The sequence below is a fragment of the Gobio gobio genome, assembly GCF_949357685.1.
Source record: "Gobio gobio genome assembly, chromosome: 25".
In the NCBI taxonomy this organism is placed as follows: Eukaryota; Metazoa; Chordata; class Actinopteri; order Cypriniformes; family Gobionidae; genus Gobio; species Gobio gobio.
Genome location: NC_137121.1, coordinates 13,073,376 through 13,217,554, shown reverse-complemented (window position 1 = coordinate 13,217,554; position 144,179 = coordinate 13,073,376). Strand labels below are relative to the sequence as shown.

The 144,179-nt window shown below is 36.9% G+C and overlaps 8 protein-coding genes across 29 annotated transcripts in view; 4 read left to right on the top strand and 4 right to left on the bottom strand.

Moving 5' to 3' along the window:
* The window catches only part of ppp6r3 (protein phosphatase 6, regulatory subunit 3), a 20,676-nt gene extending 5,439 nt beyond the window's left edge, over nucleotides 1–15,237 (top strand). For 4 of the 19 annotated variants that reach the window (XM_079808888.1, XM_079808890.1, XM_079808887.1 and 1 more), the window contains exons 7-25: nucleotides 185–297; nucleotides 433–546; nucleotides 634–763; nucleotides 1,111–1,263; nucleotides 1,776–1,934; nucleotides 2,034–2,098; nucleotides 2,221–2,336; nucleotides 2,413–2,498; nucleotides 2,603–2,689; nucleotides 2,981–3,027; nucleotides 3,387–3,441; nucleotides 3,549–3,679; nucleotides 3,782–3,903; nucleotides 4,002–4,176; nucleotides 5,316–5,413; nucleotides 5,492–5,675; nucleotides 6,827–6,937; nucleotides 13,684–13,770; nucleotides 13,857–15,230. In XM_079808888.1, the coding sequence (XP_079665014.1) occupies nucleotides 185–297; nucleotides 433–546; nucleotides 634–763; nucleotides 1,111–1,263; nucleotides 1,776–1,934; nucleotides 2,034–2,098; nucleotides 2,221–2,336; nucleotides 2,413–2,498; nucleotides 2,603–2,689; nucleotides 2,981–3,027; nucleotides 3,387–3,441; nucleotides 3,549–3,679; nucleotides 3,782–3,903; nucleotides 4,002–4,176; nucleotides 5,316–5,413; nucleotides 5,492–5,675; nucleotides 6,827–6,937; nucleotides 13,684–13,770; nucleotides 13,857–13,908 (2,085 nt within the window). In that variant the 3' untranslated portion in view covers nucleotides 13,909–15,230. Of the gene's footprint in view, nucleotides 1–184; nucleotides 298–432; nucleotides 547–633; nucleotides 764–1,110; nucleotides 1,264–1,775; nucleotides 1,935–2,033; nucleotides 2,099–2,220; nucleotides 2,337–2,412; nucleotides 2,499–2,602; nucleotides 2,690–2,929; nucleotides 3,028–3,386; nucleotides 3,442–3,548; nucleotides 3,680–3,781; nucleotides 3,904–4,001; nucleotides 4,177–5,315; nucleotides 5,414–5,491; nucleotides 5,689–5,997; nucleotides 6,016–6,826; nucleotides 6,938–13,683; nucleotides 13,771–13,856 lie in introns of all 19 variants that reach the window. The other 15 variants (XM_079808892.1, XM_079808884.1, XR_013815942.1 and 12 more) reach the window with 11 other exon arrangements.
* Nucleotides 15,238–40,709: 25,472 nt separating this feature from the next.
* gal (galanin/GMAP prepropeptide) lies at nucleotides 40,710–46,444 on the top strand (the record flags this gene model as incomplete). Its single annotated transcript, XM_079809005.1, has 6 exons — nucleotides 40,710–40,790; nucleotides 41,435–41,489; nucleotides 41,834–41,905; nucleotides 44,937–45,023; nucleotides 45,265–45,336; nucleotides 46,383–46,444. The coding sequence occupies 6 exons, from the start codon at nucleotides 40,710–40,712 to the stop codon at nucleotides 46,442–46,444; spliced, it is 429 nt and encodes a 142-aa protein (XP_079665131.1).
* Nucleotides 46,445–46,635: 191 nt separating this feature from the next.
* LOC307121415 (C-signal) lies at nucleotides 46,636–51,285 on the bottom strand. The gene is made up of 6 exons (XM_079809004.1): nucleotides 51,047–51,285; nucleotides 50,910–50,961; nucleotides 48,437–48,624; nucleotides 48,139–48,294; nucleotides 47,920–48,030; nucleotides 46,636–47,046 (listed from the first exon to the last, which is right to left on the bottom strand). The coding sequence occupies exons 1-6, from the start codon at nucleotides 51,188–51,190 to the stop codon at nucleotides 46,933–46,935; spliced, it is 765 nt and encodes a 254-aa protein (XP_079665130.1). The 5' UTR covers nucleotides 51,191–51,285; the 3' UTR covers nucleotides 46,636–46,932.
* Nucleotides 51,286–52,295: 1,010 nt separating this feature from the next.
* Nucleotides 52,296–60,703, top strand: tesmin (testis expressed metallothionein like protein; the record flags this gene model as incomplete). The annotated part of the gene is made up of 11 exons (XM_079809578.1): nucleotides 52,296–52,547; nucleotides 52,804–52,939; nucleotides 53,050–53,097; nucleotides 53,872–54,135; nucleotides 54,626–54,735; nucleotides 55,644–55,714; nucleotides 55,826–55,885; nucleotides 56,100–56,202; nucleotides 56,310–56,447; nucleotides 56,537–56,655; nucleotides 60,508–60,703. 11 exons carry the CDS (start codon nucleotides 52,296–52,298, stop codon nucleotides 60,701–60,703), a joined length of 1,497 nt encoding a protein of 498 aa, XP_079665704.1.
* Nucleotides 60,704–67,612: 6,909 nt separating this feature from the next.
* cox8b (cytochrome c oxidase subunit 8B) lies at nucleotides 67,613–68,957 on the top strand. The gene is made up of 2 exons (XM_079809200.1): nucleotides 67,613–67,838; nucleotides 68,718–68,957. Exons 1-2 carry the CDS (start codon nucleotides 67,728–67,730, stop codon nucleotides 68,823–68,825), a joined length of 219 nt encoding a protein of 72 aa, XP_079665326.1. The 5' UTR covers nucleotides 67,613–67,727; the 3' UTR covers nucleotides 68,826–68,957.
* A 1,332-nt stretch (nucleotides 68,958–70,289) lies between these two features.
* psmd13 (proteasome 26S subunit, non-ATPase 13) lies at nucleotides 70,290–79,384 on the bottom strand. Its single transcript, XM_079809091.1, has 13 exons — nucleotides 79,162–79,384; nucleotides 78,352–78,430; nucleotides 78,232–78,266; nucleotides 77,509–77,564; nucleotides 77,359–77,402; nucleotides 77,189–77,275; nucleotides 74,270–74,441; nucleotides 73,981–74,060; nucleotides 72,546–72,671; nucleotides 72,348–72,410; nucleotides 72,091–72,171; nucleotides 71,637–71,753; nucleotides 70,290–70,512 (listed from the first exon to the last, which is right to left on the bottom strand). Exons 1-13 carry the CDS (start codon nucleotides 79,260–79,262, stop codon nucleotides 70,417–70,419), a joined length of 1,137 nt encoding a protein of 378 aa, XP_079665217.1. The 5' UTR covers nucleotides 79,263–79,384; the 3' UTR covers nucleotides 70,290–70,416.
* A 2,710-nt stretch (nucleotides 79,385–82,094) lies between these two features.
* Nucleotides 82,095–106,286, bottom strand: ric8a (RIC8 guanine nucleotide exchange factor A). Of its 2 annotated transcripts, XM_079809032.1 has the most exons (11): nucleotides 106,067–106,286; nucleotides 99,050–99,097; nucleotides 98,781–98,798; nucleotides 93,610–94,236; nucleotides 90,757–90,851; nucleotides 90,125–90,275; nucleotides 86,183–86,278; nucleotides 85,516–85,660; nucleotides 83,266–83,410; nucleotides 83,057–83,176; nucleotides 82,095–82,976 (listed from the first exon to the last, which is right to left on the bottom strand). In XM_079809032.1, exons 1-11 carry the CDS (start codon nucleotides 106,154–106,156, stop codon nucleotides 82,844–82,846), a joined length of 1,668 nt encoding a protein of 555 aa, XP_079665158.1. In that variant the 5' UTR covers nucleotides 106,157–106,286; the 3' UTR covers nucleotides 82,095–82,843. The 2 variants fall into 2 exon arrangements, with proteins under 2 accessions (XP_079665158.1, XP_079665159.1); XM_079809033.1 differs by lacking the exon at nucleotides 98,781–98,798 and having other exon boundaries at nucleotides 82,099–82,976.
* A 14,439-nt stretch (nucleotides 106,287–120,725) lies between these two features.
* Nucleotides 120,726–135,046, bottom strand: ehf (ets homologous factor). Of its 3 annotated transcripts, XM_079809196.1 has the most exons (10): nucleotides 134,768–135,046; nucleotides 131,769–131,852; nucleotides 125,946–126,054; nucleotides 124,771–125,028; nucleotides 123,717–123,773; nucleotides 123,473–123,532; nucleotides 123,269–123,337; nucleotides 121,915–121,944; nucleotides 121,507–121,702; nucleotides 120,726–121,407 (listed from the first exon to the last, which is right to left on the bottom strand). In XM_079809196.1, exons 3-10 carry the CDS (start codon nucleotides 126,043–126,045, stop codon nucleotides 121,308–121,310), a joined length of 870 nt encoding a protein of 289 aa, XP_079665322.1. In that variant the 5' UTR covers nucleotides 126,046–126,054; nucleotides 131,769–131,852; nucleotides 134,768–135,046; the 3' UTR covers nucleotides 120,726–121,307. The 3 variants fall into 3 exon arrangements, with proteins under 3 accessions (XP_079665322.1, XP_079665321.1, XP_079665323.1); XM_079809195.1 differs by lacking the exon at nucleotides 134,768–135,046 and having other exon boundaries at nucleotides 131,769–131,960; XM_079809197.1 differs by lacking the exon at nucleotides 134,768–135,046 and having other exon boundaries at nucleotides 123,473–123,529; nucleotides 131,769–131,960.
* Nucleotides 135,047–144,179: the final 9,133 nt, after the last annotated feature.

The following is a 144,179-nucleotide window of genomic DNA, read 5'->3' as shown; positions in this document are numbered from 1 at the left end:
GTGACGTCCAGTAAAGCAATTGACAGGACAAAGTTTTCAATTAATAATTATTTTTAAAAAATTGGTGAAGCCAGTGGAAATGTTAAGTTGAAATGTGTGTCTGTCAGTCTCTAATTATTCATTCCTGATGACCCATCCCTACTTGCTAGCTACATAACAGTAATGGTTTGTTCCCTTCACATAGAGACACTCAAACGCGTCCCAGTCACTCTGTGAGATCATTCGGCTGAGCAGAGATCAAATGTTCCAAGTCCAGGGCTGCTCGGAGCCTGACCCCCTGCTGGCCACACTGGAGAAGTGAGTTTGTCAATGTCAATACATTTCTTTCTACTGACTTCATAAAGTGGCATTTTTGGAGGGATTAAGGTTGAGCTCTAGTTTCAGGCATGCTAATACTGTAGTACTGAATTGATCGTTTGTCTTCCTATTCAGACAAGAGACAGTAGAGCAGTTGCTGTCAAACATCTTCGACAAAGAGAAGAATGAGTCTGCCATAGTCAGTGTAATTCAGATTCTCCTAACTCTCTTTGAGACACGGAGACCAGCGTAAGTGCATTGTAGCACACGTGCATTTTTCAGTTTTCTGTGGTTTTTGTTCACGTCTGAAAATCATTCTTGGTTTTCTCTTTTCAGGTTTGAAGGCCATCTGGAGATTTGCCCCCCTGGAATGAACCACCCGTCATTCTCTGTCAATCAGAGTATTCTAGATGCCGTCAGACCTAGACTGAAAGATTTCCACCAGCTTTTGCTCGAGCCTCCAAAGGTGAGTGTGAAAACACTGCGAATGTGTGTTGCAACTTTAGCACATTATATCAGCTGACCTCACTTAGGCCGTAATCTCCAAATACCTAATTACATTAAGCTTTAGACAACAAGACTTTGTTCCTGTACAAATATAACCTGGCAGAATCTTACCCTTTCAAAGAATAGCTTGTCTTGCATACATAGCCCAGCCATATATGTTGGATTAATATGCCACATGGGTATCAAATTCAATTAAACAGTTTATCCTCATCTTTCAGTAAATGTCTGAAATTATAATTTTTTTTAAAATTAGTACTTCATTTAGGTCATTCAGACTTATCTTTGCTATTTTTTCTTGCATATTAGAAAACTGTTTTGAACACCACATGGGGAGTATTGGATCCACCGGTGGGAAATACTCGTCTTAATGTGGTGCGACTAGTGACCAGCCTTCTACAGACCAACACGCATATCATCAACCAGGAGCTCATTGCCCTCAACACTTTGGGAATCATACTAGTGAGTGTTTGAGACGCAGCAAAAAGATGTCACAGAACTCTTAACTATGAGAGAAGCTAGTTGCTTGCCATGTTCTAAAACTTGCACTACTTTTTGGGTCAGTAATATATTTTATTATGTTTTCAAAAGACGTCTTTTATGCTCACCAAGGCTGCATTTATTAGATAAAAATTACAGAGCATTTATTATCAATGTTAAAAACATTTGTGCCAATTATTTTTGTGGAAACATGATACATTTTCTCAGGATTCTATGGTGAATAGAAAGTTCAGAAGAACAGCATTTAAAAAAAAAAAAATTTGGTAAATGTCTTTTATTGTAATTTATCAAATGAACGCATCTTTGCTGAATAAAATCTTACTGTCCTACATTTTAAATGGTAGTGTAGTCTGCTATCTTGCTTTATACTTGCTACATATGCAGTTTTATATTTAGATATAAGTCAGAAAGGATGGCTATTATATAAAGTTCTAAAATTAATAATTTGTCTTTTCCCCTCTTCTTTTCTATAGGACATGTACTTCAAATACTTATGGAATAATTTCCTACACACACAAGTAGAAATCTGTACGGCGATGATCTTAGCGATGCCTTCAACCCAAAGTGAATCTCCTGAAATTAACAGAGAAAATGACCAAGAGCCCATAAGAGAAAACATCCTTATTAAACATGTGGGTTTTTCATTCCTTCCACTCGCTCACAATTTGAAACACATGCTGTTTGCTTTACACATCAAAGTTTAATGTGCTCTTCTCCATTCTGACCCACAGCTCTTTCAGAAGTGCCAGTTAATACAAAGAATTCTTGATGCCTGGGGATCAAATGAGAAGGAGCAGTAAGTAACTTCTAAATCAGATTGGTTACATGTGAAGAAGAGGAACTATCTTATTTACACATCTATGACTGTGATTATGTCTGGAGAGGCCTTTACTGAATCCTCCTCCTCTTTTTCTTCAGGGCTGAGGGTGGGCGGCGGAGAGGTTACATGGGTCACCTGACCAGAATAGCAAACTCTATAGTCCACAACAGTGACAAGGGCCCCAATGGGGCACAAATTCAGCAGCTCATCTCAGGTTCGTTTGACAACATTAACATATTTTTATGCAGTTACTTTCAAAGCCATTTCCACTTACATTTGCTCACTTGCAGAGCTTTCAGAGGAGGACAGGGAACGATGGGAAGCCTTTACTTCAGGACAGCTAGCAGATACAAACAAGAAAAACACTGTAGACTTAGTAAGTGTGCTCAGTTTTAATCACCGTTGCTTTTGTTTTATAATGCTTTGATAGCATAATTGGCATCTAAACTAAATTGTCCCGTTGCTTTCCTCCATTCTCAGGTTAACACACACCACATACACTCATCCAGCGATGATGAGGTAGATTTCAAAGACAGCGGATTTCATCAGGACTCCTCCCTACAGCAAGTAAGTCTGTGCCTGGATGAGCTCATAAAAGCTGCTATCTATATGATAATATTTATAGTACTGTATAAATAAATATACAGGATATATTTAAAACAAATTCCTTCTTTTGCATTTTTAAATTATTTTAGTCCTTTTAATGCTTTTTTGATGCAAGATGTTTAACTGCTATCAGCTGTTTTAAAATGAAGCTTCTTTGTAGTGTCAAGACTATATCATTATCATTGGTCCTGGGTTTGCCAGGCCTTTTCTGATTATCAGATGCAACAAATGACGTCCAATTTTATTGAGCAGTTTGGCTTCAATGACGAAGAGTTTGCCGATCAGGATGATGTCGGGGAGTAAGTACCCATCGTGCATGATTCTTTTCAAATTTACCGCCATTTCTGCTGGTAACAAATCAATTGGGGAGGGTTAAGCCTTATTAGTGGGGCTTTGGTTGATTTTAGGTTGTTCAGGGATCTTATGTTGCTTTTCAATGAACTCACGAAGCCTGTTTTGGGGGTTTAAATCATGGATCATACATTGTAGATTTGATCTGATCACTTAAATGTCTCCGTTCTGATTGGTGTGGTGGCCTTGGTGACCGTAACACGCTTGATTGGGTTCTTCTTTTGTGTTAGTCATGCTGTGGGTGACTGGGTGCTGCTCTGTTTGAAGGACTTTACCAAACTAAAACCTTTTCTTTTTAACCTTGCAGTATTCCCTTTGATAGAATATCAGACATCAATTTTTCCTTGAATACAAATGAAAGTGTAAGTATGTGATCTATTTAATCAAATTCTTTTTTTTATTATTATTAGCTGAATTTATTGAATGGCTCATGATGTGTTTTCATAGTTTGTTCATGCTGTGCTCATAGGCAAACATGGCTCTCTTTGAGGCCTGCTGTAAGGAGAAGATCCAGCAGTTCGAAGATGCCGGATCAGACGAGGAAGATATCTGGGATGAGAAGGATGTCACTTTTGCTCCTGAAGCTCAGAGACGTCCCAGGTATTGTAAGCACTGGAACATGCTTTTGAAGTGCTTTTCCTTATGCTGTTATGTATGTTTTTTTTATTTTTTTTTATTCTCCACATCTTTCTTCCTACACAGAAGCTCAGGAAGTACAGACAGTGAAGAGAGTACAGACTCTGAGGAGGAGGATGGGAAGCGAGACCAGTTCGAGTCCACCAATGCCAACTCTGACGACAGAATGGAAGTGGACTCGGGGGATGGTGAGTAGAGTTTCTCAGCTGCCGGATCTGCCACTGTTGAACTTTTAGCTGAAGTTCAAAGATCTCACATCCTTGTTCTGTGTCTTGCTTCGGATCAGGGCCGGTATGGACGGCAAATTTTGATGACGTACCCATGGAGACTGGCAGCTCCACGACTCAGAGCGCACCTGTGCCAACCTCACCGGCTACAGCACCTGAACCTTCAGGCTGGAGCTCTCCGAACGCCGATACAGAGACAGGTTGGGCCGACTTCTCCAGCTTCACACCCGTCAGGTACATTCACATGCTGTGTGAATGCATGTTTAAATGAATTTGCACTGGTTGTACTTAGTCATGTAAACAGTCACACATTGACTTTTTGTGGTCTATGCAGACTTTTATTTTTTGTATGTTTTGATTGTAAAAGTCTCCCTTTTCTCCTTTTTAATATTTATATTAAATATGTCTGTATGTGTTTAGGCCTGTCACGATAATTTTGTTGGACGATAAATTGGCCAAGAAATTATTGCGATAAACAATAATATTGTCGTTCTGAGACCATTTTCATCTAAAATAATTATAATGGCATAATAATGCAGGTACACCTTTTCAAAGATCAATAAACTTTTATTTCTAAAGACTATTTAACACTGAAAAGGGAAAGCATTTTAAATATCCACAATAAATGAACAAAACAACCAAAACAAAAAAGCAATGGACTCTGTCTGTTAACAAAAAAATGCACTTGAATAAACAACTGGGAAAACTGCAACGGATGATTGTGTTTTAGGTAGTGCTGGGAATCAATAAAAAAAAATTAACTAATTAATCACTTTTTTTTTCTATAATTAATCACAATTAATACGTGATTTGATATTGTAATTTCAGTTCCTCTACAAATTAATGTAGAAACAATTTATTGACAGCATATTTTAAGTGTGTTGTATTGTCATGTTTTTATGAATGAAGGCCAGTATCACTGATGTCTCTATGAAACATTAATGACGTTAAATTACAGTATAACTGAAAGCTCCCAATTTCAACATTTATTATGCTTAAAAAAAAACTACTCATTCGCATTCTCGTCTTGTCGCGCTTAGAAGAATTTACATGTATAAGAGCGTGATCATATAATGTAATGCTCTGTGAAAATGTAGATAAAAACGGACGCTGGAAATTATCGCGGCCGGAAAAATTATCAAGCTCTTTTGTTTTTTTATTTTATCGTGCGATTTATTGACTATCGTGACAGGCCTATGTGTTAACATTTATTGCGATAAAGTCTGTATTTAAATATATTTATTATATAATATAATACATTTAATAAAAATGCATTAATATATTGTAGAAATGTATTAGAGCTGCATTGTGTGGGTCTAAGCAAGTAAATCTGGAAAATTAATTAGATGTTCATTTTTTTCCGTTTTATTTAGCCCCAAGGATCCTTTGAGGAGCAATTCCCCTGTAGCCATGGAGACCAGCATAGAAGCGGTGGACCCTCTGGGAGTCAATGCGCCCATGCAACAAGAAAGTAAGAATAGACCCTGTAACCATTCCTCCTGTCTGTCAACACACGCAGTGGTAAGAATAAAACAATCTTGTTGTTTAGACACAGATCAGTGGCTTTCCAATGAGACCACCCCGACTTCCCCTAGAGGGAAAGTAGGGGACGGCTCGGACCCCGAGGAAGAGCCTGTCAGTGACCGCATCACAGAAACCGTTACCAATGGCTCTATGAAGGAGACGGTCAGCCTCACTGTAGACGCCAAAACTGAAACTGCTGTTTTCAAAAGGTGAGTCCTGCAGGTTTCACACGTAGTGCCTCGCATCACCTTCCTCTTCTCCCCTTTTGAGACACTGGCTTCACTTCACTCTGCATGCAGACCTGATTTTTCCTTGTCACGTATCCTCCTCCTCCTCCTCCTGTACCTAGAGCCAGCCAGGCCTTGGACCGCCCACTGACTCTTTTTAACGGGGGCTGTTAAGATGCAGAGCTTTGTAACATCTGTTTTGTCTGTTTGAGAATGCAAAAAAAAAAGAACAATCTGTCCTTCTTGAACTGCAACTCTTACAACATGAGCTTCCTCTCTCTCTTTGGCGTGCGTGTGGCTTCAGAGTGTTGAAATCGTATCGGTATGTACAGCCAATCAGGGGGCGTGTCTTGTTTTGTTTGGTTTTTCCTATGTCAGCCACTGCGTTTTGGTTTGTAACCATGTTTTGTTTGTTTGTTTGTTCGTTCGTATGTTTGTTTTCTTTTAAACCGTAATGTATCCATCACCATTTGCATGTTAATATCAGATGTACAGGTTGTTAACGGCATGAAAGGCCCCATACATCCATAGGTGTAACTCATTCTGAATCCAAAAGATTAAAGCCCATGTTTCCCAGTCTTTCCAAAACCGCAGGTGGTGATTTATGGATTCCTTCCTCATCCTCTGCTGAGGTTCGGTCCCATGGCTCTTTCACAGGGCTAAATTGAGTATGAGCCGGCCCTTTAAAATCCGGGCTCTGCGTGAACTTTAATTTGTGTAAATCCATCTTGATAAAGGAGGATGCTTCTCTGTAGACCTTCTCTAGACCAGAAATAAGTCTTTAGAGGAGGATATAGTCATACACCTTTGTACTTATGCCACCCTAAAGGTAAAGATGGCTGGCATGCGATCACGTTGCAAAAATTGCTAGCTTTTTTTACACCATTTCACCCCCACATACTAAACAAGCCCATCGTCTAAACCAGTTGTTGTGTGGTTCATAGTTCAAGTCTTCACATCTCATTTGTCCACCAAATCCCATTTCAGAACATTTTTCATTTTGCCCCGTTGCTTTGAATGTGGTCCGTTACATTCTGCATGTTTGTCCAGGGATTTAAAATGGGGGTTTTATTATTTAAAAGAGCGGCATTGAAAACTCCCTAAAATGCTCTCTTCTCTGATTTGTCCTGTAGCGAGGAAGAGAAACGATCTACCTCTGAAGACGCATCTGCAAAGTCGTTTGTTGCAGATAGTGGGGAACCTGAGAAAAGCAATTGTCCTCCTAGCAACTGTCAGAAACCAGGGTAAGAGTCTTTATTGTATTTATTTATGAAGTCAATTAGAGTATTAAACAATTCATTTTCTTTTAGTAGTGTCTAGGGATTTGGCCCATGTGGGGCTTTGTGGTGATTAGGGGTGCACCGATCCGACTTTTTCAGTCCCGATACCGATACCGATGCCTGGGCTTTGTGTATCTGTCGATACCCGATACCGATCCGATATATTGTTGAATTAATAATAAACTGTATATCTTCCACCTTATACCTTCCTTGAAGAGACTAAAGGCACCAGACTTTACTAACTAAACATAACTAAGACAAAATAACAGATGTATGTAAGGTGTTGAATTCTTATTTATTTAAAAAACAATTGTGCATTCAAATCTAAAATAGAATGTAATCTAACTTCTTTAAATAAATAAAATGTAGCAGTGGAAACAAAAAACAGTGTATTGGTCAAACATACAATAGTAATCTGACAGTTACCAAACATTTTTTACACTACAGATAATTGTTTTGGTATATAATCATATCAATATTAAAAAGTAGCATTACAAATTAACAAATAGTCTAATTTTCTACCATATGCAATTTAATAAAAATGTTCAGCTAGCTAATAACAACTTTGTTCTGGTTTCACCTCACTCCAGATTAAATGATTGTAGGCTAGGCCTATTTATTTTACTACACATTGTCAACAGAAATAAGATGAAATACTGTTGATAATTAAAAATAATTCTTACTACCCACTCTTGCTAAAATGGGTAAGCACACTTGTGTTCTCATTTCAGTTGCGTTCTGAGTAAATTAATAAACTGAGTTCATGAGTTCAGTGTTGGACAGATCAGTTGTTCTGGCCAGTCGTTAAAATTATTCGGTTCAAAGGAGTCATTAGGTCACGAATCGGACATTAGCAGACGCGTTGTGTGCGAATCCCGTTTGTTAGAACATCGCGAAAGATGTCAACACACAGAAAACACTTCATAACTGGATATAACTTGTCTCCCGCTTATTGAAAGTATGCTTTATGTCAGCTGGTCAGAGAAGAGTCAATGTTTTTTGAGCGCAATTCACACCCAGTGATAATTCAAGGACAAAATTGTCAGAATGTGTCACGTGCAACATGGTTTCGGTCTTCCGAGCTTTTGATTTGGATTAATATGTGAAATATGAGAGCGAACACTGATTATTTTGAAGACCCAGAGAGCGCGCGCGGGGGAGGAGCTCTCAGATCGGTCTCTCTGTCACTCAGTCACAAGCGCAGCATCTGTTCTACATCACTCGTAAATCACAATAACTCATCAAATTAGGCTTTGGCCGTCAAAAAAATGTCAATGCAGGAAAGACCCTGACTTTGCAGTAATACCCTCGAAACAGCGACGAACTAGTTGGCGTGGCAAGCGTGAAATATCTCCTCCACACAGCCGACTCTCTGGCTCGCTCCCTTCTAGCATGCGACACACGTGAAGCTGACGAATGACGTAGGTTCTGCTGCGACGGAAAAAAACACCTGGATCGGCTTGTGGATCTGTTAATTTTTCCGATCCCCGATCCAGCTATTTTGTCAGTATCGCGGCCGATATCCGATCCTAATATCGGATCGGTGCACCCCTAGTGGTGATGTTACTGTAATACCAACATGCATGCAATATAATTTGCATACGAGATGCTTATTTACAATATTTGCTTTTTATTGGCCAAAAGTGTCTTAATCAGCTGATGCTGATCATATTCATAATGGACAAATATCTGCATGGCTTATCACTACTATGGTTATTTATTATAATATATTAACCTTAAATAGGGTTTGTACAAGGTTAGGGCTGAAACGATTAGTCGCCATTGTCGACAAATATCTTTGGTGTCTAGTAGTCGTTTGATCTAATGTGACCTAATGTAAGGACGCTGTAGCGCTAGAGTGTAATGCAGCCCCTACAAATGTTGCGGTAGAAGAATACAGCGCGAATGACGGAGTGCAAACAAATCCCAACTAGCAAGATGTGGGAAAGTTTCACAAAACTTCAAACTAATTCTGAAAATGAATCATTTACTCACCCTCAAGTTGTTCCAAACCTGTATGAGTTTCTTTGTTCTGCTGAACACAAAGGAAGCTATTTTGAAAAATGTTTGTAACAAAGCAGATAGAGCAACCATTGACTACCATAGTATATTTCCCCTACTATGGTAATCTGCTTGGTTACAAACATTCTTCAAAATATCTTCCTTTGTGTTCAGCAGAACACATACAGGTTTGGAACAACTTGAGGGCGAGTAAATTATTCATTTTCAGAATTTTCATTTTTGGGTGAACTATGCCTTTAATACTGCTGCCAAGAGATGTCTACATTCAAAAAGATATATATTTTTTGTCTGTAATGCAGCTAATTTTTGTTTATTATTATTTTTTCAATTGAAAGAGAACAGAATATTTAAACAATGTTTAGAGAGCATTTGTGTGTGATTTTGAGTTCTGAGAACTTGGCTCAAAGTTCATGAAAACATCCATTTCAAAAGTTGAAGTGATTTTCTTTTTTATATATTATAGTTAGAATATGTATAACTTAATGTTTTAACTAATTGGGAAAGCTGAATAATCGTCCAAAATGCACTGATTAGTAGCCGATGACAATAACAATAATCGATGATCAATCGATTATCAAAATAATTGTTTGTTGCAGCCCTATACAAGGTGCTTAAAATCATTAGTTTGAAGTACTTAAATTTGACTTTTTGAAATTTTTAGAAAGTCCTGGAAAACAGCCATATTTATGAAGAGGTACTTAAAGTGCTTATTATTGAAAGCCAATATATATGAAACAGTGTTGAATTTTTTTTTTAGCTGAAACAATATTTTCATGCAAAATTAACGCTACATCGATATAAAGACATTTTGCATGACTATGAGCGTGATATTGCTCATAAATATCCTAGTATATGATACAGCTTTTATTCTTTAGGTCCATCATTGGCTGCGTTTACACTTGGCATTAATATGCGATCACCGTGATCCGATCATCAGGCAATCAGGACATGGCGCGTTTACTTTTGTTCCCATTAAGAGGCCTCTGTATCTGGATGACTGTTTGAATTTCTGTTTCCTGCACAATATTTAAATTGTCTGTGGTGCGTTTGAAAGGCATTTATATTGTATATGTAATATGTAGAAAACAGCAGAATGTAAACTCCTTTTGTATTAAAGAAATAAAAGCTCACACATCGCATTAAGTAAGGCTGATTTATACTTCTGCGTCGGACCTACGCCGTATCCTCTACGCCGCTAGTTACACGTTGGTTTTCATTTATACTTCTGCGTTGATGTCCGCGTCAATGTGCAATTACACATGCAGACGCTAGTAGGCAGTTTCCTCGGGCATGATGGTGTAATCAAGACAACAGCCGAAGAAGAAGAAGCAGCTTGTTGTGTAGAATGTATACATTCATTGTCAGAGTATCAGCAGTGAGATAGCGGCTTTTCTTGCAGCTTGAGTTGTTGTATCTAATACAAATTAAGCATCTCTAGTTGATTAGCCGAGTTAAATAAGAGGCGATCTGGCGCTTTGTGAAATCATGCAGAGCTCGTGGCGCTGTTTTCAGTAACAGTGGCTCGAGCAATCGATTACTGTTGCGGAGACTTCATACACGAAATGTACCCTAATATGTCCCTGTTCTTGATATGCAATCACTGATTAACATCTTTGGTTTTAATGAGAAAATAAATAATCTATACTCAGCGGATCTATGTATTTATATACTAACATAAAGAATCTCTGGACTACAAAATATTGTTATAGCAGATGTAGCCTAAGGAAGAAACTATCATCCCATTTCTGTACACACGCGCACACTCCTATCGCAGATTTATTTATTGACCTGAGGCAGGAGAGGTTCTGGCAGACCAATCACGCCGTTTGCGGTCCGCGTAGAATTGACGCGTTGTTACATTTTTGGAGAGGTGCGCGTCAGGGTACGGCGTAGGGTATGCGCACATCACACAGCCTACGGCGTACACTCGACGCAGAAGTATAAATTGGACTTTAGACAGTCCCTCCAGTTTTTCGCGATTGCCGAATACAACGCAAAATCAACAAAATGTTGCATTTTTTTGCAATCCTGCATAATTCGTAATTTCACCGTAAAAAAATATTTGTATGACAAATATAAATTATATATTATCTAATTGACCTCTCTCTAATTTATTTAAAGCTGTAATGCATTGTTTTCATGAGCTTACAGACGTTGCTTGCACAGTATGGTCTGTGTGAAAGCGAAAGCGAGTCTTTCTCACCTGCCGTCTCACATAAGTGCCAAGGACCGAGCAAAGTGATTACTTAGGCCGTTTTCACACCTGAAAGTCCGCACCAAGGTCCGAACCGAAGTTCATGTTTTGATAATTTTTATATATTCGGTTAGTTTTGGTTTGGTTTCACATTGCAGCGGACTAAAGAACTTTACATGACACACTTGCGTCCACTCGTCATCTATGTGGGCGGCATCTGGACATTGATTGGTTTGTTAACGGACGTGCGTCTGACATCAGCGTCTTTGACAAGTTGAATGAACAGACGCATATCGTGGTTGCCATGACTATTTTTTTATTCGTTACGTTTAAAAGTGGACATTTCAAGCTTTATATACACATATTTCTCATGTTTGAGGCAAGTAGCCTGCTGAGTTTTGGTTTATTTGAGACCCGCTCCAGTTCATGTGTAAAGCATGTGATCGCTCCCGTGATTATTGTCTGCTATAGACTATTTGCTTCTTATTTATTAAATCCAGGCAATTATCTGATTAAACGTTGATTAAAATTGAGATACAATTTATACAAAACGAAATTCCCATTAAAGAAATGCTTTCTAAGCAAAATCATACAAAATTTCGTTCAAAATTATTTCTGACTTTCTGTCTACTGACATATTGCGCATATTTTCACTTTTCATAATCAATGTAGCCTAGATTGAATGTAAAAATAACATTATAATATTTAAATATAAACAGGAACTTCCTGTAAATGGTCTGAAAGTCCGAACCATACAGAAAATGCTTTCACACTAGAAACGAACCGAACCTTTGTTCAGTTTGATCCGGACCGAGGCTACCTCTTTTCGGCGGACCAAATTTCGTCTGTTTGGTCCGGACCGTGGTACGGGGGAGGTTTCACACCTGCAATTTTGATTCGGACCAAACTGAAAAGTCCAAAAATCCAGACCAAACAAGGTAGGTGTGAAAACGCCCTTAAAATGGCTGAATGACCAAACAAAAGTATATATGCTGGATAGCACTAAAAAAAAAGTTAATAAAAGCGCTATAAACCACAAACTCTTATGGCGCTTTTCCATTACCAGTACCAGCTCGATTCGGCGCGCTTTTCGCTCCGTTTTCCATTGCAGATAGTACCTCCACAATAGTATCTGATCGTCATAGCGACGCCGCAGGAAACCTTTTTCGTTCCTCGTTGCCCCATCAAGCTCTCGCTGGATCCTCTCTTCGGCTACCAAACAAAGGAAAACCACCTCGTTTGACCATGGCGTATTCTTCCGAGTTGCCATAATAGTAATGGGTATATCATGCAATCTCTGGCCAAACTATTTAAAAATGGCAGGGTTATTCCATAGATTTTTGATCGCAGAAATCACAAAAAAATATTGCAAAATCCTGGAAGGACTGATTAGAACTGAACAAGGGTGGCCTATAAATATCTCCAGTCTTAGATAAAATGAAGTTGTTTAAATGAAGAAATGCTTCCAGAGTTGATCATACAAAAATAACGGGTTGGTCATGTTAAACAAGTCGCATAATCCGGTTTTCACGGTTATAGTGTGCAATGACTTTGACAGATATGGGAGATTTAAAATATTACAAAATACAAAGCTGTGTATTCCGATTATTCCTCAAGCAGCGTGCAGCTCTTCATTAGGATCTCATGACTGTGATTTGTACAGGCGATCGCCTCAATTAAAATGAAATGCGTCATGTATGTCTAAATAAAGAGTTTTAAAAAGCTCAAAGAAGTTTAATTTCTTGTCAAAACTGCATCCGTCCATTATTTTCTGACAGCCACGTGGAGAGACTGGGGCGTAGATTTATATGGCGTGGCCCTCTGAATGTAGATACGATGGCTGGACCCCATTTACATTACACTGAGAGCTGGTCACAATGTTTTGATAAGTGAGATCTCTGATTGTAGTCCTTGAAAACCAAAAAAAGTCCTTAAATCCTGGAATTTCATTTTACAGTATCTGTACGAACCCTGTTGAACACTTATATATTGGATATTATAAAATGAATTTTTTTTTTTTTTAACTGAATATACAGAGTAGTTTTATTTTGCAAAAATGTGCACTTCTTCTTAAATTACATATTATATAATTACACAAGTGTTCGACTCATCTCAGCAGATGTTTGGTATTTTAGGTTGTCAGATCACCAGAAGTACTGGCTCCCCCTTGTGTAATTTCCTGAATCTACTGACAATCTGGTTGATGAATATAACCGAATGTATTTAATATTTCAGTTGACATATAACTATATGCATCATTTGACATATTTATAACATTATACCCATTTTATATGTAAAAGATAGTTATCTGTCTATTCATTTCAGATATGCTCTAGATACTGAAGTTCATCACCGATATGTTTTGGGACAATTTCAGTTACACTTAGGTGTTGTTGTTATAGTGTAATTACACAAGTACTGAGTAATATTAATTGACTAGTTTTATTTTTTCCCCCTTCCCTCTACATATCTAATTTTTCTTTTTCTCCTTCAGTCTAAAGCACTTAGAAGAGAAAGCAAAAGCCACTTGCGAAGCTCTAAATGGTCCTCTTGAGGATGCGGCCGCTATGGATGAAGCCAAGTAAGTTCTGTACCCTCCACCTTTTTCTAGTTTTCTGTTGCTTCAACCAATCACATCAAGCCTCTCCCCCCCCTTTCCCCAACCAGATCAGAGCAGCGCACGGCCAACCCCGAGGCAGCAGTGAATGGTCCAGCATGAGGAGAGTAGCGCTGTCAGTCCGCTCCTGCCACCGCACACCCCTCCTCCAGGACCACCCGGAGAGGCCAGTGCCAGACTGGAGCCCCCAAGAACCACCACCGCCACCACCACCACCGCCGCTGCTGCTGTCTCTTACTCCAGCACTGCACTGACGCCACCAGATCAGGACCAGCAATATTCATATTAGACAGTTGTACAGAAAATTTGAACTGTTATGAAGAGAAACATACTCTAATGATTTTTTCCAGTCGTTTATATACTATTGTTCTTATTAGGTGATCTGTCTGACATCTTGCCATTTAAGTGAATAGTAATGTTGCTAGTTAAAAATGATTGTATGAATAAAAAAAAAAATATTTTATAAAAGACAAATGTATACAGAAACAGAGGATTGTTAAAAACCGAACTTTACTGATTGGATCGTTAAAGTGTGACCAAAACATAAGCTGTCTTTTTTGATAGGATTTTCCTCTTGCACAAAAATCTGCTATTTAATTTCCAAGTAAAAGCAACAGCTACCACCGAAATCTTAAATTGGCAACCTATGTCGGTCTGTTTTCTTCTTAAACTTAATGTTCGGGGAAATATTCAGAAATTGTTTTATTTTGCCACAGGTGTTAATTGTTGTATCCTTTCAACACGAGCAAGATTTGGACATAAGAAACACGTTTTGGTATAGTTTTTAACTTAATTTATTCTTAAAGAGATGATGTTACATACATGCCCCTCATCCCGTGATGAAATTTGAATCTGGAGTGAATGAACAGATGGGTCTCCATGTGCATGTAGCTAGTAAGAATGATTCTTACCTACGGGCCTGCATTAAATACAGCCCAACTTTTATAACTGTTATCCCCTCCAAACAAGTCAACCTTTCTACCTGAAGAGTGATGGGAATGCTACAATGATCATGCATCAACTTTTTTTTTTCTTTTTGTAATAAAACGCTATCTGTGCCAGCAAGAAGGATAAGGTTCTGTCTGTGAATCAAACGTATGTTTCTGAATGAGAGTTGATTGTGCCGGAGATGGAATCCAGGTATGTTGACTGCTATCATCCTGATCAATACGGTGGAATTGTATTGGTCTACTACCAGTTCTTCAACTGGGCCACTGTTTCCATTTAGGACTGAATCTTGCTAGGTCATTAAACCGTGCACTTTTGCTCTGTAGCCAATAGATGGCAGCAAAATGGCATGGAAATAGGCACCGTCACATGGGAAAAAAAAGGCTTACAACTTAATTTCTCTTTAGTTGTAAATGTATAGGTTGTGTACATTTTAATGAGTAGTGTACATACTTATTTAAAATATCAGTGGTTTTAAAATCGTGTTGTTCCAAACGTGTACTTTTTTTCGGATGAACTGTCCCTTTGAGAGTCCGCTACAAAAGAGTAACAAACTGCCAATAGCTACTGACCAAAGTTTTAGTTTGTGAATGATACATCAGCATATGGAATAACAACAATTTAATTCTGTCATTACGATCCAATTGAGTGCAGTGTTGATTATAATTACATCTTAAATCAGTGGTTAACCTGATTGATTATTCTGAGAATTTGACATTAGTTTTTCTCTTCAGCCGATCATCCCATTACTAGCGACTCCATGACCTGAACCGAGTGTTTCTGATTACCGAGACACCTGTGCAGATCTGAGGGGCCGAGGAGCAGTGGTTTTCACACCTGTCCTGCAACCCACTGTTATAGAAAAAGAAACTAGATTACTACTGTTGATAATTAGACACTTTCCAGAACGCAGTGGGGGAAAACATTATATAAAATGTCCATGGTTGCAGTCATACACGCTGTATCGTTAAACTTTTGTTGTAGCCTATATTACAGGGTTGCCAACTCTCACGCATTTGGCGTGACTCTCACGCTTTCAGGCTCACTCACGCTGCCCAACTTAATCTGACGCCAAATTGCCAAACCTGCTTTTGATATTAAACAATGTCTAAGCTTTTACATTTTTTTAAGTTTTAATGCGAAATTCAAACAATAAATAGCGTTTTGACATAACAGTTAAAGCCAGAGTGTTGAAAAACCATACGGAGTTGCGACATGCTCTCTCATCTCCCGGTTGCGCGCGCGGTCGTGCCTCACGGAGCTCTAATACTTCTAGCGCTGTGTCAATTCATGAATGAAATACATTGAATGGCTTGATACACAACAGCTCCACTTTACAGGTGTTTGCAGCAAGTTTTGGTAAACAGTACAGCATAGTGTGCATTGATTATTACATCAACCATACAGGATCGTTTTATAATGGAGAGTAATGGAGATGCAACAATGTTAACATTAATGTTAATGTTTTTTATTGTATTTAGCCCTCAGGTATTCCATACTAATTGGTCACACTCATACTCATTGATGGTCAAATGTGACCATACACCTTAACTATTTTTCAATTAAATAAATGTTCTATATTTTAGTTCAATAATATTTATTGAATATTTTGAGGAGATCTTTTGGTACTAAATACTATTTGTGCATACTAATTATTGTCAATGAATGACCACTTAAAATATTTTTCTTTGTATTTATTTATATTACAATTAGTATAGTAATAAGGTTAAATTAGAGAATTATTATTCAAAGAGGCAAATTAGAGTCATTTTGTGGCTCGAAAAATAATAATTTCCATTTGTAATGCCATTACCCACTGGTGCCTTTATGGCTCTTTAATCAATATACATGTATCTAATCTAGTTGCTCAAAAAAGTATTGCAGTTTTGCATTTTAATAAATATTTAGATATGATCAAACACTAGATTTCTTTAAATGTGAAATTTTAAAATGTTAACAATGTACATATCCTTATTTCCTTATATGTACAGTAGGCTATGAATTGATACTGAAATCAATCTACCGTAGTATACCGTCATTCAATGATATACCGAATGATTTAGCGATCCAATCAATTCATGATTAACATTATCAAGTCCCGCCCTCAAGTCGTTTTCTTGTTCGAGAAGCGTTTCACTCAGATTTACTTCACAACCCGCCTTATTTTTCAACACGGACGCAAGGTGTTTTCTGTGAATGTGCGATTTTATCTGAAGAAACAATGCATAAAATATCGTTCAAAGAAATTTCAGAAGACAAAAAAAAAAAAACTCCAGACAACATGAGCTGTGGAAAATATGTGATCTAGGATGCCACTGAAAACACGGTAACTCTATCCCTCTCCCTCATACCTGTCATGGCGCTGCTCTAAATAAGGTCTATAGGGAGGAAAAGATTTTTGCAACTTCCGTTTCATACCAACTTCCATCCCTGTACTGAGGCTATGCACGTGGCGTCACCGTCGGCCGGACTCACCGCGGTTACGCCCACTGAATGGCAAAAAGACTAGGCGGCAGCATTGGGTTTCAGCGAGAATGCCAAGGAAAACACACAAAACGCATTTAACACAGAAAAGAGCTTTGAGATTGACTGTACAAATACATTTGACATGAAATCTGAGGTATATTTATATAGACCGCCGAACGCTACAGAAAAAAAACGCAAATGGGTCGCTGCAATTCACAGAAACGTGGATTTGCAGTTAATGTTTTGTGTCAATATGTTGAATTTTAGGGTAAAATCATACCCTATATATTGTATTGACAACTTGCCAATTAAATATTTACCATCTTATATTCTGCATAATTGGATGTTTTTAAATAAACACTGATGGAAACTATACAAGTGTTAGGGCTGGACGTTATGACAATATGCAGTGCATCCAGAAAGTATAGCGCTTCACTTTTTCCATGTTTTGTTATATTACAGCCCTATTCCAAAATGGATTAAAATCATAATTTTCCTCACATTTCTACAAACAATACCCCATAATGACAACGTGAAAGAAGTTTGAAATCTTTGCAAATTGATAAAAAAGAAAAAATATCATAAATATGTCAGGAAACACGATTCCTGGCTGCATGTCAATATCCATGGATCACTGGATCTTTGGTAAGTTGTAAGGAACACTTATATATTCAGTCTAACCTTTAGTTTAAACTGATAATTGTTTGTTTTACTCGCGTTTGGTTTCCCCTATAAAATCCAGTCATGCAGCAGCTCTTCTGCCACCCAGTCCGACTGAGGGGCGTGTTTTGGTGGGAAAGTGACGTCAATGCATACCCTCTACAGTTTGCATCGCTTCATCTTTCAAGTTTTTTTTTTGGTTGCTAATTTTATACAGCCTTGTTGATATTCTCTTCTTGTTGAGGATTTGCTCTAAACATGGTACCTCCTAAAGTTGTTTTTAAAAGATTGGAAGGGATATTATCAAATGTCAAAACAATGGACTGCATTGACACCAAGCATTATCCAAACACTACTAAAAATAAGATGATCACAGGATTGGTTTTTACGAGGCTTACTGAATCATACAATTTAACACCCCTTTCAAAAATGTTGACATTTGCTTTCCTGTCAAAGAGACTTATTATACAGAAATATGTCTGACTTTTCGTCGTCAGCTCATTGAAGTGCAACTGATGTACAGCAACAAGCATCAAACACCATCAGAAAAAATATTTGATAGATATACAGACTTTCCTGCTCATGTAGAGCACAAATACTTTGAAAGGAAAGGGTTCACACACAGAACAGACGTGTGTTATGCAGTGAGACGCAGTGGCAGTGCTGATATCATTATTAAAGACATTTGTTTCCTTTCAGCAGTGAGTCTGTCTGTCATCAGAAGGAGGGAGACACTGCAGCTCTTTGATGTGTGTGTGAGGAGAGAGAAGTCAAAACACGCCTCACACACACTGGCACATTCTTGAATTACACTATAATGTGTAATCTGAGGACATCAGCTCATATAATGTGGTGGGTAAAACTAAAAGTTTGATTCACAATGGCGTCAGTTCACAACTTTTGGGGATGATGTACGAAGATAGATCCATCCATCCATCAATCTTCATTTAGGATATTTATTTTGTTATTTGGCTGTCTTATTATATTATCATTTATATTGGCAAATATCCACCCATATTTCTGCATTTCTATCTATCTATCTTATCTGCATTCTATCTATCTGCATTCTATCCACCCATATTTCTGCATATCTATCTATCTATCTTTCTGCATTCTATCTATCTATCTATCAATCCATCCGTCCACCCATCTATCTATCTGCATTCTATCTATCTATCTATCTATCTATCTATCTATCTATCTATCTATCTATCTATCTATCTATCTATCTATCTATCTATCTATCTATCTATCTATCTATCTATCTATCTATCTATCTATCTATCTATCTGCATTCTATCTATCTATCAATCCATCCGTCCGTCCATCTATCTATCTATCTGCATTCTATCGATCTATCCATCTATCCGATCTGCATTCTATCTATCTATCTATCTATCTATCTATCTATCTATCTATCTATCTATCTATCTATCTATCTATCTATCTATCTATCTATCTATCTATCTATCTATCTATCTATCTATCTATCTATCTATCTATCTATCTATCTATCTATCCACCCATATTTCTGCATATCTATCTATCTGCATTCTATCCACTCATATTTCTATCTATCTATCTATCTATCTATCTATCTATCTATCTATCTATCTATCTATCTATCTATCTATCTATCTATCTATCTATCTATCTATCTATCTATCTATCTATCTATCCGCCCATCCGTCTTTCTATCTATCTATCCGTCCATCCGTCTTTCTATCTATCTATCTATCTTATCTGCATTCTATCTATCCATCCATCTATCTATCTATCCATCCGTCCGTCCATCCATCCATCCATCCATCCATCCATCCATCCATCCGTCCGTCCGTCCATCTTCATTTAGGATATTTATTGTTTGTTATATTGTTATATGGCTGTCTCGTAAACTTTTTATTATATCATTATCATCATCATCATCATCATCATCATCATCATCATCATCATCATCATCATCATTTATATTGTCCAATTTACTTCAGTGTACTTTATTGCTTATGTATTAAAAAAATGAAAAACTGTAATTAAAATACTAATCATTAAATGAACAAAGCAATGTTGGAGTTAAAATATTAACAATAGCTTATGCTTATTTCATTTTTATGATTCATTATTTAGATACACTTATAAAACTATGATTCCCATTCAGTCGGTCACTCCCGATGCCACGTCGATGACCGACGAATAGGAATCTCGCTGGCGAGAGCCAATCTACTTCAAGTGTAACTAAACGAGCCAATGGACATTGGCATGAAATGATTGCACCAGCTGCTCATGCCACGCAGCGCGGGTATAAATGAGACACAGGTGCTTGCATCAAATCAGCTTTTCGCTTCGGAGCCAAGTGGGGGATGGTTCGTCCTGAAATCATCTCTACAAAGCAGTGGAACTGACTGAGCCAGCCTTTTGGAAGTGGATCTCTTCAGTCGGTGTAGGTGTAACGGCAGAGCAGCGGGTCATCCTGTATTTCTACTATCTCTCTTTTGTTTGTAAGAGCGAACACAAAGGCTGTTCTCACAGCTGGTTCGGTGCGATAGGTGGAGAGCGCTAAAAAGCCGTTCTTACGGCTGGCCTTCGTGAGAGAGAGCGTGCACATCAGGCCGCACTACTTCCCTGTCTGTGACGCCACGACCCTTCCCCCTGCGTGCTTCAGCCCCAAGGGGAGTGTCCTTCTAAAAGAGCTAGGGGCAGGGGCCTCCTTCGGGAGTGTCGGCTGTGCCTTTCCCGGGCCGCCGAGAGAGTCAGGCTCGTGTAGGCTCGTGTGGAACCCTCCACCGTGTCCCAAACCCTCGAGGCTGGAACCCGTGCTGGTTCTCAATGCCCCACTCCAGTTCCTTTCTTTCCGGAGGTGCACGAAGAACTTACTAGGTCGTGGACGGCACCTTTTACTGCCAGGAACCGACCTAGTGGCTCCTCCACCCTCACCACCCTCGATTGCGGAGCTGCAAAGGGTTACACGCAGGTTCCTCCCGTGGAATGGGCCGTTGCTAAGCAACTGTGCCCTAACTCCACCTCTAAGTGGAACCGGTGTCTCGCCTCCCGGACCTGTAGGTACTCGTCCGATCTGATCAGAAAGGCCTACAAGACGGCTTACACGCTATGGCGTTGTTGCAGGTTCATCAGGCCCAGGCACTGAAGAGCTTGCACAAGGGTGGTCACGATCCTGCAGTTCGTGCGACGAATGGTCGGTTGGTCGTGTGATGTCCACTATGGTGGTCCAGGAACGGCATCTCTGGCTGTGTCAAACATGAGGAAACCGACAAAGTCAGGTTTCTTAATTCCCCCGTGTCCCAGACCGGCCTCAGGGGGCCGGGTGGAGAAACTTTTGTTTCCGTTTTGTTGGTGTTCCGCCTCTGGGCTCAGTCACACAGTCAGGGCCGGATTAACCATTAGGGCAACTGGTCACTTGCCCAGGGGCACAGGACATCTAAGGGGCCCTGGGCACCGTCAAATATTATGTTAGATTGCAGTCCTCACTTTCCTAATTATATGCAGATTTTAGCAAACCGTTCGATCAAAATATGTTAAATCACGTCAAAAACAGTGTCTGTAGCCTCTTGCGCTACTGCGCAGCGAGCGAGGACGAGCTGTCATGTCGAATCACGTGACTTGACGCTCAGTGTTGCCAGATTGGGCGGTTTTGAATTTGATTGTGCCGTTAAAAACGAGTTTGGGCTGGTTTGCCGATTTTCAAACATTGAATTGGTTAAAAACAAACTCAAGTGTGCATGTACTCCATAAAATCAGTCATCATGACACACACTTGCCCAGCGTAGAGTTAGTGCCGTTGGTGTTGACGTCGCCGACGAGCACGCACTTTCAGCCAATCAGCGATCAGCAGGGAGTTGCGCTCATTCATGACAGGTTTTCAGCGCGAAAATTGTAGCTGGATATCAAATGATCGCTATGCCAAAGTGGCATAAATATACAGAAAGTTATCTACAGTAATGAGTGGGAGAGTGAACCAACTCTCAAAATGTGGATTACACCTGTGACTCAAAGATTCTTTACATATAACTAACTCTAAGAGTACAGTTGAATGACTTGAATTGAAATCGAAAATATGACTCCTCTCCATCATCGCGAGCACACTGGTCAGGACATCTGCACCTTTTAAACCGTCCAGACTGCGCTCTACTCGTCCCAACAGCTGCTGAAAGAGGTTTGAATCAACGATTAATCCATTTTGACTGTGTTAAGTTCTGCGTTATGTTCTACAAACATGTACTTCACAAAAGACATAACGTTACTGTAGTTCTGTCTGAAGTTAAAGCACAACACAAAGTTAAAAACACATTCTTGTTATTTTTTTGTTGTAGGACTATCATACACTATCAGTGAATGACACATTTTGGCTGTGGTGTGTCATCAGTTAATTTTGTGATTTTGACAGTTTCCACTTGGACATTTTTGTCATGCATGCATGTTTTGGGAAATGTATTTATTTTTATTTTATTTTGAAATCATTATTTTGTTAAAATAAAATGATAAAATGGTGCTAACCAACCTCGATTGACATCATGGCAATAAAATTATATCACATTATTTTGGCAGTTCAAATTTTGGGCGTTTTTTTCTTGGATTGGGCGGGTTTTAGTGAGCTTTTGGGCAAATTTAAGCAGGAGCGCTAAAAGAAAATTAAAAAGAGAAAAGGAATTGAAATTAGTTGACATTTTGAAACATATTCCAAAAATAGAAATAATTATAGAAATATATAGGTTTTGGGTTAAGGCTTCCCTAGCTTATTTCAATGTTGCAGTCAAAAGATTGATTGGCTGTATTGAAACATTTAATAATTACTCTGTCCACACCAAGTTCTGTGAAAGATTCATTGTAAAAAGTTATGTTAAACATTTGTGCATCTGTTCTGTCTCTTGAATGCACTTGATGCTGAGGCTATTACATACATCTCCACTGAGCATTGCAGAAGCCTGACTTGTTAGTATAGAAGTATAGGCTATATGCTCTTGGTGACAGCGCCTTTGCGATTGTTGCTTTGGGGCAGGGGGGGCCCTTGAGTCTTGTTGCCCAGGGCACAGTAAATTGTAAATCCGGCCCTGCACACAGCGGTACTCAAATTCTCAATAAAAGAGCAGTTTCCTTTATTTTCGGGTCTTCAGGGGGCTTTGAGAGCTGTGGCCGGTCAAACGCCGGACCACATTCATCCTCCCCTTTTGTCAGCGGGCAGCAATGGACGGCTTGAGGGCGCGGCCAGGCCTCCTCACGTACCCTCTGCCCACTTGTGAAATCAGGTAAGTGTGGCACAGCACACTCCCACCCCGTTGCGGGCCGCTCCACGAGACAGCCGCCCCAGCCCAGTACCTGTATTCCACCTCGCTCTCCCACGGTGGGCACGCCGGTGGTCCCTTTGGTCCCGCTTGTTCGGTTGAATGTCTCTGCGAGCCTGGCTAGAGCTCCCCATGTGCCATTATAAAGCTTGGAAGAGCCAGGACATTTGTAATATAACTGCGATTTTTATTTTATTCGTCTGAAAGAAGAATGTCATATCCACCTAGGATGACTTGAGGGTGAGTAAATCATGGGCTAATTTTTATTTTTGGGTGAACTATCCCTTTAAGTGTCATTTCTACCAGAGAATAAATAGTCAATATAAATTGCAATATCTATCTATCTATTGCAATAGCAATTATAATTTTTTGGTTTACAACAAAAATGACTTTTGCATTTATGCACTCTTAAAAATAAAGGTTCTTTATTGGTTCCATGAAGAACCTTTAACATCTATGGAACTTTCCCATTCCACAAAAGGTTCATTATAGTGGAAAAATGTTCTTTACAGTAGGAACTTAGTCTTGGTCTTTGGAGAAAACTGTTCTTCAAATGCATCACTGCGATCCTTTTGGAACCTTATTTTTTGTTTGAGTGTTAAATATTGTCAGCAGAAAAACGAAAAAAACTAGCAAGAGTGTGAAGAGTGTGTTTAATTTAGGGTAGGCCTAATCTCTTTCATTTAAGTTTGAGTCCACAGAGGCAAAAGAAACAGCCACTTACTGTCTATGAAAGGAAAAAACATGATTTTTATCAGTGAGTGACATTAAAAAACAAAGCTGTAAAATAAATGGGACATCTTGAAAGCATCGTAGGAACAATGTTATGACATAAATCGCCATGGCATTGCTGCCACGCAGAAGTGTATGAGGTCGTGCAACATTTTCCCAGCGTATGTTGAACTAGCGCATCACAGTAAGATAAACGCGTTCGCAGAGTGTGTGAGCTATTATGCCCTATCTTTCCAAATAACCCATAATTGCAGTGTGACACTATAATGTTTTGAAATGGCTAATGCTATGCTCTATTATTACTAAGGTAGTAAAGAACTGATGAATTGAGTGTAATTTGAGCATTTCAATGGTTTTTGCTAATATACTTCATGCCTTCTATCAGGGTTCTTTGGAAAAAGAGTTCTTTGGACAAAATTAGGTACACTCATTATTTTGTAAGAAGAAGGCAGAGTAGAGTGTCTTAAGGTAGTTTCATAAGATTATATATACACTATATATATATATATATATATACACACACACACATATTTTAACAAATGTATATATAAATCAGAGGTTGAAGAGAAAAAAGTAGTTTTTTAGCATTTATATTTTTTATATGTCCATTTCTGTGACTCACTGAGTTATGTGGCTCATTTTTGTCCATTAGAACGGAAACTTTGACCTTTAACTCAATTTAAAACAGCACAGAATTTTAAACTATATTCGTAAAGACTGTTATGTCGATACTGACAGGAGGCAGACATACTATGTGTATTCGCTCAGAATTACTGTCTTGACACAACACAATAAAGCTTTCATTAAAGTCCAGAACAAGAGGTTTAGGACACAAGCCATGTGTCATGAAGTACATTGTCCTGATTCGATGACAAGGTTTGAATGTTCATAAGCTACTTCCCTAGGCCATATGGTTTATTTCTGACTGATAGCCTATGGCCAATTTGAGGCCTGTTCACATAAAAAACAATAACTATAAAGATAACTATAATGTTACCTATATTAGTGTCCACACAGCGAACAATATCGTTCTGTTTATTCTAAGCGAGAGCTGCAGTTTTTTCGTCTAAGCTTTTTAAAGCAGGATGGATTCTGATTGGTAGTTAATGTTTTTATCGTTCATCAGCTGGAAAAGCTGTTTTGAAAGTGATTCCAATGATATTGTTCCTTTCTGCCGTTATTGTTATGGTGTGGAGTCTTATTAGACATTTGTTCATCTTCAGAAAACAAATGAAGATCTTTTTGATAAAACCTGAGCTTTCTGTCCCTCCACTGACAGCTATGCAAATACCACTTTGGCACTTCAAAATTTCAAAGAAATCGTAAAACTAATCCATATGAATCGAGTGGTTACTTGAGAGCTTAATATTAAAAACAAATTTAGGCTTTTATTCACATATATGTAAACATTGATAAGCGAACATAAAGAAGCCGAACCTGCTTGACGCGTAACAACAGACCTCATTGGTTCTTGCAGAAGCTCAAACGTGCTGCATAACATGAGAATGAACCTCATTGGTTCTTGCTGAAGCTCAAACGTGCTGCATAACTTGAGAATGAACCTCATTGGTTCTTGCTGAAGCTCAAACGTGCTGCATAACTTGAGAATGAACCTCATTGGTTCCTGCTGAATCTCAAACGTGCTGCATAACATGAGAATGAACCTCATTGGTTCTTGTAGAAGCTCAAATGTGCTGCATAACTAGAGAATGAACCTCATTGGTTCTTGTAGAAGCTCAAATGTGCTGCATAACTTGAGAATGAACCTCACTGGTTCTTGTAGAAGCTCAAATGTGCTGCATAACTAGAGAATGAACCTCATTGGTTCTTGCTGAAGCTCAAATGTGCTGCATAACTTGAGAATGAACCTCATTGGTTCCTGCTGAATCTCAAACGTGCTGCATAACATGAGAATGAACCTCATTGGTTCTTGTAGAAGCTCAAACGTGCTGCATAACATGAGAATGAACCTCATTGGTTCTTGTAGAAGCTCAAACGTGCTGCATAACTTGGGAATGAACCTCATTGGTTCCTGCTGAAGCTCAAACGTGCTGCGTAACATGAGAATGAACCTCATTGGTTCTTGTAGAATCTCAAACATGCTGCATAACTTGGGAATGAACCTCATTGGTTCCTGCTGAAGCTCAAACGTGCTGCATAACATGAGAATTAACCTCATTGGTTCTTGTAGAAGCTCAAACGTGCTGCATAACTTGAGAATGAACCTCATTGGTTCTTGCTGAAGCTCAAATGTGCTGCATAACATGAGAATGAACCTCATTGGTTCTTGCTGAAGCTCAAATGTGCTGCATAACACACAAGAATGAACCTCATTGGTTCTTGCTGAAGCTCAAACGTGCTGCATAACACACAAGAATGAACCTCATTGGTTCTTGCTGAAGCTCAAACGTGCTGCATAACTTGAGAATGAACCTCATTGGTTCCTGCTGAAGCTCAAACGTGCTGCATAACATGAGAATGAACCTCATTGGTTCTTGCTGAAGCTCAAATGTGCTGCATAACATGAGAATGAACCTCATTGGTTCTTGCTGAAGCTCAAATGTGCTGCATAACATGAGAATGAACCTCATTGGTTCTTGCTGAAGCTCAAACGTGCTGCATAACACACAAGAATGAACCTCATTGGTTCTTGCTGAAGCTCAAATGTGCTGCATAACATGAGAATGAACCTCATTGGTTCCTGCTGAATCTCAAACGTGCTGCATAACATGAGAATGAACCTCATTGGTTCCTGCTGAATCTCAAACGTGCTGCATAACATGAGAATGAACCTCATTGGTTCTTGTAGAAGCTCAAACGTGCTGCATAACACACAAGAATGAACCTCATTTACCACAACTAATGTGTGAGTTGATGAATATTTATATGTGAATAAAAGCTTAAATTCAATCTGTTCATCATCATATAAAGCGATCGTGTCTCTGCAGAAATTTTGGACTAAATTCATATGGATTAGTTTTACGATCATGAACCTTTTGAAGCGTCAAAGTGGTAGTTGTATAGATGTCAGTGGAGGGTCAGAAAGCTCTCAGATTTCATCAAAAAGATCTTCATTTGTGTTCTGAAGATGAACGAAAGTCTTACGGGTTTGGAACGACATGAGGGTAATGAGTAATGACAGATTTTTTAAATTTGTGGGTGAACGGTCCCTTTAAGTTACTGTACAAAAAGTCATCTTGATATGATTCAACTATCATTTATTTTACAGTAGTATTGTAAACTGTTAAATCGCATGATAAGCATCAAGCTTGTTTCCACGCACTGTTGCATTCTGAAATGTGTCAGTCCAGGTCATTACCGATGTAGTGACGCACAGTCACAGTGAAAACATACGTTTAGTACTACAAAAAGTAACATTTGACAGGTAAAGACCACAAAGATCAATTTTCATTTTGCCATGCAAAACTTCAACACATGGACTGTCTTTCTATGACTGTCTTTCTGTCGTCTCTTTGCTTATTCTGAGGAAATCTTGTAATGAAATATTTAGCATGGAGTTCTCTTCAGGTATCCTTATCCACACTGACGCGACTCTCATTCATCACACCAGAAATCATGACCATCCACTGAGGTGAAAACCAGTTTTTAATACATAACTTACATACACCCTAATCCCACTCCACTATTTAAATAGCTTCCACACAAGCACTGTCACCAATCTACCATTGAAATGCTAATACAGTGTTTTGTAGCTATCGGAGGGATGCACACTTCTGGGAAGCAGAGTGAAATGGAGCTTGGAGTTAATGTCTCCCACTGTGTTCTTCGAGACGTTGTCCCTGTGCTGTTTTTCTCCTCTGACAATGGGTTGGTACATTCACCCAGCCCTCCTGATCTTAAGCCTCATCCTGCCTTATAACAGACCTAATCATTTATACTTTGTGATGTGTCCCATTTCCTTTGATGGTAGCATCAGAGGAGATTGCTCTAAAAGCACTAAAAGTCAGCAGGCTTTAGCTTGTTATTGCAGGAGTGTGTGAGAGGATATCTGACACTGTGTGCTAGTGTGACCTGACATGGTGGAGATTTTCTGCTCGCTCGTCATGATGTATCCTAAGAACAGGAGAAATGTACGCCCATGTATGTACGAAAAATGTCCCTTATTAAAGCTACTCTGTGTAACTTTTTTAGTTTATTCTTAGCTAAAAAAAATTAGTTCTTTCAAAAATATATGCGCTCATTTATGTATATATACTTCTTTCAAGTAATAAAGTATTCTCGTAAGTTTATAATATGCCATTGAAAATACATACGGGTGAGGGTTTCGAATGCGGGTCGCCATGTTGCCCCTCCATCTTGCAGGTACATTAACCAAAGAGGGACATACCAGTAAATTCAAGCTTCGCCTTTCGCGTTTTAACACTCGATGGCACTGTGTCGAACGTGGACGAGGTCAAACTGGAAGCCATGTTAATCTTCGTCTAAATCGGCCACCGTAGGAGTTAAAACTAAATCGGAATTGAGAGGAACAGAAACTAAAATTCTCTGGATGGTCATATACCTTTTCACAACTAGATGGGGGAAAATATCACACAGTGTAGCTCTAATGTCATCATCAATAATGCGATTACAAATAACAGAAGTTACATTTGATGACTGAACAATCAACTGAATAAATGTTAAACACGTTAAATATAAATGTTAAATGTAAATATCGCCTGGTAACGTTCCGAGATTTTTTTTAAAGGGTTGGGGGACGTTATTTGGCGGGCCTTCAGGGAACATTCGGGACGTATAGGGGACCATTACTGTAGGACATTCCCTCTAGGTCTTTAAAATACATTCCCATAACGTCCCATAGCGCTTAAACAATTGTTGTGATATCAATTTCAAATATGGAACAAATTTGGTTCCTCATATGGCTTTGATTTTATAGTAATTTTAGAGTAAAAATTATTTTGTAAAATACACTTTTTTTAAAAACGTTTTTTTATACTTTTGACCTTTTTAAGACCATTATGAATTAAATTTAAGACCTATATAACGCAATAAAAAAAACATATATATATATTTTTAATAGATCAAAATGACTGATTTTGTGGTGGTAAATTTTCCCGCTTAGAGTGGGAAATATGATCAAAGTCTTTACTGTGCGTTCACACCAGACGCGACTTGCGCGTAGTTGGATGCTTGAACATTTTGAGTTTACTCGCTTTATTCGCACGTGAAATTCACTACACAACAGACATGAATTTGCGTCATGGGAGGGGCTTCAGCCAGCTGGCTCATCTTGTTGCGAAATGGCTGATATGGATTGTTTTAAAATACGGTGAAAAAGCTCAATTTGTATTCTCAAAAGGGTGAATTCAGGGTGATTAGGACACTTTTTACAAGTCATCTCAATGGCAAAAGGTGTCCCAATCACCCTATGTATAGCTCAAATTGAGTAAACAGCATTTTACAACTTATCTATTCGCGTCTTTGCATTGACTTAACATGTGAATCACTCGCACAAAATGCTTCATTTGCGTCTGGTGTGAACACACCATGACAAGTAAACCACAAAAATTAATTTATTAATTATTTAATATAAGTTTTCTAGTAATTAAGTATGGATGACATCAAGGTTAAAATTGTGTAGCACAAAAGATGCATTTTAGACTATCGCAATCTACTTCGTTTAATAAGATAGAAGCCTATAACATAAATAGTCTAGTCAGCTCTACCATGAATAGGCTACCAAACTGCTCCATAAAAAAAAGCAATTGTAAATCATCCAAAATAAATGCCATGGTCACTATATTTTATACAGGTGTCACTATAATGATTTTGTAAATGGCAATCAGCAACCAAATATTGATAATGTGGAAGTTACTGCCATTTGCCATGGTGTGACATTTTGCAGACAATACAAAGGCAGAGTACAGTAACTTCAAAATTGAACTCGTGAAACGCGTGAAACATGCAAAACGTGAACTCACGAAGCACCATGACGCATGCGCGAGAATATGACATCGAGCACAGTTCGGGCATCCAAGAAATGCACACTTTAGCACCATTTTGAGCACTACGCCAAGACCTAAAGCACAATCAATGTAGAATTCAACAGCTTAGATATGGCGCGTCTTCCTCTGCTTGTAAACAAAGCTCCTCACTTCCGAGTCATGTGTCAGAACGCAGGCTCTACCCTCGCGCATGCGTCATGGTGCTTCATGAGTTCACCTCTGGGGCCCAGAATAAAGTTGAATAAAGTCGCTATTTAGTTTTTTTGTTTGCGCACAAAAACTATTCTCGTCGCTTCATAAAATGATTGTAGAACAACTGTAGTGAGATGGACTTTGTAACGTCGTCTTTAGTACCTTTTATGGGTCTTGTGAGTGCAAAATACATTGCTGCCAATGGAGGCCTTTCTGAACCATCGATCGGATTTCAACAAAAATATCTTAATTTGTGTTCCAACGACATGAGGGTAAGTAATTAAATGACAGGATTTTCATTTTTGGGTGAACTAACCCTTTAACTCCAAGTCTTCCAGAGTCGCGGCCAAAATTCTATTCGAAAGGCCGCTGTCCGCCAGCTTCTTTGTTTACAAGTAGCATGCGGAACCGCGTCAACTCTGCAGTCATTATGTTAAGCCCGCCAACCGACTCTATACACGATGTGATTGGCCTGACCAGAGTTTGGTTTTTCCAGCTCGCAAGCCAACGGAGAGTTGCTAGACTACCCTGGCTGCAAATTAAGTTTTGCTGCCGCTAGGGTGCGTCTAGATTTCTAGGCTATGACAGCACATCAACGGCTTCTGATTCAGACAATTTTATTTCATCAAAGCTTCCCACATGGTGCACGCTGCAAATGACCATTAAGTTACACGCACCAAATATACACATGGATTTGTAAGCTCACTGTTACACAAATACATATATATCCTGTGACAGCTATAATTCAATGGACAATCAAATGCACAGCCATTCGCAATTTGTTCTCTGCATCGAAAATATTTATGAACACGCTGTTGCATACCTTTGATAACTTTTGAGGCTTATTTTGTGGAGTTTTTATAAGCCGTTTGGTCGGTTAAATGGCCGTAAAGAGCAGTTAGACTCACAGTGCGGATGAATCGTGTTTGTGTGAAGACTCAGGATCTATTGAAGAGAATGTAGGCAACGCAGAAACTCATACAAAGCGGAAAAAACACTCGTTTTTGATTCATTAATGCATCTCTCACTTACTGTGTGCGATCTCACTGTTTGAAGCGCCAGTCAGAGGAAAATGCCTATCAACGCGTGCTGTCATGAATAATTAAGCATGTGCTGTCATGAACCGGTGAGCCATCGCCATACTATAGTACGAGAAAACGTCAAAACCTATGACGTTGACATTTTAAACCAGGAAGTTGAAAATAGAGCAAAAAGTTTAAAATTAACTAGTTTTCTCCCACATTCGAAACTAACAGAAGATGGTAACACTGTCTTCCATGATGTTCAGCACACATACTACTTCTGTTAAAATCTCAGAAAATTTGATTTAGGGTTTCATCACCTACAGTAATGAGTAGATTCAACACTGACACATGTCTCCCAATCTTGTTCACTCAAGACATAACCATCAATATGGACATAGGCATAATTATGTGTGTATTTGATCGTTCAAGGGCAATAAGCCTAAATAGAACACATTCAGTATCTGACATCAGTCCGTGTGTCAGTACCGAATTGAGTTTGTGTGGTTTACATCGCTTTATTAACTCTTTTTTTTAGTGCTATCATACTTTCTATTTGGTCATTCATCCACCGTGCGTCATCGCTTTGCCCGGTCCTTGACGCTTATGCGAGACGGCAAGTGAAAAATGTAATGATTCGCCTTCGCTTCCACAATCACGGAACTGGAAGAACTGGAGAACTATTAGCTGAAGAATAAAATCAGTTTTATGTGTCTGTGGTAGGCTACAATTAGAAAGAGATTAGCTGTAATATACGATGCATACTAGTCTCATTTGTAGTTGTAAATACAGCAAATAATATTTGGACTAGCGAAAGAAAGAACTACAACACCCCGGAATAAAAAACAAACACGCACACGCATTCTGATTCCACACACATTCACATTCAAAAATGTTTGGCCTAAAAAACACCTGTGGTATTCAGGTACACTTTACTCTTCTGAAACGGTGTATATGGCTTGTTATTTATCCCACGTTGCATAAATGCGAGTCTTCCTGGTGCAATTCTTCTAAGAAAACCTGAACATATCCCGTCTCAAAAAAAATATGGAGTGACTATCAGAGATCCTTTACTTAAACTGCCATATCTCACTACTAACCATATTATACAGTTGATTATGTTACATTTCATACAAGAGTCTTTTCTTGACCCTGTTTACAGTATAACCTAATCACACCAACCTAATCAAATTGGAGTCAGACTAGTTTGGTACAAATTAACGTTTAAATTATTTGTCTGTATGCCAAAGGCCAAGAGCACCATAATAACCATCTAAAAGTGCAATTTTTTCCAAACAAAAGTTATTGTTAATGCAGTTAATTGCAGTTTTCCATTTAAAAGACTGCTGTGAAAGGCTGGACGTGGCCACGCTTTCTATAGTACAGCTGGAGTACTAAACAAAAACAAACAAAATATTTCACATATGGTCACTTTATGATATGAACATGCAAGTTACATATTTCCAGGGCTGCATATGATATGGCAGTGAAGAGAACACTGAGAAACACCGTGTATGTGACAGATAAACTGAGCGCTAACTTTAATGTTCAGCCATATTGCACCTCATTTGATGCATTAACTATAACACTTTCAAAAATAAAAGTTCTTTATTGGCATATGGCTCCATAAAGAACCTACAACTTCCAAGGAACTTTTCCATTGCACAAATAGTGGGGAAAAATTGTTTTTTAAATATTATTCAGACAAAGAAAAAGTGATTCTTTTAAGACTGTTCTTTGGGGAACCAAAAATGGTCCAAAACTCCCTTTTGGAGTGAATAAAAAGCCTGAATTCTCCACATTTTGACAAAAAGACTCTATTTCATCCAGTCCCTATATCCAAGCAGAGCGTATCTTCGGTTCTATCGGAAACACAGCAAGTGTTTATGCTCAGTAGAGGTGAGAAACTGACAGCTGTGTGGAACCACAATAATATCCATCAAGTGACAATAATGTTAAATGGCGCAAAAGGAGGAAATGCCCTGCCAGTTAACAGACTCTAAAATAAACTTATTTTACTAAAATAAAAAGGTTTATGGTACCTGCCAGGTTGGTTTCCATAGAGACACATCTGAACACATTAAAAGAACAATGTGTGGCAAGATTAGCGAATTGGTTTGTTTTTTGCACTTTTTTATTTTTTGCTTTTTGCTACCAACCATGACTAAAAGACTAATGCTGAAACGATTTGAAAAGATCTGAAAATATTTTGGATGTGAATCACTAAACAGGGATTCTTCTTCCCTTCAGATAAGAAAAGAAAGTCCACCACAAATCGGATAAGAGTAATAAGTATGAGTCAGTTGTGGTCATCAGGACTGCGTCATAATGAGTCAAAGCTTGTTTTTTTTTATTATCTCATAATAGACCTGAGGGACAAAGAGACTATAATTAATGGCTGTGAACTGCTAATTTAGGACACAAAAAGTCAACATTCAGTTCTTGTCGAATAAACTGAAAAAATTGGTCTGAAATTGATATGCTGCAGTGCTCACACTATGAGAGGCTAATAATCACTAATCTGAGCAGCTCGGGGTACTTCATTTAAAATAGATGCTTTGGAGGCCTACTTTAAAAAGTGAGTCTAGGAGTGAATAAAAATGTATGGCATCTAAAAGCTAATTACAAATCTTTGTAAATAAATAGGCCTAAATACATAAATAAAGAAATGTTGATTTTAGTTTATTTTAATTAGCTTATTGTAGGAAAAGGCTTATGGTGCATTCCAGACGAGGTTGGACCTTGGACGTGGGAATATCCCAAATTAAATGTCCCACTTCAGACCTCAGTGTGTTCCAGTCAATCACAACGTTCATGTTGACGATGTGATGTCGCCATGACACAAGGAGGCGTATCGTATTTTGTGGTCTTTTGTGGCATAAACATAATCGCTTTGAAAATAGCTGAAGAAAAGCAAAAACGAAGGTATCGTTAAATTAAAGGGTTAGTTCACCCAAAAATGAAAATTCTGTCATTAATTACTTACCCTCATGTCGTTCGACACCCGTCAGACCTTTCGTCTTCGGAACACAAATGAAGATATTTTAGTTGAAATCTGATGGCTCTGAAAGGCCTCCATTGGCACAATGCACTTTACACTCTATACTTCTACCTGAGTAATGAATGCGAATACTTTTGACACCTCTGGTTTTCGAAGAATAGAGAAAGTCTTTGGAACGTATTTCCTAACTATATTTTTAATACTCTTGGAGGCATAGACTTTTTGTTGACAAAATTCCTGTATAATTGGCAAGTTTTCAGAGACAAGCCCTGCTAGCATGGAAATTGGTATATAATCATAATTTTTCACTGCACGATTATTCATATGGAATAACAAATACATGCTATTTAAAACAAATCACTATTCTATCATCCTTGGTTCAATGAAGGGATTACATTAGTAAGACAATTGGTTAATTGCAATGGATATTTGTTATCATACGCTGAACTTCTACAAAAATGTCAATTACCAGTTAAACCAAGAGAGTTTGCTATTGTTCTTGACGTGATTCCAAAGAGTGTGATGTTGCTTAAAGAATGTGTTTTTTGTTAAATGGCTGAAATAAGGTCTGTGGTGAAAACAAGCTCAAAACACTTTCACGTTTTCTTCTACGACATAAAATAGATCCGTATTACCCCACTCGTGATTTTTTTAAAAGCTGTTAGTGTTGGCGGTTGCTAACAAGTGGGACTACAGAGGCAGTCGGGGAGATTAACTTACACGTCGAACAGATAAACTCCGCTTTTACAGCCTCGTGCGTATAATTGTGCTCTTATAAACTAGTCAAACTCAAACTTTCCGGGGAAATGGTTTAGATAAAAACTAAGAGTTGTCGGACGCTTAGAGGTGGTAACGTTGAATCAGTGGGATCGTGGTGTAAAGTTCGTTTACAGCCTAACTTACCGTTAGCTTTTTACTTCAGGTCACTGCATTTACTAGGCTTCAAAATTCAAGTTGTGTTCAACTGTGATAATTATCTTGATGGACAAAACGTCAACGTTAAGTATCAAAAAACATTTGTTGATCACAGAGCTTCTTTTTTTTTTTTTTTACAATAAATTATGGAAGAAAAAAAAAAATTGTCGAGGAAACCAGTGTTATGCTAACTGCAGATTGGACTACTACGTGTACGTGAACACTCTATTGACCAATCAGAAACCAGTATTCCAGAGAGCCTTGTAAAAAAAACCAAAAAAACATTATAATTAAAATAGATGTCTTTTAGGAAGGAGTTCCTGGCAAGGAAAAGTGCTATCAAACGTTTCCCAAAAGATGGATTCAATTTTTTTCAGTTGACGCTGGCGTGAGTACGTCGCGTTCACCTGTGGTGGTAACCATGGCAACAGCAGCCCGATGATTTTAAATTATGTTCTTGGATCATTTGTCAAAATGAGTGATTTGTGTCTTGGTCCTTTAGCAGAAACACGAAAAACAGAAATGCAACGAAAGGTGGACTTGGAAGAGCAAGAGGCTAGTAGTTACTGCGTTTTATTCATTCTCAACACATAATCTTTTTCTAAGTAACTTATAGGCTATATGTTCAGCAACGTTTAAAAGTTTCAGTAAAGACAGAAGATCGATTAATCGTGTCATGTACTGTAATTATGCACCAATCTCTTATATTTACGTATCTCAAATATAACCAAATGTTTTAAACCTTCTTTTTTTTTTTATCTATTGACGTTGTACGTTAGCTGCGTCAGTTGATCCAAACCTCCACAGAGGCGCCTTCGTTCAAAATAATCGTCGAAACACCTGAAAGTCCTTTTATAATTCACACAATAGCTGAAACTCTATATGGCTAGTTGACGAATAAGTTTTCTTTTGTAAAACACCAATTTAAAGAAAAAATGTATAGTGTGAAGTCTGATGTTTGAGAAAATATAAGGGGTCACTAACTTTGTCAATGCTTTCTCTGTTTTTTGAACATTTTTGCTGAAATGTGTCCTATGGTGTGATATTTAAATAATTAAGAATATAATGGTGTCGTGCCAAAGGACAACAGATCTTAAAACTTTTATAGTGGTTCCAAAAATATAAACAATTCTGAGACAAAATCTTACCATGTGCACATGTCATGGGATTCACAGTAACATGACCTTGAATGAGTCCTTCAACTAATTAAACTTGTCAGTGGAATTGGCCGATTTAAAATCAGGATATGGTGTCACACCGGAGGACGATGAAATGTATCAATTTCCTACGCTTTTATAAATATATGGATGAAAAAAATGATTGTCATTTACTAAAATAGACACCTGTAAAATTATGGCTGAGGTATTTATTAACAGCTTTTCTTTTGATTTGATATAAGCTGTAATTTATTGAACAATGCTTAAGACAGTCACACCATAGGACAATTTTGAGATTTGGCTCAAAAATGTACAAAATCTAAAGACAAAGCAGTTTTTATATCAAAAGGTCCATAAGACAAAGAAGTGTTTAACCATTTACTGCATTTTAAATGATGACAATACTAATTATATAAATTTTTCTATCTTGTGTGACAGCAACCCATTTACTGAATGACAACGGATATTAAAATGTCTGTCTCATAGGTCATTGATGCATCTTCTTCAGCCATAAGCAAAGACAAGTCCTGCTGTCAGTGCCGTTCTCGAGGGGTTTTCAGAGTACATATTAGTTTGCAAGGAAGGACAAACCCAAATTTAAACCAGGAACAGCTTGCAAGGTACTCCCCCCCCCCCCCTTGTTTATATGAATAACGTATTGATGCACTTCAGAATATGTATTAGGCCTATGCAATAACAGGCCTATTTTAATGGAATCTTATGATTATATTCCTTTTGTCTTCATCTAAAATGTCTGCAATTCATTCAAGTGTTTTTTTTCTGAATTACAATAAGAAAACATAGGCCTACACAGTTGCATTAACTGATTTCTTTAGAAGAAAGCAGATGAATTGTGTGCACTCTGTTCCATTTCATCAAGGATGTCATCACCAACAGCTTCCTCCGTCGTCCATCCAATCGGTCAGGAACGTCATCAGAAGAAATGTGATGGAGACACTCAAGAACGTGGCTCTCGAGAAACCGAGAAGCAGATGGATGAGACCGCCATACAGACTCAAACCAAACACATGGAAATAGGCAATAAGGAGTCTGAGAGTCCTTTCCATCAGAAGGAACACAGCCTTTTGAGAAGAGCTATCAGAATTCTCTTCATCTTATTCATTATTTTGGGAGTAATTGCTATTTTCATGATTGCCAGCCAGTATGTTTACTTGGAAGCGGGACATCTCTCAAGGTCATGCATGAATGGCTTTGTAAAACTGCGCTTTGTTGGAATGTACAATCCACCCGTATGAACAAATGAACCCATTTGACTTTAACACTCAATAAAGCGTTTCAAAATGGCCTCTTGTGGTTTGAATAGTGGACATGGAGAGTGACTTGAGCAGATGTGAAGACCCTTACACATTGACCTGCACCTCTATGGGGTAAAATTACTGAAAACATTTTTTTCTGAAAAGGTGTGATTCATGTTACATGAGTAATCTGTGACTCAAAAATGTATATTTGTATATATAATAAGTATTCGGGGTAACTTATTTCAAGTCATTTGAGTTACGCAATCAGATTACTTTTTCCATGTAGGCCTAACTAGTAAAGTAACACATTACTTTAAAATTTTTCAACAAACAATCATTCTTAGTTACTTTTTCAAATAAGTAACGCAAGTTAGTTTGTTTTTCCATTTATTGACTCCTGTCCTCATGTTGAGAGAAATCAGGAGTAAGGCGTTGTGTGTGAACATGATGGTTATTGTAGTTTTAAAATAAATGTGAGCATTTACTCATCACACTTGAAAAAAACCTCATTAATAAAAAAACAGTGAAATGCAATCTCAGAATATTATGCAAACCTGCAATAATTAAATATGTTAAATTAGACAAATATACTTTATGTATTTAATCTCACTTTATTAACCAATGCCTTTGCTGCTGACCTTCAATGATCCAATTCAACCATACTAACAATCAAAAATTACTTTAGTAGTAAGCTTGTTGAACTTTCTTCTCCCGCATCCTATTCTTCTTCGATCCAGAATGGCAGAACAGCTAAGGTTTTTTTAAAACAGCGCTCTCTACTTTACAGGTGTGAATTTGCATATTTTCAGCCTGAGGCTTATTAATTTCACTTTTAGGGCCCTATCATACACCCGGCGAGTGTGGGAGAATGTGGTGGCAAGCGTGACGCAAGGTTTTTACTAGTTTCAGCCCAACGCAGTTATCATTTTCATGTCCAGCGCCACGTTGTTTAAATAGCAAATGCACTTGTGAGCACCTGTTCGCCCATGGGCGTGCTGGTCTGAAAACGAGGTGTGTTTGTTCATTGTTGGCGAGTTGATATTTTGAGGCAACTGAAAACGACTGTGCCATTGACCAACAAAAACCTGGTGTAAAGTCAAGTGGATAGTATTTTTTGTGTAAAGGGCGCGTTAGTAATATGGGCGCGTTAGTAATATGCGCCTATAGGCGGGTGCACAATGCGTGTACACTCTGTTTATTACACACACAGGGACGTGCAGCAGCACACAAACATGTTCAAATATTAACAATAAAAGGAATCCTCTCTAGAGAAGCGTTCAGTCTTTCCGTTCGCAAATTCCGCCATGTAAATAGCGAATCCGCCATCGTGCAAGTGCAGCTGGCTTTTAAAGGGAATGGGAAATGAGACTCTGGCTGCGTTCACACTGCAGGGCTTAATGCTCAATTCCGATTTTTTGAAAAAATTCGATTTTTTTGCAAGGCCGTTCACATTTCCAATTAAATGCGACCTTTTGTGATCTCCTGTGTGAACGTGAAATGACCCAGAAGTGACCCGCATGCGCAGAAGAGTACTCAACGACGTCACTTGTTGTTTACGGAAGTAGCCAAATATGGGTGTCAGCATTGGAGTTCGTTTAGCTTTATTAAAGTTATTTTCGCAACGGAGCCAGCACCATTACAACCTCCTCATGTTAAGAAGAAAATTAAAAAAGAGGAGGAGAGCAAGGTTTTTGGCCATGGCGTTTTGTGGAGCAGTGGTAGCAACGTCGGTACAGAGAAACGTGTGGGTGCGGAGTCGCAGCCAGGAGTGGTGGGATACTGATGTGAGTGGCTTTACTGATACCGAATTCGTCAGTAACTTCAGAATGACCAGATCCACCTTCAATTATGTTTGTGAGCGCCTTCAACTAACTTTGTCACGGGAAGAGACACGTCTGCGGCAGCCCATAACAGTGCAGAAACGCGTTGGAGTTGGAGTGTATTGGCTAGCAACAGGTGCGTACTTCTTCTTTTATTGGCGGTTAGCAACTATTTCTTGTGCATTACCGCCACCACTGGACTGGAGTAAGGAACGGGAGTTACTGACTATTCTGTACTATTTTAAACAAACAAAACTAACAAATAAAACAAAAAATAAAAACAAATAAAGTAGAGTTTTTATCTTCTCATTCCCGCCTACTTCAACGTACAATGATGACGTTTGTCGCGTATCAACGACGTGCGGGTCGGATACATGTGACCTGGCAGTTCAGACTGAAGACGCATTTCAAAAGATCGGATATGTATCGGATTTGAACCACATACCCAAGTGGCCTGGGTCGCATTTGAAAAGATCGGATCTGTGTCGTTCAGACTGTCATGAAAAGATCAGATACAGGTCGCATAAGGGCAAAAAAATCGGAATTGGGTCGTTTCAGCCTGCAGTGTGAACGCAGCCTCTGATTGCACGTTACACCCAAAACACACCCATGACTCAGGATGAAGAGACCAGGTACAACCCTTTTTGGACCATGCGCCTGCATTTTTTTGTTATTAAAAAACAACCAAGCAAGCCCATCCCAGGTAGCCTAACGCAAATGTTTCCAAAAGTAACTAAGTAACGCAAATTAGTTTCTTTTTTTAGTGAGTAACGCAATATCGTAATGCATTTCTTTTAAAAGCAACTTTCCCCAACACTGGGGGCGGAAAATGAAATAATTTTAAGCCTTGAATTGTATGTCAAATGTATGTCTTATTTTATGCCTTGAATTTTTTAATAATGATAAAGTTGTATAAAGTGCTGTGTTTCTTTAAAAATAACAAATGCATGAAAACAAAGGCTGCCTTCTAAAACCTTAACTTAAGATTCTCCATTTTATCATCATTATTTGTCATTGACCCATTTATAAAATGTACTTATTTATTGGTCAACAAAAACATTATCTGTGAAGCAAAATTATATTTCTGTTATTATAAAATGTGTGAATAGCTTACGCTGACTTGTCAAAAGGTCAAACTGGATAAATGTAGGCTAAAATACATAATATAAATTCCGTACGGATCTGACAAGTTGTCGTTGAGTTATTCATGATTATACTATAATCAATAAGACGTTAAATTAGATCATGTATAGACATGGACTTTTGACGTAAATACGTCAGAGGTGAGACGTTCCCTTTCAATAAAAGCCGCCCGAGTCCAGGAGGATCAGAGGACCACGGGGAAAGGAAGAAGCAGGAGTTTTACTAGTGTTTTACCAAACACCCAACTGATACTCAGGGTAAGTTTTCAATCTCCGTCTCTCTGTTTTCTTTTGGCATGTTTTATAATGCTTCAATAATGCTGTTTCAGATGAACAGGTCTGTCGCTGGAGTTTGTGCGTCTCTTATAGTATGTGCTTTTCTTACGGAAACACTCGGAATGGTGATTGCGGTAAGAGATACTTTGATTCAAAATTATGCATTTCATTATTTAATATTGTTTGTTTTAATGCAAGTTAAATTTGCGGAAGAGTTGAAAACAGTGATTGAAAAGATCTTACTGTTAGAAAGCAGACCGGGGCAAGTTGTCACATTTTCTTTTAGCCTACTCGAGTGAACTATTCTCAGAGTGGCTTTAAAAAGAAATTGAAGTCAGTTCTGTTTAAACACATGCCTTAAAGTTTTCACTATAAAAAATGAACAGTTCCACTTTTGTTGCGTGAGAAAAAAGGAGTGCACGTTTACCATTGTGACAACATGCCCCAATACATGGATAAGTTGTAATAACGGGACATGGCATAATAAATAGACTATTAAACTGTAAAATGTAACGTCAAATAGCAAACAATCCTTTTGGACAACTATTTTAACAGTTAAAAATCAGCTTTCAGTAAAAAAATCTACATCTAAAATATGATATTTCAATGATTTTAGTTTGGATGGCAAAAAATAGTTTGGAATTTTTTTTTTTTTTAGATTATTAAGGACTTTTTGAACCTAAAAAATATTTCTAAACAATTATTTGTGTAATTGCAGTTTTATATTTAAATGTATTCTATTTATATAAAAAACATATTTATATATTCTATAAAACAGGCAAAAGAGAAGAGAGGATGGACCCTCAACAGCGCTGGGTATCTCCTCGGTCCTCGTGAGTTCTCCAATACATATTTTTGTATCTGTCTTCTCTCTTTATCTTTCCCCAGCTGTTTATGAAATACAGTTGCGTATGATTTATGTGCTCATCGTGATTTTGCCAAGTAAGACATGTTCTCAACATATTTTGTCCCTAAAAATCCTGTTTTTGATGTATACATTTGTTTCCTTATTTGCTTTTCTTTTGCTTTGAGTGTGCAGGTCTACTTTTTAAACCTTGAAAACAATACCTGTTTAGTTTCTCAATGTTCGCTCTCTCTGATGAAATGTTTTGGGGTGCACTGATGTTGAGCTTATTACCCCTGTGTAGGTCAGTTACAGACGCTCCCTGTGTTTCAGGTCGTATTGATCATCTTATACAGATTAAGGATTCTCCCAGTACAAGGGGGAGAGAAGATCTGCTTGGTCAATGTAAGATGGCCCCTGCAGGTTATTGAAGTCAGATGAGGAATTGCTCTGTGATGTTTTGCTCTTTGTGCTATCTGCTGTTTTGCATGGCTGGCAATGGTTCCATTCATGAATCAAACAAAGATCTTTTCACCTGAACTGGAAAGATGGATTTATTATGCTTTGAAATGATTGCTTTGATGCGGTTTGATTTTGTGCAAATGCATGAACTATTCTTCTTCATGAACTTTCTAAATACTGTCCCATTTAGCAGCAGGTTGCTTTTTGAATAAGCAATATTCTGCTCCATTTTTCTTGCATTATGGTGAGATTTAGACGATTAAGGGAGATCTCACTCTTTTTACATCCACTATCTTTTGCTTTACCATCTGCCTCTGCTTTTGCTGTCATTTTTGCAATCTAAGTGCTCTTTTTGCATTTACTGGTATTGTGAAAAAGAAGTACACTTGAGCATACTTTTATTATGGAAATAATATACTTGAAAATAATATACTTAAGTGCGAACTTAATGTTTTAATTGATTTTATTTTCAATTAAAATTAAATGTATGATGGATTAAATGTATATTAAATTAAAATTATGTCATTATATTTACTCACCATCAAGTATGAACATAAAATAAGATATTTTAAAGAATGTTGGAAACCAAAAGATTTTCTGCTCCCCATTGACTTCCACAGCAGAAAAAAAAGGTACAAAAGCTGTCACTGGGGCGGTACTTTTTCAAAAGGTACACTTTTGTACCTAAATGGTACATATTAGTACCTAAAAGGAACAAAAGTGTACCACCCCAGTGACAGCTTTTGTAACTTTTTTTTTTTCAGAGTGTGTTGAAAAAAAACCCCCGAATGGGGTCCAGAAACTGTTTGGTTACCAACATTCTCCAAAATATCTTCTTGTATGTTCATACTTGAGGGTGAGTAAATAATAAAAATTTCATTTTTGGATCAAATAACTATCCCTGTTAGATTGTTTTTAGAACTTTACATTAATATATTCAAGTATTTTATATATATATATATATATATATTAGGGGTGTAACGATTCATCTACTACATCGATGTATCGATTTATTTTCCTACGATCTAACTACATCGATCTGTGCTCGGCAAGTTGGCCTTCCGGACGACATATATCGATCTAACATCGTTTTAAAAGGTAATCAATCGATTGTATCGATCATAGGAAATAACGCATTGGATTTAAGCACGTCAGACTTTAAATGGATGTTTTTTCTTAGCACTTTTAATGATAAAGGCGTTAAACGTTACTCGATTCAGTCTGCCTATCTGTGACATCATCGCAACGCACGCACCAGCAGCAGCGCTAAGAAAACAAAACATAGCATGGCGTATGGCAGAGGAGAAGCCAACCAGCGAGAAATTATCAAGCCACCAGGAGAAAGAGCTAAGTTAGTAACGTGTTACCTGTACTTTCAACCCTTGCTAAATGTTACCTGTGCATTCCTGGGACCAGTGTGCCAGCAGAGCGAGTTTTTAGCACTGCTGGCAACATAGTGAACGCACAGAGAAGTGTTCTGCGGTCAGATCATGTTGATATTTTTGAAAAAGAAATATGTAGAGTCATTGAAGAGTAGTTGGTTACATTTTATCTTTTGTTAAATATTGTTTGTTTATTAAACTGAGAGTAGTAGCAGGTTCAGCCAGTTTATTCAAACTGAAGAAATGTTGGTTGCACTTTATTTTTGATATTAATATTGTATTTGTATTATTTTAATGTTGAAAAACAACAGCAAAAGTAACAGGTACACCTACTATTAATTAAACCTGAAGAGAAGTTAGTTGCACTTTATTTTTGATATTAATATTGTAATATTATTATGTTGGATAACAAAAGCAGAAGTAGCGGGTTAACCTACTGTTGAAATGTTGGTTGCACTTACTGTGCTTTTATTGAAAATGTATTGAATATTGATAATGAGAGCAGAAAAGGTTAACTTCCTGTTAATTCAACCTAAACTGTTGGTTGCACTTTATTCAAATAAAATTTGAATGCATTTGCCATTAATTGTTGTTTACTTGTTTGTTTATATCCATAATTAATTGATACCTGATTCCCTTACAAGAAACAACAGGAATCTAGGAAACTTCACCTGCACTGACCAGTATCCAGATATTTATTTCAGTCACACAATTTTTGGCTAAAAAGTTACTGAATCGATTTCAGGTCACTGAATCGTTTCGGATCGTATCGTTCTAAATGAACCAAAATCGTCCTTGAATCGTATCGACAACCTCAAATCGTGATACGAATCGAATCGTTGTTAAAACGAATCGTTACACCCCTAATATATATATATATATATATATATATATAAATAAAAATACTTGAATATATTAAAAATGTACTGACAAGTATTTATGGTAAACTAAAATATACCTTAATGAAATGTCTATTTAAACTTGCTTGTTATGCATTTAAATATATTAGTAATTTCTTTTAAAATGTATTAACTTTAAATGTAATATTGAATAACACTACAGATAAAATTATAATCAAGTACTTCTAAATAAGTGTACTTTAAAGCAAAACTAAAATTATTGAAATATATTATGCTTTTAAATGTACAACTTAAATTATGAACTTAAATTTGACATTACAAATTGCACTTTTTAAAAGTGTACTTAAACAGTGGACTCTATTTAAGTGGCCTTTTATTGAGGTATTATTATATTACATGCAAGTACAGTAAAAGTAGACTTCCAAGATTTGAAGTACACTACAAGTATATATTCAATACAATCAAGGGCACTTCTTTTTCACAAGGGTGTGAGTGTGTGCTTTGCACTGCAACAAAAAGCAATTCCATGACTCAAGTCCTGCAGGTTGCTCCAATCTGTCCCAAAACAACAAAAAAACAAAACAAAAAAGATATTCCTCGGATAATGACTTGTCGCATTAGTAACATATGTGTGCCACAGGCAGGTCTATGAATATCAGCCCGGGCGTCAGGGTTCTCAGCGGGATGTTCAAATGATCAATGTGATTATGTGTGGTTGTGCTTTGTGATCAGATGCCATAGACAGCCACAGGACTCTTAGTGACAAGCACGGGCTGGCAGGGAAGAGAGAAATGCCCATAGAAGAAGATTTCAAGACAGGTAAGAAACATGCACCGCCAGCAGGGACTCATCAGTGTGAAAGCACAAAAGTGTTAATTAAGATCGGTTTCTGTGGTTTATTAGACTCTCTAAAGGCTGGCAAGTGGATTCAACGATCCATTTAGATGTCCATTAACTTTTAATAATGTTCTTTCACAGATGCTGTAGCAAAGCATTGTAATTAAAATAATAAATGATAATGACTGTATAAAATCTTGTAATGACGGTTTCTGGTCTTTAGGAGCTATGAGGATATCAGATGAGGATGTTGTCCATACCATCATAGACTTCCTTTCTTATCTCAGATTAAAAGGTAAGTGCAATTGTTATTTTTGAAAGATTTTGCTAGATTTATATTTTATGTGGTGACTTTGGGGGAAATGGTTTCGCGTGGTAAACCGGATAGATAGTATAGATCACTTATTAACTAGAACTGGCAAAGATGCATAATTATATTTTGGGAAATTTAAATTGTGGATAGTTTTAAATCTTAAAACTACCATTCAAAAGTTTGGGGTAAGTACAATTTTTATTAAATAAATAAATTTTTGTTCAGCAAGGATGCATTAAATTCATCAATGGTGTCAGTAAAGATATTTGTAATATTATGAAAGATTCTCTTTTAAATAAATGCTGTTCTTTTGAATTTCAAAGAATCCTAAAAATATGAAAATATTTTTCAACCATCAATAATTGAGCACAAATAACAATAATTACTAAGCAGCAAATATTGTGTACCATATACATAATAGAAGTAACGCAGCACCTGAACACAGAGACCTCAATACTTGGAACACAATGATGGTAACATTCGATAGATCGTTTTTGAGTATGAATGTGCTATTTTGAGCAAAAAATGTACTCCAAATGTCACGTTACTTAACCTAGCAACAAAAGCAATGATAAAAGAGCTTGGAATATAGCGAAACATTTACCTTATTAATTATTCAAGCCCCAGTGCATGATGAGAACACCAGTATCAGAAAAGAGTACTTTTACTTAATTGTATAACATTGATATTTACACTTAAATTTATACAAGCTTGAATTGAGTACTGATATAGAATTTACTTTTGATGAACTAACTTTTTCCTGTAGAAATGACATTCGTTTTTTCTGTAGTATTTACTAATCATTTTTAACAGTGTAGCTTATAGCATCAAATTAGCCACACTATTAATAAACAGACACACAAAGGACATGAAATGTGTGTACCGTTCAACTAAAGTGGAAATCTGTGCAGTTCTGAATAACAGTAGGTTTAGGCAAATATGAGCAATATATGCACCTAAAATATCTTGACTGCAAGGAAGTGAATTGTTCTAATTTTCCCATTTTTTTTCCTTACTACTTCCTGCAGAAATTGGGGCTCTCGACAGTCTGCCGTCCTCTCTCACATCAGAGGAGATGAGCCAACCCTAATTTTGACCGAATTCAGCATTTACACACCCTGACCTCCACCGCATCGACTGAAGTCTCTCTCAGAGGCTGTATTAATGTTCGACGTCTTCTCCACAGCACTGTTATCGACACCAATATGTAAATTTCACCACGTAACTTTAATCTGTCAGAATCACTGATGTGGAGATGGATTCAAAAAATAAAACTCATAAATGGCATTCGACAACTTCTTGTCGGTCTTATATTTTATTGTTATATTCATAGAAAAGACAATAACCATGGCCGACTATTTCTGACAGGTAGCAAAAACCCTTTTTTTATTTTGAAAGTATAAAAACAAAACCCTCTAACCTTTTATAACAATTCAGTTCTCCTAAGACCTAAGGTTTTTTTGCTTCTTGGTTGGGACACACAGGTGGAAGCATGAATAATTAATCCTGCAGCTCTTAGCCCCTCTGTGGTCATCTGGCACTCGGACAACGTGCCACACAGTTAACACAATATGGAGATCACCAGGGTACGTTTTCTCCAGTGTAGTCCACAAATCCACCGTGATGTTTCTCCGTTAGTCCAGAAATGACAGACAACACGGATGATATGCTTTCCTCTGGACTCAAAGGTGCCTGTAAATGGCAAGTAAATGGAAAGATGGGTTCAAATTAATAGTCCTTGGGATTGACACAAACTTCACGATTTAATGACTTTGGTTCACAAGCTTGCGATTTGATTCGATTCCGATTCACAAACTCGCGGTTCCAATTCGATTCCAATTCACAAGCTCACGATTTGATTCGATTTCCGATTCACAAGCTCACGATTTGATTCGATTCCGATTCACAAGCTCGCGATTTGATTCCGATTCACAAGCTCGAGATTTGATTAGATTCCGATTCACAAGCTAGCGATTTGATTCCGATTCACAAGCTCGAGATTTGATTCAATTCCGATTCACAAGCTTGCGATTTGATTCGATTCTGATTCACAAGCTCGCGATTTGATTCGATTCCGATTCACAAGCTCGAGATTTGATTCGATTCCGATTCACAACATTGTTATTCCGATTTATATTACATTTGATTGGCTATATATCAGGTACAGTATTAATTGATTTGTATAGAAACATTTAAATATCATAGTGCATACATTTAGCAAAATGCTCCTCTCTAGTGGTCATTTTTCTTTTAACTACTGAGCTTTGGTCATTGAATGGCTTTTCTGAGGTAAATGTAATGTTAAAATGTGCGTTTTTGATATGAGTGTTTAAATTATGGTATAGAATAAAATGTATACTATTATAAAAATCCATAGGAAAATCTCAAGGGAACCAGTGGCAAATTAGTCTTCCAGGTTTTGACATCATCCCTGCATGAGAGGTGTGCTACAAATAATGTTTATTGAAGTTTTGTTCACGCAAGTGAAAACAAAGGCAAAAAGGTTGATTATTGGGATTTAAGATTCATTCATTTTATCAACTGAAAAACATATTCACCACTCACCATTGGTCCGCCCATATCAGTGCGCACCCAACCAGGGTGAAGGGCGACGCACAAGATCCCCTCAGCTTCCAGATCAGTAGCCAAACACCTTGTAACCATATTCAAGGCACTCTATATTTAAAAAAATACATTTAAAAAAATTAAAAGTTAAGTATGCCAGTTCATAATATGACTGCAACTGAATAATTTCCCCCACAAAGCAAATAACGGGTGTTTTACCTTAGATGCCCTGTAAGCATAACTCTTGAAGCTTGCTCCTTCGCCCCAGTTGAGCTGCACAGAGCCCAGGAGAGACGACACATTGATCACTGCGGCTCGGTGGATTCCCATGTTACTGCCTTCAGCCGCCGCCCTTCTCAACAACGGCAGGAAAGCCTGAAAAAGACCATAGGGAAAAGAGGAACAGGAAGTTTCTACGAAAATAATTACAATTATAAAAACTAAAATACAGTTATGAAATGTATTAGATTGAAGTTGCCAGTGTATGGTTGGTACTCCATTGGTCCAGCTATATTACCTTGGTCACAAAAAGAGGAGCAACTGTGTTACTCTCATACGTTTTCATCATGTCATCTCGAGTGACTGCGTTCAGTTCAGAGGGAACGTTAATCGCCGCATTATTAATTAAGCAGCTCAAGCCATCAGCACCCACAATGGATTCCACTGCCTGTGCTGCCGCACCCACACTGGTGTCACTGGTGACATCTGAAAGAAAAAAAACAGACCTGTCTGTGAACCGGTTTGATCCAATTCATTAAAAAAAACGGATCACACAAAAGAAATATAGCAGATGAAGTTGTTCACAGAAGTGGGACTTTTTATTGTTATTTACAACCAGTGTTGTTATTGTTAACTAAACCTAAAAATATAAAAAATTGCTTTCAGTAACTGAAATAAAGATGAAAATATTAGACGAAAAACTTAAGTGAAAATTTAATATTCTGCCTTGGCAACAAGCTGAAATAAATTCATGTTAAAGAACTAAAATGACTAAAGCCAAAACAGAAATAAAGTTACTAACAAAAACTATAACAAAAGACAAATTTTAAATATTAATAAATAATATCATAGTATATCAATAACACAAAAAAGACGAAGCTGAATCCAGCTACTTATTCGTTTATTACTTAGTAATATCCTTTTAAAACCCTGATATTCCATGATTTCCAGAACTGTTTGAATCCTGTAGATAACAACAGAGGCGGATAGTAACAAAGTACATTTACTTGAGGACACTTTTTGAGTATCTGTGCTTGAGTAGCATTTTTTTCTGGAAACTACTTCACTACATTTGAAAGACAAATATACTTTTTAGTCCACTACATTTCTGTCAAGGTCCTCGAAGTAGAAAGTAATTTCTATGTAGCCGCTTTTGAAAGTCAGTAGATGATTTTTTTTCTTCTTTAAAACTTGATTGGGGTTTGTTTGCAGACAGGCCATCAGTAATCAATCTTGTAGGGTCACAAAAATCTATTGACATTTTCGCCCACGAATAAATATGAGACAAATGTAAGAGAGGGATGATTTGGGAAGAGATCCAGTCAGAAATGCTGTCCTGTGTAATAGAGGAGCACATTTGAATTGCTCAAAAATGTCAATGTCTGGGAGAAAGAGAAGAGCAGACATGTGGATCAGTCTGAAAAAGGCGACGACATGAAAGAGCTCGATTCATAATCAATAATTTGCATAATCCTGTCAAAAAACACAATGAAGAAACCTTTCTTTTCTAGTATGATTTCGACTTAGATAAGAGCTTTGTAACTTTTAAACAAGTATTTAAATGAGTTCAAAGTAGTCGTATGTTAGCATGTCAGATGGAGCATGACTGGCTTAAACACCACCATGATGGCACAGTGTGCAGTCATACAACAATGTCACAATAATAAAATAATGCGTTTACGTTTACTTAAGTACTTTTAAAAGCAAGTACTTCTGTACTTTTACTTGAGTAAAAATCTATCTGTACAACTTTCACTGGAGTAATATTTGACCAGTAGTACTTTTACTCAAGTAATGGAGTTGTGTACTTTGTCCACCTCTGGATAACAATTACATGAATTAATTAAATAAATATAATTTGTACTTTATGTATAGTTTAACAGGGAATTTATAGAGTTTAGTGGAGAAATTAAATTATACATTATATTTGTCAATGTCAATAAGAATCTAATTTCCTTGTAACTGGTCTCCACCTACAGGACATATGTGACATGTGTCATACGTCGCATGGGTATATTTGTGGCAACAGCAAACTTTCAATAAAAATTATCGAAGATATTTTGTAAGTTACCTACTGTAAATATATATACACAAAGTTATTATTAGTAATAATATGCATGGCTAAGGACTTCATTTGGACAAGTTTAAAGGTGCTTTTCTCAATATTTAGATTTTTTGGCACCCTCAGATTTCAGATTTTCAAACAGTTGTATCTGGGCCAAATATTGTCCTATCCTAACAAACCATACATCAATAGCTTATTTATTCAGCTTTCATATGATGTATACATCTCAATTAAAAAAAAAAAGATTGACCAATATGACTGGTTTTGTGGTCCAGCGTCACATATATAAGAATTGCACTCCACTAGTAATATTTTACTATAATTTGTGCTATAGATATACTGTAACAGTGAATATACAGAGTTTAGTGGAGAAATTAAATTATACAATATATTTGTCAATGTCAATAAGAATCACATTTCCTTGTCATTGGTCTCCACCTACAGGACATATGTAAGAATTGCACCCCACCAGTGATATTTTGGGCGAATTCCAATTGGAAGTGAGCATCCCTACTTTTATAATGAAGTTATAAAATATGATTTTTGTGTGTGTGTGTGTGTGTGTGTGTTCCCTCTCTGCTTAACTCGCCGACTCTTCTTCTTACACTGCAGGCAGTCGCATTTACCAAACGTATCTACAACATAATTTATTGCTTATGAAACATATGATAACATATATCACATTCTATGTGACAGAGTAACTCACCTAGAGGCACAATATGAACGCCTGGATTAGACTTGGCAAGTTCTTGCAGTTCCTGGCAATGACAGCAAAGCATAATCGCTCGTTAAGCAACTTCTCCACACATTGTTATTGTGCTGTCGTGCACTGTGATGGCCTACCTTTGCAGCAGCTGGATTCCGGGCGGTTGCAATGATCTTTTGGGGTCTTTCCGGGGTAGCGAGCAGCTGTCTGACCATTTGCAGTCCGAGCCCTCTGCTAGCCCCCGTGATCAGCATCGAGCGGCACTTTGTGAAATTAATCATTTTCAAAACGTCGCGAGCACTCCAGGCGCACTGTCTTTTTAAAGGGTTTCACTTCACTTGTCGAGCTGGAGGCGGGGTTAGTTTCATAAGCGTCCAACCTGCAAACATTTCACCAGATATGAATAAGACACTAGAAATGACAGCAGGGACAAATGAGTGACGTTAATTCACTCGCTTTAGTTACGCGCTTCACTATGCTTACATCATGATTAATTTACTAATTTACTTAAAAGTTTAAAATAATACAAATATCATTAAATCACATAAATGTATTGTTTATCAAGTCGATTTACAAAATAAAAAGGATAATTATGTGAAATATTGATGTACGCGACCTCTCGCGGTTTTTACGGTTAAGCGCGTGAGCTCAAATCCTAAAGGCGAGCGTATCACCCTCCAGCAAGTTTAAAGTCTGCAACGTCGAAATATATAACATATCCAAAACTCATATAGTCTTATATAAGTCAAATTTGTTATTTTAAACGGTCAAAAATCCATTACGTGCTTATTTATCGGGTAAGTGTCTCATAATGGTTGTAAATGTACTTTATAAATTTCGTGAGGTAAATTTAATGATTAGCTAAATCGCTAGCTTAACAAGTTTACAATCAAAGTAAGTTACAAAAACTAATCTAACAAACATCTAATTAACAAAAATTGTATGTATATTTTATATATGAGCCGCACTTTTTATGCCTTGTTTTACTCACAAATGAAATGTTGCCAATGAAACAGTTTACAGAAGAGTATAACTAGAAAAAAATGATTTTTTCTTCCCATTCAGGACCTTTTTTGCGGTTGTTAACTAAAACTAAATCGTTAACAGTATAGAAACAAAAAAAAAATATTAGATTGAAAACTTAAACTTTACAACTTTATTAAAAAAGAAAAATATGTTTTTGTTGAAGTAATACATTTACTAAAACTGAAATCAAAAACAAACTAATGTTGTGACAAAAGCACATGACACAATTACAAAAATTGAAAAGAAGACGAAAACTGTTTTATAACATTTCATAACAAAATCTGTAGATTAATATTTTTTTCCTTTTTTTTGTCCATGTGACTCCAGCGCCATCTACATTAGCATTATCATTTCGGGAGAATGAATGAGTTGGAGGGGCAAGAGAACAGCTACAGGGACTTATCCGAAGGTCTGGTTCCCTTAGACCACACCCATGAAAGTCCTAGAATGGCAAATCTCTTCAGTCATGGGATGCATTCAGGACCAGGATACCCCAGGATGGAAGATTCCCTGCGGGAGGATGACTACACCACTTACAGGATTCTTCATCCGCTAACATGTGATCCTTTGCCTCCAGTAGCCCACTTTAGTTCTGCGTCGTATTCTGAATACGTACTGGCTCCGTCAAGCCATTATCAGCACACACTAGGCCAACCATACAGCTCCATTAGAAGCCCATGGCCATCCCAAGAGGCTTTTCATTATGGCATGTCATCAGTGAGTGTGCACAAATTGAAGTATTTAATTTATGTGAAATGTGAAATCTCATTTAATGGTCAGAACCGAATGCCTTAAGCATTCCCAGTGCGAAGGTTACATATCTCATTGAATAAGCAAAACTTGGCTCGTTTCTTTGTTTATCTCACAGGGAGATATCTGTCGAGCTGTCAGCACTATCAGCTCTGATGGTGCTGGAGGGTATTCTGATGGTGGTATGGAGGGTTATTCTACACACCAAGGATTCAGACATGTTAATGTAATGTGCAGTCTGAAGATGTTTGTGGGTATGTGTATGTGAAGCATATGCTCGCTTTAAATGGACTTAATGGATTCTTCATATATACTTTTTCAGAGAAATCAGCCACATACTCTTCTTGTGTCACCTCATGACCAGCACCAGTTGGGGGAGATGCTTCCAGCTCAGACGTCCAATATTTGTCAGGTATCATCTCTCTCAAATATACTGTTAGTAATTGCTGAAATTGTTAGGTTTTAGGGGCTTATGAATATGAAGTGTGTATTACAAAAAAAAAAAAAACATATAATTTCCCAAATCCCAGTTAGCCATTTGTAAGTCGACTTTCTGAAGAGAAAGTCACAAGGTTCTCAACCTCAACATCATTCATTCAAAGCATATTAGAATGACAGGAATAAATTATATTTTAAAATAGAAAATATTAGGGTTTATATATATATATATATATATATATAATTTTAAAGCATAATTTTTAGAGACACACAAGCCCAGCCCTGCGTGTTTTAATGCAGGGGTGCCCAAATAATTTATTATTCATTATTCTTGTTACAAACATTATAAAAATATACTAATTATTATTATAGTAGCATTATATAATAATATAATAAACACACACACACACATATATACATATATATATATATATATATATATATATAATGAATTCAAAAAAATATTATATAATGTGTTTAAACACTATTGTTATTCTCAAAAAAATCAGTCACTGCTCATACATCTAATGTACAATAATAAAATATTTGCCATTTATATGTGTTTTTTTTTATACATAGCTGCATTTAAATTATTCTAGTAATGACAAAGTTACTGGACAAAAATTACTCCAGACAAAGATCCTTGAATCCTTGGTTTATCCAAAAAATTTTAGCTGAAAAAGTGTTTTAGAAACCTGTTTGGAAATCATTATTTCTGCTGTTTAAATTGGTCGTTTTGAATGTTAAGGGCTGATTATGCCAATAAACTGGAGGTCTTTGATAAATAAAAATGAAGCCATTTCAAAAGTAATGAAACAGGCAATCTTCTCTGAGATGTTACAGCCCATGCAGGTTGTGTGTGACGTGAGCGGTGGAAGGCAGGTTGTCGTGTTGAACCATTGCAGTGCTGATCAGATTCCTCACTCTATGATGATGGATCTCAACACAGAGTCTTTGCCTAAGCTGTCAGTCCAGAGCTGCTCTACTGACGACCAATTACATCATGGAAAAGGTGAACTTCAAACTTGAATGATTATAAAATGTAGATATTTTAATTGATTTAAAGGGGTCATATCATGCATTTTTTATCATTTATTTTTCCCCTTGAGGTCTCTGTATAATGCTCATTAAGGTATTTTTGTGCCAAAGCTATAAAAAACTACAAATCCATAATTTTATTTCATGTTCATTTTCCACTCTCCATGCTCTTTGGAGTCAAACAGGCCTTTTTTTGTTACTGTGCCTTTCAGTCTTTTATTTAAATGATAATTTTGCATGTAAAATTAATAACAGCATTTTACTGTTGTTAAAAATAAACGTCAGCTGTTCTACTGCTGACATTCTTCCACGTCAAGAATTGTTATATTTCTTATGATCTGACCCCTTTCAGATGTTTATGGGATTCAGAGTAATTGACACAATTGCTTGGAATTTTTATTTTAAACTGAACTACAAGTTTAGTAGTTGTATGTATGATTGAAGTATTTGAATGTCCTGTCCAGCGTCAGATGCCGGACATTCAGAGGAGACTGTGTTCACTGGGTTGCCTCAGACCCACAAGACATCTGCAGGTGTGACGTTCAACCTCACGCCAGGGCCTTATGCTTCACAGGTAGTGTTGAAAGAAAACATAATTTTCAGCCAGTGTCATTTGAACCCTGGAGTAAATGTGTCATATAACACATACACCAATCAGGGCATAACATTATGACCAGGTGAAGTGAATAACACTGATCATCTCTTCATCACGGCACCTGTTGGTGGGTGGGATATAATAGGCAGCAAGTGAACATTTTGTCCTCAAAGTTGATGTGTTAAAAGCAGGAAAAAAGGGTGGGAAGAAGGCAATCTCGTGGAGGCAGTGTGATGCTTTGGACAATGTTCTGCTGGGAAACCTTGGGTTGTGCCATCCATATGGATGTTTCTTTGACACGTACCACCTACCTAAGCATTGTTGCAGACCATGTACACCCTTTCATGGAAACGGTGTTCCCTGATGGCTGTGGCTTCTTTCAGCAGGATAATGTGCCCTGCCACAAAGCAAAAATGGTTCAGGAATGGTTTGAGGAGCACGACAACAAGTTTGAGGTGTTGATTTGGCCTCAAAATTTCCCAGATCCTAAATCCAATCGAGCATCTGTGGGATGTGCTGAACAAACAAGTCCGATCCATGGAGGCCCCACCTCGCAACTTTCAGGACGTAAAGGATCTGCTGCTAACATCTTGGTGCCAGATACCACAGCACACCTTCAGGGGTCTAGTGGAGTCCATGCTTCGACGGGTCAGGGCTGTTTTGGCAGCAAAAGGGGGACCGACACAATATTAGGTCATAATGTTATGCCTGATCGGTGTACAAATATATATATATATATATATATATATATATATATATATATATATATATATATATATATATATATATATATATATATACATACTGGATGTGTTTGCAACAGAATATATTTAGTTAACATTTTAAATTAATTTAATAAATATATATATTTTTTACATTTTATTTAGCTGCATCAGACGCTTTGCCCTACTCTGACTGTAGAAAAAAAAGAGGAGGGTCAGACTAAAGGACGTGGACGGTACAAGTTTTATTACTGTAAAACCTCACATCTCATGTTTATTCCTGGCAACTGCCCTATCATTTTTATTAAACAGTTTAAACTATGGCATAACTGTTCTTTGTTTATTAGCATGAAGTATGAAAACGCAAAGCGGCCCTGCAACTGCACAAAATCTCAGTGTCTGAAACTGTAAGTATTGTCATGTTTTTTTAGTTTTTTTTTTTAGCTTTTTATTTGGTCAAATGTGGCCTAAACTGATTCCTGGTTGTATTACCCAACGGCATCTTTATTTAACACAATGATCTGTTTTGTTCTTGCTTTGGTCATGATGACAAATGCTTCTGTACAGAAATAGCCTACCATGTAAAATCAGCTCTAAATGACCAAATAATTTCTCTGACAGTTATTGTGAATGTTTTGCGAACGGAGAGGTCTGCATCAACTGCAAATGCGTAAACTGCTACAATAATACTGAGCATGACTTGGAGAGATCCCAGGCTATAAAGGTGAACCATGTAACAATAACCTCTTAAAACACACTAACTCAAATGTTTCTCTTAGACTAGATGCCACTGATAACCTAATAATAGTTTGCATTTTTATTGCTCCTAAGGTCTGTCTGGAGAGGAATCCAGGGGCTTTCCGGCCTAAGATTGGCAGTAGGAAACAGGGGAATGTGAAGGGACGTCACACAAAAGGCTGCAACTGCAAGCGTTCAGGCTGCCTTAAGAACTACTGCGAGTGTTATGAGGTAAGCTGGGATATTTTGGCTGACCTTATGTAGTATATATTCAGTAGTGTGATTCTTTTGGAGCCACTCTACACTACAATTCCACGCAGGCCAAAATCATGTGCACATCCACCTGTAAGTGTGTGGGCTGCCGAAACTATGAGGAAAGCCCTTCGAAGAAGAGATCAGAGTGGGACAGGCCTGACTCCAGCATCTACTACCAGACCAGGTACATATGAGACCATTATAATACTGAACAGTAAAAAAGGGCAACCTCTAGTAAACTGCAACCTCTTTAAGTTATTTTTGACTGTGCTGATGAACACCGCATCGTGTGAAAGAAATTTGTCTTGCTCGCTTTGACTAAAAACACATGACGAGAAAAACCATGAGACAGGAGAGACTCTTGGACATTGCAGTTAGCTACTGAACATTGAACGGGCCATTCATGTGGATTTGGATAAAACAGTTAATCGTTTTGATGTCGTGCCTGTGGATGCTGTTTAGCCCTTCACAGTGGAGTAACAGACGGGCACGCAAGGCATATTAAATTATTATTATGATTAGGCTACTTTTATTATTAAATTAATATTACAATTAATTTGCCCCAAAATAATTCCACAGCGCATCCCTGCATAACCAATGCGCTGCGAGGAAAGCTTCCTCCTCATTAGTCCCCAAAAACAACCTGTTAAACACAAAAATCTTCTCGATTCACGAAAAAAAATGTTTTTTAACAATGGGCCACAAATTAAATAGTAAGAAAATAAATTAGATTAATCTTTCATAGTGCTGGGTGGTATGACCAAAAATCTATATCATAGTATTTTTCTAAATTATATTGGTTTTGCGGTATATGACGGTATTTTTTTCCCCTATACATGACTACTAATTGAGAGAGGAAATACTGCAGGAGATTGACTAGAATGCCCTATTTTACTGTCATGATGAGAGAATATTGTAGAAAAATTCCACACTAGAGTTAATACACACTCATTACAGACACCTGAATATTAAAATATGACCACGGAGAGAAAAAAACAGAGCATTTAAAAAATCTAACCCTATATAACAACAAACGACGGAGAAACACAGAAGAACATTTAAAAAGTCTAAGGATCTTTTCAATACATTTAAGAGCACTGCAGTCTGAACAAATTACACACATCAGTTTAACACAGAAAGAAAAAAACTAACTTTTTTGTCCATTCTTCTTAGAACTGTCAGTCTATTTATTAACGTACATCATTGTCTTCTGTGTAGCAGAATAATACATTGTGTCATTGCGGTCGGGATCAGACGTACAGTTGTATCTGTCCTTTGCACTACTTCACTACTTTAGGGGCGATTTCAGATTCAGCCATAGGCTGTAATGCAATCTCAGCTGTGCTCTCACTACAGTGCAACAGTGAAACGGGATCCCTCTCAAACAATGACGCGCTGCGCCGCGTTCCGAACGTTGTTTAAGTGACATATACCGGTATTGCGGTATCATCAAAATTCATATCATAACAAAAATAAATACCGGTATATCGCCCTGCACTAATCTCTCATCGTCTCTAATGGTGTGTGCACACCAAATGTGAATTTAATTATTTGCACGAGTAGATTGCATACAGTCACTGCAAAGATGCGAATTGACATGAATTCGCACTGGGCAACACAAAGTGGGCGACCTCGACATGTATGACACGAAGTGATATTCGCCTCAATCGCGGCTTCCGTGCAAGTTGAAAAATTTCAGCTTGAGCAGAAAATTTGCATGACACATTATTGCATAACATTACAGCTTATTGATGCGTCCGGTTTAACAGGTTATCAAACTGGGCACCCAGTATAGAATATGCGCTGTTAATGCAGCGCCAAATGCTAAAAGCTCGGTTAGTTTTTACTTTCAGTTTCTTTAGTGAATAATTGACTGCCGTTTGAGACTTCTTTTTAATTTTTTTTTATTAACTTTCGTGCAAGGTTTGCATATTGCGATATGATATCCACTGGCTCGCCTTTATGGTTTAAGATGCAAATACTTTCACTATTGTGATGTAGAATTTTTCTTTATCACCAACATTTATTTATCGCAAAATGATGGACAAACAATGATTCACATTTTGAGTGCGTAATTTTCTGTGATAACAAAATTAAGTAAATTATTAAATTGGCTAAATGAGTTGCCTAAAGGTAAATAAACAAGTAACATGCAAACTTAAACTAGTTTGCTTAGCAAAAAATATTTTAAGCAAACACCACCTCGCGAGTCAAATGTCACCCATGTATATACGGTACATCAAAACGGCAACCTGCTTTTTGGAAGCCAACATCGAAGTGACTTAAACTGCAATTCATCAACTGGCCACTAGAGACAGGCTCCAAAAGGGAGTCAAATCTGTATCTCCCCCATGTTAAAACGCCCCACTTTACAGCAGAAAAAATATGTTTACAGCCTTGTACAAAAAGTGGTTTTGGTCTATACGGCTAATTTTGCCCTTTATGACAACTGTGAGGGGGGTGAATATTTTTATAACTCATCTGTTTAAATTATATTATGCCTTACTGTGCGTTTACACCGCCACCGGCGAGAGCGTCAAAGTGGCCGGAAGTCATTAATTTTCAATGGGAGCCGGCGGCGAGCGCCGGCAAGAGAGAGTTAAAATCAGCTCAACTTTATGAGCTATGACGCGGTTCGGCGGCAACCAGGCGCCAACCAATCGGAATATAAAAGTGCTCCGCTTGAGATGTTTCCAGAGAATGCAGTCCTGTAAACTTTGGTTCCGACCACATTAGTTCCCAAGCAAAATGGAGGAGAGGTTGATCATTGCTGTGGTGGGTTTGATAAGAAGGTGCACAACATTATTTATAGGCAACATTTTCGCTCTACAACGCTTGTTTTTCAGCAGGAATGTAATTAATTTGCTCAAAACAACACCAATTCGACCAATTGCATTAAGGCTGCACTTCACTCAGGGCAGTTATTGTAATGTAGGCTGCACACAAATGAATGTTAATGTTAATTAAAGACCATGGCTAGCAAACATCTCCTATAAACTGCATGTTGAAATTAGACTAGCACTTAACCATGAACACGAACGCCACACCACACAAATGGCTTTTAAATGGTTTATTTCGTTAGCAAACATGTAACTATAATTGTTAAGTTTTCCATCGATCAGTTTTTCTTTTTACTTTCACATTTAAATGATTTCATGAGGTTAACTTATATGGTAATACCCTACCTGTGGTCAGTCTGCACAGATGCAGAACAACATGATTGTTTGCTTTGCAGCCCCTTTAAAAAAAGACCAAGCATTCGATCAACGTCAGAGCATCAGCGCGTCCACGAATCTTTCTACAGCGTCGCTGGCAGGGCGGCCAGAGCGAAGGTTGGCACTCTCGCTGGCGGCGGTGTGAACGCACAGTTAAAGTTCTGCATAATTAAGGGCGTGGCAACTTCAGCAACCAGGCACCTCATCTCCACCCATGTCCCGTCTCTTTGCCCATTGTCAATTATCCGGTGACGCGCTGCCAAGATGGCAACGGCCGGCTTTTAGGCTTCAAAAATGCTCTTCGTAAACCTACGGGTGACGTCACGGACACTACGTCCATATTTTTTACTGTCTATGATATACATATATACACCTAACTTCCTTTATATTGTCCTCTATGTCGTCTTTTAGCAGGTGTTTCTCTCCCACCTCCACTCCCGCTGCATTGGGCATGACACCGCAAACACATGTGCAATTAGAGTCAGTCACAGCAATAAGTGGACCCATCAGCAATGTGACAACTAATGTCATACCCATTATATTTTAAGCATAAAAAAATAAATGCTCAAGTCTTTTGAGATGGTTGCTGAGTAGATTGTGTGAATCAAAAGGCCTTCAATGTCACTTTCAAGAATGATTGGACATGGATTTCTATGAACTGTAAGCCTACATTTATGGCATCACTGTAAACCAGTCCAACGAGATTGAGGTTAAAGGCTGCTGCTTCTGTCGTGCTTTGTTGGTTGTTTTTCAAAATGTAGTAAATGAGAGCAGTAGGGTTTTGTTATTCCTTTGGTCACTGAGGGTGTCTCTGTTGATAGGTGTCCTCTGGCGTGCATCACGCCCGATGTAGTGGAAGCCACATGCGGCTGTCTCCTCGCCCAGGCTGAAGAGGCAGAGAAGGAAAGGTACATTTCAGCTCAAGCTGAGAGAATGATTTTGGAGGAGTTCGGCCAGTGCCTGACGCAGATCGTCCGATCGATATTCAAATCCACCGACGTGCAATTCAATGTGTAGCTCAGGAACAAATGCTCATTGATCCAGATGTGATTTCGAATGGTTACCAACAAGTGTTTCTGTTTTTGTTTTCTTTAAATGTTAAGAGATACTTTAAAAGTGACTTTAATTGTACATTTTATTTATTTATTTAAATATAAATGCTATGTTATTTAAATATTTAATAAATGCAAATTTTTTTTATATATATTTTTATTTATTTATTTATTTCCATTCATTCCCACCATGTCACATCTGCATGATTTTAATTTAACATTTATATTTATATAATATACATGTTATTTAAATATATATATATTTTTTACTATTATTTATAATTATTATAATTGTAAATTCTTGTGATTTTAATTGATCATATTTATTATTTACATTTTATTTAAAAATGTGTAAATTATTCGTATTTATTTATTTCCATTTATTCTCACCATTTTGTTTTTTAACTTGTAGATTTTTGAGAATATCTTATATCATCTAAAGTCAAAAGACAAATTCGCTTTTAAACCATTTAACCAAAAGCTATGTTACTTGTTGCTTGTTCTGGAATGTTTTTTGCTGTTCTGAAATGGTATCTGGGTTCTCATGTCAGGGAACTTCTGTTGCGTTACAAATCTAATGTTGCATTTTCATTTTGTCATTTGCAGTTGTGTTTATGTAATGGAGCTGTCGCAGCGTTTATGCATCAGTGACTTTTTTCTGTCCATTATAAAAATTGATTGTCATCCTGATCTTTTTTTAAAATCTTGCTTATTTTCTCATGTTTAATCTTAACACCTACACAAATCTCCCAGGCTTATACTCACTTTGATGAATAAAAAAGGTACATTTTACGTCACCTTTCATGCAAGAAGAAACTCATTCGAGCCATTTCGGATTCAAGGTTAAGAAAAACATGAGTGTTTTTCTCGTGTGCAGAATTTTAGAGACACAGCTGTACGGAAAACCTCACTCTATTGATTTTCATTATAGCAGACGCTCTTGACGTCAAGCTTTTGTGCAGGTTAATGTAGAAAGCGTTCCCATGATAGGACAAGGTGCACGCAAGAAGTGATGTCTCTCGCAGGGGGTTGTATCGAACCTTGGGTCCTGTTGTTAAAGAAGGACATAAATAGAGGAGTAGGGAACTGGACCGTTCAGATTTGTTTAGGTCTTCTCATCAAAAACAATTCTGGATCCAACAAAAATGGTAAATATGCATTTTTAGGGAAAATAGGTGCATGCGCTTACAGAATATAATGTGTTTTCTCTTTATAGATATCAAGAATGTGGATTTTGTGGACATGCACAGTTGCGATATTTTTACTGGTGAGAGAGTGCCATTGCATTCAAAAGGTATGTCCCCCCCCCCATTTTTATTACAACTAATACGCCGTTTCTTTTATTTACCAACCGTAAATGTCTTTTAATAGACCACGTTATCTAAGAACTGGGGACCACAGTCAATGCTTTACCTAAAGGGAAAACGTGAGTGTTGTCTGACCTCTTAAATTCACTTTGAGTAATCAAATTGATTTCTTGTTATCCTGAGTGTTTGTTTTAGCTTGTGATTGAAATGAAGTATGTGGTCTGTCCAAACTGAGGCTTTTGATTTGTTGTATTTTTATTGAATTTCCTTTTTTTTCCTCCTCAGATGGAAGACGGTTTGTCCATGACATTGATGACATTTTTTCAAATTCAGGGTTGAAAAGCTGGTACGCAGTCCTCAAAGGTGTGAATCGATAATTCCGGATTGTTGCAGATACTTGAGTTGTTTTATCTTCAATTATTTTGACTGTTGTGTTTTCTTCAAGGCTTTCAGAAAATGCAGTCGTTGAATGCAAGAAAACAATCAGGATTGTTCACAACGCAGGACTTTGTTATCCGTTAATTGGAGTGAAGGGTTTGTGTACAGTGTGCCATATTTTGTAAGATTTTAAATAAATCAATTTGTCAAATATGGGGAAAGATTAGTTTTTTGTCTGCTGTTTAAGTTTGTTGTTCTTTAGATAGGGCTATATAATACTTAAGTTGCTTTTTAATGTTTCATAACTGAAAGAAATAAATCTTCACATTCACACTGAAGTTGAATTATATGCCTAGTTGAGGTCATATGTGGTTATTTTATGCTTCCCCATTTGTTTCAGTTGCTTTATACTTTTAGTTACACTTATCTCCATAAACAGGAGTCATTGTATGTACATAGACATAAATCCAAGGAAGCTGAGGTACTTCAGTCTCGCAGCCAAACTCCAGCAACTGCCAAAAGGGAAAGATCATATCATGTGAGCCAGACGTGTTGCTTTCTCACAGAGCAATGGCTCCTTTCACCGCCCTCACATGCACTTCAATAAAAATATAATGGGAGAAATTCTCTCACATTATGTTTTGTTTAACTGTTGAATAATCTATAGCCTATAACTAATTAAAAACGGAAGAGCTGCAAATCAACCAAGAGGATATGTCCCAAGTCTTTAGCCAATTTCACTTTCTCAAGGTCACATAACTTTGCAGTAAACCATCCTGAATAGGCTTGTGTGGTATTTTAAGGAAGTATTTGCATAAAACGGTAAAGCGCAGGCAATTTAACTATCAATTAGGCCTACAGCATGATTATTTACACAGTGGAAAACTTGCAGGAAGCACATTAACAGCTAAAGTCTAATGAACATCACAGAATTGATCAAATGCTCATGTTTGTGCTATTTTCCCACCAAATATGTCAATTCCTGAAGGATGATGTCATTTAAGAACTGCAATTAGTTAAAGGGATCTTGCACACTTTATTTTCTTTAAAATCTGTGATTTGTATCTTTAAAATTGTATGTAATATACAATATCTATCCATATGTGAATTCAAGTCATGTCGGAAATATCGTATTTTCGAGTTGAACACACATGAACGCCGCCACCACAAAGTCGTAAATACGAGTGGGAAGCTCGGGATTTACAAGTTGTGGGTGTGTCGGTGAGAAACGTGGCGGAATATTGCAATACTTTTTTTTTTTTACTGTTTTTATCAGTGACATTGGCAGGCTTTTTACCACAAAATAAGCTAATTGCCTGTGCAGAATAGCCTATAATAGCTTTGTATAACAATATATATGTAACAGATTTTTTTTTTTTTACATTGGCTTCATAAATAAATTAAAAACATAAAAAAGCAAAACACACCTGAAGCCAATTCTGTTTTTCCTTTTCTAGAAGTAGGCTAGAGTTAAACAAATTTCTGTAGCATACCTATTTTTGTGTAGTTTGTTGAGAAGGTAAACCGCCATGTTGCGTCATAAACACGTCCCTGGTAAATACGAATTTCCCAATCCAGAGACACTTTTCAATACATGAAACATTCGGGTAGCCTACAGATTAAAAACAGCAGGCTAATATTATGAAATATTATTACAATTTCAAATAACTACTTTCTACTTTAATAGGACTATAAACCGTGATTCATGTGATGGCAAAGCTGGATTTTCAGTCTTCAGTTTCCTTCAGATCATTCTGCGGATTTGGTGCTCAAGAAACACGTATCAATGTTAAAAATAGCTTATTAAAATTAGTTTTTGGGATTCTTTGGTGAATAGCTAGAAAGTTGAAAAGAGCAGCATTTATTTGAAATAGTTTTGAATGCGTCGATTTAATGGGTCATTGTTAATCGTTGTCATGATAAAAATCATATAGCTCCATCTTCTGGCTCGCTTATTGAAACGGATTCGTTTTAGGTTTGATATTCACCGGTTTTTCGTTTCCCCTTGCCACTGTTCTACAGAGTCGACAATATTTCAGAGATATGAATATTATGAATAGTTTCAGCAATTATGCAACTACTGTATAGCAACATAAAAATTAATTCAAAACCACTTACGTGCATGCTGCATATTTATACCCGAGAATGCTTTGACTCGCTATCACCCTGCTTAATGACAAAGGGAACGTCTGTAAATTCCCCAACAGCGTACAAACGTCTAATTTGTATAAGTTAAAATGACTTTTAACATAAAATAAACAAATACAAATAATTCAAAGCTTGTAGTACATTAACATTTGTAAGATTGACTCACTATAAGTACTATTTTCGCTCATCATATATGTACAGTAGGCCTACATTAATATTTTAAGAAAACATGACTGTAATTCACCAAAAGTTTTTTTTTTCATGTTTCAAAGGTTGTAGTACATTCCTAGTGGCCAGACTGACTTACTACAGGTGAAACCATGCCAATATCTCCCTTGATGTACGTACAGTACACTAATATTTGTAGAAAAATACAGTAACTCACAAAAAAGGGTTTTTCATGTTCCAAAGTTTGTAGCCATAGACTGTAAAAAAATATGGAGGTAGTGTCTGTGACGTCACCCATAGGATTCTGATGAGCCGTTCTGAAGCGCACAGTAGGGACGAGATGGCCGTTGCCATCTTGGCAGCGCGTCATCGCGCGTCACTCCCGGATAACAGAAAATGGGCAAAAAGGCCGGAAGTGGGCGGCGCTTAAGTGACGCAATGACTAACAGACAGCAGATGAATGACTATCCACCTGTCACTCGAAGTGGCCACGCCCTTAATTATGCATAACTTGAATGCTTTATATAATGTAAACGAATGAGTTATAAAAAAATTCACCCCCCTCACAGTCGTCATGAAGGGCAAAATTAGCTGTATAGACCAAAACCACAATTTGTACCAGGCTGTAAACATGTTTGAATCTGCTGTAAAGTTGGGCATTTTAACATGGGGCTCAATGACATTCTGCTCCCTTCTGGAGCCTGTCCCTAGCGGCCAGTCGATGAACTGCAGTTTAAGGTACTTCCGTATTGGCTTCAAGAGAAACTGCGGGAGGTTGCCGCTTGGGTTGTAGTACATTCCTAGTGACCAGACTGACTTACTACAGGTGAAAGTATGCCCATATACTCTTTACTGTATGTACAGTACAGTAATATTTGTAAAAAAATACAGTAAATACAGTAACTCACCAAAAGGGTTTTCATGTTCCAAAGGTTGTAGTACATTCCTAGTGACCAGACTGACTTACTACAGGTGAAATTATGCCCATATACTCATTACTGTATGTACAGTACACTAATATTTGTAGAAAAAATACAGTAACTCACCAAAAAGGCTTTTCATGTTACAAAGGTTGTAGTACATTCCTACTGGCCAGACTGACTTACTACAGGTGAAATCATGCCAATATCTCCCTTACTGTACGTACAGTACACTAATATTTGTAGAAAAAATACAGTAACTACAGTAACTCACCAAAAGGGTTCTCATGTTCCAAAGGTTGTAGTACATTCCTAGTGGCCAGACTGACTTACTACAGGTGAAATCATGCCAATATCTCCCTTACTGTACGTACAGTACACTCATATTTGTAAAAAAAATACAGTAACTCACCAAAAGGGTTTTTTCATGTTCCAAAGGTTGTAGTACATTCCTAGTGGCCAGACTGACTTACTACATGTGAAATCATGCAAATATCTCCCTTACTGTACGTACAGTACACTAATATTTGTAGAAAAAATACAGTAACTCACCAAAAGGGTTCTCATGTTCCAAAGGTTGTAGTTCATTCCTACTGGCCAGACTGACTTACTACAGGTGAAATCATGCCAATATCTCCCATACTGTACATACAGTACACTCTTATTTGTAGAAAAAATACAGTAACTCACCAAATGGGTTTTTTCATGTTCAAAAGGTTGTAGTACATTCCTAGTGGCCAGACGGACTTACTACAGGTGAAATTATGCCAATATCTCCCTTACTGTACGTACAGTATACTCATATTTGTAGAAAAAATACAGTAACTCACCAAAAGGTTTTTTTTTCATGTTCCAAAGGTTGTAGTACATTCCTAGTGGCCAGACGGACTTACTACAGGTGAAATTATGCCAATATCTCCCTTACTGTACGTACAGTATACTCATATTTGTAGAAAAAATACAGTAACTCACCAAAAGGGTTTTTTTCATGTTCCAAAGGTTGTAGTACATTCCTAGTGACCAGACTGACTTACTACAGGTGAAAATTCTGCCCATATACTCATTACTGTACGTACAGTACACTAATATTTGTAGAAAAAACACAGTAACTAACCAAAAGGGGTTTTTCAAGTTCCAAAGGTTGTAGTTCATTCCTAGTGACCAGACTGACTTACTACAGGTGAAATTCTGCCCATATACTCATTACTGTATGTACAGTACACTAATATTTGTAGAAAAAATACAGTAACTAACCAAAAGGGGTTTTTCATGTTCCAAAGGTTGTAGTACATTTGATGGATTGTTGAGATTCGTTTTGCACTGTGTAGTGAGTTTGCAGACGGTTCCTAAAGCAGCCTTTGGCGGATATGCAGTGAATATCAAACCTAACTTTACCTCGCTCATTAAGCGGGAGGCAGAAGGAGAGGTTAACCAAGGTTAACAGTTAGCCACTTGTTGAGCATGTTTTTCAACAGTGCAAGTGTTTGATGAGTGCAAATTTTGTGTAGCCTACATTTTGGAGGTAAGAGTAAAGACATGATACTATATCACCCATTAAATAGTTTAGTTGCAATGCAATACATAAACACACAATGATACTGAAATGAAAGAAAACAAATATGGATACAAATAGAAATTAATAGATAAGAAACAAGCATGCAAAAAAGCAGAAAAATACGTACGAAATAGACTGCATTTTTGCCTTCTCACTTCTGTGGTTTAGTGCTTCTGTTTAAGACTAAGAGCACCGGGGAAGAGAACTTAAATTATAAGACGTCTTGCGGGCAGCATCCACCTGACTGCAGGCACGAAAACTCTCTCCGTCTTGCGTCTTCACGCAGACGAAATCGGGACAGCCAATTAAACAGACCGAGCTTATCACAAGCGCAGCGGATTGGCAGAAACACACACATTTCTTTTTTTCCTCGCCCTGACCTGAAATAGGACTTGGCAGGTGGACAAGAAATTGCAGCTCTCGCTTTCCCTGTAGGGCGCATTACTACGCACTCGAGCCGCGCGCAAGTGGCGCATATATATTTCAGCTTTTGATATATCCGAAAACAGGACAATGTCAGCCTTTAATTGCTCTTTCAACCTGCTGAGGGCTGCGATGAGACATCAAATCATCCCGAAAGCCAACATTTCAGCCAAACCAGCCAAACATGTGCTGTCCACTGGGGTGAGTACGAGTTGACTTTAACTGCGCACTTTGACCACCAGACAGACTGCGCGGGCGAGAGAGAGAGAGGGTGTGACGGCCTGTGAAATACATTAAGTTATAAACACTAGCTAAAAACATGAATAGGCGAAGCTGTAAAACTGTTCAATTCTGTTATGAATACATGTAAATTATATATAAGGCAGTGTAATTAAAAGTGAGACGAGACGATGCCAATAACGCCATTGATCGTATTTGCGCGCTCACTGTGTGGAAATGGCGCACGGGCCAGTTTTCTTTGATGTCGACATTTCGATAGTCATAATGAAGAAATTAATTTTAGAATAATGTAATGCTTTTGTGTTTAAAGTGCTTCGTGCCCTTATACGTTTCTGGAAAACAGCCAATTTTATGACCTTGTTGTCGGACAAAAGTTCATCCCTGTTTGGAATTTTTAGCTGGACATTCGCTAGTCAACCAACTAGACTGTTTAAAACGTTGGTTTATTGCTGGTCTACTAGCCTAGACCAGCTAAAAAACATTTTAGACCAGCTATAAACCATGTCCCAAAAATGCCATGTCATACCTCAGATGTACGTTGCTTTATTTAACATCTGGGATAGTTTTGCACTTTGAACGTACTACTTTTTGCCAAAATAAAAATCATATACACTAAGGAAAAGGCTTGGTTATTCTATTTCTAAAAACACAAAAAATACCTCAGATGTATCCCCCCATCTGGAATAGTTTTGAAGTACTACCGTTTGCCTAAATAAAAATCCCATTAGTCTAAGGGGAAAAGGCTCCAAAAATAAAGCCAGTTTGAGTTGCATGGGAAAACTTAACTAACCCCCCAATATATTTCTGCTTCTCACGACTGTCACTGTGTTCTTGATGCAGGAGCAACTCATTGCGATGGCGACCTTTTTCGTGACCATCCTGGGCCCTTCTGGATGGATCCTGTCACATTTGGAGGACTACAAGAACCGTCCTGGTGCAGCCCAATAATAACTGCCTCTGTTTTCGAGCATTCCTCCTTACGATGCCTATTGGACCTTTGAATGTTTAAATAAATGAATGTACTTGAACGCCTCAACTGGTGGCTTCTGGTCTGTATCGATTAAAATCTATTAAAATGTATATGGCTATGTTGCTTTAATGTTGCTGATCACAAGTCAACAGAAGGACAATCAATTCTGAAACTAAGATGATTGAAGGTGATAAAAAAAGAGCTTACATGCAAATACAAAAGTAAAGCTGACATTTTAAATGTAAGTTTGTTGCAAGTGCCAAACTGTTGCAATAAGGACACATTTCATGCACAAGTTACAGTGTCTATTTTTCTTTAAAAAAAGTATATATATATATATGTTTGAATTAAATGCACAATTTTTGAGCTTTGAGACATCTGAAAGCTGAATAAATTAGCTTCCCATTCATGTATGGTTTGTTAGGATAGGACAATATTTGAAAATCTGGAATCTGAGGGTGCAAGAAAATCTAAATATTGAGCAAATCGCCTTTAAACTTGACCAAATGAAGTCCTAAGCAACATACACTACTACTACTAATATAAATATATATATAGTAAGAAATTTAAAAAATATCTTCATGGAACATGATATTTACTTAATATCCTAATGATTTTTGGCATAAAAGAAAATTCGATAATTTTGAGCCATACAATGTATTGTTGGCTATTGCCACAAATATACCCACTTATGACTGGTTTTGTGGTCCAGGGTCACATTTTCTGTACTGACATTAATCAGGTAAAGTCTATGATTTAAAAAATAAATCTATGTTGGGTAAACCAGATGTATGCATAATGCATGTTACACTACATGATAAACAAATCATAAAAAGGTGAAAAAAGATTATCTTAAAGTTATTGTTGAGTGCAGATGAATGATACGGATTCGATATTTGTAACAGAAGCATGGAAACCGTTAACACTAGAAATGTGCCTTGCATCTGATACAGCAGAAGTCTGTTGCCAGGATACAAAATGAATTAAAAATGTGCAGGAAAAGCATGTTGTCATTATTCTCAGTAGTGTAGGATGATTTTGGACTGTTTTTTATAGCACCGTCCATTGTTTCAGTGCAGGATGTGGGAGTAACTGCATTTCAAATTAGATTTTGGAGATCAGCGAGGTCACACATTTAAAATACAGGGCTTCGCTTTAACAGTGCCAATACAGATGCCCTATGATCATTATAGTCACATATTATAATTGTGGTTCAGATGAATAGGGAGAAAAAAACCCTTTCAAAAGATCAGACTCAAAATATTACAGTGATAATTTAGGCAAAAATTAAGATTCTGTCATCATTTACTCACGCTAATGTCATCCCAAACATTTTTTCTGCGGAACATTAAACATGATATTTTAAAGATTGTTAGTAGAATTTTCATTTAATTTCATTCTCTTTAAATTCTGCATTTAATACAAAACCCCAAAACAAATGATTGTGAAAACAAGTTAACTTTAATGACATAATGAAGATACTGACACGTATCCAACAAAGAACTGAGGCTTGTGAAGAATGCAATGTAAGGGAACATTTGGATGGGCCAGACAACGTGAAGAACACTTCTAAGTGAGGATGTCCTGAGCCTGTTGTTCCACCAAAACAGCCATGTTCTTAACATCCCCACACCAGAGGTCCAGACGATCCTTCATGCCTTTAATCTGTGGAGATGGGTAAAAAACCTTTGTGTTGGACATAGAAATACAACCAAGACAATGACATAAAGACATAAAATAACAATGTAGAAACAATAAAGACAGTATATTTTAAATGTGTTTAATGGCATATTTTTACTAAGTACTATGAATGACAGCCAGCATCACTGGTCCGATACCAATAATGCAACTGATGTCTCTATTAAATTAATTGTTTTCCTAAATTTTAGCCATTAATTACCGCCATTCAACATTACAGTATAACTAAAAGCCATCATTTTTACCATTTTATAGGCTTTTAAAAAATAACTTTTATTTGAAGTGAACTTCAAACAATCTTCACAAATGATAAATTGCATACGCATAAATAAATTGAACATTAGATCTTTTTAAAGCTACAAAAGTTATTCAGTCAAGAGCAGCGAGTGATTTTCTCTTTTTCTTTTGTTCTTTGATCAACATTAATAGCAGGCTGCAGCAAGTTAATTAGGCTGCTGTCACTTTAAGACCGGATTCGTTTTCTTACAACTATTTACATTAACTTTTACTTAAAATTCTGTCATCATTTATTCACCCATATATCATTCCAAACCCGTAAGACATTCGTTCATCTTCGGAACACAAATGAAGATCTCTGCTCTTGCATCAACACAAAATGTATGCGTCGTGGTGCTCTCGTGAATGTGTGTTGGAAATAAAAATTTTGTAAATAAAGTGCTTTTTTCCCGCAAACAAAGCATTTATATTGCTTCATAAAATTGAAGTGAACCACCGGAGTCAAACAGATTACTTTAATGATGCCTTTACTACCTTTCTAGGGCTTGAAAGTGGCAGATTTAATAAAAAAGATCATTTGTGTTCTGAAGATGAACCATGGTCTAATGGGTTTGGAACGACATGAGGGTGAGTAATGATAGAATTTTATTTTTTTGGGTGAACTATCCCTTTAAAACTTTATAACTCATTTAAGACTTTGTTTACGAGGATACTTGCAGCAAAAAAATCTGTTGAAGTCCGAAAGAGAACTCAACGATGTACTGGAGCGCTGTCTGAGAAGTGGCTTTCGGTGCGCAATGCTGTGTGCGTCGAGAATTTAGACATTGTGGAGACTTTGGTTGAGTTGGACATACCTGCTGCAAGTCCAGCACTCTGGGCTGAACCCAGGTCATGTGAACTTTCTTTTCCACCTCATCGATGCTTCCCTTGATCAGTCCGACGGACAGAGCCTTCATCACCAACAGCTCCACCTGAGGGAAAGGATAAAAATAAGAACATCTCCCAGACACAGATTAACTCTAGTCCTGGATTAAATGCCCAGCACTTTTATGGTGACGGGCCAATGAAAACACTTCATTAACCCTAGCTTTAATCTGTGTCTGCTAATCTGTCTGAGTAAACATCTTAGCCAAAAGTATCAAAAAGTTAGCTAAATATTAATAATAACAAATAAAATGTATAATTATAAGTGCTTTATATATTTATAAGCATATATGCAACAAAATACATTTGTTAAATATGTAAACTATGTAATGCAGTGTCTACTTATATTTTACACACACACACAAAGAAAACGAAAAGACAAACCTCATTCACTGGGATTTTGGCACTCTGTGCAATTTCCTGGAATGTCAGCTGCCTGTGATTGGCTGGCCGTGTGAAAGTCATCTATGAAGACAATCAATCATTAACTGTGTTAGCATTGGGTTACTCACAGCAATAATTCTTCTTGTGCCACTTAATAACTAATCAGCAAATAATGATGTACTGCTTAACTTAATGATAATATAGTGATTTGGAGTCATTTGCTCGCACATCACATTTGCAATAAGTAGCATTTATACCTCCATGACGCAGAGTAGCTGGATCTTCTTCATGAGTTTGGGCTCTTGAGCTGCGAGATCAGGCTTTGGGGAGGAAAAGAAAAATTCATACAGGGTCACATACTAACAATATAAATTAATTTGTACTGGAAATCCTCTTCAAAACATCTGTAGTGATTTTTTTTTTTTTTTTGATGGCTTTTGCATTTATCTGCTCACCTGTTGGCCCCATGCGGTCTTCAGGCCTTGGAATTTCTCCACGTTGCCAGCATTAAATGCGTAGAGCGTGTCTATCAGCCACTGTTTATCTGTGTTCCTCAGAGACTGCAGGACTGGGTGCATCAGCTTTAAACATCAAATCATGTTGTTAGAGCAACAAATCCATAGAGACAAGCGGCTGCCAATGAGGGAGACAGTTATTTTTAATTAAAACTATTCAAAATAATTTGTTAATAAAAATAAAGCTAAAAATTATATATATATATATATATATATATATATATATATATATATATATATATATATGGGCTGCACAATATATCGAAATATCGCAAATGTACATATCGCAAGGGTACGCAATATATGAATGATTTTAATAGGCTACTTCAACATTGTGAAGTGTACGTTTTAGGTTGACGTATATAACAGAGAATAGACTGGGCACACGAATGTTACTGTTACTTGTGACTTGCTTGACGTTAAAAAGAGTTATTAATAACTTGCAAAAAACAACTCCTTGCAGTCTCGTGCTGTCTGCTGTCTGACACACACACACACCGAAACGTGCGCACAAGACGTTCTTTTTTCATGTCTTGTTACACACTCGAACTGTCAAATACACACACAGTTGTGTCAAAATGGCTGTCTTGATGAGTATTCATGTAAACACAGTCGGTTATGCTTTAAGTGAAAGATATCATTTGGGGAAAGAAATAGATTTTACACACTTAAAGCAATATCGTATCGCATATCGAATATTGCATTATTTAACAAGGATATCGCATATTTCTTCAATATCACACGGCCCTAATAGATATAGATATAGAGAGATATATATATATATATATATATATATATATATATATATATATATATATATATATAAAAAATCAGAAATGTTGCTTCGGCAGCTAACTGATATAAAATGTGTAAATTGAAGCAAGGTTATTATCATTAACTAAAAGTAATTTGTTTTACAAAAAACGTATGTGAAGTGAAATAAAGCTGACATAAAATAAAACCCTAACAAAAATTTGAAATGTTGACTTGGCAATAAACTGAAGTTGAGGCACTAAAATGATTAATAAATTAAAACCTGGTAATAAATAAATAAAAAAATTGAATAATTAAACAAAATTAGTCAGTTAAAATAAACTAAAATTGAAATAAAATGACATGAAACCTAAAATTTTCCATTACAAAAAAATAAAATAATCTAATAATAAATAATAATAAAATGCCAAAAGCAAAAAAAAAAAAAATACTCAATTAAAAAATTACTAAAAAAACTATAATAAAATAAAAATAAAGCTAAAATAGCCACATGGAAGTCAAAAAGCACATAAAATGACTAAAACTCTATAAATACTATAAAATTAAATAAATATTGACACAATAATACTAAAATAACACTGGTACAATGACAAGTACTAACCAGTTCTCCAAAGTTGTACACCCCCTCTCCGAGCAGGCCGGCCAGACCTAATGTGAAAGCTCTTTCTTGTTGCTCTGCTTCTGTTGTGAGAAAAGCACAAAGCTGGAGTGAGCATTAAACCACTGCATCCCAACTACATTAGCATCTTCTCATATTTGCACCTGAAATTGTGCAGATACAATTCAACCATCTCATGATTTCTGTAGAGGTGCTGAGCCAACACTAGAGGGCGCTGCTTCTTTGAGTATCTTGTCAAACGTAAACAACATGCAGAGGTCAGAATATTTACCAGGCAGGTCTTTTGCTTCCACACATCCCAAGTACCGCAGGGCATCCTTGTAGTACAAAGCGTGGTTCCCAATGATGCGGTAATATTTGCTCGACAGATCGTAAAATCGCCCGTGAACTGATGTCACACCGGGGAGATTGTTCAGCATCTCTTCCACTTCCTCTATTAATTTCTGCAAAATGATTATTCATAGGAATATATGAATAACAGGCTCAAATACAAGTGAGGATCTAGTAAAGGCGCAGTCACATTAGCAAAATTTTGCGGGCAAAACAGGTAGTGTGGGGCGATATGCTCAATAGTCATATCGTCAGCCTATGAGATTGCAGATACATGATATTAATCGCAAGCGGGGGAGCAATATAGTTTACTTATTTAATCATTAATTTACTTGTTTGCACATAAACAAACAAAAATAATGACTTTATTCAAGTGTCTATCTGCTACACAGTTTCCGTTGTAAGCAGTGCAGCGCTTTCGAGGTCTACGGTAGCCAATAGGGTTGGGTCTCGTTTGAATTTTAACGATTCCGATACCGATTCTGAAAAAACCTTAGATATCATTCACATTTATTATTAGGCTATTATTGCAGTACCATGAACAAAAAAAAATAATCAACAGGCTAGATAATTTTGCCTATGGTTTAAAAATACCATAGAAAAAAAAGCCTAATATACATTTCAAGCATTATTAAAGATAAGTAAACACTCAGTAATTAAAAAAAAAAGAACAAATAAACATTAGCAATTGCACAAATAAATACAATTGAACAAAGATAGGATTGAAATAAACATTTTCAGGTAGGTACAGAAACTGTAATCAAACGTAAAATAACACTGCACTTTATTGATAAAATATAGGCTATACATTACAAATATGGTTAAAAAGTTATTCTGCCTAGAACATAGGGCTATAACGATTTGACCAAAAATAAAAAATCTTGATTAATTGAACATTGTACCTCGATTACGATTAATGAACGATTATTTTGCTCTTTTTTTTTGCCCTCATAGTTCACTGATAAGGTTTGTACTGTAAATATTTTCTACTATTAAAGGTGGGATATATATTTCTAATGAAAAAGTGCATTTCTTTGTGATTCTAAAATACTTGAAGGAAACGGTTCACTTTCAGCAGTTATTGTCTATGGGGCAGATTTCTACTTGTTATCCATCAGATATAGATAAATTAGCACATACGCCTACATTACATTTATTTGAATGCATTAATGAGAGAGAGTGATTGTGTGTGTGAATTTGTCATTCCGTCTCTATTAATTATGAAGCTGTGGTTTATATTTACTTCAAAGTTATTAAAATCTATGCTATAACGGCTGAGTTTCTTTAGTGATAAATCACAGGACGACGTTTCTGCGCTCCTCTCTGCGTGCGATCTTCACATGATGTGCAAGCTACTGTCTGTGAGTGTTTGTGTGTTACAATATATCAGGCATTACAGGGCTCGACATTAAGCCTGTTCACACGCTTGTCCTTCGGACAAGTAAATCTGTCATTCACTTGTCCGAGTAAAACATTTGCTTGTCTGGATTTTTTTTGTAAATATAATTTATTCTGAAGCAATATTCTCACCAGTGTTCAATCAGCTTTGACATATTTAAATATGTATATTTGTGATATTTTGACCTTTTTATAAAGGGCATTTTTCCATAATCTTTTTAAATATAGGCTATGCTTCAGCTTTCCTTTTATATTCTTAAATTTGATCTATAAATTAAATTAGAATAAGACACTATAGGCTGTTACCAATCAAATTAAATAATTTACACTGAAAAATGACAACTAAATTAAATAATGTTATGAGATTATTTTAAATATTTTTGAATATACAAATTAGAAATGTTGGAAAGATGAAACTATGAAACTAAACCACCAGTAGGTGGCAGCATGTGACCGTCTTAATGAGTGAGTCATTGAGTCGATTCTTGAATGAATAAGCCGTTTCACTGAATTTGGCGGTCGTTTACGACTAGGTCATTGAATCTTTGTTTCAACCGATTCATTAAAACGCTGAATCATTCAGTAACGCGCTGTTGCTGTGAGATGCGGTTCTGCTGTGATCTTAGTTTGGAACTATTTTCGCTGCTGAAATTGAACAAAAAGTCCATATTGCTTCTAAAATGTAAGTGGCTTGATGTTAATGAATTGTTTATGGAACTGTCATATGAAATCAGTGTCATTTTCAGTTGTGATGGTATTCAGGAAAACTGAATACCATCTGTAGCAGACTGACACAGGCTAGAATGAAATTGTTGAATAAAGTCGTTATTTTTGTTTATTCGCACAAAAATAAATTCTCGTCGCTGGGAATCGATAAGTGGAAAATGCACGTGTCTTATCAAATCGTGGAAATTTGGAACCGGGTCTAAAACAGAACTGGTTTTCAATACCCAACCCTATATAAGAAGATGCGTCTCTTTTATAATAAGCACTCTTGACAATTTGTGAATCGATCACCTTGCAATTCAATTATGATGTGGGATGTAGTTTTGCAGTCTGTTTTATAAATATTTTCAATGAGGGCTCTTAAGTGTCTAGGTGTGGTGATGTCGTTATGAAATTAGAGAAGGCAAATTAATTGGAGGTCCTAATATTAATTTGATAATAATACTAGTCTGTTAATAGTAAAATAATTAATAACAATTATTGAATACATTAATGGGAAAACAAGCCAATTATCATCTTGATATCTTTAGAGGCATCAGCCATTGGCAATATCTCTGACTACCGTCAATTGGCACAACCCTAAAAAAAAGGTCCATTGTAAATAGAGCATGGGAAACTTGCGCAAAATTCCTGATCACGTGGATTCCTATTGAAATGGCTGGATTTCACCTGCAAATAGAGCAACTGCAAATGTGGCTGCACCTTAAGTAAAGAAATAGATGCTAATATGAATGACCTTTGTCGCTGGGAGATCGCTGATGTTGAGCTTGAGGCTGCCGATTGAGGTTTTGCAGAGGATGACGGCCTCGTCACTGGATTTGACCTGATAGAGGAAAACGACAATGACTTGAATATGTTGCCAATCATGTTGTAAACTCAGAGCTAAAACACAGAACAACTCGCTACCTTCTCCTTTGTTTTCTCAAGAAAGGTGATGGCTGTATTTGGATCTGTTCAAAAACAAGACGTATGCTATTAATATTACATTTTACAACCAAGTAGCATTTTTGTTGCAATGGAAATCACTGATCAACACTATTGGGAAACATGAAGTACCTGACATTTGTTTTGCGACATGAAGGATGATTTCTACTAAGGACAATGGGTTGATTCTGTCAAGAAAAAAAGATTAATTATAATATATATATATATTATATATATATATATATATACACAAGGGTAAAACTTTTCAATAAGGTTTCATTAGTTAATGTATTAACTAACATGAACTAACAGTGCATTAACCCACTGGGAGGTTTTTCTCTTGATGTTTTAGAGATTCACCCCTTCACTGTTGAGTATTTTTTTTCTGCATCCTGGCTGATTTGTAGATTGTATGCACAAAAAAACTCTGTATTTTCATATTTTTGCCATTTAGAATTTCCCATTAATTTCCTATGGGGGTCATTTTTGATCCGAAGGTCCAGAGTGTGACTATTTTTTTTACAACCATTTAAAATCCTGTCCCCAATTTTTTTGGGTGTTCATATACCAAGTACCAATAAAGTCACCAAGTTTCGGACCATTCTGATGAAGCTACTATGATTTTTAATTTTTTTTTATAAAACGCAATGTTAACAAGATTTTAATAAAGTATTTGTCAATGTTGAAATGAACATTAACAAATATTAATAAATGCTTTATATGGGCAGTTCATTATTAGTTCATGTTAACTAATGAACCTTATTGTCAAATGTTACCGCAACAAGAGCATCACAATGAGTGGAGGTTGAATGATTTACTGCTTTATTATTACCAACTGGGAAAATTTCTTCTTACCTGTGTTCAAAATCACTGATGAAGTTTTCATAGAGCTGTGGGAAGCAAATGAGACTTATAAAAGGTTTCACATCACATTTCTGAAGTGTGCAAAAATGCAACTGAATTCTGAGCTGATACCTGGATGAGACCTTCCCCTTTGGAGAAACAGGGGTCCTGCACAAAGTCTGTCAGCTTCAGAGTCAACTGATGCCACAATCTGACAAAAGAGGTGGAAAACAAAGGCAAGTTTATCGGATATTCAAATAACTCTCAACATGCTATCTATCTATCTTAGGGTGACCATATTTTGATTACCGAAAACCAGGTCACTCAGTCCGGCAATGAGACACTTAAATGATACTCGAAGTTTACTCAAAGATGCCTTATTAATTTCAATAAATTTAAAAGTATGCCCCCTCGGTATGGATAGAAAATTGTTATATTAGGGCCAGGGCAGGACTTGAAAACAGGACATGTCCTGGGAAAACAGGACGTTTGTTCACCCTAATCTATCTATCATAAACTGAAGGGCTGATGTTTTGGGAGACTCAAGCAGTTCAGTCACTGATATGACACATTTAGCTCCCTTTAAATGAATAAAGAATAGTTTTAGCAGTGTATTATATGAGGAAACGGTCTACTTTATAATGTTGTAATATGACATTTATTCTGATCTCAGATGAGGCACTTGAAAACAACAATAACAGCACATAACAAATATCTCACTTTAGCAATGACTTGCACGCCACTAGAACTAATTTTTACAATAACCGTATTAACACATATCAACCCATTACGCCAAATAAACGGTCAACACTTTATTTAAACACAATTCAACGTGGCCAAAGTAGATTATATCCTTTTGTGCAAGTAATTTAAGACTTAAGTTGCCTTTAGCTTAGCATGCTAAATGACTCAGCTAGCCACATTCTCACACATCATTCATACTTTCTGTTGTGCAGATCCTCCAGTGAGTGCCACACCGCGGCCATCTCGGGCGTCGGGCTCTTGCTCTGCTGTTGTTTGAGGTATCCGATGACATCTTTCATCTTGAAGGTAGATTTTTGAGTGAGAAGAGTGAGAATAAAGAAGCTCTCGCTGCTGTCACGAATCAATCTGATTCTGCACCAGTAAAATAAATGGCCGCTGGGGAGAACACAGCGCTAGCGCCACCGAGAGCAGCGGAGGATACACAGAAGCGCCAACGTCTTTTTTTAGTCGTTACCAGACTTTTTTTTTTTTTTGCAAATGAAAGGTTTCAAAACAACACAATATAGCATTTTATGCCAAATGGAAGGTTCCTTACTCAAGGGTGTTATGTTTTCGAAACCCTTGAGTGTTTTAATATGTTTAAATGTAATATATTTATTTGATGGTAAAGCTGAATTTTCAGCATAATTACTCCAGTCTTCAGTGTCACATGATCCTTCAGAAATCATTCTAATATGATGATTTGATGCTCAACAATCATTATACCAATGTTGAAAACAGTGCTGCTTAAGTGTTTTTTTTTTGTGGGTGCGTGTGTGTGTAAACACTACCATTCAAAGGTTTGGGGTAAAAAATAATAATAAAAAAATTATATATAAATATATTTACCCAAACATTTGAATGGTAGTGTTTATACACTTATATATAATACTTTTATTCAGCAAGGACGCATTAAATTGATCAAGAGAGACAGTAAATACATTTATATTGTTACAAAATGTTTCTATTTAAAATAAATGCTGTTCTTTTTACCTTTCTATTCATCAAAGAATCCAGATAAAAAATGTACCAGTTTCCACAAAAACATTAAGCATGCAAAAATGGTTTTCCACATTGATAAAAAAATACCATTATTAATAATTAAGCACCAATAATAATTATCATATTATCATATGTAATCATAATCATAATCATAGTAAAATGCTGATTTTGTGCTAAATTATTATCAATTATTGATTATAATTTAGCACAAAATCAGCATTTTACTATGATTTCTGAAAGATAACACTAAAGACTGGAGTAATGATGCTGAAAATTCAGCTTTACTATCATAGAAATGAATTTAAAATGATATCAAAAGTTATTTTAAAGTGTAATAATATTTCACAATATTACTGTTTTTATTTTATTTTTGATCAAATAAATACAGCCTTGGTGCATGAGCATGAGAGACTTCTTTCAAAAACATTTAACATTTCAAACTTTTGACCGGTACTGTGTATGTGTGTACATAATATACAGGTGCTGGTCATATAATTAGAAAATCATCAAAAAGTTGATTTATTTCACTAATTCCATTCAAAAAGTGAAACTTGTATGTTATATTCATTCATTCATTACACACAGACTGATATATATTACATATTTATTTATTTTAATTTTGATGATTATAACAGACAACTAAGGAAAATCCCAAATTCAGTATCTCATAAAATTACAATATTACTTAAGACCAATACAAAGAAACGATTTTTAGAAATCTTGGTCAACTGAAAAGTATGAACATGAAAAGTATGAGCATATACAGCACTCAATACTTAATTGGGGCTCTGTTTGCCTGAATTACTGCAGCAATGCGGCGTGGTATGGAGTCGATCAGTCTATGGCACTGCTCAGGTGTTATGAGAGCCCAGATTTCTCTGATAGTGGCCTTCAGCTCTTCTGCATTGTTGGGTCTGGCATATTGCATCTTCCTCTTCACAGTACCCCAGAGATTTTCTATGGAGTTAAGGTCAGGCGAGTTTGCTGGCCAATTAAGAACAGGGATACCATGGTCCTTAAACCAGGTACTGGTTGCTTTGGCACTGTGTGCAGGTGCCAAGTCCTGTTGGAAAATGAAATCTGCATCTCCATGAAGTTGGTCAGCAGTAGGAAGCATGAAGTGCTATAAAACCTCCTGGTATACGGCTGCATTGACCTTGGACCTCAGAAAACACAGTGGACCAACACCAGCAGATGACATGGCACCCCAAACCATCACTGACTGTGGAAACTTTACACTGGACCTCAAGCAACGTGGATTGTGTGCCTCTCCTCTCTTCCTCCAGATTCTGGGACCCTGATTTCCAAAGGAAATGCAAAATTTACTTTCATCAGAGAACATAACTTTGGACCACTTTTTTTCCTTTTTGTCTTTAGCCCAGACGAGAGACGCTTCTGATGCTGTCTGTTGTTCAAGAGTGGCTTGACACAAGGAATGCGACAGCTGAAACCCATGTCTTGCATACGTCTGTGCGTAGTGGTTCTTGAAGCACTGACTCCAGCTGCAGTCCACTCTTTGTGAATCTCCCCCACATTTTTGAATGGGTTTTGTTTCACAATCCTATCCAGGGTGTGGTTATCCCTATTGCTTGTACACTTTTTCTACCACATCTTTTCCTTCCATTCGCCTCTCTATTAATGTGCTTGGACAAAGAGCTCTGTGAACAGCCAGCCTCTTTTGCAATGACCTTTTGTGTCTTGCCCTCCTTGTGCAAGGTGTCAATTGTCTTCTTTTGGAAAACTGTCGAGTCAGCAGTCTTCCCCATTATTGTGTAGCCTACAGATTTAGACTGACAGACCATTTAAAGGCCTTTGCAGGTGTTTTGAGTTAATCAGCTGATTAGAGTGTGGCACCAGGTGTCTTCAATATTGAGATACAATTTTCTGAGATGCTGAATTTGGGATTTTCCTTAGTTGTCTGTTATAATCATCAAAATTAAAATAAATACAATTTTGAACTATATCAGTCTGTGTAATGAATGAATATAATATACAAGTTTCACTTTTTGAATGGAATTAGTGAAATAAATAAACGTTTTGACGATATTCTAATTATATGATCAGCACCTGTATATATATATATATACATTGAATTATTAAAAATGGGTATAAAAACATTTCAAATGAGACAATGACAAATTCAGCTTTTTAATTATCATCTCACAATAAATTTCTTTAAGCACAGAGTGATACAAATCATACAACATTCCTGTCAGTCTTTCATACATAACTACAGAAGCCACCGATAACAATATACAGCAATTCATCCCTTTACCACAAAGAACAAAAGAAAAGTTGATCACAGGAGGCTTTATATGCTCCTGCGTTCTTCCTCATTAAATACCACATCTCAAAAACTCATAAACGATCTAAGTATCATAACTTTAAAAATGCCCCCGCTCAGCTCATCCTAAAACCAAATAAATAAATAAATAAATAAATAAATAAACAAACAAACAAACAAATAAATAAATAAATATCTGTGCTCCATCACTGTCATCATCCAGTGTAATGTTTTTTGTTCTCAGGCCACATTCTAAATGAAAAATAATATCTGTGCTCCCGGTGTAAAATAAGTTGGAGTTCCATTAAATGAATTCTGTATAATAATAAACTAGCACTGTGCAAACAAACCATGTTTTCACTGTCAATGTACAGAAAATATTACCTAAAGACAGACCAAAACACAATAAACCTCAAATTAAACGAAATAACAATCACTGGGTGTTTTCCTTCGGCGTACAAACCAAGAATTTAAATCCTAATGTGTCAAAAGATTAAATTCTTTAATATAATTCATCAAAGACTTTTGATTCGGAATAAAATTAAATAAGCAATCCTATCCGTCCTGTTAAAGACTCTTTTAAAAGGATTCTGATTAGTTTGTGTCGCTGTCGCTGTCAGAATTATTGGACTCTCCGAACTGGCGGGCTAAATAACGAAGCTCTTGTGGTTCCAATGAAGTCATTTTCCCATCAGCTCCAATTTTCATTGGCTGGATCACCTGCTCCCTGAAAGAAAAGCATGATTGAAGTTACTTACAGTTGACGTCAAACAATTCGTTTTGGCTTTTCTGACATTGCTTTATTACCTAGAGAGTTTGTCGAACATGTTGACCAGTTTCATGGCTTCGTATTCTTTCTGTTCTTCAGTCATTCCCTCCATAGGGTTGGGCTGCTCCTCCTCCACACGGCCAGTCACCGGATTGATACTGTACAGCATAAAAACCCACAAATATCTCTGTTTTTTCTAACATACAGGTGGCCATTATGATAACTGTCAATGTTGTTCATGACATACTGAGGTTTCGCCTCTCTGTACTCCTCAGTATCGCTGTCCTCATCTTCAGAGTAATGTCCAGGGTCTCGACCGCCTCTCATCAGTCCTCGAGCGGCCAGCAGCCCTGCCGCGTTACCGTAACCTGTGTACTTGATAAACCTGGAAACTGATAACACAGTGGATCAAATGAATATTATTTCTCTTCAACTTCTAAATAAATCCATATACACTGATTAGGCATAACATTATGACCACCTTTCCTTATATTGTATTGGTACCCCTTTCCTGCCAAAACAGCCCTGACCCGTCGAGGCATGGATTCCACTCGACCCCTGAAGGTGTGCAGTGATATCTGGCACCAAGATGTTAAAAGCAGATCCTTTAAGTCCTGTAAGTTGCGAGGTGGGGCCTCCATGGATCGGACTTGTTTGTTCAGCACATCCCACAGATGCTCGATTGTATTGAGATCTGGGGAATTTGGAGGACAAGTCAACACCTCAAACTCGTTGTGCTCCTCAAACCATTCCTGAACCATTTCTGCTTTGTGGCAGGTGCATTATCCTGCTGAAAGAGCCACAGCCACCAGGGAATACCGTTTCCATGAAAGGGTGCACATGGTCTGCAACAATGCTTAGGTAGGTGGCAGTTTCCCAAAGCATCACACTGCCTCAGCCGGCTTGCCTTCTACCCATAGTGTATCCTGGTGCCATGTGTTCCCCAGGTAAGCAACGCACACACACCCAGCCATCCACGTGATGTAAAAGAAAACGTGATTCATCAGACCTTCTTCCATTGTTCTGTGGTCCAGTTCTGATGCTCACGTGTTGGTGCTTTTTGGCGGTGGACAGTGGTCAGCATGGGCACCTTGACTGGTCTGCGGCTATGCAGTCCCATATGCAACAAACTGCGATGCTCCAGCATTAACTTCTTGAGCAATTTGAGCTACAGTATCTCGTCTGTTTGATCGGACCAGACGGGCCAGCCTTCGCTCCCCACATGCATCAATGAGCCTTGGCCGCCCGTGACCCTGTCGCCGGTTCACCACTGTTTCTTCCTTGGACCACTTTTGATAGATACTGACCACCGCAGACCGGGAACACCCCACAAGAGCTGCAGTTTTGGAGGTGCTCTGACCCAGTCGTCTAGCCATCACAATTTGGCCCTTGTCAAACTTGCTCAAATTCTTACACTTTCCCATTTTTCCTGCTTCTAACACGTCAACTTTGAGGACAAAATGTTCACTTGCTGCCTAATATATCCCACCCACTAACAGGTGCCGTGATGAAGAGATAATCAGTGTTATTCAGTTCACCTGTCAGTGGTCATAATGTTATGCCCGATTGAGGTTTACACTACTGTTCAAATGTTTGGGCATAGAAAGACACAAAAATCTATATTTTTATTTAGCAAGGATGCAATAAATTGATCAAAAGTGACAGTAATGACATGAAATCATGGACATGATTCGAAAAGGTAAAATGGTCCTGAAAAAAAGAGTCACACTTGAACTCCTCATGGTAAAAAATGACTGCATTGGAAATTGTAGGGAGATGAATTTCACAGAGTGAAAACTTTTGGTACTGCAGCCAAACAAAATCTTACTGAAAGCTCCTTTTTTGAGATGAGCTCAAATTTGTTACATAACTTGTTTAGATCTAGATGGCTTGTTTAGATGGCTTTGGTTTTCTTGCAGTTTTGGGGTAAAATGTGTTTTTTTAAATATATATTTCATATAAAAAATTTAAATAGTATTTTTGTGCATTTTTCATAACAATAAATGTAAAATGATGTAAAAAAATTTAAGTTCACTTTTTATTTTTTTTTTAAAGCCAGTGTCGTCTTTAAAAAGAGACCAAACTTAAGATTTACGACAGCTTAGGTTGAAAATGTAATTTTCAGGTCTATGCTTAAAAAGTGAATAAATAGATTATAAATACAGCGTACATTTAGTACCATAACCCCCCCCCCCCCCCCCCCCCCCCCCCCCCCCCCCAAAAAAAATACTTAGTATTAAATAGAAAAACATGATCAAACTAAAATATAGTACATTCATTTCAGGGAAAAATAACAACAACAAAAAAAAATCAGTAATTTTTGCCCAACATGCAAAGAGCACCAGATGGTACTAAAATCAATTCTGTTCTTTTGAACTTTCTCTTCATCAAAGAATCTTGTAAAAATATGTATCAGGACCAAAAGAACCAAGAAAACTGAATTACAAGTGTCAACATGCTTAGTGTACTTGTAATGATATTGTAGTATGTAACGTACCACTCTCCTTGCACAGTACAAACAGGAACTCAGCTGCACAGTGCTTCACGTCTGTGTCTATGTGGGTCATTAGACGCACTAGCTTGTTCCGTAAAGCGTTACCGACCTCAGGTCTGTTTTTGACATCTCGTAATGGGGGAAGCACCTGCGTAGACACACAAACAGACTTAAACAGATCTAAACAGGGCAAATTAGCGCGAGAGCACAATTCCAAAAAAGCGCAGATGGGAGTGGAAAGTTCTACGGATGATCTACTGACGATTATTAAAGAACACAGACGCAGCCGGATCATTTCCATTATGACCAATAAAAAATAAAAATGACATAATAACAAGAGAAGCGCAAATTAGCGTCTGGTTTAAGACATACTTTGTTTTAGATTGTAAATAATGCCGTAAACACCAGTAAATTGACGAGCGCAATCCTTAGTAAATCACCTGTGTGATTCATTTAAATCCATACATTTTGCATCTGAAAGGGAAACTCCTACAAATGCATATGCAATAAGGTCAGCAGCAAAAATAACCTTGTCCACGCCTTTTCAGCGATAATTTCTCACTGCGTGTCTTTAGTAAATCCTGACAGTAGTTTTTTTTTATGCCAAAAGAGGGTTTGTGCTTGCGCAAGCTGTTAGTAAATCTGGCCCCAAGTCTTCATCCAATCTCACCTTCATTCGTAAAAACTTCCTGGTCTCTCTGTGGATGCGAGCGCTCTCCGTTAGTAGATTTAATGAGGGCAGCAGGGTTTCCTTCAGCTTGTTTCCCTGGAAATACAACATCAACAGATGGAGACGGTGAGGAGTTAAATTGTTTTACATTGGAGCTCCAGCTGTGTCCTGGGCTTGAAATCCCTCAAAGCGTTCCCATCGCACCCAGCACAAAAACAATAACAAACCATCCGGCACAAACAGGTGTAGAGAAAGCTCTCAGAAACGAAAGAATACAGATTATTTAATCGCAGGTGTTTCACCTCAACCTAACCAGGCACGACAGCAAAATGCAAGTCAAGCCAAATTTATTACACACAATACACACTGTTTCAAAGCAGATTTACAGAAAATCATGATGTCAATTTTTATAATATCACCCTATAGTCACATTTAGCAGATTAGAGCTGGGCGGTAATATAGTTTACATTTTGTAACAATATAAATCAAGCTGTTGTGATTTGCCAAATAACATAATTTTGCGTGAGTATACTGTATTTATGCAGGTATGGTTGGATTAGGGGTGGGCAATATGACCAAAATCATATGAATCATTTAATTTCAGGATAGTAATATATATTATATATATATATATATATATATATATATATATATATATATATATATATATATATATATATATATATATATATATATATATATATATATATATATATATATATATATTAGGGCTGTCAAAAGATTAATCGCGATTAATCACATCCAAAATAAAAGTTTGAGTTTACATGATATATGTGTGTGTACTCTGTTAATTATTATTTATATATAAATACACACACAAGCATGTATATATTTAAGAAAAAAATAAATTTTTTATATATAAAACATTTATATTTATATTTATTATAGATTAAATGTATATACAGTATATACATGCAAATATTTCTTAAATATATACATGAATGTGTGTGTATTTGTATATAAATAATAATTAACAGAGTACACACACACATATATTATGTAAACACAAACTTTTATTTTGGATGCCCTAATATATATATATATATATATATTATATTATATTATATTTATTGTCACAATATAGCTAGTTTTGCTTTAATTAAAGTTTTTTTATGATATCAAAATTGAATTGAAATGTCGAAAATCGCATCACCAATTTCAAAATTACATAAAAACTAATACTAGCCAAACTGACATGAGTAAAAAAAAAACACAGGCTCACTGAAGACAAGTAAACAGTCAGTGATAAAATAGCAACAAATAAAATAATTACAATAAGACAAAAAACTACAACAGAACAAAGGCACAATTGAAATAGACCTACCTGAAAAACTTTAAAGCACTAGATAGGCCTATAGAGTTACTATATATTGTATAAAGTAACCAAATGTACAAAAAACAGTGCACAGTCTTCACTGTGTAAATTAAATATACATTTATTCTTATTGAAGATACAAAAGTGATTCAGTCAAGAGATTGATTAACATTAATGGCACAAACGGCAGCAGGTTTATTAGGCTGCTGTCACTTTAAGACTGAGTGCCCAAAGACGGGCATTTTGACACAGAAGTGTGTATATTTGACCGTTCAAACCCAACAAGGTGATAAAAATAACTCACACGCTGTATGAGCAGCGGCTTTATGTGCGCATGTTTCAGGTGTGTGCGCTCAGAAACCATCTCACAGTGCGCGCTTTAGCGGTTTAAAATCACTTTTTAACCGCAAGGCTTAAAGACACAATTCAATTATAAGCTTTCGAGAACACACAGCACAGCAACGTCACATGAGAGTAACCGCGATAGAGACAATAGTCCAAAATCTCTACCGGTTAATTGTGTCTACCGGTATATCGCCCATCCCTAGGTTGGATATACTTATAGTAGTTGTATAATATGTTATTAATTATAAATGAATGGGTAACACTTTACAATAAGGTCTCATTTGTTAACATTAGTTAATGTATTAACTAACATGAACTAATCATGAGCAGTACATTTGTTACTGTATTTGTTAATCTTTGTTGACGTTAGTTAATAAAAATACAGCTGTTCATGTTAGTTCACAGTGCATTAACTAATGTTAACAAGATTTTAATAATGCATTAATAAATGTTGAAATTAACATTAACAAAGATAAAAAATGCTTTATAAGGGCAGTTCATTATTAGTTCATGTTAACTAATATAGTTAACTAATGTTAACTAATGAACTTTATTGTAAAGTATTACCAATGAATGTAATGTAAGTTATTATTTTATTAATAATACATTTACTATTTTATAATAAATAATTTAAAGGTGAACTATGTAGGATTTTTGCAGTAAATTATCTAGAAACCACTAGGCCAGTGTTATATATTTTGTTCAGTTGAGTACTTAGAATATCCCAAATGTTTTCAACTATTTGTAATTCGTGAGAAAATTGCTATTTTAACCAAGGAACCGGGACGTGTGAGCTATGCGTTTGAGGGAGTCGCCTGTCGATTGGGTCATATCTGCGTCACCCTCGGTTTCCGGTTTTATTCAGTGAAACACTTTACTCTCACTGCATTGTGAACAAGTGTCATAGCAGCCGCCGAGCGAACGTCATAACTTCCTTTTCAACACACTCAGATAAATCTAATACGATAAACAGAGTTGCGTTACCTCATATACTCATGACTGGAAAAGAGGAAGTGGCGCCGGCAACCGTGTCATAATAAAAGTCCCGCCAGCGACTATGCCATAATAACAGTCCCGCTCTTCAATCGCTCCTGCGGCCTTGCTCAGCTCCAAAAAACTCATTCCTGCTCTGCTTCAGACTACAGTAATGTTAATAATCGCATCCATGAACATGATTTCTGCCCGAGTCCTATCCTGACTGTTTCCCACCGGCTGTGAGGTGAAGACCACATGTCCCGAGAATCTGCGCTCACACGTGGCGTCATCAAACTACGCCTTTGTTTTGAACAGGCGAACTCTAGTGGACGGAAAAGTTACATAGTGTAGCTTTAAAATGTATAATTCTAAAGTTTTCTGTTGTTGTTTATGTTGGAAAATACTAACTAAATAAAAATCCCCATTTCCGTTTAACACACACAGATACATGAAAGGGAAAAAAAAGGAAAAAGCAGAGTAAAATAATTTGTTTAATTAATTTGTTTATTCCATAAAATAATATACAAAAATATGTAAATACCATATAATTCACAAGATTTATATTTATATGCTTATCATTTCTATATGTACAAGGATAGCCAGACAAAAACTAAACGATCCCGCGGCCTCTCTTGAAGCCAACACGGAAGTGACTTAAACTGCAATTCATCGACTGGCCACTAGAGACAGGCTCCAAAAGGGAGTCAAATCTGTATCTCCCCCATGTTAAACATGTTTACAGCCTGGTACAAAAAGTGGTTTTGGTCTATACGGCTAATTTTGCCCTTCGTGACAACTGTGAGGGGGGTGAATTTTTTTATAACTCATCCTAAGTCTTAAAGTTTTGCATAATTAAGGGCGTGGCCCTCAGCTCCACCCATGTCCCGCCTCTTTGCCCATTTTCAGTTATCCGGGATTGATGGGCTGCCAAGATGGCGATGACTGGCTCCGCCCACTTTATTCTTCAAAAATGCTCTTCAGAAAACCCTACGTCACGGACACTACATCCATATTTTTTTACAGTCTATGATAAAAACATGATGTTTAATATATAAATAAGTGGGATTTTGGACCAATGAGATTTCACTGTGGGCGGAGCTACCCACCAAATGACCAAGAAAATGTCTTTATGTGAGACAATGTTTACATTTGCAACAAGCACTCAGATCAACATTGAAGAAACGTGATTTATCGTTTGTCTTATTTTGTCACGTCTGCTAATGAACATTAACTGTTTTAACCTTTATAAAGATGCTTTGAGAGATTAGAAGTATACTTTTGCTCACCCGGTCGAGTCTTTTCTCCATAAACTCCAGCAGCACCTTAACGGCGTCCATGTTGACGCCCATGTACTCGATAGAGCCCTGCTGGACTTTAGGCATCAGCAAGACATCAAGACACGGGAGCGGCAGGTTCCCCAGCAGGTTCACTGTGTGGCTATAATACAAATTCACATCAGATTTAGTTTTCCTTTTACAAATTGACTAATCAGTTGGGACTGAGGTCCCTGTGGATCTGCACTAATTTGTTACCAGTCTTTACAAATCAGAGCAAGACACAGTTAAGAATCTGTGCCAGTGTGTCACTGTGTCAAACAACTTTACTTGATTCAGTTGTGTTATAGTTCATTATTGAGAAACTGTAACCTTGCTTCCACAAACCTTTCTGCATCTAGATCTTCTGCCCTGTTGCGTGTGTCCTGGTAAATCCCATGTTATGGGGTAAAAATTAAATTTGTTGGTCCCCATGAGGAAAACAGCTTATAAATCATACAGAATGATGTTTTTTGAAAATCTTGTGTTTATGGTTAAGGGACAGAATATACAGTTTGTACTGTATAAAAATCATTATGTATATGGAAAGTCCCCATAAAACATGGAAACCAAACGCGTGTGTGTGTGCGTGTGCGCAAGCGCACCTGTGCATCTCTTCTGTGCGCTCCTCTCCCTCTGAGGTGCTCATGATGCAGTGTCTCAGTATGGCACCCAGGTGTCTGTAAGTTGCTGCTTCTTCCTGCATCCCACACACACACACACACACACACACCAGCACAATTCAAGTCCCATGAAACCACATGAGATCTGCTTCACTAATTAAACACTGTTATTTACACTGAGAGAACAGATCTAATTGCTGCGGGTGTGTAATGCTTATTCAGCAACATGTGAGAATGAAATTGACGTGCCTATGTGAGATTATGACAAAATTAGAAAACTAAAAATAACTTGTTCTCTTATAACAATATTAAAGGAACACACCACTTTTTTGAAAATAGGCTCCCTTAGAGTTAAACAGTTGAGTTTTACCGTTTTTGAATCCATTCAGCCGATCTCCGGGTCTGGTGGTAGCAATTTTAGCTTAGCTTAGTATTCTTTAGTACACAATGTAACTACAGAAGAGGCAAGTTTTAAATAGGAAAAATATCGAAACTCTTTGGTCATTTTTTGAGCGAGATGCTAACAGTCTAATCAGATTCAATGACCTATTTTCAAAAATAGTGGCGTGTTCCTTTAAGAGGCAGGCATCATAAAATAACATTTAGGGCCCTATCTTGCACCCAGCGCAATTGACTTTGTACACCGACGCATGTGTCATTCCTATTTTGCACCCGCGCAAAGCGCGCTTTTCCCTCCACAGAAGCACGTCGCTAAACTAGTGAATGCACTTGCGCTCCCTGGGCGGTTCAGCGCAAAAAAGGAGGCGTGTTCCGGCGCAAACAATCCCTGGTGCTATTTTGCTGTTCCATTAAACAATTGCGCCACTGACCAGAAAAAACCTAGTCTAAAGTCAGTGGCGCGTTGCGCGTTGTTCATTATGCTATTTTAAGGGCGCATGCTTGACCATAATGTATAGCGTGCACAACGCGCATACACTTTGCTCATGTAATCTACACAGATGCAACAGTTATTTTTGCAAATCTCATAATAACAATAATAACAATAAATAAATTGTTACACTAAAAAAATATTAACACATGAGATGACGGAAATCATTGTGGTGTGCCACGAAGATGTGAAAAAATAGGCATAAATCTAGCTTACAAATGATTCAGGCTAATTGTAATAATTAAGGATAAGACCTGTTTGCCCAATAGTGGCAAGACATATATGTATATAAGGACATCTGACAAATTGGTTTGTCCGCCAAGAACCAGGAAAAAAAATCGACTGAAAAACTGAAAAAACTGAAAGACTGAAAAAATAAAAGACTGTGAAATCACCTTTACCATAATGTACAACATTACAACTTCACTTCTCTGTCTTTCACTGCTCTTACAAGAACATCAGTCTCCTCGGCTGTGAACCGCTCCTGGCGTGCGCCTGGTAAATACGCCATAATAATAGCAATCCATAATGGAACTTGCGCACCTGCTTTTAAAGGGAATGTTGGATGACGCTCGGATTGGTTTATTCACGTTACGCCCAAACCACACCTATGAATAATGAAGCTACTTCAGACCAACCCATTTTAGATTTGCGCCGGGCGCAAGAGCCATTTATCCCGCCGGGAAAATAGCAACAGCGCCGAGACCCGCCCACAAAGTTACTTGCGCTTCGCGTTTTTACACTTGCGTTTCAGATCGTTAAAATAGGGCCCTTAATCTGCAGCAAGGAATGCACAATATATCAGTATTTGCTTTAATAAAAATTACATCAGTCTCAATAGGCCGATAATAGAAGGATCATCCTATTTTTTTCCAGCTCAATATGATATGTATTTTTGCTAGTCTAAAGATTGCTAAAACTGCAAGATTTAGACTAGCATTTTTTCTATTACACATTCAAATATTTTGATGACTGATTTCACTTGAAGCATTTGTTTGACTTTGTGTGAAAAATACCTTTTTTTATTGACAAATCAGTATAGATTTATAAAATTGTGCATCATATTTTAGTTATCAGTCAATTTAATAAAAATGTATATAAATATACACTGTTCAATAGTTTGACTAAAAGCGGCATTAAAAACGTTTATAATCTAACAAAAGATTTTATATAAATTCTGTTCTTTTGAACTTTCTATTTATCAAAGTGATAAAAGTTTCTTGAGAATCAAATCCTCATATTAGAATGATTTCCGAAGGATCATGGGACACTGAAGACTGGAGTAATGATGCTGAAAATTCAGCTTTGCATCACAGGAATAAATTACTTTTTAAAATATATTAAAACTGAAAACAGTTATTAAAAATGTTAATAATATTTCACAATAACTAATATAAGTAATATAATATAAGTCATATTTTACTGTATTTTTGATCAAATAAAGGCAACCTTGGTGAGACTTCCTTCAAAAACATAAAATGTACAGACCACAAACATTTGAATGGTAATGCACGTTATGCATTTTGAAACATTTTGTAATGTTTTTGATTAATATTGTATTTTGTATATTCCATTACATGGAATTTTTGCATTGTGTTGCATTATTTTCGTGGGAATATCCTAAATATCCTGACATATACCATCTCTTTTGTAATTTGAATAATTCTATACATTTACTGTAATACATTAGTAATACAATAATATATATATATATTTTACTGTATTGCCATATATATTGTTCTTTCTTTCTTTCTTTCTTTTGACTTTGGGGTGAAATAAGGCTGAACAACAAGTTCAGGTCTTGTGAGATACACCCATTGAAATTGATGAGTTTCTATTGCTGCATATAATTAGGGCACAAAGATTTCGGAAACCGCAGCATTGTCACATAATGACTACATAATGTTGCCTTACACAATTAAATGTGGCAGCAAACACAGTCTCACCTCGTCCACCTTGCGGCGGTTGGAATCAAAGGTGACGTTAAAGAGGATCTTCAGGATCTCCATGGCTCTCTCCGTCTCCTGCCTCCCCAACGGGGGCAGCTCTGAGCAGCCGTCAAAGCCCGCGCGGGCCACCTCGTACATGTCGGGCCAGCAGAGTCCGAGCGTGGCATCCAGAGCCTCCGACAGCAGACTAACACCCCGCAGCTCGCGTGCCAGCTGGGCTCTCACGTCCACGCGCAGGGCTGTGATCAAAAACGTGAGGCGCAGGTCAAAGAATCGCACGTCGTGGTTCCACTGTGGCTCGCGGCACTGTTTAAGCCTCTCGGCCAATCCCACGATCAGCTGGAGCTCCGCCCCCGCCTCCTGAGCCGCCTCACTGTTGAACACAATGTTACACAAGCACTTCAGGGCCTCCACGATCACCTCCAGGTCCGGGATCTCAGGTGTGACGCCCTCGCCCTGCACGAGGCCGGCATGTCGGATCAGGATCTGCATGGCGTGGCGGGTGGCGAAGGGAGACAGGCTCTTCTTGTCACGGGACAGGATGCGGATGGTTTCCAGGCAGGCCAGCTGACAGGACGGCTGGAGGTCTCTCTCCAGGAAGCCCAACACTAACTCACCCAGACGCTGAGAGACGAGAGAGACATACTGTCAACAACAGCAATTATCTACACCATCACCTTTACGAGCCAGTGATTCTCAACTGGTTTTGCTTCAAAACCCTGATTTTACAATGCACAGTATCAAAATAGTTTATTTTATATTCAAAATGTTAGTTTAGTGTAGTTTTTACTACTTAAAAAACGACTTTTTTAAATATAAATAACAATATAAAAACTACAATATAAATTCAAAAACTATTACAAAATATAAAACAATACATTACAGTTCAAAAGTCACTTATGCTCAACTGTTTATTTTTTTGTGAAATTGTGAAATATTTTAATATATTTTGATTTCGATTAATCACATCCAAAATTAAAGTTCTTGTTTACATAATATATGTGTGTGTACTGTGTATAATTATTATGTGTATATAAATACACACATGCATGTATATATTTTAGATTTTTTTTTATATTTACATATCAAATTATATATATATATATATATATATATATATATATATATATATATATATATATATATATATATATATATATATATATATATATATATATATATATATATATATATATATTTAGTATATACTGTACATGCTAATATTTCTTAAATATATACATGAATGTATGTATATATATATATATACATAATAATTATACACAGTACACACACATATATTATGTAAACAAGAACTTTAATTTTGGATGTGATTAATCGCGATTAATCGATTTGACAGCACCAATTTTGAAATGCAATTTATTCCTGAGATGAATCTGAATTTCCAGCATCATTACTCCAGTCTTCAGTGACACATTGACCTTTAGAAATCTATCTAATATGCTGATTCCTTATAATGATCAATGTTGCAAACAGTTGTGCTGCTGAATATTTTTTTGTGGAAACTATGATATATTTTATAAACTATGATATAAGATTCTTTGATGAATAGAAAGTTGAAAAGAACAGCATTTATTTGGAATATAAAAATATATCTTTACTTTTATTTTTGGTAAATTTAATGTATCATCGCTGAATACAATTATTAATTTATATACAAAAAAATCTTGCAACACACGTTTGAACCGCAGTGTACATATTCTATATTTAATTTTATACAATTTTAAAAGATACAAAAATATAAAAATATATACAATATATAACATATAAATAGATGAATAAAAAAAAATACATTAAAATTACATACCTGCAACCCAATCAGAACACACCTGTGACCCATTTTTGTGTCACACCCCACCAGTTGAGAAACACTGTTACAGTCCATGTGAGAGAATCTCATGGGTGTTATTTTCATGCGATTCAATGTGGTTAAAATCTTTCAGCTTAGAATTCAGGTTTTGAAGCATAGCCTACTTGTTTATTGCAAGAGTTCTGTTTATGCTAAAGTAGCAACATAACATTTTGTCAATTTTTTCCCCCAAAATTTTCTAATTCGCCTGTGGTTCCATCAAGATTTTGTTTTTCAATTTATAAAATAAGTAAAATAGTAAAATAAGGTCTGTGGTAAACTTAAGTTGACAATACTTGGACGTTTTGCTGTACAATGTAAACTACACACTCACACACCAAATGTTCTTATCTAGTTACTTATTCGAAACACACATTTAAAAAAAAATTATCTTCAAAATGAGTGTTTTAGATATGGGTGTGTGTAATTTACAGTGTACAACAAAACGTCCAAGTTTCATCAACACATTTAACTCTATTGAAAAACCCCATTATAAACACCCAGGAAAATCTCGAGGGAACCAGTGCCAAATTAGTCTTCGGTGTTTCGACGTCATCCCAGCACCACTCTATTTAAGTTCCTGAGAGGTACCATTCATTATTGTTACAGTGGACAGCTCGCTATATAGATGGGCGGAATGATTGACAACTTCTCAAATTCTCCCTGACTGTGCTTCACTGCCAAGACCTCCGACTGTCTTACTGTGGAGTTTACAGTTACCAAATTGGAGTCCAACTGTGACACGTCCTTACATAACCCAGTCAAGCAATGAACAAAAACAGATCTGATCATCTGTTTGAAACCCGTCTGTGACAGGGATAACCAAATATAGTAGCATTATGGGGCCCTATCATACACCCGGCACAATGCGGTGTCAGGCGCGACGCAAGTGTTTTTTGCTAGTTTCAGCCCGACACGTTGTTTAAATAGCAAATGCACTCGCGCCCATCTGGTCTGAAAGCGAGGTGTGTTCTGGCGCATTGTTGGTGCTTTGCTATTTTGAGGCGGCTGAAAACGACTGCGCCATTGACCAACAAAAACCTGGTCAGTATTTTTTGTGTTATTTAAATGGAGCGTCAGTAATATGCGCCTATAGGCGGGTGCACAATACGTGTACACTCTGCTTATTACACACACACACAGGGACACACCGCGGCACACAAACATTTTAAATATAAAAAATAAAAGGATTTCTCTCTGGAGAAGCGCTCAGTTGTTCCAATCGCAAATTCCACCATGTAAATATCGAATCCGCCATGGTGCAAGTGCAGCTGGCTTTTAAAGGGAATGGGAGATGAGACTCTGATTGGTTTATTGCACGTTACGCCCAAAATACACCCATTCCTCATTAAGAGACACAACCCTTTTAGACCATGTGTGGGCGCCGACCATTTTTCCCGTTTTTAAACTAACTAGCAAAAGTGGATTCGAACTAAGTGCACTTGCGCCGTGTGTTTTAGACCGTGCGCTTAGATCGTTAAAATAGGGCCCTTGGTGTTCTAATCTATAGCAGGGTTTTTTTAAACTGGAGTCCGCAAATAATTCAGAGAGAAAAAAAAACCTTTGGACCAATTTTATTGTAAAATATATAATTCATCAATAATTATTTTAAATATATATGATGATTTGATTTTCCAGGTAATATTTTAATGAATTATATTGGATTCATTTAATTAAATGAAATGCAAATTATTAAATTTTTATTCATTTTTACAAAGGGATCATGTTCTTAGCATCAAATGATTTGAAAAACACCGGTCTGTACATCTCAGTGAAAATGTGATTTACTGAAGTAATGCTTTTCGTAAAGCATTACATTGCTGCAGATGGGACTGCTGTAAAACAATGATTAAAATGACAGGAGTCAGCCTTTATGTCAGAGACCAGAGTTAAAAACAGAAATGAAGGGTACTGGATGTCAGTTCATATTAGAGACAGTAGCAAAAATGTGGCCAGCAAAATGCAGTTTGGGAACTAGACTAGAGTGACCGCAGAACTGAACACTAAAATAATGGTAACACTTCACAATTAGGATCCATTTATTAACATGAAAAATACTTTTTTTTTTTTTTTTTACATTTTATATATACAATATATAACATTATATAACAATAAACATATAATACAAAAACTATTGATGTAAGAAACCTAAATAATCACAAAAAATGACATTATTAATTACAATACTGATATCTGGGCCACTGTAAAATACTTCTAAAGCGTTTATTAATCTTAGTTAATGTTCATTTCAACATTTAATAATACATTATTGAAATTTGTATCTGTTAATATTATTTAATTGGCTTGAAGAGTTATATTTTAACAAATTTTTACAAAGATTAATAAATACTATACCCAATGTATTGCTTACAGTTAATGTTAGTTAATGCATTAACTAACTTTAATTGAACCTTATTGTAAAGTGTTAACAAAATAACAAATATAATGGAAACATTAACACATTATTTTAGTTTTTATTATGATAGTTTTATTAATATTATGAATTCGCTTTTAATTTTATATCTTCATTTTTCATGTTCATTTTTAGTTATTTCATTGTGTATTTTTAAGTATTGCTATTTAGATTAAATTTATTTTTAGTTAGTTTTATTTTTCATTTATTCCAAGTTAATAATTTTAGTGCTTCAAAACTTATTTCAGTTTATTGCCACAGCAACCTTTTTATTTTCATTTAGTTTAGGTTTTTCAACTAATATTTATATATATTTTTATCTCAACATGATTTTAATAGTTTTAGCTAACGATAATAACCTTGCATTAACAAAAAATAAATAAAAAAAATAAAGTAGTAATAGTCAAAACATGCACCAAAAAATCTCGTTTCACGTTTTATTGTGTGCATTAGGAATTTATTTTATTCTGAACAGACCAAAACAGAGCCATATTCGGGTCGTGACCCGTCAGTTGAGATCCACTGGTCCTGATATTAACATTGATCCTGATATTAACATTGGCCATTAAAAGACCCATATCGATCGACCATGTGCACAAATGGGAAAATATTACTGGTGTAAATAATGCAAATGAAGTGGGACAGCATACAAAGATTTAACTTCTGAACCACATTGATTCCCATGAAACCATCTCAACCATGTTACAAAATCCCAAAGTGTATTTCTTTATATTTTTGGAATGTTCCCATCATGTTAAATTACAAAACCTTCTTGGTTATACAGCAAATTCCAACCACCAGATTCATCTAGCAATCAGTAATGAGAAATAGGCTTTGGGTTCTACGCTAATGCTATACTACGTCCAAAACATTGAGCTACCCATATACCTCTTTCAAATGTCCATCCTATTACAAAAGGCAAGCAAAAAAGTGCACAGAGCAAGGTCACATCACAACAGCAGATCATCATCTGACATAAGCACAAAAGCTTCTTACATTTATTGCAAATCAATTGAAAACATTTGGCCTTGCAGTATTAATGAATACTTAAAGGGCGTGTTTTAATGTATCTAAAATGGCTAGACAAAGCATTAAAAAGCTTGTTCTTCAGGGTTGAATTGCTGACCGTTTGCATTATGATGTTGAGTAAGGCTTACCTCTCGGTCTTCCTCTTCCCCAGGGGTAAACAAAAAACACTGTGATTTCTAAAAGAGAAAAAAATAATAATTTCAACAACTGTGAAATACCAAATGCGTATATTTATGCATGAATACAAAAGATACTTTAAGTTGCACCTAAAAAAACTTAGTGTGCCAACAAATTAGAGGGGCTAAATGCATATATATTTTCATGTATTATTCACTTTTTTGCCAATGTGTGATGAAACTTAAAAACCGAGACCTTCCCCAACTTCTAGGTTGCCTATATGAAAGCCTGTAGACTGATTTTTAACGTCCAGCGATTTTAAGTTCTCTGGACGGTTTTGCCGAGAAAACCCCGAAAGTCTCTCTTCTGTTCTATGACACATATGCTTATACAATGTTCATGATAATGCCAAAAGAGCCATTCTGTACTGTAATATGTTAAAGGGGCAATTCAGCGCTGGGAAGATGAATGTGTATTTAAACTGGGTCATTCATGTAGTAGAAATTATTTTTGAATTTGGTGCCTTCTAGATGGAGAAAAGACAGAAAATGTATTTTTGTCTCATGTGGATGAAAGACAACAACTCCCAGAATGCACTTGCTTCGCTGCCCTACGAGGCCACTCCCTACACCGCCTCCAGCGTTGTTTTGATCTTCATAATAATACAATAATTTTGTTCAGTTTGAGAATAAACACTACAATTAAAAACTGAACGTGTCTTTTCAATTTAAGTGTGAGTGAGCCGAACGAAAGTCACAGGACAAACGCAGCATGAATCAGATTTCATTCATCACGAGAGCGAAGTAAGAGCTGAGCAGAGTTGAGGTAAGCGTGGCATTCATTCTCAGCGTGTGTCCAGTCTGGCGCGTTTTCAGATCGCATATGGAAGCTAAACTTTCATAGGAATTCATTGAAAAGTTGAGCGGCCGTGCGCATTTACATTCTGTGCGTGAGATCTCTCCCCTATGGGCGGGTTGATAACATGCGGAACAGCTCCTTCTACTGGCTGTAGTCTCTAGCCTCTGGACGATATTTGCATCATCTGAGGATTTTTTCCAGAAACAAAATGCATTATTCTCTCGTCTCAGGGGGATATGAGAGGGGGAAAGTACCATAATTTGAATATACTAACGGGTTTCTACTGATACAAAGCTTAATGCTAAATCGCTGAAGTAACCCTTTAATATGTCAGAAAACTGATTAATTCTAACTAGTCTCACATAGCCAGATCTATATAGTCTCAATACTTTATAATCAAAATATCATAATTTGAATTACCTCATCTGTCAACTGGTGCATTGCAGAACAATTGCAAACATATCCACATCGCTATGATCAGATGCTTTCTACTGCTTCTTTCTCACCGTTGACATTTTGTGTTTACTTTGTTATTGAGAGGAAAGCACACAGCTCATATTTAGATATTCATTTGTATGTTTCTTCCTTAACAGTATATCACTGCACAAGTTATTGCAAACGTCTTTTTACCCCATGAAGAAGGAAAAAGAACTTTGCATCGAGTATATCAGGGAATTGAATCATGTTCAGTCTTTTTTTCGTCACGTGTGCATGAGTGCGAACAAGAGCAATATGGGCCCTATTTTAATGATATAAGCACATGGGCATGTCCGAATCCACTTTTGCTAGTTTGGAAAAATGGTCGGCCGGCGCATGGTCTAAAAGGGTTGTCCCTATTCTCTTAAAGCTGCACTATGTAAAATGTTTTCAGTAAAATATCCAAAAACCACAAGGCCAGTGTAATATATTTTGTTCAGTTGAGTACTTACAATATCCCACATTTTTCCAACTATTTGTAAATCGTGAGAAATTGCTATTTTACCCAAGGAACCGGGACGTGTGAGGGAGTCGCCTGTCGATTGCGTCATATCTGCGTTACCCTCGGTTTCCGGTTTTAGGGCGTTTTCACACCTGAAAGTCCGCACCAAGGTCCGAACCGAAGTTCATGTTTTGATACTTTTTATACATTCGGTTAGTTTTGGTTTGGTTTCACATTGCAATTATGTGAGCGGACTAAAGAACTTTACATGACACACTTACGTCCACTCGTCATCATCTATGTGGGCGGCATCTGGACATTGATTGGTTTGTAAACGGACGTGCGTCTGACGTCAGCGTCTTTGACAAGAATGAATGAACGGACGCATATCGTTGCCACTATTGAACAGTGCGCATTGCTTGACTATTTTTTATTCGTTACGTTTAAAAGTGGACATTTCAAGCTTTATATACACATACTTCACATGTTTGTGAGACAAGTAGTCTGCTGAGTTTCGGTTTATTTGAGACCCGCTCCAGTTCATGTGCAAAGCATGTGATCGCTCCCGCAATTATTGTCTGCTATAGACTATTTGCTTCTTATTTATTAAATCCAGGCAATTGTCTGATTAAAAGTTGATTACAATTAAGACACAATTTGTACAAAACGAAATTCCCATTAAAGAAAGGCTTTCTAAGCAAAATCATACAAAATTTCGTTCAAAATTATTTCTGACTTTCTGTCTTCTGACATATTGCGCATATTTTCACTTTTCATAATCAATGAGGCCTAGATTGAATTTAAAAATAACATTATAATATTAAACATAAACTGGAACTTCCTGTAAATGGTCTGAAAGTACGAACCATACAGAAAATCCTTTCACACCAGAAACGAACCGAACCTTTGTTCAGTTTGATCCGGACCGAGACTACCTCTTTTCGTCTGACCAAATTTCGTCTGTTTGGTCCGGACCGTGGTACGGGGGAGGTTTCACACCTGCAATTTTCATTCGGACCAAACTGAAAAGTCAGAAAATCCGGACCAAACAAGATAGGTGTGAAAACGCCCTTATTCTTGCAGAAACGCTTTACACTTACTGCAGTGTGAACATGTGTCATAGCAGCCACCGAGCGAACGCACAGAGTAATGTCATAACTTCATTTTCAACACACTCAGAAGTATCTAATATGATAAACAGAGCTGCGTTACCTCATACTCATGACCGGAAAAGCGGAAGTGGCGCCTGTGTCATAATAAAAGTCCCGCTGTTCACGAGGCGTGTGTTGCCTTCATCTATAGACAATAGCTTCAGCGGCCTTGCTCAGCTCCACAAAACTCGTTCCTGCTCTGCTTCATACTACAGTAATGTTAATAATCACATCCATGAACATGATTTCTGCCCGAGTCCTATCCCGATTCTTTTCCAGCGGCTGTGAGGTGAAGATTCTGCGCTCAAACATGGCGTCATCAAACTACGCCTTTGTTTTGAACAGGCGAACTCTAGTGGACCATAATGCACCTTTAATGGGTAATGGGTGTGTTTTGGGCGTAATGTACAATACATCAATCAGAGTCTCATCTCCCATTCCCTTTAAAAGGGATTTACATGGCACTATTTTTCGCTATTTACATGCCGGAATTTGCGGGCGGAAAGACTGAACACTTCTCCAATTTGGAATCATTTTATTTTTAATATTTGGAATGTTTGTGTGCTACTGCGCATGCCTGTGCGAGTAACAAGCAGAGTGTACATGCGTTGTGGATCCACCTATAGGCACATATTACTAACACACGCTTTAAATAACAAAACAAATACTACGCAATAGGCGCAATCTATTTCAGCTGCCTCAAAATAGCGACGCGCCAACAATGCGCTTGAACACACCTCCTTTTCAGACCAGCACGCCCATGGGCGAACAGATGGGTGCAAATGCATTTGCCATTTAAAGGGGGGGTGAAATGCTGTTTCATGCATACTGATCTTTTTGCACTGTTAAAGACTTGGATTCCCATGCTAAACATGGACACAGTTTCAAAAGCTAAGGTGGACGTTTGATGGGAGTATTTCTTTGCCAAAATTAGTACTTCCTGTTAGTCATAAGTTTCGGAAAGTTTTTTTCGATCATGGGTCCGCTTGACGTCAACAGGGCGGAATTTCCTTGTATGGGCCGTACGGACAATTCTACCGGAAGAGCGCGCGGCGTGAGAGAGAGAGAGAGCGCGTGAAAACAATAGGCTACGCCCATCAAAGCGCTGGCTCGTAGCCAAATAACCCTGCGTTAAGGCAAAAGTGGATGGAATTTGCTTTTCCGGATTTTCAAATCGCCTAATACTGAAGGATGGAGCGGTCCCAACGATATAGGTCCCAACGTTGGAACCGCAGGCAGTGAGTAAGACTGCTTCAAATGTCTGTTTTTGCCTATGCCCATCAAGTAGCCCAAACATGACCACGTATTGATCAATGGAGCATGCGATGTATAGTGTGTACATTTGTTTAGCTGGCCACTATATGTGTATGTTTGTGTATTGTAAAAGCACTCCAAACAACAATACACAAAGAATGGGGAAATATGTTGAACTAAATAAGCGCGCTTCTTCATTCAAATGCGCTACTATTCCATGTCTTTCTATGTAAACACTAGCCTGACGCGCAAAACCAGTACGCTTACTACAAATCATGTCTACACAAACCACGCGTAAACACACACACACACACACACACACACACACACACACACACACACACACACACACACACACACACACACACACACACACACACACACACACGATATAATTAAAGTATAAATGTGTAAATAACACAAGCCGCTAAGCATATTATATAGTTAGTGTAACTTATACCACATAGAGATGTCCTGCTCTAGTCGTTTTTGCTGCTGCTCCTGTTCAACTTCAGCCTCTGGGTCTGAATCCGGATCATAGATGTATGGCTGTATCTGATTAAAAGCCATTTTTTATGTTGAATAAAGTTTTTTCCCGCTTTTAGGGATGACGCAGCTTTCAGACGCACTCAACATAGTAACAGCGGCGCGCGCTCGACATTCTTTAGCTCCGCCCACACGATACGCCCCCAGCCGCACAGCTTTTTTCGGAAAGACTCGGAACAGCGCATCTTCCTTTTATAATTATAATAAAAATAAAGACTTTTCGGAGATATGCAGGATGCAATGCTACTCTATAGGTACTCAAGATTGACATGAGACTGACTGAAACTGAGAGTCCCCCCCCCCCTTTAAACAACGTGGCCCTTGACATGAAAATGATAACTGCGTCGGGCTAAATCTAGCAAAACACACTTGCGTTGCACCTGGCGCCGCATTGCGCAGGGTGTATGATAGGGCCCTAAAAGATGCTGGCTGCAGTTCACCTAACGGCCACAGGTGTCGCTAATAACAAGGGTTCTGAATTCTACATATAGTTCCTTTAAAAAACTAAATGTCAAACCAAGTGGCATTTATTTCAATTTTTTTTCAATTAAAACATTATTCTGCTAGAACACCTGTGTGAACTTGTTTAACATGCATCAACAAAAAAAAATCTTTTAGGCCTAGTTGGTCAAAATTAACTGTAAGTTTGATCCATACTTAATCAATGCCCTAACATATTCCTCTTTAAAAAAATGTATACAGAAAAGATTTTTAAGAAGTATCAAGAAGTACTGTAGGAAAATAGGAGAGCTCCTCTGTTATGACTTGAAATACTTGTTAGTGGTCATTTTGAAGTATGTATGTATGTATATGTGTAGGTATGTGTTATGTGGATATAGGGGTATAAATATGTATGTGTGTATGTATGTATATATATAGATGTGTATATGTGTATGTATATATATGTAGATGTGTATATGCGTAGGTGTAGGCATTTGTATGTTATTTAAAGGAAAGCAAGAATTAAAGGGGTAGGAGTACATAAGTTTTACTTCTTCCTACTCCTTTTCGCACATGAGATAGAAGCATGTTTATACAGGAAAGTAAGATACTTTGCTCTTTTCTTTTTAAATTTATTTTTCTTCTTTACTTTTTTTCTTTTAAAATGTTTGAACATTATTGTATTTTATTTTTTTCTTCTCTCATGTTCGAAATAAAGATATCAAATCAAATCAAAAATCAAATCCTTTTAATGCAATGAAACTCATACATTTATAAATCTGATACTGTATATGTGTCATGCAGTGGAAAAAAACTTAATAGATCTAATTGCAGAGGCAATAAGAAAAAAAGCATAATTTTTGTACAGTCTGTGTATAATATTAACTCATAACCTCTTGATATATATCACTGTCACATCAATTCTGTCCTAAAGTACGATTAGAGCGCTTAGCTGCACGAACCTCTGTGATACCGGCTCACGAAGCATCAGGATCATCCTAAGAAATCTATTTGTGTTGCTCGAGTGATAATCCAGCCGACGTCACACAAAGTTCTTCAACTCGTATGGCTTTTTAGGTAAGATTAGGTATTGAAATTCATCTACTAACCTATTTCCTATGCAGATCATTTAAGAATTCAAAGGCCTCGTGTGTGTGTTTTTTTTTTTTATCATCTAAAAAGAAAGGACCAAATAAGTGTATATGACAGCTTCAGTTAATATATAAAATGGGTTAATCATGTAGTAGCCTACTTATAATAATTATGAGAATGTATTGCTAAAAAGGAATGTTTTTAAAAGGGGTCGAGGTAAGGTCTGCATCCCTTTTGACATTGGATGATCAGTATGAGTCTGACCACAACATTTCAGAATTATAGAATTGCTTTCTTAATGCCTGTCAGGACAACAACATGAACAAATCCATTTACTGACTCCATATGGTACTTATTTTATTCTTTATTTGAATATGATATTCCACTCTTTAAAATTTAATATTTTATTCTATTCTCCAGACAAACATCTACAAAGATAAATCATTTTATTTCGGTTACTCGTGCAATTATTATGCTTTGCATTTGCATTTATAACATCCCCAGAAAACATAACGTATGATCTGACTATGGAAGCTCCTTGTCGATGGTGTTTTTCATGCAATATTTATACAAATGAGGATCTATTATTGTATCATCCAAATGTCACAGCGCAGCAAACTCTCTCTCACTCACTCACTCTATATATTATATTATTAGTAGTATTAAAGAAGAAACGCTTTCGCTAGGCACAAAACAGACACTTCGTTCTAGAACATAGACATGCATCATCTTGTAACAGTCCTGATTTACATGTATCTGATATGTACCTCTTTATTATAGGTCTGTAAAGCTGTCAGTGCGGCATCCTGGTCGCCCGTTTCCATCTTTTCTATGATGGCATTTAAGTCCATTTTCATCGCTGTTCCGCCCTTCAGCTTTCAGGAAGAGCCAAAAATCATGTAAACACAATCAGCTTCAATCCTCCAGCGTTATCCGAGCGATCCAGAAGCTCCTGAATGATGCGATTAAAGGAAGATTGCGAAAATCAATGCAGGGAATCATGGGATTTGTAGTGAAGCCTTCCATACAGACACGACCCGTATTGTTTGTTGTGGTTGGCGCGGCTGTACGAACGACGTTCTTAAAGGTCCAATCACAGACTGCGTGAAAGAGCTATACCAGCCAATCATGTTGCAGGAGGCGGGACTTGTAATGCTACGGATGGTGATGGGATTTGTAGTCCAGAAAGACAAAACGATCGGATTGAATGAATGAATGAATGAATGAATGAATGAATGAATGAATGAATGAATGAATGAATGAATGAATGAATTTACATCAACCCTTTCATGCATGAATTATGACAACCTCAGTCAGGATTTTTCCCCAGTGTTTTTATTTATTTCAATGAGATTTTCAGATGTCTAGTACTTGACTGGACAGTAGGCTATGCAGTTTTGGATTTATCTAAAGAGATACTGTATTAAACATAATTAACAAACCAATGAATAAAATTATATAGGCCTAAAATGAAAACTAGCCTATAAAATATATACAAAAAGTAAAAAAACAAAAGTAAAGTAATAAATTACAAGTAACATGCATTATGTAATCAGATTACTTTTTTGACGTAACTTTAAGTTACATTCAAACAATACAAATTTATTTATAACCACAAAATTACACCAGATGAAGTATTTTCAAGAATAAAAGTCACAGTATGAATTGTAGCTAAAATATACACTCACCTAAAGGATTATTAGGAACACCTGTTCAATTTCTCATTAATGCAATTATCTAATCAATTATTCTACAGCCAGTGGAAAAGAATCCGACGGGACTCGGGCAGAAATATTCATGGATGAGCTAATGTATTAAAGATTTATTAAAGGAACACACACCCTAAAGTGGAGTGTTCCTTTAACGTTGCTGTGGTATAAAGCAGGGTGGGGCTGAAAGCCGTTGGAGCGGAACGAGGCCGCTAGAGCAATTGCTAATGAGAGATGAGTGCGACATTTATTATGCTGCAGGCGACTGCTTCCGCCTCTTCCGCTCATACGCGTATGTAGGGTAATGCAGCGCTGTTTGATCATATTAGACACATTTGAGTGTGTTGAAAGTTATGTTATAATGCTACTCTGTGTGTTCGCTCGGCGGCTGCTATGAGACACTTGCTGCACACTAGAGTAAACGAGATCGATATTAGGCATGGTAAAACATGGTACTCGCAGTAAATCAAGAAAACCAGATTTAAACAATAAGACTGTGTTGCCAATGACCATTTGGATGATCCAGAGGAGTCATGGGAGAAAGTCATGTGGTCAGATGAGACCAAAATAGAACTTTTTGGTCATAATTCCACTAAACGTGTTTGGAGGAAGAAGAATGATGAGTACCATCCCAAGAACACCATCCCTACTGTGAAGCATGGGGGTGGTAGCATCATGCTTTGGGGGTGTTTTTCTGCACATGGGACAGGGCGACTGCACTGTATTAAGGAGAGGATGACCGGGGCCATGTATTGTGAGATTTTGGGGAACAACCTCCTTCCCTCAGTTAGAGCATTGAAGATGGGTCGAGGCTGGGTCTTCCAACATGACAATGACCCGAAGCGCACAGCCAGGATAACCATGGAGTGGCTCTGTAAGAAGCATATCAAGGTTCTGGCGTGGCCTAGCCAGTCTCCAGACCTAAACCCAATAGAGAATCTTTGGAGGGAGCTCAAACTCTGTGTTTCTCAGCGACAGGCCAGAAACCTGACTGATCTAGAGAAGATCTGTGTGGAGGAGTGGCCCAAAATCCCTCCTGCAGTGTGTGCAAACCTGGTGAAAAACTACAGGAAACGTTTGACCTCTGTAAATTGCAAACAAAGGCTACTGTACCAAATATTAACATTGATTTTCTCAGGTGTTCAAATACTTATTTGCAGCTGTATCATACAAATAAATAGTTAAAAAATCATACATTGTGATTTCTGGATTTTTTTTTTTTAGATTATGTCTCTCACAGTGGACATGCACCTACGATGACAATTTCAGACCCCTCCATGATTTCTAAGTGGGAGAACTTGCAAAATAGCAGGTTGTTCAAATACTTATTTTCCTCACTGTATGTGATTCATCAGACCAGGCCACCTTCTTCCATTGCGCCGTGGTCCAGCTCTGATGCTCACATTATATTATATTAAAGTGTCTTTGGTGTTTCCATGGTTTCTACAAAATAAAACCGAATTCGAGAGTAACGCGGGTATGATGTCATTGATGGGAGACGCACAGACATGGTCCGTGCCCTGGTTAAAATAGCTTTTTTCTCTGTATTTAAACAGTCTTGGGAATATTTGGCATAAAGTACACGTGTCAACAAAATATATAACATTGTTCTAGTGGTTACATATACTTTAAATATAATATTAATGTAATCTGAAATATGTTATTAATGTGTTACATGACACAATGCAATAAAAAACAAATGTGTTGTGACACTTCCCTGTTTCCTTCATATTTGCATGTTTAAAATGTTTTTATTTTTAAGGCACTCAGGCTTATGTAACAACTTCTTATCTAGAGTGTTTTACCAAAGGGAAGCATTTTGTTGAAACAATGGAAAATGAATCCCAACCGCTAATCTATTGTCTTTGTTTTGAATAGCCCGAATAAATGATCTATTGAGTATACATTTAGACACCTTAAATACACCTTAACCTGCAAAACCTGCTAGGACATATTAACATATTTAATAAAAAAGAAAAATCCATGGAAAAGGGCTACATTTACCATAAACTGAAAATGCATCCCACACTCTTTTACTGTCTATGATCCCACGTGGAGGGAATTATCTTTGTAAATGATATGAAAAAGAACATAGCAAACAAAAACAAATAGATGTAATGTTCGAATTTGAGATATTATTTATCATCACTATGACCAATCTGTGATTCCTGTGCAGTTTTCTAATTGATTACAGTGTTTCTACACTGACCTCTAGTGGATGCAAGTGGAACATCAGCGCAGCGTAGCTCTCGTGATCTGATCGTCACTGTTAACTAAGATTTCGGAAATAGTTCAAGACTATAAATATGATTTTTATGTAAGATTGCCAGTAAGTTGCAAGTAAGGAAACTAATTCAAGAGAATCAATGCCCTGTTTCCAACTGACATACCCAAAATTAATCTGAACCGTAACAAACCACTTCCCCATACCACACATTAAGGTTTTGTTTACAATAAGAACATCTTGTGATTAATCGATTCATTCATATTTTGTCATTGGAGGAAGTTCCCTCTAGTTCTCATGGGTCTTTTTACGTCTATGACATTGTTAATTGTGTTTCTGGGAGCATTGTCCTTCGATGCAACATGGCCTATTTCAGTCAGAATATGGATTATAAATTAAACTAACATAAGAGGTAACAAACCGAGTTCGATTTTCTTCTTTTAAACAAAATATTGTGTGAAAGGCAAAAGTTGTATTAAAAAACTGACAAACAGCCAACATGCAAATTTAACATGACTTTATATCCTCTGCCAGAGCTTAAAGTGATAGTTCACCGAAAAATAAAAATTCTGTCATCAACCCTTACCTTCAAGTTGTTCTAAAACTGTATGAGTTTCTTTCTTCTGTGGAACACAAAAGAAGATAATATTTTGAAGAATGTTGGTATCCCCTTATGAAAAATAAGTTTAACTGTGCTATTATACTTATTTTAAACTAATAATAAGAAAGTATACTTTCAGTCTACTTTTTGTAGGCCTGTAGGCCAATTCTCAGACATACTTAAAATAGCACTTACAGGGATAGTTCACCCAAAAATGAAAATTAGCCCATGATTTACACACCCTAAAGTCATCCTATAGGTGTGTATGGCATTCTTCTTTCAGATGAATAAAATGTGAGTTATATTAAACATGTTCTGGCTCTTCCAAGCTTTATAATGGCAGTGAATTGTTTTGTTTTTGAAGTCCATAAAAGTGCATCTATCCATCATATAACTGCTCCACACTGTTTTTTTCCGATCTGGCGGAGGCTAGATATTTTACTTGATAAAAAAGGATGCATGATGGGTGCAGCGGGCGCAATGATATTACGCTGCGCCAGAAAATAGGCTAACTTCCCAAATGTTCCTTGATTACTATAGTTCCTAGCCATATCGGCATAGAAAATCACAACTTAACTACAGAAGAGTCAAGTTTTAAATAGGAAAAAATATTGAAACTCTTTGGTCATTTTTTGAGTGAGATGCTAACGGTCTAATCAGATTCAATGATCTATGCTAAGCTATGCTAAAAGTGCTACCGCCAGAACGGAGATCGGCTGAATGGATTCGAAAACGGTAAAACTCGACTGTTTAACTCTAGGGGAGTTGGAAACTGAGCCTATTATTTTTTTTTAAATAGTGGAGTGTTCCTTTAAGTATACTTCATTAAATGTACTTGAAGTATACTCTTGTCTTATTACTGCTTGGCATTTCTTAAGGGGTCAAACATTTCCTGGTCCCCATTGACTTTCATAGTTTTTTGAAAGTTTTTTTTTCTTTTGCATTCTATGGAAGTCAATGGGAACCAGCAACTGTTTGAATACAAACATTCTTAAAAATATCTTCAATATCTTTAACTTGCCTTCATTCATAAAATAATACCACTAAAGTGTCAAATCGAGAAGAAGATATGCAACATTTTATAAAATATATCTCAGAAAAGCATGACACCAAGCGACTACAGTTCTTTGCCATTTGTTAGTATTTTTGTGTGAAATAAAGACATATTTGAGTCATCCTGATACTGCAAATGCAATAAATGGTCCCTTTATATAACCATAACACCCCTTGTCATCTCAAATCTGCTGTGGACAGAAACAGAATAAAAAATCTTTCACACTTTGTCTTCCTTCACAGCCAATGTCTTTCTTTTTTTCATGTATTTTCTTTCTTACAAATTTCCAGTCTGTCATACTGTTTACTGATGACTCAGTCGTATAGCTGGATTTAGTTTGTCTGTTCCACCGGATCAAGTGTCAACAAAGTGTGAATGCCAACCTTTGTGTGATTGTCTCAAACACTTATGTGACTCACACTTAATATAGGTGTTTCTAATGTATTATGGTTACTGTCAAAACGCTGTTTGGGTGTCTAGCTCAAGAATAACAATGCAAAAGGGAAACATTTGGTCCACTCAATCTCAAAAGTCTTGAGACATTTGGTTGCCTCAAAGTTTCAGTCGCATGACTGCTTATCACAACTTTACGTTACACTATTATCAGCCTTTCAGGAAGGAAGACATATACCTCTGGTCAATTTAGTACTGTTGTTTTTATTTCTGCTTAATGTGTAATAATCGATTTTAATTCTGGACCAGGAAATAAGTAGGCCTGGGTTTAATGAAGATATTTGCATGGTGGGTTATTGCCTTTAAACCTAGTATGCAGGGGAAATCCCTCTCAGTGGTATGATGCTTATACAGGAAACTACAACTTCTCTGCACAGGTTTCACCTGTTCGGTGTAATCACTTGTCATCAGGAATTTAATTTAACAAACAGCATGTTGAGTTTCTACGTGGATGTGTTCTACGTGAAAATATGCAACAAATGTATATGAATAAATGTTACTCTATTGCACTGTTTAATAATTTAAATAAATATAAAAAAACTATATGAAACAAAAAATATAATGCAAAAGGGTCAATTAAACAAGTGTGATACCGGAGAAGGAAGTAGCCTATGTCATTTCACTGTACATTAGGTAGGCCTAGGTGAAAAGCATATTTGACATATTAAGTAAATATTACGTTAATTCATGGAACAGTGGCTCTTACCATTTTTACAGTAGATCTGCGTCACTAATGCTCTATCTTTCTATCAAAACAAAATAGCCTATTTGTAACTCAAACGTTTTCTTTCGACAGTAAAGGCCCATTCACCAAGGACGATAACTATAAAAATAACGATAAAGATGCAGTTCTAAAAATCGTTCTCAATATTAAATAATAGCAGAGTTCACACCACGCCACAGCTATAACGATAAAACGATTTTATCCAGCCGATGAACCATAAAAACATTGACAGCCAATCAGAATCCATTCTGCTGTAACGAGCTCGAGCATTTAAAGCGACAGACAAGCACGTGCTTAGAATAAACAGAACGATAGTGTGTCCGCTGATGTGGACGCTAATATAGTTATCTTTACGGCTATCTTTATAGTTATCGTTCTTAGTGTGAACGGGCCTTCAGACTTTGAAAAATATGTGAAGCAGTAAAAAGTGAAAGCGTGCACTCTAAAAAATGCTGGGTTTAAAACAACCCAAGTTGGGTTGAAAATGGACTAACCCAGCAATTGGGTTGTTTTAACCCAGCGATTGGGTTGTTTTAAGCAAACATTTAACCCAACCGCTGGGTTAAAACAACCCATTCACTGGGTTAAAACAACCCAATTGCTGGGTCAGTCCATTATCAACCAAACTTGGGTTGTTTTTAACCCAGTGAATGGGTCATTTTAACCCAGCGGTTGGGTTAAATGTTTGCTTTAAACAACCCATTCACTGGGTTAAAACAACCCAAGTTGGGTTGAAAATGGACTAACCCAGCGTTTGGGTTGTTTTAAGCAAACATTTAACCCAACCGCTGGGTTAAAACGACCCCTTCACTTGGTTAAATAAACCCAATTGCTGGGTCAGTCCATTTTCAACCCAACTTGGGTTGTTTTTAACCCAGTGAATGGGTCATTTTAACCCAGCGGTTGGGTTAAATGTTTGCTTTAAACAACCAATTCACTGGGTTAAAACAACCCAAGTTGGGTTGAAAATGGACTAACCCAGCGTTTGGGTTGTTTTAAGCAAACATTTAACCCAACCGCTGGGTTAAAACAACCCATTCACTGGGTTAAAACAACCCAATTGCTGGGTCAGTCCATTATCAACCAAACTTGGGTTGTTTTTAACCCAGTGAATGGGTCATTTTAACCCAGCGGTTGGGTTAAATGTTTGCTTTAAACAACCCATTCACTGGGTTAAAACAACCCAAGTTGGGTTGAAAATGGACTAACCCAGCGTTTGGGTTGTTTTATGCAAACATATAACCCAACCGCTGGGTTAAAACGACCCATTCACTGGGTTAAAAACAACCCAATTGCTGGGTCAGTCCATTTTCAACCCAACTTGGGTTGTTTTTAACCCAGCATTTTTTAGAGTGTGCAGTGTCGTTTATTTAAAGGGATAGTTCACTCACAAATTTTAACTTTGTCCTACTTTACTCACCCTCATGTTATTCTTAACATTTACGACTTACTTTCTATATGGAGAACTAAAAGAGAAATTATTAAGAGAAATATGCTCTGGTGGCTTTCTTTCATGCAATTAAAATGAATGGAAAAGCTTTAAAGGTAATAGTCCAATTTATGAGCTATAGGCTATTCATAATATAGTAATGCGTCAGATTTATGTGAGGAACAGACCCTTCAGCGACGAAGTTTAACTCGTGAATTGAAGCAGTCCGATGCGATACATGAATGAATCAGAGCAGTTTTGGGAAAAGGAGCCAGATCAATAAATATCTGACTCACGATTCGATCACAAATCCATCAATTGCTATTTTTTATGACTTATTAAAATGAAAATTACCCCATGATTTACTCACCCTCAAGACATCCTATGGGTCTATTTGACTTTCTTCTTTCAGACGAATACAATCGGAGTTATATTCAAATTTGTCCTGGCTAGTCCAAGCTTTATAATGGCAGTGAATGGCAGCCCAAAATTTGAAGCCCAAAAAAGTGCATCCATCAATTATAAAAGTAATCCACACGGCTCCGGGGTTAATTAAGGCCTTCTGAAGTGAATAGATACATTTTTGTAAGAAAAATATCCATATTTAACACGTTATAAAGTAAAATACCTATATTCAACTTACAAAGACGTAGCGTAAGCGTTTTGAACTGCGAGAGGCGTAACACTTTCTTTGTAAGTTGAATACGGAAGTCAGTGCGCCGGAAGCTATTTTACTTTATGAAGTTTTAAATATGGATATTTTTCTTACACAAACTCATCGGTTCACTTCAGAAGGCCTTTATTAACCCCCCGGAGCCGTGTGGAGTACTTTTATAATGGATGGATGCACTTTTTTGGGCTTCAAATTTGGGGATGTCATGCGCTGTCATTATAATGGGACATTTTTTATATAACTCCGATTGTATTCGTACCTATAGGATAGCTTAAGGGTGAGTAAATCATGGGGTAATTTTCATTTTTGGGTGAACTATCCCTTTAATTGTTATATAAAAATAAAATGTTCTTGTCCATCGACATGAGGGTATGAACTATGTAATATCGAGGTTGATTCAGTCATACTGTATCATATTTTAATTTGAATTAAGGGCCATTCGCACCAAGGACGATAACTATAAAGATAACTGTAACTAAAGTTGTATTAATCGTTCTAATTCTGTGATAATAAGTCACCCCAACTGTAACATCATCACAGAGGAACGATATCATTGGAATCCCTTTCACAATGTTTTTTTCCATCTGGCAGCCAATCAGAATCCATCCTGCTGTAAAGCCATAGAGCATTTAAAGCGACAGACAAAAATGCAGTGCGCACTTATAATAAACAGAATGTTATCATCCGTTGGTGTGGATGCAAATTTAGTTAGAGTTCTTGTTGTGAACAGGCCGTTAAACAAAATAGGCAAAACTTGACAAAACATTACCTTGGACAACAAATGTCTCTAAGCGATTGAACCCTGCCATCAGCCGAACTAATGCACCTCATTTGAGACCTCAAATGAGTTTTTGAATGGGAAGCAAAGAGATAAGATGGATCCAGACAACACAGAGCAAACACAAAGCCTCATCTGACCCGATATCAGCTGTTAAAGTCCCGTCTGTTGCTATCTGCCATCACTTCCTTGTTCTGGATGTTGCATCTGATGATCAGCCTGCTTTAAATAATGAACAGTCTGAGTAAAACACACATGGCACATTCAAATAGGTTCATAATCAGTGTAGTGTTTAGTTCAAGCATGTAAAACAGCTCTAATAGCTAATGCTATCTTTCGCTAAGGATAAAGGTGTGTTTGGAGTGAAATTTCAAAGTGTGTGAGCTGCAAAAATCATTTTAAACCAGAATTTTGGATTGCTTTCCAGTAAAAATATCCTTTAATGCAAGATAAATGTTCTTATTTATAATAAGTACTGATAAGGTATAAATGCATTCAATTAGATTTAAAGTGTCTTTATTTGTATTGTAATCAAACACTCTTGCATGCAGTCATATGCAACAACATTTTTGGCCCAAAATATGAATCTCGGGTGTGTGGTGCGACCCTCAGCCCAGCTCTGAATTTATTAGCACGTCGGCCTGTGAATTGGCAGAGCAGCGTGTTGCGACATGCAACGAACAGCTGGCTGCCTTTCATTTTTACATTTTTCCTGCTCATTCCAACACTAGACAGTGTGAAACATAAAACGCTGTCAGACACACCATTCATTTTCTCTATCACAGCCTCTCTTCTCTCCATGCCACAGCCTTTGAGCGTGGTATCCATGGATTTCAAGTGACATTTTATGCAGAACTTGGTCTCTGTGTAATGTTCCATGCATTAAATCAGGGATTCTCAAGTTTTGTTTATAACCATAAACTGTTCACCAACACCAGACAAAGAGAAAGAGAAAGAGAAAGAGGAAATAATTATAACAGGTTACACACTTTATTTTAAAGTTACAGTGTAATTATACATTTAACTTGAGTAATAATAATTAACTACATGTAGTTAGCTACTATAGTGTTAAAATTTGCCACTTTTATATTTTTAATAATTTGTTTTTTTCAACCTTCACAGACCATTCACCAAGACTGGCAGGTCTAAAAAAAACAACAACAGCAATTTTTTTTTTTTTGTGTGATACATTTTCGTAACTCTTTCCAATAAGGTTATAGCCTAGCCTACATATATGAAATCAATTAAATATTCAAAATTACACATCAATGAACAAGTTGATGTTAACTAACTTAGATAATTCTACATAATTCTACAAAATAAATCAATAAATATGTTTAAAAATAATTTAATATTAGGTAATGAATTATGGATGATACATGAATGAACAATATAATATTTTTTTAATTAATTAACTAGCCTACAATAAAATGATTAATGAATTAAATGAGTAATTTTGGACGTATATGTGCAATTAATAAAAAACAAACAAATATTAAACTATATTAATAAAAGCTATAAAAACTGCGTAATATTAGGTAACTTCATTTACTTCACTCTAAAAAATTATTCAGTGGCTTCGTAAATATCACATTAATAATTAACTTAATAAAATCTCTGAATATCATTTACTTGATAGTTTGAGTTGAACATACTAAAATAATTGACTAAAAATCCAACAGTTAATTTGAACTGTTATATTTAAGTTTGTTTTCACTAAAATAATGTATTATTTGACTAACCAATTATTTATTTAAAATATGTATTTATTTAATAATATATTTGTGAAATTTCTATCAAAATATTTGAGATGTTTCAAGAACCATTACTTAATTCAAATCAATATTATTAATCTTTAACACACACTTAAAGGGTAAGTTCACCCAAAAATGAAAATTCTGTCATTAATTACTCACCCTCATGTCGTTCGATACCCGTAAGACCTCCGTTCATCTTAGGAACACAAATGAAGATATTTTTGTTGAAAGCTGATGGCTGAGAAAGGCTTCAGATAGGCCTCCATTGGCATTCAGTACATTTACACTCACAAGACCCATAAAAGGCACTTAAAACGTCGTTACAAAGTCGATCTCACCATAGTGGCTCTACAATAATTTTACGATGCGACGACAATAGTTTTTGTGCGCAAAAAAAAATCAAAATAACGCCTTTATCCAACTTGTTCTTGTCTTCCGTGTAGGCCTCCACGACGCATGCGCGAGAATATGACGCAGATCCGGCGTTCGGACACATGACCCAGAAGGGATTTGTTTACAAGCAGAGGAAGACGCGCGTATCTAAGCTGTTGGATTCTACATTGATCGTACTTTAGGTCTCGGCGTAGTGCTCAAATGGGACTAAAGTGTGCATTCCATGGATTCACGAACGCCGGCACTATGTCATATTCTCGCGCATGCGTCGTGGAGGCACACACGGAAGACAAGAAGAGGTTGAATAAAGTCGTTATTTTGATTTTTTTTTCTGCACAAAAACTATTGTCGTCGCTTCGTAAAATTATTGTAGAGCCACTATGGTGAGATGGACTTTGTAACAACGTTTTAAGTGCTTTTTATGGGTCTTGTGAGTGTAAATGTACTGAATGCCAATGGAGGCCTATCTGAAGCCTTTCTCAGCCATCAGCTTTCAACAAAAATATCTTCATTTGTGTTCCGAAGATGAACGGAGGTCTTACGTGCAGGGCCGTGCACAGACCTTTTGAGGGGCATGTGCTGAAACTGAAAAAGGGCACCCCCTCTGTTCACCCGCCCCTAACACTTTATTATCAAACACACATGACATGCTTTATTTACATTTTTTGAAGATTTTCACAATTTTTATTGGGGGAAAAAAAATGCCTTTTTGAATTTGTGTGATGGGAAAATGAAGTAGAGCAAGTTCGGCAAAACGCGGATCCGAACCGTGATCAATTTGCGTCTAAACTTCAAGCTATGCGCTTTACCCCTGCACTATCATGGATATCATTTGCATGGTGTCTTCTGCACTTCTAACTGACCCAACTAGACCTTCTGTGAAAAAGACGGCCTATTTGCACTTAATGTAACGACAACATTACTGTAACCATGTTTTACTACACATGTGAAAACGAGAGAGTATAGAGATTAAAAAATTAGCGAATATGTGCATATATCAACAACGTAAATTAATTAAACATGCGACCATGATATTATTACATGTTAACAAATTAATTGTATTAGCAATCATAAATCAAAGGACAAATTTCTAAGAAATATATTTGACCTAGATGACGAGGATCACTCAGTCACTTTGTGCAAGTTCCAGTAGGAAAATACTCACCAAATGGGCGCATCTATGGGCGCAACTTTGCTTATTTAATATTTTTGGTGGCAAAAACAATTAATGTGGTTGTATTACTTATCAATATATTATTAACATTTTACAAAAGTCAAACTCAAATGCAGTTACCAAAACTATTGATTTATTGAAGCAGGAACAAAAAACACTACCATCAAAAAAAGGGCACTTCGGAGTGTAAGGGCAAAAAGGGCATGTGCTCTGCACAGGTTGAGCCCTACCTGTGCACGTGCCTGCTTACGTGTGTCGAACGACATGAGGGTGAGTAATTAATGACAGAATTTTCATTTTTGGGTGAACTAACACTTTAAGAAATTGAGTAAGTTTAAGTTAACAACTACAAAATAAATAAATAAATATGATTAAAAATAATTTAATTTTAGGTAATGCATTATGAACAATGGTATATTTTTTAAATGATCTAACTATAGTAAAATGATTAATGAATAAATTGATAAAATGTTGGACATATTGTAATTAATAAAAACAAGCAAATATTAAATTAGATTATTAAATGCTCTAAAACACTGTTGCAAGGTGTTTCCTAAAACATCATATATGTTTAAATCCATTTCGGTTGAGAATCTCAACTGGAAATATTGTAGGAAAATGTCTTTTCTGCTGAGGTTGTGCAGTTCCTTAATAGACCCCCAGGTGTCCCTGGTTTGAAAACACTGGTACTAAAGCATTAGTCACAAAATGCCTCAACCAAAGGTTCAGGATTCATTGTTACAGAAACTATGTTGTCTTAAGTGGATTATCTTGACATAATAAACTTGTTGGCAAGCATTGATCACTCCAGCAGCAACGCTTCAGTTATTCCCATTTGCAGCTCCGGTGTTTTGTTTTACAGGTCCCCTTCCATGATAGGAGCCCGTTTTCTTTAGTTGGAGATAGGGAATGGAGAGATAACACAACCAAGCAGTGGCAAATTTTGTGGGTGTGGATAAAGATAAGGATGAAATAAATCTAAATAAATCCCTGTGAAATCACGTTTATGAAGAGAACCATAATACTCCAGAAAGTGATGAGACAGAGTTGGAAGGTGAGCGAGGGATTTGCCTATGACAAATCAGACAGGAAGACAAAGAGTGAGGCCAGAGAGTGTCAGCGGCTCTTATCGCACGTAGCAGCAGGGAGCCGTTTATCTATTGTCCGGAGGTGGCAGCACTGTGGCCGTGACACGCACGGTGGAACAATTAACTCGCTGGCATTTTGTCTTATCTAACATAACTCAGCACTGACAACATCTTTGGCCACAGCTGCTGCAAATCATTAGCTATCACTGCCATCCGAACAACGAAAAGGAAAATAAAAGACTTGCTTGACATCCAGCATTGTCCCTGTGTGTGAAGGGATGAACCGTTCCCAAACACTCCGGGATATTATTGGCCACTGGTTCAATCAGGTTGAAATTAATCTTCTATGCGAGTCAAGTCTTTTTTAAAAAGAAGAAAGATTTTTGTGACTTATACGTCTTACAAAACTCTGAGATTTTGAAAGAATAACCTTGACCGTTCTTGCATTCTTTGGTGTCTTCCGGTGTGTTCACAACCTGAAAATATTAAATATATTTAGTATATATAAATATAGCCATCTTTCCATGAAAGGGTGCACATGGTCTGCAACAATTATTAGTTAGGTGTCAAAGTAACATCCACATGGATGGCAGGACCCAAGGTTTCCCAGCAGAAAATTGCCCAAAGCATCACACTGCCTCTGCCAGCTTGCCTTCTTCCCATAGTGCATCCTGGTGCCATGTGTTCCTCAGGTAAGCGACGCACACGCACCCGGCCATCCACGTGATGTAAAAGAAAACGGGATTCATCAGACCAGGCCACCTTCTTCCATTGCTCCGTGGTCCAGTTCTGATGCTCCTGTGCCCACTGTTGGCGCTTTTAGCGGTGGACAGGGGTCAGCATGGGCACCCTGACTGGTCTGCGGCTATGCAGCCCCATACGCAACAAACTGCGATGCACTGTGTATTCTGACACCTTTCTATTAACTTCTCGAGCTAATTGAGCGAAGCTTGTCTGTTTGATCGGACCACATGGGCCAGCCTTCGCTCCCCACGTGCATCAATGAGCCTTGGCCGCCCATGAACCTGTCAACAGTTCACCACTGTTCCTTCCTTAGAGCACTTTTGATAGAGACTGACCACTGCAGACCGGGAACACCCCACAAGAGCTGCAGTTTTGGAGATGCTCTGACCCAGTCGCGTCTAGCCATCACAATTTGGCTATATATATATATAAAATAATTTTTATATTTAGGATTCGTATACTTCAAAGAACATTTTTAATTTTCACCAATTCAGCCATCTGTGGGTTAAAAGTTTTTTGCCATATTGGCTTAATCTGGCAAATTTGATCAATGATTATGTGTCCCTCACAAATAAAGACCCAATTAAAGGTCCTGTGTTCGTTCTGAGAAAAAAAGAGCTTCATTCAGTGTTTAAAAAAGGGTTTTATTAGTTTAATTGTAAAATGCACAGTCATACACAGCTATATACAAGCATTAATAAAAACTTGACATTGTGTTTTTTTGTGGTTCATGATGTGTATTGACAGCCATTTCAATAAAGACCACAACCTGCGATTGCTAGTGCTTTTTTACATGTTAGTCCTTCATTTCAACTCCTTTGCTGTTTTACCAGGGTAAAAGTCTACTCTAAGGGTTCATTCTACATGCATTCAAGACAAATGAAGCCATTTAAAAAAGCCAAGCTGGAGTCGTCCTCGGGAGATTTCTCATTTTTAAAAGACAGTTAAATAGCTTTTCACAGTATCTATTCAAAACTGTTACGCTTAAATTCAAATTCATAAAAAACATTGGTACAACTTTAATGTAAACAAAGTGTTAAAAGAGCATCTAAAAATAAAGCCAAATAACAACAACAAGGGGACAGACAAGTACACAATTATTATAAACACAACCGTATAGTCCCATCATTTCAAAAAATAAAAACTAGAATGACTGTAATGTTATAAATAAGTGTCACTTGGAAGCTACACGTGAAGACAAAGTCCTTCACTTCTCAGACTCTCTCCAGCCTCGAGCGTTTCGACCAAACTTATAGACAAGTCTACGTCCATCCACCCGTTCCAGGATCTCTCGTTTATAATAATACCTTTGGAGGTGAAAACAGAGAGCGATAGAAACATGTGAGAAGCTGGGAATACTAATCAGGATCCTTGAAAAAGTTGCAAAATTCCAAGGAAAATGTTACCTCATGGCTCGACTGAGTTTCTCGTAGGTCATACTGCTGTTATTTTTCTTCTTGCCCCAAAGCTGAGCCACAGCTTCCGACTTAAGGAAGCGGAAAACCCCCTCGGAGCGATCCTCCCATTTGATTAGGCCAGGGTTACGCTCGGGGTTCAGGAGGATGTCTCGGATGAACTCCCACAGGTGCGTCCCACGAGGATCTGTTGAAATATGAGATTGTATGAACGTAGTGAAATGAGAAAACCAAAGGAATCTAAAGCAGTTTCAAGAATTGAAAAAGCCAGAGTGTCAGAGGTTTTGGTATGTGCTGCTTAGTCAGGTTGTTGAAAGACTGTCGCCGAGTGAAGCTCAGGACACGTTAACAGAAAAAAACCCTTTAGGGAAGTGAAATAATAAAAACCTGCCAACTTACTGTGTCTTTTGACTTGTGACCGTTTGGGATCTGAAATGAGAAAATTGAAAAGAAACCATGTTTATTAAAGGGACAGCTCACATTTCTTTTTATACCATGGAACATTTTGTCAATAATAACTTCAGTTTTGGCTTTAAAACATTTTTAATGGCTTTCAAAGACTATATAGTGCACGAGTCATATGAGCTGCATCCGAAAGCTTAAACATGCTGCCTTCAGAGGATGCATTCCAGGAAGGTAGCTTCATTTTCTGACATACCTTCATCTGATCAATTTTTGAAGGCAGCATAGATGTATCCTTCACTGCAAACCCCAACGCTCACAGTAATTAATTGGTTTGAGTAGAGCCAACTCAAATTAAACAAATCAGTTCAATACAATTAACTTTTATGAATATTTCTTTTTCTTTTGAGTTAACAAAACATTTTAAGTAATCTGAATTGTTTCACTGTTTTGAGTTTGATGAACTCGTTTCTTTTCATTTAGACAAACTTAAATTTAAGTGAAACTCAAAAGGGAGAGTAAATGCTAAAAAATAAGTGTTGTATGATGCTTTTTTTGTTCAAGATTAATGTTAAGTGGGACATTTGGGGATTTTACATTTTCCACTTTTGTTGTAATTTCTAGCGAGAAATGAATACTGTAGTAATTAAATATTTGCTTAGTTATCACTAAAGCTCTCTTTATTTTGTTGTAGATCATTTCATGTCATACAAACAACAAGTCAGCTGCCTAATCTTTCAGATGCAGTCATGGGGGCAGTAGTGGCCTAATGGTTAGTGAGTCAGACTTGTAATTCGAAGGTTGTGGGTTCGATTCTTAATACCGGCTGGAAAATGTAGGTTGGAGGAGTGAATGATCAATACCCTCAATACCTAATACTAACCCCTAATTGCTCCCCAGACACCACAGTGAATAGCTGCCCAGTGCTCTGTGTGTGTGTGTCCACGATTTGCAGTGTGTGTGTTCACTACTCACTGCTCCTAATGAGTGTGCACTAATTTGGAAGGGTTAAATGCAGGGGACAAATTCAGATTATGGGTTACCATACTGGGCCTTCACGGTACTTTGATGACCTTTTTGTAATCCAGTTACTAGTTAAAACAGACCTATTTTTGCATTTATATTTATGCATTTGGCAGATGCCTCTATTTAAACAACTTCAAGAAATACATTTTTATCTTTTAATGCATTCCCTGGGATTTGAACCCACAACCTTGTTGATGCACTAAATAGATTTTAAATGCATCAGGATAACTGAACAACAAATACAAGCATTACCACTACGCCATACCATGATAGATTCCATAGAGAGGAAGCAATACTGTTTTAGGTTTAGCTTTAGATAATTCACCTGGGCTTGAGGGAGCTGGTGAGGCCAATATGGTGTTGGGCTGGAATGAGCTTTTGATATCAAACAGTTCTGAAGAAAGAGGAAATATGACGAAATGTTGTCAAATCATCAGGTGCATGAACAAACACACGTCATCTTGTCTTCATAGGAAATACGTAAAATCACATAATCTTTTAAAATATAATCAATGGATTTCACAGGTACCTGAAGTGCTGTAAAAGCTGGGTTCTTCCTTGAAGGGGAGGAGTGAACATGGGAATTCTGCTGAGGAAATTGATGCACTTGGTTACAAAATGGTGACATGAAAAGTCTACAACTCTTTCAAGAAAATCAGTAAACTCCATTTTCAGCAGCAGACAGGGCTCAATGTTAAAAGTCACTGGAATTATGTGAGCTTTATGCTAAAAGGATTTGAATGAAATCAAAAGCTTTGTGTGTGGTTACTCACCATCTATTTCTGTTTTAATGTCCCCTGGTATAAACATATCTGTTTGACCATACTGACCTGTCAGACATTAAGAACGAAAGAAAAAGAAAATGAGTGTCTAAGAAATATTTTGCAACGACTATCATCAAATTTCCAAGCCATTCCCGCATCATGTTGTCTTAAACCAGTTTAACTTGCTAGCATGGCTCTCAAATTTCACCTCTATACATTTGTCTGGATTTAGTAGTACACCGTAATGGAAACTGCATCACAATTATAGCACTGACTGTTTATGAACCTGCAGGTATTGTTAGCAGCACCCCTCTGGATTCATTATACTGTGAAATGTACAATCCACTTCATATGTTTCCCTGAAACATTTTCATGAAAATATCTATGAGTGAATTTTTCCATGGAAATTACTTTTTTAGAAATAAAAGTGTAAGAAATGGATTGCACAATTCCCATGTACTATACCCTAATGAATCCAAGAGGGACAAATGCTCAATGGCTGGACTTTCCAAGCTCGTGCTTTTGAGAATTCACTATAACAAATAATAATTTTTCCACAAAAGAATGCTTCTAAGGAATAAAATTGGGATCCCAAAAGGCAAGCTCTGACAAAAACACATGACTCGATGGCAACATATTTTTGGCCTTTCTACCTTTATTTTGATAGAACAATCCAACCACTAGATGGGAGAGAGGAGTATGGGGTCAGAAATGGACCACGAGTTGGGACTCGGGTCATCCGAAGTACTGTTGCACCATGCCCACAAGGCTATGGATTCAACCTGGATTATCATCCTTTAACTGTCTCGAAACAACATTCCTATACCAAACAATCGAAAGCTAAACCCTATCCGTACCCACACAACCCCAACCCTTATCCCTATCTCAAAACCCCTAACCATAACATACTCCGCGTCAGAAGGGAAACTACTGACTGTGACTTACAAGAAGTCCTAACCCAAAGTAAACCCAACCGTAACAATCTGATATCTGGTTGATAACACTGTTGATCCAGGACCAACAAGTTTGTTGATCCAGGAACGTGTTCTACATGACATCTTACCGTTCCACTTGAGGTCAGTCAGGCTCTGGAAAAGTATAGATCCTACGGATCCGGCCGCCCGGGAGAAGTCTTGGAAGCTCATGTTGCACAGTTGCCTCCCGTCAAGGTCAAAGTTCTGGAAGGGAATGCTGGTGGCATCAATTTGGTGCATGTCCAGCGTCTGTTGGAGCCATTCCCACACCTGGTACTTGGTCCAGTTCTGTGGGTGGAGATCCTGAGACCAGAGCCGGCTCGTGTAGCCAGATGTTACCATGGAAACTGGGGATGCAATTTGAAACAGAATAGTTTCAAAAGGGTTTAGCGAATGTCTCTACTGAAACCTGGTTTATGCTGGTTGGTGTTGATTTCTGGCTGGTCAAGTGGACCAATACAGCCACATTTGACCAAAAGAAAGACTTTATGGTTTATCTAGACTAGAGGTACCAGATAAAACTACCAACTGGACTAGAATAAAGTTAAACAGTTATATGTTGGTTAGGACCTGTTCAAGCTGGAGGATCAGCACAATCATTGGTTGAAGTCTTTGCTGAAGCAGGTTCACTAAGGAAGTCTTGCTGGTTTAGCTAGAGCTGAGGTCTTCAATCCCTGCTCCTGGAGACCCACTGACCTTCAATGTTTATTTCCAACCTTCTTCCACACACCTATGATTTCAAGCAATCCTGAAGACATAGCTGGTTCAGGTCTGTTTGATTGGGGAGCTAAACTCTGCAGGATAAGTGGGTCTCCAGGGGGTGTGGGTGAAGACCTCTGTGTTGGACTCCAGGAGACTAGCATCACATGAGGGGACCACCAGATCCAAAACATAATATATGCTGTTGAACAGCTGAACTAATCTTTTCTTTCACCAATAGTAAAACTACTATTCATTGGAAAAGATCCAGTTCCACACTGTAAAATGTGTAAATAAAAGTACGGCACATGGTTTCTAGATAAGTATGAATCACTTTCACTATCTCTATCATGGTCCCCTGTGCATGCAACAGATAACCTGGTAACTTCAGCAGTGACTGCAAGAGTGAATGATTAACCTGCCAGAAAGAGTCTCCGCTGATTAGCGATAAACGAAACCTACAACCTTAAATCTCAACTGTAATTACACTCGATGGCAGAATACTCATAGGTGCACCTTCTTAGACTCCTTAGTTCATGGTTTTTCAGATGAGAAAGAAATTTACCATCAGCACAGTTGTAGTGGGCCATCCAGGAAGCAGGTAGCTGGTTGTCGACACTCACAGTAGCTGGGATACTCATGACACCGCTGGCCTGAAGGACCATGATACAGTGCTGTTGAATACAGGATATGGAAAAGAAACTTTATTTGTTGTCACACAACCAGAGATGTTCTGCAGCTTTCACCCAATGTAACTTTGGAATATCAACTTACGCTAAAAGAGTCATAAAGTTGATGCCTTATAGATTTTTCCTGGTGGGAATCAACCCAACAACTGATTTTAACCCAAAGCCTTATACTGCACCATCAAAACTCCCTATAGCACACTAGACAACATTCTTGTAATAGTAAACATACATACTGCATCAAAAATGGGCGTGCAATTGAAATATAGACGTTATACCAGTTTCCAGGTGTGATCAGTAATGGAAAACAAAGGTCTTGTATGTTCAGAGGGGTAAAGGGAGGGGGTGAAAGTTGCGTGGGTGTCCTTCGTGCCACATTCAACCACACATGCAGATACATTTGCACAGGAATGTGTTAGCGTGTCTAACTGTTTTGCATACATAAAGGTCCACCTGTCCTTCAGTTAAACAGTTAGATCAATGGTGCAGTCATACCTTGAACCATATGAACTTGTGTCAGCGTTATATAAAGCACTTCTTTTTTAAATCATCTGACAATGTGAATGCATTTGTGGGTTGTAAATTACAGGTCAGCTGAAAACTACTGCACAAGCATAATTTAGTTTGACTTTGAAGTTGTTCTACGTACACTGTAAAAAAGTTAAATACAAATGTAAGTAATTTCAACTTGAATTACATTAACTCACTTAAAAATGAGTTGAATTGATGTATAATTTATAAAAAAGTTGGAAAATTGCTTAATTATTTTGACAATATTTTAAAGCTTATTGTCATGACTTGATCGTATAATTTTTTACAGTGTAGTAGCTTATGAAAAACATGAGTATGATCTAATCCTGATCAAGTATTCTGAAATTGTCTTTTGACCTTTATATAATACTATTTTGATATGACAATTCTAAAAAACAAACAAAAACATAAGGCACTATAGTCCCTGTTCCAATAGTCAACTTAATTATGCAGATTCCTATGATAAATTCATGGAAAAATCCAGGTTGGTTGATGGAGCAAGATAAATGCTGATTATAAATACACTTTTAAAATACAAATACAAAAGTACTTTGTGCAATATTTGTGTATGTTATGTATTTTTTACACTGTTTACACTGTTAGCTTAGCAATATGCTTGCATTAGACTCAAAAGAAAACAACTGTAAGTCCCAAAAGAAGTGCTATATTTTTGTAGTGCACAGACTTTCTATTTATGTAACTTCTTCAAATCATTCCTTATGATGTTGCTTTATTATGACCTATTGGATTTTCTAACTTTATTTGTGGGATCAAATTAGTAAAATAAGGGTAACATTTTTTAGTTTAGGGTCCAATTCTTACTTCAACTAGTTGCTTATTATCATGCATATTACTAGGATATTGGCTGTTTATGAGTACTTATAAAGCACATATTAACATCTTATACTGCATGATCATATTCTAAATCCCTTAATTCTACATGAACTTAACAACTACCTTACTAACTATTAATGAGCAATAATTAGGAGTTTATTGAGGCAAAAGTCATAGTTAATAGTGAGAACTGTACCCTAATCTTAAGTGTGACCAAAATAAGATATAATTTTATCTTCACTATAAGTTTCCTTGCTGCAGGAAATACATTTAATGTAACCCTTAAATTAACATAATAACCTATACTCAACTACAGTATCTCACATGACATGGATCACATGAGCCCCACCGATTGTAGGCAAATCAGGATGCTGCTTATTTGCATAAATTGTTGCATTGCTTGACATGCTTGAATCATATAATCAACGGCATCTTCCTCTCAAGTTATGTCCGATCGTTTTGACGCTTCGAGTTGCTGTTAGTTAGCCTGGGAAAACCCAGACAACTTCCGGCAAATTTAGATTTGCTCTGCAAGTAGTCTGGCAAAGAGTCGATTCAAACCCATTTCTAAACCCTAGAAATCGCGGCACTAATCAGAAACGTTGGGGCGGGCTTTACACGATGACGACAGCGCAGCGACGTTGAAGCAGATTTGCCGCTGCTGTGGAGCATCACTCGTTCGAATCAGCTATCGCTAAACTGACATTTAACAAAAAGAGACTGGGTTGTGTTTTGTGTCATATTTAATGTATTACAGTGATAATCATAGCCTATATTATGTGTTTTTTTTTTAATGTAAACGAAAAGAGGCTGGGTTTTTTATATTTCGTTTTGTTATAAACATGCATTGAAGATAATATGCATTGCCTGCACTACATATACAAATATATACTGTGTGATACTGTCAAGAGCAGAGTACCGGACTAGTGTCCTCCCGTCCTCGGGAGTTCGTTCTCCGGAGTCAAACTTGGTAAGTCACGGACGCAAGTCAGAAGTTCGCGTACGAAATATGTCAAAACACCACTGCCTCATTTCATAAAAAAATAAAAATTAAACATAATAATAATAATAGCCACACAAATGTGGTTCAGGCAACGCGTAGCTAGGCCTACATTGATTATCTTATGTATTTATAATAAAACGAAGTATAAAACACCCTGCCTCTTTTCGTTTACATTTTAAAAATAATTAAACACTAATATGTGGTTTAGGTAAGGGACATTTCCTATTTGAGAACACAAGTACAGACCATAGACAGTGGTACAGACAAGAACGCATATTAAGAAACGGCCAGTCAGATGTTTCTCCGTCGCTCTGCATACGTCATCTCCCTCATCGCTCTGATTGGTTTGAGGTCTATCCAATTGCGCCGAGAGGCATTTGAGCGACGCCCGTTGGTGACGCCCCTTTGGAAATGATTTGTCTATGAAGCTTTGCCAGACCATAACTCAGTTACTACTGAGAATGGTCTGGTTTTAACCAGGCTAGCTGTTAGTGTGAACGTCCCCTGAAACCTAGATCTATTAAATCAGATAATGGTCATAATCATTCAGAAAATATGTATGATATAAACATGGGATGAAAACATGATGCACGATATGTAAAAAAAATAAAAAAAGTTCTTTTTTTGTGACTTTGTCAAAACAAAAAAAAAAGTTATTTAGCAGAGCGACAGTAGCAATGACTATAACTCTATAATTATTTACATGGAGTTTATTGACATTACTGGGAAGGCTAGTGAACCTGTTTAGTTTGATCTCTTATAGTCAACTGTGGAAAATTCTCTCATACATTAGGTTACGATGCTAACAGACTTCCTACTTGAAATCTGACCTATATTTGTCTTTTTATAGCTCCAGAGACGACCTAGCATTTTATGGGATGTTTATAAAACTGGGGGAAGCTATGCCAACAATAGATAATGTTCACACCTATAGTGCAAATAAAGGATATGAGAAACTTAGCATTTGTATTGTCTGACTTCAACCACAGCTATATAAATACAACATTTGAAAACATATTAAAAATAATAAAATTTTTAGTAATTATTAAAAAACAGAATGCTGCTTATACGTAAATTTAAAAAGTAATTACTAAAATGTATGAATTTATTTGTGACAGAACTTTAACAGATCCCAGTTTCCAGTTATTAATGGACAATCTGCATAATCACAACTGTCATCAGTCTAACATAGCGATGTGATGATATTTACTTTTACGGCATTGAATTACAGCAACACTTTACCCAATAAGGGTTCATTTGTTGTCATTAGTTTATGTATTAACTACGAGCAGTACATTTGTTACAGTATTCATTAATCTTTGTTAATGTTAGTTAATAAAAATACAGTTGTTCATTTTTATTCATGTTAGTTCACAGTGCATTGACAAATGTTAACAAATATAACATTTTACTTTATTAATGTATTAGAAAATGTTAACATTAATAAATGCTGTAGAAGTATTGTTCATTCTTGGTTCATGTTAACTTAAGTAGTTAACTAATGAAACCTTATTGTAAAGTGTTACCCAAATAACTAATGAATTGCTCTTTGTATTTTTAACTGGAAAATCAGGTTGCCGGTTTCTTTCCACTATTATGAAACCCATCTGATGTATTCCATCCCACACTGGTGTGTTACTATGGTGGTGTCTACTGTAACGTATGAGGAAAAGAAATCTATTAACACATATTTTGGTGTTTATGACATTCCTTAACTGTAACTGACCCAAGGAGCTGGCTACAGCTAGTAAACATTTCCTTCACCTATCATTTACAGAGCAATAGGGGCCATTTACACTCAATTTGGATGTGTTGTATACAGCATGCAAAGGGGTTCCCAGTTACCCAGGCCCCATATCGTGTTTGGACACTTTCACACTTGTATAAATGCCATTGCATTGCATTACCAAATGGCATCTTCATTCTGCAACAAAAGATGCTTTTCATAAAGGTAAATTCACCTTTTCAAGAAATTTTTGCAAACTTTTTTATAACTGGTCCCAATTTAGTGGATGCATGCAAGTCAGTTCCACTAAATTAGTTTTAACCGCAAAGTGTCTAATTCAATTTGAACAGTATATTTTTATATTTAAAATCTTGCTTTTTAAAAAGACTTCTAAGAGTTTGGGAATATCGAGATTAACCAAAACTCTTAGAAGTCTTTTTAAATGTATTAGTTATTTGGGTAACACTTTACAGTAAGGTTTCATTAGTTAACTACTTTATTAGTTAAATTACATTTTGACAGCATATGTTTTAACATTGCTTTAACTCATCAAAATAAGTTAAGCAGTTTTTAATTTACGTTACACAAGATTCAACTAATTTTTTTAAATCAGTATAATGTAATTGAAGTTGAAATGACTTAAACATGCAAGTTGATTGTACTTAACATTTTTAAGTTGCTGCCTTTAGTTTTTTAAGTACAATCAACAATTGTACGTTTTTTATGTAATTTCAACTTAAATTACATATACTGATTTATACAAAAGAGTTGAAAATTGCTTAACTTATTTTGATAAGTTATACAAGATTCAACTCATTTTTTAAGTCAGTATAATGTAATTATGACTTAAGTTAAGTACAATCAACTTGGATGTTTAAGTCATTTCAACTTCAATTACATTATACTGACTACATGTTTTTACGTTGCTTTAACTAAAAAAACCGAGTTGAATCTTGTATAACTTAGCAAAATAGGTTAAGCAATTTTCAACTGTTTTGTGTAAGTCAGTATAATGTAATTGAAGTTGAAATTACTTAAAAATCATACAATTGTTGATTGTACTTAAAAACCTTAAGGCAGAAACTTAAAAAAATTAAGTACAGTCAACTTGGATGTTTAAGGCAGCAACTTAGAAAATAAGTACAATCAACAATTGTATGATTTGTAAGTCATTTAAACTTAAATTACATTATACTGACTTATACAAAACAGTTGAACATTGCTTAACCTATTTTGATAAGTTATACAAGATTCAACTCGTTTTTTTAGTTAAAGCAACGTTAAAACATGTTGTCATAACTTATTGATCATCTATTTTTGTTAACAGTGTGTGAAATAGCTCTTGATTTTGAACCTGTTTGACTATCTTTGTTCAAAAATACCTCAGAGTTTTGATAATGCTGCATGTATGCGAGTTAATGTTTAATGAAATGCTGAGAGAGTCAAGGCAAAAACAAATCTAATTCTTTGTATACAACTATTGAATAATGTGACTTGTTAAACTGAATCGTTTTGCACCATCATCTGGGACCATCATTGAAGTGCATCAGTGAATGAAACCTGTTCCACAGAGAATCAAAGAGAATTTAAGTCTGTCATATTGCTCACCAGAGATGTTGAATGTGATCCAGATGGACTGCCACTGGTTGAATGTTAAATGTTTCTTTCTTCTCTCTCTAAAGTTTTCAGCGTCTGTACGGGAGAGAATATTTCAGTTTAATGGAGAGACTGCGTTGTGTACCTGTGACACTGTTTAGGCCTGCCAAACCTCTGTGACAGAGTGTGACCTCGTTCACCAATGAGGATTTTTGTTCAGTTTGTTTCCTGTTGCTTTGATTGGCTTCTTTCATGGCAGGTAGTTTATTTGCATACCATAAAAAAGGTACTGTTGTAGCAAGTCACTTTCACTATGAACACACTATCAGTCTCTCTCTCTTTCTCTCTCTCGCCCCCACACACTCACCCACATGCTTCAGCGATCATGCCAGTAATGAATCTATTGATGTTTAACAAAAACTGAACCATCCAGTTGTCCTTTTTTGTTTTAACGTAATTTTCTTGTTCTGTTTCTATGGGTCAAAATTAACTACTGAGCCTGAAAACAAAAATCTCATACAAGACAAAAATTATATTTTTGGCATTATTTTCATGGCAATTAAACAAATAACCCTGCCAAAGATTTCTTTGGAATCATCATACTGTAAATTAAATTCGGTAAAACTTAATTGTTTTTGGCATTACTGTATGAGTAATGAAAACAATACTGTAAAATATTTTTGCAGCGGTCTTAAAAAGTTTGATTTTCTTTATGCAAATTATTTTGATTACGCTTTATTTTGTGGTGCATTGTTACATTGTACTTACTCACATAATTACTTAATATTAATTAACTACATGTACTTACTATAGAGTTACGGTGGGGTTAGGGTTTGGTTTATGGTTAGTTATTACTATATTAAGTACATGTAGTAACATCTAACTATGTCACCTTAAAATAATATTTTTTTTCTTTTGTCATAAAATATGATCTTATAGCTAACAGACAGCTTTACTGAAATTCAAACACAAACACACACGCACGCAACCACGCACACAGGTTTGTTTTGCAATCTAAGTGAGGACATTCCATTATAGGCGTAATGGTTTTTATACTGTACAAACTGTACATTATATCCCCCTACACTTCCCCTAAACCTACCCATCACAGAAAACATTCTGCATTTTTACATTTTAAATTTTTTAACGTTTTTAAAGCTATTTTCACTGATATTACGACAAAGTTTTTAAAGCTATTTGCACTGATATCACGACATAAACATGAAATATGAGGACTGAAGATTTGAAGATTTCATAAGTCCTCATATTTCATGTTTATGTCGTAATATCAGTGTAATACCTGTCACACACACACACACGCGCACACACACACACACACACACACACACACACAATTGTGCTGTCAAATCGATTTATATGATATATGTGTGTACTATGTATAATTTTTATGTAAATATAAATACACATTCATTCATGTATTTAAGAAATATTAGCTTGTATATACTGTATTATATTATATGATTTATATTATATATAGTATAAATATTTAATATATATATGTTTTCTTAAATATAAACAGGCATGTGTGTGTATTTATATTTACATAATAATTATACACAGTACACACATATCATGTAAACAAACTTTTATTTTGGATGTGATTAATCACGATTAATTGATTTGAGAGCACTAATACACACACACACACACACACACACACACACACACACACACACACACACACACACACACACACACACACACACACACACACACACACACACACACACACACACACACACACACACACACACCTGGTGACTGTGGGGGCCATTTTAGTACAGTGAACTCATTGTCATGTTCAAGAAACCAATTTGAAATGGTTCGAGCTTTCTGAAATTGTGCATTATCCTGTTGGAAGTAGCCATCAGATGATGGGTACATGGTGGTCATAAAGGGATGGACATGGTCAGAAACAATGCTCAGGTAGGCCGTGGCATTTAAACAATGCCCAATTGGCACTAAGGGGCCTAAAGTGTGCCAAGAAAACATCCCCCACACCATTACACCACCACCACCAGCCTGCACAGTGGTAACAAGGCATGATGGATCCATGTTCTCATTCTGTTTATGCCAAATTCTGACTCTAACATCTGAATGTCTCAACAGAAATCGAGACTCATCAGACCAGGCAACATTTTTCCAGTCTTCAACTGTCCAATTTTGGTGAGCTTGTGCAAATTGTAGCCTATTTTTCCTATTTGTAGTGGAGATGAGTGGTACCCGGTGGGGTCTTCTGCTGTTGTAGCCCATCCGCCTCAAGGTTGTGTGTGTTGTGGCTTCACAAATGCTTTGCTGCATACCTCGGTTGTAACGAGTGGTTATTTCAGTCAAAGTTGCTCTTCTATCAGCTTGAATCAGTCAGCCCATTCTCCTCTGACCTCTAGCATCAACAAGGCATTTTCGCCCACAGGACTGCCGCATACTGGATGTTTTTCCCTTTTCACACCATTGTTTGTAAACCCTAGAAATGGTTGTGCGTGAAAATCCCAGTAACTGAGCAGATTGTGAAATACTCAGACCGGCCCATCTGGCACCAACAACCATGCCACGCTCAAAATTGCTTAAATCACCTTTCTTTCCCATTCTGATATTCAGTTTTGAGTTCAGGAGATTGTCTTGACCAGGACCACACCCCTAAATGCATTGAAGCAACTGCCATGTGATTGGTTGATTAGATAATTGCATTAATGAGAAATTGAACAGGTGTTCCTAATAATCCTTTAGGTGAGTATATATATATATATATATATATATATATATATATATATATATATATATATATATATTAGGGATGCCACAATTCTCAATATAATATTGAACTGTTCGGTACGGCCTTCACGGTTCAATACGCGCTTGTGAATTGCGGTTTTTCGGTTTTGCATTTAATTAATTATTTTTCTACAAATTCTATAATTTGACTCCATCCCAATATACTGAACCACGCGACATACATTCACATCACAGGTTAGTGGTGGAGTTATACTCACGGAACACTGTAGTTATTCACAATCACGAAAGTTCATTATTTGCATGCGTTTTACAGACTTGCCGGTTAAACATGCGCTCTTCCAAGCACGCGCACTATACTCCTGTCAAACACGCGATTACTGGACTAAGTAGTCTTACTTCGCTAATACTGTCAAATACACACAAGGTTTACATAAACACAGTCGGTTACGTCTAAAGTGAAAGTAAAATCGGCGTGTCTGTAGATTAGATGTGTAGAGGTCTTAAATTGACAACAGCGCAGCTGTCCTTAAAGGGACAGTTGAACACGTGAACACGCGGTCCTTAAAGGGACAGTTCACCTATAAAATTATGTCATTATTTACTCACTCTAATATTGTTCCAAACCTATTCATTTCTCGATGACAGAATTTTCATTTTTGAGTTAACTATCCCTTTAATGTTAATACAAGAACTAAAGACAAAGTGAAAATCACTCACTGCTCTTGACTGAAAAACTTAAATACACTAGCTTTAATAAGAATCATGTATATTTTATAGTGAAGTCTATGTAGTGTTTTAATTTTACATTTATTCATTCAATTTCATACTTAAATGCTGCTCTGAGCTGCCAGTGTAAATCTTTATATATATTTATTTTATATTTTACAATACACTATGTGTACAAGGGTTTTTTTAACTAAAGTTTTAAGTTCAAGTAAGGTTTTTCAATTCTTTTAAGTAAAATAAAGAAAGAAAATAAAGAAATAAAAAAGTAGTATTTTTCTCCTTAACCTCTTGCTGTTCCTGTCGCTTAAAATAGAATAGCAAAAAACTGATGTGACAAGCCATCAGAACCGAACCGAACCGAAAACCGTGGTTAAAAACCGAGGTATGTATTGAACCGTGGACTAACTGTATTGTTGCATCCCTAATATATATATATATATATATATATATATATATATATATATATATATATATATATATATATATATATATATATATATATATATACATACATACATACATACATACACACGCACACACTCACCAGCCACTTGTTCAACTGCTTGTAAACACAAATATCTAATTAGCCAATCATATGCCAGCAAATCAATGAATTTAAGCCTCTTTCAGACTGTCAGCCAATATTCGATTTTTGTGCATATCCGATTGGAATCCGGTCGTATTTAGCAAGTGTGAACGATTTTTACAAATCAGTTTTGAGCTTCATTTTTATGTGGTTTGAAATCCTATTCAAATTGCATTTCTGGAAATCTGTTTCAGTCTGATGACTTATGAATTTGCGTGGTTTGTGTCACTTTCTGATGCCACGTAAAAAATAAACATATCAGACGTTGTTATAGGAAATATAGCTGCAGTAACAAGGTTGTGCAAAGAAGAAAATTACAATAAAATAGTAATGTTTTGAGACCATGCAGAGATGACAGCACGGAATAAACCACACATACTAGTCTCCTATGTTTCTGCCGCTGCCTCAGAAGTCACAGTAGTCCAATGCGGCGGCTACACATTGTCATGTTGTAAATAAGACAATGTCTGTATTGCAAACTCCTCCACTTTGCTGTTGTTTTGGCGTATGCTTACCCACACAAAGTCATAGAAACCAATGCACATATTCCGGAAAACGAAAGAGCACCACAGGACACACAAATCAGATCTGAACAGTTACGATGCACAGTGTGGACAGTCAATAATTTAGATCAGATTCCAATTGGATATGCAAATAATTGGATTTGGACTGACACTAGACTTGAAGTGGCTGAAGTTTAAACTGAGGATCAGAATGGGGAAGAACGGTGATAAGATGATATCTCTTAGTCTTAGATTGGTATCATCCCTCAGTCTCCTCTGCACCAATCAGCTGGTGTGTGGTGGGCGTACTGGCCCAATATGGCTGCCGTCGCATCATCCAGGTGGATGCTGCACATCGGTGGTGGTTGAGGAGATTCCCCCTTCTATGTAAAAACGCTTTGAGTGAGTGCCTAGAAAAGCGCTATATAAATGTAATAAATTATTATTATTATTATAGTCTGAGTATTTCAGAAACTGCCTATCCAACCATTTCTAGGGTTTACAGAGAATGTCAGTAGCTTGTCTGTTTTATCAGACCACACGGGCCAGCCTTTCGTTCCCCACGTGCATCAATGAGCCTTGGCCGTCCTTGACCCTGTCGCCGGTTCACCACTGTTCCTTCCTTGGACCACTTTTGATAGATACTGACCGTTGCAGAACGGGAACTCCCCACAAGAGCTGCAGTTTTGGAGATGCTCTGACCCAGTCGTCTAGCCATCACAATTTGGCCCTTGTCAAACTTGCTCGAATCCTTATGCTTGCGCATTTTTCCCACTTAACACATCAACTTTGAGGACAAAATGTTCACTTGCTGCCTAATATATCCCACACACTAACAGGTACTGTCATAATGTTATGCTTGATCAGTGAGAATCTTCTATAATAAGACCCATCATTAACTTCCTACACCCAGACAACCTGTTAGCACAAGAGAAAACAACCTCCTCACACTGCAAACTCCATTGTCTAACAAAACATGATCAAAAACAAGCCGCATGCCTCCTGATCTCAGTTCCATAAGATCGAGATGAACATGCTGCTTCCTTGATTTGAGGTCTGAATGTTCACTGACATACAGAAACAGCAGGCCTTGAGCGTTCAGGATAGCGTGTAGCTTTACGCCTTTGATTAAAGAGACTCTGAAGCTTTAAGAAATATAATGGGTAAATCACAGAGGAACTCTGCTTCACTCCGACCATATGTGCTGGATATTATGTACGTCCTTGGCCTCACACACTTCGGCCAATGCAACATCTGCACACCAGCTCTGCCAAAGCAAAACCACAAAAAGATTTGAAAAGATGTTAGATAACAAACATGTTTGCATGGTGTGTAGTCTGTTAAAATGTTTTTATGAACTGAAAGCTTTGAATAAAATAAAATAAAAATGAATTTCATATGATATGAACAGTTATTTATTATTTATGTTTTATTATTGCCTTTATTCATATATTAAATTAGCTTTTATTTTTAATATTTATTTAGTTTAGTTTTAGTATATCCTAATTTTGTAATGTGCTTTATTCAGTTTTATTTGTTTTATTTTTTATTATTTATTTTTTAATATCTTACTTCAGTTTTATTAATTTTAGTACTTCGACTTATTTTATTTCAGTTAGTTGCCAAAGCAACATTTCTATTTTTTTTTTAATTGAGTTTAAGTTTTTCCATCTAATATTTATATTTCGTTATATTTCGGCTTTACTTTAAATGCATATTTTAAAAAATAGTTTTAGGTTTAGTTAACGATAACTGCATATGAAACATGAAAATTGGAATTTTAGGAATAAAATATGAAACATTTTATTGTATTTTATTTCTGAATAAAGATCTGAATAAAGTAAAAGGAAAATCAAACTCAAAATAGTAAGTGCCACCTTATTAGGCTACCTATTTTGATTTATGGGATTGTCTACATTTCACTTGCTTTGAAAGACCCTGAGCTGAAAGTCTCCTCAAAGTGCAGTGAATTGTTTTCGTTTTATTTCACTGTACTGCTTTAAACACTGTCAAGATTAAAATTAAGATCTAATCTACTGTAGCAAGGCTTAGATTTAAGATCAGTATTTAGGCTGAGTCACGAGGAACCATTGCCAGAAAACCCGTTTTGAAAGCGAAACGTTCACTTAGTCTGCAAGAAGAGCTTCAGCTCACGCACTCATTACAGATGAGAAATCCTTCTTTCCTTCCTTCCCTTCATTTTCCCAGATCCCTTCATTAAGCTCTCATCAGCACGTTCAGAGCTGTCATCTTTAATATTTCACACGAGGTGGAGAAAGAGACAGAGAAAAGAAAGAGAGTGGATGATTTTATTAGGGTCAATTACAGCTACAAATGACAATTTCTCAGGCTAAATTGCAATTTTACGTCCTTTTTGTGAGAGAACAATGACTATGTAATTAGAGTAATGAGCACCGCATCAGCCGAATGATTTGTGCTGAATGAAGGGATTCTTGTGTGTGTGCATATGCACACGTGTCTATTTGTTGAACATTGCATGTGATGGGTCGAGTAATTACACGTAATGTCTAATTACACCAGTTGAACTAGAGAGTCCTATGTTGCGGTGTGTTATGACCGTATGTGTCTGCTGACTAACCCTCCTCCTCCACAATTGCATTCTGGGAGGAGTGGGCCATTGAGCATGCAGTTCTTCTCCAGGCCACTTGATGGCACTGTGAGCTCACTAAAGTGACGCCACATGGCTGGAACAGCACAAGTGCTTGTTTAAAATATGAAAGATGTCTTGTAAACGACTACTTGGCACGCCGTTTTTCATTTGAGATATTTATTTTTAATTTCACTTGTTTTTACTGGGCAAGTTTTACAAAACAAAGACTTAAGCTACCATTTTGTGATTTGACCTGTGAGAATGGTTAATAGGAGAAAAGGACTTTCTCGTGTAAGTGAGATTGCACATATTTTGGGAAACAAAACAGAGAAATGAAAAAAGAAACACAAAAAAGAAGAAAGCATTTGTTATGTGCAGAATGTAACCACAATGCTACAGTGGTGTGGGCTGTTTCCATGGTGTTGCTAGGGTGTTTCGGGTGGTTGCTTATAGGCTTATAGAGCCCAATGCTAAGTTTCTATACTATTATGTTCCCTAGATATGATTCTTACCAGATTTTTATTTTTTAGGAAAGTATGATATCATCATATCTGTTTTTTTTTTATTTCAATTTTTTTAAACCATTACTGCTAAAGAGTAAGACTGCATCTCTTTCTTTTCTTTTCCCCCCTCTCCATCTGTTGAGTCAATAAATAATTGAGAGTATTAAACTGTATTACATTTTCAAAAAGTACTATAAAAAAACAAACTAATAAATAATATAAAAATATTATATAAATATAAAATGTAAAAGCAAATATATAAAAAAATTAAATAGTGCAAAACTGTTAAAAAAAATCAATAAACATTAAATAAAATATAAAACATATAAATGATAAATATAAAATAAAACAAATATTTCAAAATGGTAAATTAAAAATGGTAACTAAAATTATTTAAAAATCTTTAAATATTAAATAAATAAAAATAGAAAATTAAATAAATAAATAAATATTTAAAATGTGTAAATACTACTCTATTCATAAATAATTTTAATATAAAAATGATAAAATGTAAAATAAATACATACATATAAATAACTCAATGCTTTATTATTATTACTATTATTACGTATTTAGTTAGATAATAGAATATAATTTTACTGTCCACCACAAATAATTGATTTCTTGGTATCAGTAAGACTTTTAATATCATCCATGCCACATAGTGCATCCCTAAATTTTTCACTTTGCCCGTTTAATCATCCTCAAGGTCAAATTTAGATTAGCCATAATAGCACACCTTTTCTCAACAATCCGCATGATTTGAGGTTCGTAGCGTGCTAGTTATGTATTACATTTTTAAAACTTAAAGGGACATTTCAGCCAAAAATGTTAATTTCATTTACCATTGACTTCCATAGTATGAATAAAAAGTAAATGTATTGAGGTTTGGAACAACCTGAGGGTGATTAAATGATTTTCCTTTTTGGGTGAACTATCCCTTCAAGGTTAAAGTTCACAAAACCACAAAAGTATGAGTGCTTTTCATAGAAAAGCTTTGGTTTTAGTACCCCGTGATCTCTGTTCTGTATAAGCGGCCTTGTTCTGAAGCCCACCTGCAAGTCTGTGTTGTTGAATTAGCAATGCTCTCTATAGAACCCTAAGCCCCCGTTATCTGTTACATGCCTGGCAGCCTGCAGGCTACGGCCCAAGCAAGCCTCCTGTGACCGGCATCTGCTGTCCAGCGCTAAAATCAGGACCGCCATGGATTTCTCTGGCTCTGCTTGGGCAGAGGGGCTCGGGGAAACCAAGCTTCTGATTGGGTGGACGTCGGTAGAGAGGCTTAAATTGGACAACAGAGGCAGAAGCTCTTCTGGAATGATAGTTGCACTAAAAGCCACAGGGTGTGCTAAGGTTGTAAATACACAGACCAGGTCACAGATGGGTAAATCACACACACACAGTCAACATTTCAAATTGTTTTGGTGTGCTGCCTACATTCAGTTGGGGAACTCATGAGTTTTTACGCAAGAACGTCGACAGGCTTTTGCAACAATTATAGCGCTCTTTTGTGTCTGCGGAGGGGTTTTGGGAAACAAATTAATTCTGAAAGACTCATTCAGACAGAACAGAACGCCGCTCCAGAGCTCAGCGGAGGGGATGTGAGCTGTTGGCTCCGACATCCTCTGGCAAACCATGGGAATAATGATAAAAAACACGAGCGCGCAAACAAACAAGCTAAATCGCGTGATTACACCAACAAAGCAGCACTTTTAGGTCGAACGTATCCCTCTTGCGGAACATGACTGGGATTATGACTCACTAAAACGCACTATTCTCACAGGTTCCTTTCTCCCAAAATAAGGTTTAGTCACAGCCAGGGTCTCGATGTGTCTTTAATTGGAGCGCTTTAGTATTTTAACATTAGTATACAGCACCGGTGACTCATCGCTTTGAGGTGACATGGTTAAATTGAGCAGTGTATCTATTCCAGTGGCAGGTGTGGGAGCCAGATGCAGCCTTCTCCATATCCTTTGTAGTAGATCTGATTTGAAGTCTATTAGCATCCTTCAACTCTAATCTTAACGCGAGAGACCTTGTTGGGTGCTCAAGCAATACCTATGTTTGTATGCGTTGAGTGTGCCTGTGTTCACGGCCTTTGATGAGCAGTCATTTAGCTGACGCTTTTAGCCGAAGAGATTCACAACAAATTACAGTGACAAGCCCCCTGGAGCAACCTGAGGTTAAAAGAATAGTTTGAAGAAACAATTGTAGGCATCGTTTACGCAAACCCATATGCTTTTCGTTCTTCTGGGAAATGCAAAAATAGGTATTTTGGAGAATGTTCACACTGTTCTTTTACAGGACGAAAGAAAACAGTGACTAAAGTCTGTCAAGGGATATGACAGGGAATAATAACTGTCTGTTCCTCCTTATATAAAGCTATATTGTATGCCTTGATAAAAATGACAAAAAACTAATAAGAAATTATTTAAATTAAAATAGAACATGATACCATAAATAGAATGAAATAAAAATAAAAATAAAATAATGACAAACTAAATAATTCAACAAATTAAAAATAATAAAATACAAGGTAAAATAAAATAATTATTAACTAATAACATTTTTTTCGGTCAGACAGTGTGATTTCTAGGTTAATGCACTTATGCCAAATAGGCTATAACAAATAGAATGAAATTAAATAAAACAAGAATGACATAAAAATAAAAAAAGAATGACAAAAAGAATAAAATAAAAAGAAATAGCATAACATAACATAAAATAATAAAAATAAAATGAAAGAGGTATGGAGACGTCACTTTTTTTTATAAGACATCATAGTGGGATTTCTAGATCAGTGCACTTATGATGGAGGAGCTATTAAAGAAAACTGGGAAGAAAGGATAGAGCAGAGAGGACAGAAAAGTGCACCAGAGTGACAGTAACGGAGAGAGAGAGGGAGCGAGAGAGCGAGAGAGAGAGAGAGAGAGAGAGAGAACAGGAGGACAATTAGCATTCCTGTGGTCGTTTGTTTGACTAATTACATGTGAGTGATGTGACATGTGGCTGCTGGGGTTATTAATGGGATTCCTGCTGTTTAATGAACATGTCACACTCCTTTTGTACAAGGAGAAGGAAAGAGACTCCGCTGATGACCAGCAGCTATCAGACTTGCAGGGGTGTGTTTGTGATCACAGACTATACTGCATTAGACTGCACTGATATACACTCACCTAAAGGATTATCAGGAACACCTGTTCAATTTCTCATTAATGCAATTATCTAATCAACCAATCACATGGCAGTTGCTTCAATGCATTTAGGGGTGTGATCCTGGTCAAGACAATCTCCTGAACTCCAAGCTGAATGTCAGAATGGGAAAGAAAGGTGATTTAAGCAATTTTGAGCGTGGCATGGTTGTTGGTGCCAGACGGGCCGGTCTGAGTATTTCACAATCTGCTCAGTTACTGGGATTTTCATGCACAAACATTTCTAGGGTTTACAAAGAATGGCGTGAAAAGGGAAAAACATCCAGTATGCGACAGTCCTGTGGGCGAAAATGCCTTGTTGATGCTAGAGGTCAGAGGAGAATGGGCCGACTGATTCAAGCTGATAAAAGAGCAACTTTGACTGAAATAACCACTCGTTACAACCCAGGTATGCAGCAAAGCATTTGTGAAGCCACAACACGCACAACCTTGACGCGGATGGGCTACAACAGCAGAAGACCCCACCGGGTACCACTCATCTCCACTACAAACAGGAATAAGAGGCTACAATTTGCACAAGCTCACCAAAATTGGACAGTTGAAGACTGGAAAAATGTTGCCTGGTCTGATGAGTCTCGATTTCTGTTGAGACATTCAGATGTTAGAGTCAGAATTTGGCGTAAACAGAATGAGAACATGGATCCATCATGCCTTGTTACCACTGTGCAGGCTGGTGGTGGTGGTGTAATGGTGTGGGGGATGTTTTCTTGGCACACTTTAGGCCCCTTAGTGCCAATTGGGCATCGTTTAAATGCCACGGCCTACCTGAGCATTGTTTCTGACCATGTCCATCCCTTTATGACCACCATGTACCCATCCTCTGATGGCTACTTCCAGCAGGATAATGGACCATTTCAGAAAGCTCGAATCATTTCAAATTGGTTTCTTGAACATGACAATGAGTTCACTGTACTAAAATTACCCCCACAGTCACCAGATCTCAACCCAATAGAGCATCTTTGGGATGTGGTGGAACGGGAGCTTCATGCCCTGGATGTGCATCCCACAAATCTACATCAACTGCAAGATGCTATCCTATCAATATGGGCCAACATTTCTAAAGAATGCTTTCAGCACCTTGTTGAATCAATGCCACATAGAATTAAGGCAGTTCTGAAGGCGAAAGGGGGTCAAACACAGTATTAGTATGGTGTTCCTAATAATCCTTTAGGTGAGTGTACAACAAAACACTAAGAACTACCCAATGTTAGCTTTTAGGGTTTACATGTTTTCAGTTGTGGCAAGCAGAACGAGGCAGAGGGTCCGTGCGAACGGGACGAGGCCGGTGGCGTGAGAGATAATGAACGGCAGCTGTGCTCCGCACTGGTCTCGTATCGTTCACGGAGGAGCTACTGGAGCATTATAGGAGGAGCGACGACAGTGAAGGACGAGAGAGTACCTAGGCCTGGATCTTAAGTTGTGTTTTGTATATGTGTGTGCGGCAGCCGTCCGTGAGGGGCTGCCTGCTTTACTTTCATTTTGTTTTGAATATTTCGCTGGTTCCCGTCTCCTTCTTCCCATAACAACG

Bases quoted from the DNA above. Each gene is read 5' to 3' on its own strand.
- ehf (XM_079809196.1), bottom strand. From the start codon at position 126,045: ATGGTCCTTCAGGCCAGCGGTGTCATGAGTATCCCAGCTACTGTGAGT. The intron at 123,533-123,716 runs GTGAGTAACCAC...CAATTTCCTCAG, and splicing joins CATTAAAACAGAAATAGATG to CAGAATTCCCATGTTCACTC. The intron at 121,703-121,914 runs GTAAGTTGGCAG...ATATTTCAACAG, and splicing joins GTCACAAGTCAAAAGACACA to ATCCTCGTGGGACGCACCTG.
- ric8a (XM_079809032.1), bottom strand. From the start codon at position 106,156: ATGAAAATGGACTTAAATGCCATCATAGAAAAGATGGAAACGGGCGAC. The intron at 90,852-93,609 runs GTGAGACTGTGT...TGTGGGATGCAG, and splicing joins ACCGCCGCAAGGTGGACGAG to GAAGAAGCAGCAACTTACAG. The intron at 83,411-85,515 runs GTACGTTACATA...CTGTGTTATCAG, and splicing joins TGTACTGTGCAAGGAGAGTG to TTTCCAGGTTTATCAAGTAC.
- LOC307121415 (XM_079809004.1), bottom strand. From the start codon at position 51,190: ATGATTAATTTCACAAAGTGCCGCTCGATGCTGATCACGGGGGCTAGC. The intron at 50,962-51,046 runs GTAGGCCATCAC...TGTCATTGCCAG, and splicing joins GGAATCCAGCTGCTGCAAAG to GAACTGCAAGAACTTGCCAA. The intron at 47,047-47,919 runs GTGAGTGGTGAA...TGCCATTTACAG, and splicing joins CTGATATGGGCGGACCAATG to GCACCTTTGAGTCCAGAGGA.
- psmd13 (XM_079809091.1), bottom strand. From the start codon at position 79,262: ATGAAAGATGTCATCGGATACCTCAAACAACAGCAGAGCAAGAGCCCG. The intron at 72,411-72,545 runs GTGAGCAGATAA...TCCTCCCCAAAG, and splicing joins AGACCGCATGGGGCCAACAG to CCTGATCTCGCAGCTCAAGA. The intron at 72,172-72,347 runs GTATAAATGCTA...TTGTCTTCATAG, and splicing joins AGCTACTCTGCGTCATGGAG to ATGACTTTCACACGGCCAGC.
- cox8b (XM_079809200.1), top strand. From the start codon at position 67,728: ATGTCAGCCTTTAATTGCTCTTTCAACCTGCTGAGGGCTGCGATGAGA. The intron at 67,839-68,717 runs GTGAGTACGAGT...TTCTTGATGCAG, and splicing joins AACATGTGCTGTCCACTGGG to GAGCAACTCATTGCGATGGC.